General features: G+C 40.3%; 5 protein-coding genes across 8 annotated transcripts; 1 reads left to right on the top strand and 4 right to left on the bottom strand.

The window, feature by feature from the left end:
* Positions 1–15,861: 15,861 nt before the first annotated feature.
* On the bottom strand, positions 15,862–18,749 carry inab (internexin neuronal intermediate filament protein, alpha b). Its single transcript, XM_015029490.1, has 3 exons — positions 17,556–18,749; positions 16,660–16,784; positions 15,862–16,529 (listed from the first exon to the last, which is right to left on the bottom strand). Exons 1-3 carry the CDS (start codon positions 18,693–18,695, stop codon positions 16,253–16,255), a joined length of 1,542 nt encoding a protein of 513 aa, XP_014884976.1. The 5' UTR covers positions 18,696–18,749; the 3' UTR covers positions 15,862–16,252.
* A 3,941-nt stretch (positions 18,750–22,690) lies between these two features.
* nt5c2b (5'-nucleotidase, cytosolic IIb) lies at positions 22,691–42,276 on the top strand. 2 transcript variants are annotated; one of them, XM_015029488.1, is made up of 18 exons: positions 22,691–22,956; positions 24,982–25,101; positions 30,335–30,408; positions 36,075–36,192; positions 36,722–36,817; positions 36,927–37,018; positions 37,107–37,164; positions 37,775–37,868; positions 37,953–38,006; positions 38,135–38,218; positions 38,335–38,376; positions 38,470–38,577; positions 38,824–38,890; positions 38,983–39,153; positions 40,151–40,202; positions 40,533–40,593; positions 40,782–40,958; positions 41,756–42,276. In XM_015029488.1, the coding sequence occupies exons 2-18, from the start codon at positions 25,001–25,003 to the stop codon at positions 41,987–41,989; spliced, it is 1,683 nt and encodes a 560-aa protein (XP_014884974.1). In that variant the 5' UTR covers positions 22,691–22,956; positions 24,982–25,000; the 3' UTR covers positions 41,990–42,276. The 2 variants fall into 2 exon arrangements, with proteins under 2 accessions (XP_014884974.1, XP_014884975.1); XM_015029489.1 differs by lacking the exons at positions 22,691–22,956; positions 24,982–25,101 and adding an exon at positions 29,244–29,326.
* Positions 42,277–46,954: 4,678 nt separating this feature from the next.
* On the bottom strand, positions 46,955–102,691 carry cnnm2b (cyclin and CBS domain divalent metal cation transport mediator 2b). Of its 2 annotated transcripts, XM_015029486.1 has the most exons (8): positions 100,651–102,690; positions 62,559–62,702; positions 59,533–59,670; positions 55,853–56,022; positions 53,422–53,515; positions 52,700–52,762; positions 50,662–50,840; positions 46,955–49,827 (listed from the first exon to the last, which is right to left on the bottom strand). In XM_015029486.1, the coding sequence occupies exons 1-8, from the start codon at positions 102,134–102,136 to the stop codon at positions 49,534–49,536; spliced, it is 2,568 nt and encodes an 855-aa protein (XP_014884972.1). In that variant the 5' UTR covers positions 102,137–102,690; the 3' UTR covers positions 46,955–49,533. The 2 variants fall into 2 exon arrangements, with proteins under 2 accessions (XP_014884972.1, XP_014884973.1); XM_015029487.1 differs by lacking the exon at positions 52,700–52,762 and having other exon boundaries at positions 100,651–102,691.
* Positions 102,692–106,522: 3,831 nt separating this feature from the next.
* Positions 106,523–110,977, bottom strand: as3mt (arsenite methyltransferase). Of its 2 annotated transcripts, none has more exons than XM_015029484.1 (11): positions 110,794–110,977; positions 110,465–110,486; positions 109,490–109,617; positions 109,254–109,404; positions 108,730–108,866; positions 108,570–108,639; positions 108,376–108,457; positions 107,822–107,953; positions 107,434–107,573; positions 107,235–107,357; positions 106,523–107,141 (listed from the first exon to the last, which is right to left on the bottom strand). In XM_015029484.1, exons 1-11 carry the CDS (start codon positions 110,808–110,810, stop codon positions 107,052–107,054), a joined length of 1,092 nt encoding a protein of 363 aa, XP_014884970.1. In that variant the 5' UTR covers positions 110,811–110,977; the 3' UTR covers positions 106,523–107,051. The 2 variants fall into 2 exon arrangements, with proteins under 2 accessions (XP_014884970.1, XP_014884971.1); XM_015029485.1 differs by having other exon boundaries at positions 110,465–110,483.
* Positions 110,978–112,119: 1,142 nt separating this feature from the next.
* Positions 112,120–122,808, bottom strand: LOC106945656 (WW domain binding protein 1-like). The gene is made up of 4 exons (XM_015029483.1): positions 122,143–122,808; positions 118,262–118,364; positions 116,837–116,998; positions 112,120–115,413 (listed from the first exon to the last, which is right to left on the bottom strand). Exons 1-4 carry the CDS (start codon positions 122,167–122,169, stop codon positions 114,605–114,607), a joined length of 1,101 nt encoding a protein of 366 aa, XP_014884969.1. The 5' UTR covers positions 122,170–122,808; the 3' UTR covers positions 112,120–114,604.
* Between the last annotated feature and the right edge of the window lie 2,268 nt (positions 122,809–125,076).

Below are 125,076 nucleotides of genomic sequence, written 5' to 3'. Positions count from 1 at the left end.
GTGTGTGTGTGTGGGCGGGTGGTGGAAGCTGAAGGATTCTCCCAACATCCCCATTTCTGCTCTGTCAGATGATGCAAGGGTGTGGCGTCCCCACAGAGCCAGGTCTGTTGGAACGCGCACAGGAAAAAAAAAATAAAAACTGAACAAAAAAACATAGTTTGTGAACCCTTTAATTCCTCTTGTTAAAGATATAGCTGGAGTAATGTTTTGCTAGCTTGATTCAAGGCCAGCTGAGAACTGAGCTATAGTAACATGTTTTAAATCTACTGAAGGCAAAACAAATTCTATTATTATTTTTTATTTATTTTTTTTTTTAGCTTTTCATGAATCAAAACGAAGGAAATGTTGAAGCCAAAATGCACCCTGTGGAGATGCGCCTGCGTGTGTCTGCCTATGTGACGTAGTCCTGGCAGTGCAGAGCCGGGCGTGGCATATTTTACTGCCTCTTTTATATATTTTCGTTTCCTTTCAACAGACCCGTCTGCGGAAGAGGCACAGCTGAAGCTAAATCTTCATCCTGATAATTACAAAGATGTTTGAGTATGACAGGTGCACATATTGCTTTCCCAGCTTTCGAGATTGACTTTCCCAGCATTGGTTGTGAGCAGCACTCAGCTGTGAGTAAGGTGAACTGCAGTCACCTGCATCTTGCTGGTGATGAGAAATCACCTACAGGTTTCACCGAAATGGTCAAGAAATGCCGCACATCCCCCCCCCCCCCAGTCCCCCCTCCTCACTGAGAGGCACAGATAAATGATTTATGAGGTGCGACCCACAGAAGAGGAACAGAGAGAGAGAGAGAGAGAGAGAGGGAGGGAGAGGAAGAGGAAAGGATGAAGGGAGACAAAAGGAGAGAGGGGGTGGAACGGGAAGGGCGAGGCAGATCATCAGAGGATGTAAGAGCAGGAGAAGTCAGAGGTTGTCAGGATGAAAGGGAGGGAAGGTATGTGAGAGAGGCGGCAGAAGGCGATGAGATGGAGGTGTAGAGGAAAGGTGTGAAGGATGAGAAGCAGCAAATGAGAAGAGGAAACAGCAAAACCTGCTTTCACCTGCTTTAATCGTCACTCCAAGCAAACGACACATTTAAAAAAAGGTTACCTACTGCATATGGTCTGTTCAGTTCTGGAATAGTTTTTACCCGACACACAAACGTATTTAAATCGGATAAATTTCAAACCTCTGTGTGTTTTGTATGACAGACCAACACAAGATAGGGAAAAATACGTCTTTATCAAGTGACGTTTGTGTATTTACTCATGTTTCATATCTCATGTTGCAGAAGTTGTGTATTTCTTTTTTATTTTCCCTGTGTGGGTACTTTAGTGCGTGAATGCATTAAAGCGTCTTGAGGCCATCCAAGCGGAATGATGGGTGTGAAGGCTGGTCTGAGGTTCGGGGAGAGGGATGTGGGGATTGTGCATTATTCAGCACCGAACTAACTGGAAAGCGGGATCCGTCACGCAGTCTGCGACTCAGCTGGTTTTTGAAGGAGAGGGCTTCACTACAGAGCTGGAGTTCGTTTTTGCTCGGGCTATAGAGTTCCTGTCTTTGTGTAAGCAGGAGCTGAGCCCAAACCATTGCTCTGCATCTCCTATTCTGACTTTAATCTTGAGTTTGTTGGTTGTTAAATGTATTCTGCTGGAGCTCGAAAAAGTCTTAGACATTCTGTTTCTAACATTAAGGTCCTGCTCTCCATTCTGACGATTCTTCTTTCGCCACTGTTTGTTGTCCTCAGATTGATGTCAGAGAGCGATGATTGGTAGAATAAATATGAAATGATTCATTTTAGAAAATAAGAAAGGTTAGTTTAAAATACAATATGAAGGACTTCATTTAAATTGTGTCTTAAGTTAATATCCTCTGATGTGTTCATCAACGCAGGGAGAGGGACCCAGTGTGTTTGTGGCGGCTGAATAAAATCACTTTACTCAATCGCATCACAAACACCCTCATAAACAATCAAAACAGTCAATATCAAGTTACAGGTTTCTGCTCTATCTGTTCCAGAACATTTTTTTGATGTGTGTGTTTGGGATCTTTGTCCTGTTTGACCATCCAACCCTAAAGAAATTGAGCCAAATTTTCAGAAACAACCTGTGAACCACCAAGGCTTTTGCAAATCGTGCAGAAAATGCTGGATCTCCAGAGTCTCTGTCAAAGGAGAAGTGAGTTTATTATCACCATGGACTCAGAACCACCTGTTCCAACATCCCCTCCAACAAAAAAAAAACTGAAATTTACAAGATAAATACATTTTAGAGAAAGGCTAGGATTGAGTTATTTGGCCTTGAAGATAGGAAACATGTCAAAATACTGAGCCAACTTTCAAGCATGGTGGTTGCTGAGTCATGCTGAGGGTTTATTTCAGCTGTGGATGTGCAGGAGAAGGAGGACTACTTCCCCACTTCATCAAGACTGCATGAAATCACCAATTAAATGGCTGGAAGCCTGGACAAAAATTGTAATACTCCAACATGAAGGAATGTGTTTTAGAGTGGAATTATCTCGTCCTCATGCTGTTAAAAACGTTTAACATTAGCTGAAAATCAACCAACTAGACCAACAATTTCCGACAAGAAGACTCTTAGAGTAACCGGGTTGCTAAGGAACGTTTTTAACAAGTTATTGTGAGGTTGTGTGTGTACACACTGATGTTGTGAAAATCTAAAATAGATTCAATTTGAAGACCAAAATCCAATTCTAAAAAAAAAAAAAAAAACTGTAACAAAAAGGACCAGTCCACTCCGAAGCGTCAGAGTTTCGAACCAATCGATTAAAAAAAAACTCAAACCCGATACGACGTTAGTGCCGGAGATGAGTGAGCGTACGTGAGCTGTCGACCGACAACTCGTCTGAATAACAAGCGGCGTTTCAAGTGAAGGAGTGTTTTCCACTTTCTCCGCAGCTTCATCTGGCTGCCTGCGGTTTTTCTCAGCCACCTCCCACGCTCTCCCTCCGAGGACAGAGCTAACCAAGGCACGTTAACAGCGCCCCTGATGCAGGTCCCTCCCAGCGCGACGCTGCGCGGCGCTGTTTCTTTATCGCCATAAATAATGCAGGCCTCATCTAAAACTAATGAGCAGGCGCGACACGGCAAGGAGTCATAACCAGCTCCTACCGGGGAGCTGGAAAAGTGTTAACAAAAAGCACCGATTCGAAAACCTTATTTCATGCGTTGACGCGGGTTTAGCCCAATTTTCACTTAGTGCAGTGCATCATTGTTATATCAGCTATTAATGCAAGTCATGTTCGCGTTTTTGATCGGCTGGATCTTCTCACTGTAGCTTCTGATTACCAATTAGCTCCTTCTGCAGTCCAGCGATTGTTTCTGAAGATAATCACACACCCTGATCTGCACACACACACACAAACACACACCTACACACACACACGCACACTGACTGACAGCTGCCGGACTGAGATAAAGGAGCGGGCTTGAATTTGTTAAAGGTCAGCTCTCCTCTCCAGAATCGATGCATCTGCAATTAAGTTGTATAATTAATCAAAACTTTCACATCACAGTGTGAAATCACTTGAAATACAACGGATATTTCAAGCACAGATCGCACGTTCACTGCATATGTGAGTCTGCGCATAAAAGTGAGAGATCTGAAAGAGTACGTGATGAAAGAGACATTTTTACACTTTCTGAAGAAGACATGCAGCGCCCCCTGACAACCTGGAATAATTTAAAGAGAATTGAGGATTATCACAGATCCCTTCCTGTCCTGCGTGTGCCGCGTCGGCGTGAACATCTATTCCCTGGACATTCAGCTGATAAAGATTCCTCTCCGCCCTAAAAATAGTGACCTTTAGTTAATTCATGAGATCTGTCGGCAGCGCCAAAGCTGAGTCCTAATCAGCTCTGCAGGCCTGAGTATCTGATTCAAAAAAACCTGCTTGATCTCTGCAGGTAATATTCAGCTCCTCTTTAATTTCACACAAAGAAATCTCAGCTAAATGCATATCAGAATCTCTTTGTGCTGAATGCCCTTGTTCTCCTTGAGAGGTGTGTGTACATGTGTGTGTGTTCCTGACACAGAAGTCATTGAAGGGTGTGAGGAAGGTCTCCTTGCATGAGCATCATTGGAAATCACAACGAGGGGAGGGGGGATACCTGATGAAGGAGGGCGTCCTGGGGGACTGACCAACCTGTGCAAACAAAAACAACAGACGGACACAAAGTAGCAGACACGCCATTTTGCATGTGTGCATTTTCATATATATGCAGCAGTTTGGAAGCAATGTTTGTTCCTTAAGTCTGTGGGTTTATAGCACTTTGTAAGAAGCGTGCATGTTAAAGCACTGATGCTTTGTATTTCAGTTTGGTGTCACCCAGGACTGGCTTTGGCTTTCTGAATAAAAAAAAACTGTAATCACTAACAGGGTGAGATCGAAAGGATGCAGAAAATCCACTGGGATGCAACAGAACGACATTATGGACGTATTTAAATCCAGATCAGAATCCAAATCCCCCAAAAAATCTTATCGGATTCCTGCATGCTTAGTTTAATCTTCTCCCTTCAGGTGCAGGACGCACAGATTGAAGCTCTCTCTCTCTTTATTCTTACAGTCATTGGGTTTTTAAACAAGCTCGATTTAATGTCCTGACTTAAGGTCACTATCGAACTGCTGCCATCCAACTTCACTTTTAGCTCATGTATAATTTATCAAATGTTATTTTTAGACATTTATTTCAGATGGATGTTTATTAATCTTTGTGTAAAAAAAAAAAAAAAAAAAAGCTTGTGTGAATGTGTTGGCCGACATCACCACCTGTTACAAATGAGTTGACCTTTGAGGACAAAATGAAGAGAATTGAATTGAATTTCTAATTTGTAAACCACGCATCCCTTTTTTTCTCCCTCCTCTTCACAGTTATGTGCTGCTTTGTGTTGGTCTACCACAGATAATCCTAATATACTGGACAGTCAGGGAGTGAATATTTAATGCATGACCTTCTAACCTCACGGCTCAGAAAATCTTAAACTTTGCTCCAGGTAAAATGTTTAAATGTTCATCTATAACCAGATACAGATGATTCCTGTCCTCTCTGTCTTTCCGTACAATGTTACAAACGGTTTTCCAATTAAAAGCTGCTTCATCGATTGGCTCTTTAATTACGACGTATGAGCGTATAGATCTGCAGCCTCACTGACACACACACACACACACACACACACACACACAAACATGGGGTTTTCCACAGCTGCAACCACATAGGAAGAAACTTGCCGTCGCATCAGGCGGCAGGATGTTTGTCCTTATCTACATCGCCGTGTTGGGTAAATATTTTAACAGTTCAGCAGTCAGGCACAATGTCTGATTGAGTCTTCAGCCTCAAGTCCCACAGGCAATCTGAAATACACTCATGTCAAGCTAATGGAAAGCTTTTGGTGTTTTCCAGCCGATCAATAGCTGTTTATGTGCGAATGGTGACACACTATATCAGCCTGCAGGCAGACTGCCAGGAGGTATGGAATGACTGTAGTCAGCACTTTGGGAGATGGGTGAGCAGGGCAAGCACACACACACACACACACACACACACACACACACACACACACACACACACACACACACACACACACACACACAATCGCGCTTCATGCTATAGGAGCTGCATTGAGTGTCTGCGGTGCTGATGAAGGGCAGAAAATGAGGTGGAGCAAACGCAGAGGGTGTTCAGTGGTTTATGGATTGAAACTATCTCAGCACTTCACGGCTCAGACAGACAAGGAGAAGAGGAATGCAGCGATGTGTTCTGGAAAGCCAATAAAGTTTCTTCTGCTTTGAGCGAGCTTCGGGATTCCTGTTGTGTCTTTACAGCCTGGCAGCAGATGAAGGCATCCACTCCTCCTCAGTGATTGGTGGTCTGTCTGAGTTGTTTAGGCATCGTCAACGTCCCACGACACGAGGAGGAGGAGGAGGAGGAGGAGGAGGAGAAGAAGGAGGAGGAGGAGGAGAAGAAGGAGAAGGAGAAGGAGAAGAAGAAGAAGAAGAAGCATGACTCGAGGTTCTTGCAGAGCTGGGTAGTAACCAGTTGCATTTACTCAGTTATATGTACCTGAACAATTAGTTAAAATGTGCTTTTAGGAGTCACTTTACTACACTGTACCTTGTACTCATTCTTGAGTATTACTTTTGTAAAGTATCTTTACTATTATTTAAGTAAAATTTCAAGATACTCTGCTCCTTGTGGTTAATTCACTGGAATAAAAAAAACAAATATGCTATGATCAAAAACTTTGTCCACTGACACATGTAATTGTCTCTGACACAGCAAAGGCTGTTACAGGCCAAAAATTTCTCCGTTAAACTAAGCTGTAATTTCCAATTCAGGGAATAACAATCTGGTAAAGTCAGAAACTCCTGAGATCATTCTGTGGCTCTCTGTGAATGACCAGATTTTGAATTGCATCTTGTAATTATCCTCGCGGCTTTAGGACTGAAATCACAACTCGCTTCCAGGGAGTCTTTCAGCAGCAGTCTGTCACTAATATTAATGTTTTTTGGGGGGGGGTTTCTGCAGGGTTCAAGCTGAAATTTTCTGCTCATGTGGGCTCATGGGAGCAAGGTGGTGACGGCATTAATGCTTTAGGTTTTCCTGCCAGACGAGACCGCAGACTGAGACAACGCAGGGCAGACAGTAAATACACAGAAAGGAGGTAAAACAGCAGCAACGTTCAAGCTGCTTCTTGGAAATATCTAAGAGAAAATCATCTTTAAAATTGGAACATAAGTGACTGATAACTGAAATTCATAAACTCCTAGCCAACCAAAAAAATAAATAAATAAATAAATAAATAAATACTGCAAGATGAAACATAACAAAAATGGGGTTTTGGTTGCATAATCTCACATTTTACAAAAAATTTAGAAACTGTGTGGTGGTGAGTTAAATAAAACAATGGTAAGAAAATATTTGTTTTGAGCCATCTGTTTGAAACATTCTCTTTATTTTAGGCATACTTTATAAGTTTACGTTAAATAGAGTTCCTGGGATCCCTTAGTTATTCTTCAAGATGGGGAAGACAAGAGAACATGCTGTCCAGTTAATACAGACGTGTGCTGATTTTCAAGAAATCTTTGAAAACTTAGAAGAGTAAGAAAATGCTGCTGCAGTACAAAAAAAAAAAAAAAGTACAGTGTCAGCAAATAATAAACTGAGCTGTCAGATTTGTGTTAATGCTGCTTTTTCATTTAATTTCCTAAAATTTTGGACAGTCAAAAGTAACGTTATAATAACAGAGACGTATAATTTTAATACACAGAATGCAGATGAAAACTAGAGATGACCTTTTTGTTCACATTTCCAAAAGCCTAAAACTTATCTCTACAAATCCTCTTGGGACAAACAATGATTTGTCGCATCTTTACTGTAAAAACTTTCAGCCTGCTGGACAGGAAATTGCTTTTCATTCTCCCCATTTGTCAAAAGGACATGTTCAAACATGGCTGACTTTCGTGCCTTGAACTCTGAATACACTTTGCATTTTGACGAGATGCTAATAGAGCAGGGAAAACATTGCAACAGACTCAGGTCTGAATGTTTCCCCTGAAGTGGTTGGTTCATTTTTGTAAAAAATGCAATGCAGCCACCGCTGTGGTTTCTTTGTTCTGGGTTTTTCTTTTTGTTTGCTTGTTTTTTTTTTTTGTTTTTTTTGTGTTTCTTTTCTTTCTGTAGTTGCAGAAGCAGACATCCATCTGTTCTCTACTGTTCTCTTTATCCTCCCTCCTCTTCTCTACCCTTATCTCCTCCATGTTCATTTCACATTTAAGTAAACCCAAAACAATCTCTAGAAACCTCAGTTCTAATTTCCGTTCACCTCTATTTTGTCCCAAGAGCTTAAGTACGACAGAGGAGTGGGATGATCAGTTAAAGGTTCGCTTTCAGGAGGAAAGAAACTTTCTCTCACCTCTTTTCAGAGCATCTGCCTACAAGCTGCTGCTGGTGGTGCAGGGGGGTGGCCCCCCCCCCCCCCCCGCCCCCCGCCTCACTGGCCGTGCCCCAGTCGCCCTCACACAGCTGTCCTGTGCACGTCTGGATGTTTGAAGACTCTGTGGCACACAGGAGCATCTGTCAATAAGGTGGTCTCTGGGGGGAGTTAATCTTCACTCCTTCAACCTGCAGAGCTCCGCTGGGGGAGGAAAGTGTCCTTCTGTGTCCTTTTTCAGCTTAAACAGACTCTGCTGCCAAACATTAATAAAGAAACATTGATGTCGTGGGCAGATTAGCGTTTACGTATATTAGAGGGGGGTGGGGGAGAAACAAGGTGAGAGGAGACAGATTTTGTGGGACGATGCCACCAATTTACGTTTTTCAGCTCACATTAAACAACAGCCATCTATTCGGTTTGTTATCAGTTTGCTTCAATGTCCTCGTGTACGACGTGCATTGATTTTCCCAGTTTACTCCCACAGCTGAGACACATGCAGACCAGGTTTATTGAGGACTCCAAATTGATCTTATGATGGAGTACGTTGGTGGATGTTGCTTGTGTTTGTGTTGGCTGTGTGACGGACTGACGATCAATCTGCTGTGTACTCTGCCCTCTTGCCAAGCGACAGCTGGGACGGGCTAAAGCCCATCCTGCTTCCACAAAGAGTTGTGGATATAGAGCGGCAGAAGAAAAGGACTGCAATAAACACGTTTCTTAGTGAACCGCACTATGACGTACATAACTGCTCTGTGGTGTAAATACCTGAACACGGTGACATTAGTGGCATAAATTTAAATAAAGACTGGGATTTTTGGTGCCGGTAGTAAAAAAGATTTTGGATTGATAAAGAAAGTTGACATTAAGCTTCTGGAAAGAACTGAAATTAATTATCCTGAAAATTGATGGAGAATACTTAAAAGTGTCTAATTTTGCCAAAAGGAGTTGGGAATTACTAAAAATAAGCCAGAAATCAACTAAGAATGTTTCCAAATTTAAGTTGCTTGTTGTTCAGTCACACCTCTACCCAAAATAGTGCCAGTCATGCTGAGGATGAGAGTATGTAAACTTTTGACTTGCACATGGTGCACTCTCTTTGAAATGACATCAAGCTGGAAAGTGTTTGCATCATAGCGAGCCAAAAAAATACAACGAAAAAAACCCTGTGGCGCTCCAATGATAATCTTGGATTTGATCAAAAGAAAACAAAAAAACATGCAGAAAAAAAAGAGTGATAGACAGGAGTTTGTTTAGTTTCTCTGTTTTTGTGAAATTCACTGACTTCTTTGAATAGACCTGTTGTTTTAAAGCACGTGTTGTAAATGTCTGCCTATTTTGTGTTTTGCAAGTAAAAGAGGGTTTTATAACGCGGTACGTAAAAGCAAAAACATGATTTTAAAACCGACATCTTGGAAAGAATCAGTAAAATATTTGATAGCAGACGCTAATGTTCTTATTTTGTGAGTTATGGATGAACTTGGGCAATCTGGTGTAGGTAATTGAAGATGGCAGTGCAAAACTCATGACAAAACTGCAGATGGGCTGTAAACAGACAACATTTAACTCCATGAGCATAAAGCTGTTACTTCACAGGAAAAACTCATGTTTCACAGTTATTAATGGCTAATCTCGCCAACATTCATATCCTCTGGGATTGAAGATTAATGATTGAAGCTGTTGGTTTTCTTACCTGATCAGCTCCAGCGGAAATTAACTTTCACAGATCTGACCCAGATATGCAACACGAAGCCTTTCCATGCAGGGATGAATGCACCATCCTGATTTGTGACTTGGAGCGTGCTGTGATGTTTTGGGATTGGATTACGGAGAATTTCTGAAGGCAACAGAATTTTATGGCAAACGAATAAAGTCTCAAACTATTTGCTTCAAAACTGTGACACTTACCAGTCGGTCATAACGTTGCGCTTTGTTACGGGGTCTGTGACTGCTCTGCAAAACTTCACAATAAGTTTGAGTTGGAAGATGCCAATGAGTTTTACTCTGTTACCCTGATAATAATGCTGTGATTAAGCAGAAACATCTAAAGCCGGTTCGACGCGTCTCTGTGACTCTGAAACTTTGATCTTCTGATCAGTAGTCGCTCCTTTTTTATTCGCTGCTATTATCCTTGCTCTTACTAATCACTTAAATATTCAGGAACCTGTTTCCAAGCCCTTCTCTGGATCATCTATGGTGTACTTTTAAAGTTGTGTTAAGCCTCCTGCCTCAAACTGCTGTGTCATGTGCAAACTGGATGTTGAATAATTCCCAGAAAGGTTTCAGCTCTTTCATTATACATGAAGCAGCAGCACAACCCTCTCACTTAGGAACTATATTTCGGGCCATACCGGTACAGTGTGGGTCTGTGAAGACATCCATTAGATTTGACAGCTTCTATATTAAGACAAAGTAGATTTAAACAATTCAAAGTTGAATTATGTCTAAGTTTCCTTGCTTGTCGCGGAGTGCTCAGTTATCATACCACGACTTGAAACTAGGCAGATTTATAAAGCAAAGTGTGGGTAAAATGTGACGATTAGTCCAGGTTTAATTTCAGGTGATTTATATTGAACCCTTTAGATGCAAACTTCAGCATAGAGCTGCTGTACGGACGCAGCCCCTGTGGGTGAAGCTTGTTTTGCAGCACCGCTGCGTCCTCCCAGGCCTCCAGAATAACAAGTCTCAGCTGAATACGGAGCCTGCGACACTTCGGCATGTCACGGACTGCTACAACTCAGAAAGTGATGCCAAGATGGTTTAATGTCAAAAGCTAATTCACTACGTCCTACGTTAGCTGAACTTTGCTGCAAGACAGAAAGAGAAAAGCATTTTTCAATGATTAAGCTACATCTAAAGGTGATTGTGGCAAGAGCGGCCTTTCAGCACGTTGGAGGATGTATTCTAGAAAATGTCCTGCAGAGGATTGAAATGTCTGAACTAGAAACGGATTTTTGATCCAGACAGCTAAACCTAAAAACATGCCACGCCTCCAACATTTAGTGTCTAATTTGTATTTTATCTTTGTTTATTTTAAGGATGATGTCATTAATCCCATTCTATCTCACCTCAGAATCTGTGTTTGTCTTTAATTTAGAGAACTCTTCAGGAAATATCTCCAAATGTGAATGTGCAACATATTTCTATTTCAGGTTGTTTGACTGTTTCATCTCCGACTAAGTTTAAAAAAAAAAAAGAAGAAAATAATCATAATTTCTCTGTGTGACTAAAAGGCAATTAACATTTCCCCCTCTGTCAAATATTTGCCCCTTATAAAATTCATTGAAAACCTTTGAGGAACAATCGCTGGGCCACCCGCTCCATTTTCTGATAAGCAGGATGTGGCAGAAATGTAATTATGTTTCTCAGGTTGAACACCCTCAGTGGCACAGAAGCAGGTCAGGACTGAAGGATGTGCCCTTCCCCTTTGTTCAGGGACAAAGACCCTCCTCTTCTCCTTCTTTCTGTCTGTCTGGGTGGCTCAGCTGGCAGTTACTCTATTATTAGCTCCAAGTTTTATGGATAAAAAAAAGGAAAAGATGGCGATGATGTCATGGTTAACACACAATGGCTCTACCTCAAAATGATTCAGCACCTTTCCCCTCATCCAGAAAACAGCTTGAACCGGGCAATTTTACAAATAAGGTTCAAGATTTAAAAATAAAACGTTCTCTTTCAGTTTTTCCTCGAGTTATTTTAAGGTCTTAATGACTCTGGTGTTTAGCCACTTTAGTCAGAGATCCATTAGCCAAAATAAGGTAAATTCATCTCTTCGGTTTAGATTTTTGTTGTTTTTTTGTTTTTGTGTTTGATCCAGGTTCTGTGTCAGTGTACACAGCTCAGTTTTCACTCAGATCTGTCTTGACACAGTGTGTCTCTGGGAGAAATCGCTCCCGTGGTGGCTGCTGCTCAGCAACAGAATCTATGGCAACGTTACCCACCAATTAACTCTTTGCTACCTGCTAGAAATAAAGCTGAGATGCGTCTTTAAATATCTGAAATGTATTCCATCTCGATGTAATGACAGAAATTGTTGGGATTCTTCTTTTTTTTTTTTTTTTTTACATGGAAGGACATCTCACCAAGCAACTGGTTTGATTTCAAGGAAGGTTTTAATTGTCCAGTCCAGTTATGGGGACAAAAAAAAAAAAAGAAGCAAATTCCTAGTCAATCTGTTCCTCACTGAAGCTCATCTCTTCTAACATCAAAGTCAGGTGCAGACAAAATGATCATCTCACAGAACATAAAGCATTCTCCTCGCTTGCAGTTATTTCTTCAAGGTTGTAGCTGGAAGGACATAAAAAAAAAAGATGGACATTTACTGCGGTGGATGTCTGCAGACTGGAAGGTCCGAAATATTCTAGATGTCCAGGAGGAAACGTATATTTACACTTTTTATTTGTGTTCTGTCATCAGAAACATGCTGAACCTTGAGACAGATTGGCTACTGAAGGAGAGTAAGGGGCAGTAGTGTTAGCTAAGGACGGAAAGAAGAAGAAGCTGCATTTAACGCTGATTCACCAAAAACAATGCATTAAGAACTTGGAAAAACTTTGCCTCGTCCAAAACGTCTCAGGGTGTCCAACTCAGATCCTAAATAACTGGTTTCCTGCCTGATAGATAATTTACTTCCTCAGTTGTGTTTAGCATCAGCCTGCTAATGATCTTTGCATTTGATTCAGATATGCTGGACTAGGGGAGTTCTTGAGGACTTGAGTTGAACACCCCTGAATCAAATGTTGAGACCAGAATTTGGTGCAAGTTTGCTTTTAGTTTTTTGTGGAATAAACTGGGGAACATCCAGAGTTACAGTAGAATCAACATGAATTGAACTGAAGAGGGTTTTAATTGGAGGTTTTAATCAGCATGGAGGAGGACGAACCCTTCGACAGCTCACAAGAGCTTTTTGTGCTTATGAAGTGAGGGTCAAACGGCCTGAAGTGCAGCCGAGAGCAGCTTTTTTTCAGGTTTGACGAGATACTGAAGCATTTTGTTTAATATCAGCCCCGTTATGGGTCCCCACGCCCCACCCTCCACTCGGCAGCACTGCAGGGGTATAAATCTTTGAAGAACTGCAATCTGCGTCACGGGCAAACACACAAATCTGTCCCACCCAGCTGAAAGAGGAAAGAAGGCCTGATCTGTGAAGATGGAGATGTTGAGGTTTGGGAGAGAAAAGATGTTAGTGTACAGGTCAACCCGGCAAATTGGAGCAAGTTATCCATCACATTTATAAAAATCCATCTGTGCAAAGGGCCCAAGAGACAAAAGAATACAAGAAATGTCTTGAAGATTGCAATATTCGTTTTGCAGGGATGAGGAATCAGGTCAGGGTTAATAGGAGGATTAAAAATATAGCAAAGATGTAGCCAGAGCCAAAATGAAGTGGCCCAGTCAAAGTCCAAACCTAAATCCAATTGAGAATCTGCGACGAGACTCGAAAATAAATATTCAAAGATGCTGTACATCCGGTGTACCAAGCTTTCCACCTATGCAAAACTGGCAGAGACTGACCCTGAAAACACTGCGGCTGTGACTGTAGTGGAAGGTGGATGTACAAAACGCCGACTCTGAGGGCAGAAACAAAAGACGCCTGCCATACTTCACTTCACTGAAATCTGAGATTTTAATGTGGCAAAATGAGAAAAGTTTTGGGGGATGAATACATTTGACGTGTTACTATAATGTGGTGTCTTAAAAAGATAATTTAAACCACTTTAATCCTTTCATGCATGAATTATGATCCTTTGTGTCAGGATTTTTCCCCAATTTTATTTTTATTTTCTTAAGGCATACAAAAAGTAGGAAAAAAAAAATTGCAAAAAAACAAAACAAAACTTTTTTTATTTTTAGGTGATCAATTGTAATTTTCTCCAAATACAAAGTTGTTATTTGAAAAATACATCAGTAGTGTTGTTCTTTAGGGGTTATCTGAGGTCACAATGGGTTTTTTTTACCTGCAAGAGACCAGGCATGCTTTTTTGTCTGTCGGTCATATTGGATTTAACAAAGATAATTTCTTGCATTTGCAGCTGATGGCCAGTAGTTGATGGTGTATTTTATGATGCATTAGTGTCCACTTCAGTGGCCTGTGTGCATTTATAACATAAAAATCCACAAAAAGCGCAAGAAAATGGCTTTTAGACAGCTGTCCACTGAAGTGACCACTATGCATGAAAGGGTTAAATCATCTCAGCTGTTTTTTTTTTTAAATACAAGTGTTCATTACTTTGAGGATATCAATGATTAAAGAATATAAAGATGCAAAACAGTTATTTAAAGCATGAAAATATGCTCAAAATGTTTAGATTGTCCAGCACACAGTCAGTGAGACACAATGAAACGACATGCAGCCTCGGTCAGGTCAAGTCTTTATTGATATGGTGTCATACAGCAATACATATATAGTAGTCACGGTAAAGAGAACAGCATGTCAACTACATTCAATCCCTATGCTTTAGAAGTAATGGTAACTCTAATAAACACTACGGAAGATGAAAACGCCCCACTGGACTGAAATATACACACTGAACATGGAACCAGAAGCTGCTGGTGTTTTAAGGCGTTTCACATCCTACAATATTTCTTCTACGATATAGTTCAATATTGACGGTTGAGTATGGATTGGTGACATATTGTACTAGTTTTGTTTTGTTTTTTTCCTTTTGAGAAAAATGTGCATTTAGAAAAGTTTGGCAGTGCCGCAGTTGTGGTGACATTTGTTTGTTGTTGTTGTTTTTTTATTTTTTTATTTTTTGGTTTTTAGTGTAAGGCTTTGCAACCACGAGTCGTTCATCCATTGTCAAAGCGCGCATTACGTAAACGGCGACAACGTTCCATAAAATCAAAACTCCCCGACGTCGAGGTCTGTCGCCCCCGTGTTCCGGTCATGTTAGGCCACTGTGCAAGAAGCACATGTATACAGTACTAAGATACTCGTCACAAGCTTCAGGTAAACACAACCAAAAACCAGAGCAGCTAGCTGTACAATCAGCAGTTTCTTTGCTTCTACTTGTGAAGAAGTGAGTGCAGTTCGTCACGGCGTTGACCGCCGTGACCTGGAGTGAGGCAGTGCACAAGCAGGAATTAATAAAAAGTAAATAAGCTACAAGTCCTCATAGCTACTCTAAGAGTGAAGTAGTTACTACAACAGACATTTGATCCAGTCATGGCCACAGTTATTAAGAAGCGAGGTCTAGTTGTTTCTGTGATCCAGCAGGTTTTCGTTTAGCTCCGCGGGGTTTTCGTCGGCGCGGCTGACTTCAGATTTCAGTGATGTGATGGGGTTCACGGAGCATGGGTCTTAAACGAGCTATGTATACGATAAATCACACCCGGAGACATGAAACAAACAGAATCTCATGCGTTTGTGCTGACGTATAATGTATGATCCCATGTATATACTCAACCAGACTGAAAAAACACTATTCATTCGTTTTATATCAATTACAAATTGGATTCATCTTTGTAAAAACGTATTCTCCCCTTGCATCCTCGGTAAAACATTATGCAAATAGTTACTCATTCCAAGCTTAGGTGATTCACTTCTAATCAAGTGCTTTTAAAGACGACCCTTTTCGGTATATTCACATTATCGGCAGAGATCGGAGGCCTAGTTGCATCCTAAGGATGATGAAAGCGGTGCTTACCTTTCATGCTCAAACGACACCAAGTCGAATGAGATGAACAATCAGCCAAGCGTGGCACACCACATGCAAATAAAGCTCAAGCAATACATTTTCAGAAACTGCTCGCTTCAAGTTTTAGCTTCATTAAAATAGCAACGCTGTGACACAGGAACATTGTTGATGAATTGAAAGGAAAACATCGCCCTTTCCTCTGATCATCTACTGTTATTAGAAGAAAACAGAATAGCTCAACTGAAAGCCATGAGTTTATATGATTGTTGGACTGTTTTGCTATGTAAGGTAGACTGTTTCTTCCTGAAACTGTCAGTGATAAAAGCACAACACCAGCTGATGTGTTTCCAACCTATTTTTTTTTTGTGTGTGTGTGTGTGTGTATGTGCCATTGTGCATCCTAACAGTCAAACGCGTGTCCCTCAATATGTGTTGAGATTACATCAAAGCTTGAGGTAAAAATTTGCTCACTGTGTCTCTCCTACACGATGACTGGTGATGAAGACTGCTATCAGAGTTGTTCAGCCATGACTTTTGTCGCAATAAAGTGATTGCTTCTGTGGAGTTATGATGGATTTGAATAAGAATAAACAGACGGGAGACGAAAAGAGGCGTGTGTTTGCGCGGGACAGAGCAAAGGTTTAGTGGTTTCAGACCCAGGCTTAGAGGAGGTTTCTAGTTTTTCTGATTGGTAGGGATGTCTTCTTGCTGCTTCTCCATCTTCTTGGTTGTCACCACGGTCTCCTCGTAGACTTCGCGTTGGGACACCTTCCCGGTGGGCTTGCTCTGCGGCTGCTGCTCCTCCTCCTTGCCCTCCTTCTTGGAGGTCTTGCCGGAGCCGGAGTAGATGCGGGTCTGGTAGCTGTAGCCCTGCCCGATGCCGGCGCTTATAGAGGGGTTGGAATAGGCGATGCCTGTTCCGATGCGGGTCTCCTCCCCTTCCAGGAGTTTCCTGCAGAGAGGGAGACACGCAGACGGGAGGGTTTAGGGAGAACACACAATGAAACACAAACCGTAAAATGCAATGAAGCGCTAAGCCGTGAAGAAGAATCACGTGTTTCGTTTTCTGTGACCGATCATACCTGTATGCAGCAATTTCTATATCCAGAGCCATCTTGACATTCAGCAGGTCCTGGTATTCCCTCAGATGACGAGCCATCTCACTCTTGGTGGTCCTCAGCTCATTTTCCAGCTCTGCCATGCTCTCCTAAGCAGGATTAACAGATCAGAGCTCTGGGTTAATAATATTTTGCAACCACAATACTTTGACTCTAAAGCAGGGACGGGTATTCCTTTGTATGTTGTTTCATATACTTTTCTTGGTTAAATAAATAAATGTTCTATTTCTTTGTCATATTTTTGAAACATTTTAGGATTCTTTTCTCTTTTTTTTAGTTCATATTTCTGATGAAAACTGATGGAAGTGATTGAAATGACTGTAAATTCGGGTAGATGGTGTGTATTCAGTGGGCGTTGTCGGATGCAGGGAGTGTGTTTCTCTCTGGGGAGTGTTTCAGCACCAAGGACAGAGCAACTGCAGCTCATCCGCACCGCGAGTTTTATGGTTCTCCACAGGAAAAACAATACAAATGCTCAATAAATAAATACAACTGGAATAATTTAAAAAATAATAATCTAACAAATTAGCAGAGAAAAAAAACTGAAAATATATATATTCTTTTTAAAGTAGTTTTAATCATTGGTTCCTTTTTTATTCGGTTTTTATTCTATTTTTTTAGATTATTTATATTTTAAATTCTGTTTTTCACGTTTATTTTCTCTTCTTGTGCGTCTACTTGCTGTTACTGCCTGCTACTTTGCTGCTGCTGCACAGAAATGTCCCCATTGTGGGACAATACAGGATATCCCTACTCTATTCTGTAAATATATAACTGATCACTCAGATGAAACCCGTTCATCGATTTTCATCTAGACTCTTGCGTTAATAAACAAACATAAATAAATGAGCAGGAATTACCTGGTAGGTGTTGATCTCCATGCTGTGCCTGTCCTCCATCTCCCGCATCTGCTTCTCCAGAGACTCGGTGGTCCCCCTCAGGCTCTCTATCTCGATGGTCTTGGACTGCAGCTGCCTCCGGAACTCGTTCGCCTCCTCCCTGCTGGCTCGGATGGCGTCGTTGCTCCGGCTGGCCTGCTCCGTCAGGTCGGCGAACTTGCTCTTGTACCACTCCTCGGCCGACTGCAGGTTCTTGGACGCCATGGACTCGTACTGGCTGCGGATCTCCTTGAGGGCGGAGGTGAGGTCCGGCTTGGCCACCTCCATCTCCACGGACACCTGCGCGGCCTGGATCATGTCCGTCAGCTCGACCACCTCCTCCTCGTGCACCTTCCGCAGGAAGTTGATCTCGTCCAGGAGGGACTCGACTTTCTTCTCCAGGTCCAGGCGCACCATGGTGGCGTCGTCCACGTCCTTCTTGAACGCCTTGAGGGTGGCCTCCGCCTCCTCCCGGGCGCGGAACTCCTCCTCGTACTTCCCCCTGAGTTTCTGCAGGTCGTCGTCGATGCTGTCCCTCTCTATCACCAGCTGGGACTTCTCCCCGTTCAGCTCCTCCAGCTGGGAGCGCAGCTCTCGGATCTCCTGCTGGTAGAGCTCCGCCAGGCGGGACGGCTCTGCCTGCCGCTGGCGCAGCGCCACCAGCTCGGTCTCAAGGACTTTGTTGTGCTGCTCCAAGTTGCGCACCTTCTCGATGAACATGGCAAAGCGGTCATTGAGACCCTGCATTTGCTCCTTCTCGTTGGTGCGGATGATCTTGTACTCATTGTTGAGGATGCTGCTCTGGGTCAGGTCGAAGGCCTCCAGCGGAGCGGAGAAGGAGCGAGCCGACTTTCTGCTGTAGGAGCCCACGGAGGAGATGCCTGTGCGGGACAGGGAGGAGGAGCGGTAGCCTCCTCCGCGGGAGGACACGCGCGACGGAGAGGAGGAGAGACGGGGAGAATCCCCGAAGATCCTCCTGTAGGAGGAGGAGGAGAACACATCAGATCCGTAGCTCATCTTCGCCTGCGTGGACACAGAGCGCGGCAGTGGGCGCGTCTCCTTTATAAAGGCAGGGTGGACCCACTCACTAATTAATGCCAGCTGGAAACATCCGGTGTTCATGCGTCACACGGTCCAGGAAAACTTCGGGATGGTGTTTAGAGAGCAGCTATAACCAGGCAAAATCGTCAAATTAAAAAAATGAAAGTGACATTCTGGGCACACACGCTCCGAACAATGCATCATTGCTTTATCCATATCCATTTCCCCTCTCTGTAATGAAGTTGTTTTTTTATATGCGTAAAACTGCTGTGTGCTGGGATTCACTGCAATAGAACCTGTCTGACAACATGAAATTGGCTTAAAAAGAATATCAAAAAGCAGCACATCAGAGAGAAATTCAGTTCAGTTTCACTTCACATCAGAAATTCAAAACAGGTGAAAGAAAATCCGTGACATCTATCAGTCCGGAACGGGTCACAAAGCCAAGGCTTCGGGAGACGTGTAAAAGTCGTGAATTTTCTCCAGAGTGGCTCGTCTAACTTGATTACACAAAACGCGCCTCGTCATCTCATTTAGGAGGTTACGAAAGAGACAACATTTAAAGCATTGAGGGCTTCACTAACCATAAGGTCAGAGTTCATGAATCAAAAAAACAGAAAAAGAAAATGAGCAGAAAAGACATCAGCTGAACATTATTAAGAGGCCAACGCACACCCACGTTAAGATGTTTGGATTAAGACCCAAAATATAGCATTTGATCACATTCAGTCGGTGTGCTAACAATTTTAAATTATATTACTGCTTAAAAAAAATCAAACTTACAAAAAAATTTCATAATAACTATAATGATTTTATGACCATTTTAAGTGGAGGCACCGAACATGATTATCACCCGCTTGTGTTACCTACGGAGGAGCAAAAAGGCTAATGGCCTTAATCCAGAGTGACCTAAACCCATTAGCACAACCCACTGAGATGAAAGATTATTTTTGCCATTATTTCATCACATGCAATAGGTTTGCAAACCTTGCATTTCCAATACGATCACATTTTGTAGGAAACAAACTGTCGTAATAAATGACACAAGTTGCACCAGTAAAGTCATAAAATGTAATTTATTTAAAACTATACCGTTGCTGGCCTGCAATTTGGGGTATAGAAAGAAACGTCTAGTTTAAAAACGAGCTTTTGCTGCCATCTGGTGCCTGACAGTGCCACAACGCAACAGAGCAGCTCCTATTAATAAAACAAAAAGTTAGTTATGTTTGTTAAGCATAGTGCAGTTTAGAGCTTGAAAAGCTTGCTGGGTGATGTGATGTTGCATGAACTGCTCAACACATGGTTGGAGGCAGGTTTTTATTTCATAAAACGTATGAAACAGTGAAAACATATTGCCAAAACACAGAATTAAAAGTCTTCAAAAACATATAGGAAGCATCACATGCATAAACATTTGCTCACCATGTCTCTGTAGTTCTTATGGCTTGTTACTGTTAAAGTTTGTCCAGTCCTTTCAAAAATATCTTTTCAACTGAACATAGCAGTGTGTTCAAATTTTCACTTTGAATCTGGAAGTCTTACATTTATAAAGCTCAATTAAACAGTCCGGTCTTTGCCAGCGATACTTTTCCTATATGAGTTCGTCATATCTAAAACAAACCCGACGTATATCCCTCTGAAATCAAGAGCTTGTGCATAAGAGGCAAGAACCTGAACAAATCTGATGTGCACGATGAAATCAATATATAAACAGCTTGATCGCTCGCCTACTGCTTTGTTCCTCATTCTTCACTCTGTCTCCATGCAGACAAGATGCAGGAGTTTTCAGCTCTTCTTCCTCCATTTCTGTCAACAACACGCCGCTTATAAGCTGGCTAACGGGAGGTGGTTTTGTTTTTTCCCCTTTTTTGCACCTGAAAGTCACATTTGGAGTGGACTGCTGCAGCTTGTTCTTCGAGATGAGCCACCCAAGGACATGGGATGTAGACTACACCTGTTGCCCTTCTTGTGTTAAGCTGAACCAGAGACAAAGAAACGTCTTATTGAGTAAAAAAAAGACTGAAACTCACAGAGTTTGATGGTGGAATAGAGGAAATGCATAGAATCCAAGTTGCTTCATCAATCAGCACTTATGTCTAGAAAAACATTTCAGAGCACTTTATGTCAGGCTGTTTATAGATGCTTATTTCATTTTCCACCAACACTTCAACCTTGCCCATGCTGCCAAAAGTACTAATACCTGCTTCAATGCCAGTGGTATCACTGTGACTGATTGGCTCAGTATAAACTCCACAGAGGAACATGAGAACCACCAGAACCAACAACACAGAGCTGAAGGTCACTCTTTTATTGGCGTCTGGTGTAATGCATGATTCTGAGAAGCTAAATTTTAGGCTTTAAGCAGCAACCAACTAAACAAACAGAGTCGGTAGCTTAAAATACATCTGTGAACTGAATGAATCTGTTTGAGTTTCGACTGAATTTTTGATTTAAGTTAAATGTTTTTGATCATATTCTAATTTTTTTGAGCTGTACTTGTTGGAAAGACCCATAAAAAATGTAACTTATCTCTAAATGGTCATATATTGCTTTGGCCCTGATAGGCGTGAAGCTTATAAGTATGAAGAATTTTTCCAGAGTATGACCTGTGTCCGAAATAAAAAAAAAACTAAACTAAGCTAACAAGCTTGAAATGGGAGTAGCTCAAATACCAAAAACCAGTCCGTCTTGCACATATTGATTAATTGATAGTTGGAATGGAGTAATCTGCTTGAGGCAGAATACTTTCATGTTTAGTATGGTATAGGATTACTGTCAAGAATGGATGTCATTTAATCCTTTCACGGCTGAGGTCTTCTGTGCACATCTTTTCTAACCAGACTTCCTCCTTCCACTGAATTTTCTGGTGACATGCTTGGATACAGAACTCTGTGAACCACCAGCTTCTTCAGGAGTAACCTTTGTGTCTCCACCTTCTTGTGAAGGGTGTCGGTGACACAGCTAAACAAATAGTCAGAAGCTTAAAATTCATCTGTGATTTTAATGAAACTGTTTGAGTTTCAACTGATGACTGTCTTCCGGACAGACTGGAGAGGCCGTTTAAAGGCTTAAGAAACTTGTACAAGTTGACTAGGGTGTGACGCAGCAAGTTTCCATTAACCATTCAATCAGTCAAGTGTATCTGCATAGCACATTTCAGCAACAAGACAAGTTTTACATCATAAAAACACAAAAATTCAAAGCCATAAAATACAGCACACAGTAAACCAGTGAACGTTGCATTTTGCTCTGTGCCATCGTTACACATCAAAATGTAGGCCAGTGTTTCATTTATTATTGTTCAAATAAAACTCTAAACAGATGAGTTTTTACTCTATAGATTTAAAGGAACTCAGTGTTCCAGCTGTTTTGCAGTTTTCTGGAAGTTTTTTTTTCCAGATTTGTGGTGCATAGAAACTGACTGCTGCTGCTCCGTGGTTGGTTCTGGTTCTGGGGATGTAGAGATGATCAGAACCAGAAGATCTGAGTTATTTGATAGGTTAATACAACCACAGCAGATCTTTAATGTATTTTGGTATCAGTGATTTCTAAAAAAAAAAAAAAAAATACCAACAACAGTATTTTCAAGTCTATTTTATGAGCTACAGGGAGCCAGTGTAAGGCCTTCAGAACTGGAATGATGTGCTCTGATTCCTTGGTTTTAATGAACTTTTTAAAAGTATTCTAATTTTCTGAGACACAATTTTGTTTTTATTATGATTATCTGTTTCTTGTAACCATAAAAATTACAACAAAGGTTGGCATTATGTCGCTTTTTGAGGGAGGATTCTAGATAATAGACTCATTTCACTTTCTGAGATGACTGGCGGGAAATATTTCACTTTTACACAATATTTTTTATTTGTACTAGTAAATAATGGTGGTTTACTATCTTACATGACTTTTTTCTGACTTTAACATAAACTATAACACATAATGAGATGCGTTCCATAGTTTTCCTTCTTTATTATTATTTTTTTTTAATAAAGAAAACGTTTGTGAACTATACCCTCCCTGCTGAAAGCCTCTTGTGACGCAGTCACGTGTCTCCGCCACGACGGCAGAGGGGTCCGCCTCTTTGTGACACGCAGGAACAAGCGCCTCCCTCTGACCGTCTCATAACAACAGCTGGCATCTCTCGGAGTCTGCTGAGAGCTAGCCGAGCTCGGACACTCTTCTGCCTGGCTTTCCGCTGAGTTTTCACCGCCGCTGCGCCTCCAGCTTCCCACTGTCAGAGTCTAGCAGCACCGCAGGAAAACACCTCTTTCTCCCAGTTTGACACGGCTCACAGCGCATGCTCAGACTAACGGACGGCCCTTTGATTTTATTCAGGAACTCGGAGGTGAGTGCTGAAACACGTCACTTGTAGGAGAAATGTGCTTAGACTGTCTTCTTTGTGTTTCACCAAGGGGAGATAGTGTGGTATAGTTATTTGAAGTCCTGCTTCCTGTTGTCCTTTCAGTCTTTGTCAGTCAAAAGAAAAAAAAAGAAAAAGGAAAACAGCCTACGGTTGTTAGCCAATGTAATTAGATGTTTGGCAGCGCTGCGAACAAGGTGTTCTTTGAGGCTATAGTTTGGAGCAGATAGTTTTTGACTGAAGTGCATCTTAAGCCACGGAGACGACGAAACAACTCGACCAGAGAGAGGAAAATCACCGAGAAGGGCTGACTTATCTGTCAAAGTCAATCAAATCAAGCTGCCACATAGACATTAGCTAAACAACACGAGCATAAAAAGTATCCGAGTGAGTCTGTTATCTCGACCTCATATAGCTATAGGAATAGGTGCAGAAATTGGACTATGATGCAAGCTTTGCAGTGAGAGTTTTAATCAACAGGGGTCGTTGGCAGGACTTAAAACTCGCTTCTATTCTTGCTTCCATTTAAAGTAAAAAAAAATAAAATAAATAAGCTACCTTTGCTCCTCCTTTCCTGCAGTATTTAGCTGAGGGAGAAAGTTTCAGCAAGGGAAGCACAAACACAGCACTGGTAATTACAGCTAACAAAGTCAGCAAAGTCACCAGACTATTGTTGTTGGGTTTTTTTTTTTAATCTATTCAGCCTGAACTTTTTTCTACAATCAGTATTTAGTTTGACATGTAATGACGAAGGATGTTTGAGATAAACAGGTTTGTCTCCAATCTCCTGCCTTTTTCCTCATTCTTTACTCTTTCCTCATGCAATCAGACAAGGTGCTGGAGTTTTCATTGGTGGAGTGAAGCAGCTGGTATCTGCACAGTGCTAATCAGCTGGCTACAAGAAGCCTGCTAGAGTTTCCCCTTTCTTACATGAAAGACAAATTTGGCTGTTCAGAATTATTATTATTTTATATAAGACACTTGCTGGTCTGTTGATCAGCCATTACATTTAGCAGCATGTTCACGAGTTTGATTGACAGCACTAAGACACTCCTTGTTTTTGACCGGGAGCAGTGCATTTCTTCAAATGGCAATAGGAGCTCGATATTTTCACAGATTATCTATCTCATGTTATACTGTCACTACATGGCAATAGTTTTAACTAATATGTAAAAAACCCAATAAAAAATAAAAATAAAAGTTACATACTACAGCTTTGATATGACCAAATTTCTTTCTTTTTTTAGCCAAGGTTAGCATTGGCTAGTTTTCTGTTGAACTGTCTCTGATTTGCAGGTCACATAGTGAAAAATCTGATTTCCTTTTTTCTGTTGATGAAATGCCTCAAAACTTAGAACGCCTTTAAAATTACTAAAACATTTAATGAAAATCAGAGAAGGGTTAGAGAGATATGCTTTTTTAATGCATAAATATGGATAATCTTGAAATCATATTAGTTTTGTTAGATTCAAAACTAAAATCTTTAATAAAAAAAAACATTTTTTTGTGCAATTTTTTTAGGTGTTCTAACAGTTCTTCAAATAATAAATTAGATTTAGCAGATTGGACTTAAAAAAACCCCATCAGTATTGATCAGGAAAACCATAATCAGTGGATTACTTTTGTTTGTGTCTAAATAATAATAAATACATTTCACTGATTACCTCAGAAGTAAGAAGCAGCATGTTATCCTGTTCTGGCTGCAGTAGCAGTACTTATATTCATGGAGCGCTTTTCATTTAGTTAGACGTAATACAGAACGTTTCACAGAGAAAATATGGACAGAACAATTGCGCCAGAAAATGGTAAATGACGTAAATAAAGTCTTTATCAGACAGAGCAAAATGTAGAACAGATGGACCACGTTTACAAGTGTGCATGTGGAGACAGATGCAAGCAGTTTGAAAACATTCAATCAATACTTTACTTTGGTTATAAAACAGTGATTATGACTTGGACATAAATTCGGTTCTTTCAGAACTTTTCCCCACCTACTTTTTTTTTTCCCAGACACTGATACGTTTAAAAGATGACGACTTCATGGAGTGACAGATTACAAAACTATGCAGACCTGCCAGCCAACATGGACGGCGTTGCCATGAAGAAGTACAGGAGGGAGCCCTACCACAGGTGAGGAGCTCATCTGAACGTCCAGGTGGAACGACGAGCACGATAAGAACTCTGGCGCTGTCAGCTTGTGATGGATAAGGCTGACTTTGCACATTTATATTATGTAATCCTGAGATTTAGATTCCTCTTTATCTATTATCATGTTTCACAAAACCGATAGAAAAGCCTATTTTTGGGCTACATGAAACTATTTTATTGCGTTGTCTCATGAATCAAACTAACCAGTCTTAGTATACGTGCAATAAACATCTTGAAGATTGAATCCCTCTTTACTGAGCGGCTGTGTTGATGCACAAAACTTGAAGGAAAAAACACTTTAATAAATAGGTTAAAGACCAAACCTTTTTAGGTTTTTGGTGTCTGATGTTTAAAGAAAGAACTGGTGGCCTAATTTTGAGTAAGATATCCAACAGTGTTTTTGAATTAAAAAAAAAAAAGAGAGAGGGAGAAGAAAAGAACTGGAAGTGAATCAGAAAAGGGAAATCTGAGTCCTTTTCAGACCAGAACCTGAACCACAGCAGGTTTTCTTCTTCTGGTTGAAATGGTTTATTCTCAGAACCTCGTTTGGATCACTGCCCAGCCGGTTTCTCAGTTCAGAAACGGGGAATCTCACACAACCTGCTGTTTACTCTGGGAAAGGCTCCCCAGACTGGCGGGGCTGACGGGGTGTTTGGGCGTCTTTGTGGTTCCTCTTTCTGGATCACACTCGCCTAAGATGGATACAATAAAAAACAGTGAAAGTGAAAAGTCTCCCCTGCATATTTGTGCAGGAAACGATACATTTTTTTATTTTTATTTTTTTACTGGAATTCACATGGAAACACTGGACCAGAAAAATACAATGCTGATGGTGCACAGGAACTGTTAGGCAGCCTAATCGGATCGGGTCGATAAAGCCCGGTTCTGATTGGTTGACCGCAACGTCTTAATGGATTCTTTTTTGTGCCCTTTTCTTCCTGTCCGTCTGAGCCAGAGCTGCGTTCAGAGTTGGCAGAAGACATCACCAGGCCGTGGTGCGTTCGCTGGCCACCAGAAAAGTACAATTCTGCTCCTTATTCCTCACCACCTTGTTTAGACTTCAGAGAGAATTTAAATTCATTTCTGCTAGATGAGATCTTCCTGTTGCTGGAGGGAGAAGCACATCATCAATGTAACCGTCTAAGGAATAAAATAAACAATCTGTAAAGTGATGTGGTTATTTAAGGATTATTTTATTCTTCTTTATGTAGGAAATACTTTGACCTGGATGGCAGATTTTGATCAGAACAGCTTCAGTTTCATAGAAACTCACCTTGGACGATTTAATTTGACCAGAACTGATGCTGTGGTGAATAGGGGTGCGCCGATAAATCTGCCGCAATTTCCTTAATTTTGGGAGACTGGCAATCGGCCGGTACTTGCATGAGAAATTGATTTTGTCTACCGACGCAAACATCTGAAAATCTTTTGCTTTGCCGTGAGAGCAGACTGGCTTACAGAACCACTCACCGGATCCGCATATGAGGATTTAGCAGTAGTCACTCCACTGACGCCAATTTAGCAACTTTCCGAAGAAAAAAGTTGTGTTATCCAAAATTGTTATCGCCACAACAGGCTTTTTAAAGATCGGTGATAAGCCAGAAAGCTGCAATCAGTGCACCCCTAACAGTGAAGGCATTTTAAAGTAGTAGGAGTAACTAACTGTGTGTAAAAGGTCAGAGATGAGAAGTTTGTATTTGCATTCTGCAATTTGACTCTGGATGGCTAGAAAATTAATTTCTGAATGGTTTCTTTTCATTTTTAGAAGCTAACCTTCACAACGTTTGCTCATCGATTGCCCATTTTGAAATGGCACCATGGTTTTTTGTTTTGTTTGTTTCTTGCGCATTCATTAGCATATAGAAAACCACTGCTTCCATCATGTGGTTGAGGCAGCAAAACTAGAAGTCTGACTTAAAAGGCTGGTGGCTCGATATAATTCCTGAAATGGAGAGGTAGCAAGTCTGTGCTGCTCACTGGATGAAGTGTTTTTAAACGCAACGAGCCCAAACCAAAGTGTGCTTTCAGAGTGTTTAAGTTGGTTCTGACTCAAGACACTCAGATATATGCTCTCAAGCTAAAAAATGAAAAACGTTATACAGAAACACGCTCTTGTGGGCTGAGAACTCAGACACTGTGTTGAGTTTCTGTCAGACAAACTGGGTTATTGCCAGCTTTGATTGCATATTCAGTCACGTATTTCTTAAGGGCGGTTGTTTGGCTCTGTGCAGCTTTTCTTGCTGCCTGGTGGCAAATGTCATCAGGCTATTGGGCTCCAGGAAATGAAACGCATGAATCAGAACTTTGCTGTCGGTCAGCAAATATGTCTTGTTGAGACTGGCAGTGAATTGAAATGCATCGCTCCGTCCTTTATTTCGTCCAATCACTGTTGCCTCTGATAGTCTTCGCTCTGTGTGATGATGGGTGGAGGGGGAACTCGGCCTGTTGTGAGGAAACATCCATTCATGATTAGTATTTTACTGTGAGTGGCTGTTCAATGTTCAACTCGGAGGGTTGGGGGACAACGGGCGCCTTTGTTCCTCCCTGCCATCATATCACATCCCATGCTCAGAGGGTTTATAAAACTGTCACTAATCTGTTGGGTCTGTGTGTCCTGCCGGGGCAAAGGTCGCTCAGTCCACGACCCTGCCCCTCCCATCAGACGCACGCACATGCAAAGCAGCCACACATGCCATGGGGGACAACAGATATACGACGCTTTTGCGTAAGAAGTTCTTGATCGGTTCAAGCGTTTATGTAAATGGGACTGTTTGTCACACAGAGTGGCCGCCGGGGATCACATCACGACGGACGGATGACTTTGACCAGCACAGATAAAACTCCCAGAGTCCAATCGCCGCCTGCGTGAAATTAGAGAGGAGTGGAAAGAATCTGGCAGGGCGTCCCGCAGCTGCTTCCATCTACAGCTAAAGTAATTAAGGGCTTCTCTTGTACTCGCAGCCCATCGGAAATGTTTGTACGCCATTGTCAGCAAGACCAAAGTCGAGGATGACTACAGTAATCAAGTCGCCCACACCCATTTTCAACATAGACGAGCTCAGGAGGAGCACGGATTATCCTTTATGGCCGTTCATTGCCTCCCACCGCCCTCCGGCTAAAGGTTACATATTAGATGTCATCCCCATAAAAATAGGAACGATTTAGATTGAAATCCTTGGCTCAAAGTGACTTATAACCCCCGTAGCGCTCAGAATTGTTAAAAATAAAGTAGCACGCTGCTCTCTGATTGTTGAGCAGTAAATAATAAAGTGGTGAAGCAAATACTAAAGATTTTACCTCGTAATATTCAGGTGGTAACATTTGTATACGTTATTACTTAAATGGAGGGTGAAATCCATTGTTAAATGTATTGGGTTTCAACTTTTTATCTTAAACTTAAAATCTAAGCAAACATCGTTTTCAGTGTTTTTTTTTTCTTTTCCTCTTTATGTTTGTAGCCTTTCGTAAAGAGAGAAAAGAAAAAGGATCAATCAGAAAAGGTCAGAAGTAGAAAAATAAAAGCCAGAAATTGGTATCGGGCAGAAAAGGCCTGATTGGTTTGTCTCTATGTAATGACTACAAGTTAACCTTGTGACAGGGTTCTTTATTATTATTACTTTAAAATCCAAAAACTAAATCTTCAAAAAGCAGAAATATTTCAGAGAATAACCAAAGAGTCGACGCTGCGTTAACTAGAGTACATCTGTTTGAGCTACAGGTGACGTAATCGCCTGGGAAACACTGGGAAACAGATGACTGATCTGAAGCTCACCTGTGTGTGTTCTGAGCCTCACCTGAGGAAAGCGAGCCGCTGTCGCTCGGGGCTCCGGCTCTCATGATCCTCCCTGACTTGGGATTATTCTAGATGTCTTTGAGGGGGCAGACAAACATCATCGCGCTGCTCAACAACAACAACCTCCCCCCCCCATCCCACCTGCCGACTGACAACAACAGAGAATGACGCGGAAGGGCCACAATGAGTTTTGCAAAAGGTCAGAAAATTTCTGAATGACAAGAAAGCAAAGAGTGAGGGAGGGGGCTGCCGGGGGGTGTTTATTGTTCAGGGTGCCAGAGCTTCACCGTGCAGCTGGAGCAGATCAGACCAACGCAGAGGCAAACTAATGTTTATTTCACTCAGAATGCACTGCCAGTCGTGTCTTGGACTAAACTCTAAATGGGAGCTTGTTCACTACGGATCTGCTGCCAGGTATTTCACAATGGATTCTTGGATTTTTCAACAGGATTATGTGATTCCGACTGGGAATCACATAAGCACAGAGTCAGCTTTGAGGTTATAAAAGAAGAAATCTTTCTAACAGCGGCTGATTTCTGTTTGTCTCTGTAACTGGATTAAGTCTCATTTCTGGCAGATTGAACTTTTGATTTGTTTAGTTTTCTGTAGTGGAGCTCTGTTGTATATTCAGCTAAATCAGGGCTGTTGAAGAGAGACGGGGTCTGTTCCCCTTAGGCTAGCGGTGCGGTTCCTCTGTGTCGGCATGGTTACGTAAACATGGCTACGTAAACATTGTGTTTCCACATTTGAAAGACGATTTCAGCAGTATTTTTCATTTACTCTTTATATTTATAAGAAAATACAGTTGAAGCTGTCGTCCATTTTTCCTGGATTTCACATGATTAATGACTTTCTTCAGTTTCTGTAGTTTAAAAGTTGATGATGATGTTAAATTTATAGACCAAGTGTTGCCAAGATGCTCTCTGCTCCATGTGCTAGAGAGCATCACAGCGGTCCAAGAATAGATACCTTTTTCATACTTTTGCAGTATTAGTCACTTTTTTATTCTCAGGAGCAAAATCCTTTTTGACTTTTAATGATTTATAGTAGAGTTTCTATAAAGTACACCTAGATTACAGTGAAATGCCAATAAATAACTGTGCAGTCTAATATTAGGAGGTCTGTTATCTAATATAAACAATCAATGGAAGTAGAAGTTAAATTGGTAGAAGAAGCAGATAAAATAAATAATATAACAGATGTGATTATTTATCCATCATTTATTAAAATATGCAGTCACAAGGTAAATATTTTAGTCGCTCAGATTTTGTTTGACTGCTTCGTTCATGCTTGTGACGTTGGAAAGTCGATGTAAGGAAATTCAGCTTTCTTGTAGAGTTTTTATATTTTCTAATGGTCCGTTTGTTAATCGTAACAATGTAACTTACATGTTTCCACCGTTTTGTTCATTTATTTCCTCAGAATCTTCGTCAATAGAAGCTTGGCAATGGAGAAGATCAAGTGCTTTGGTTTCGATATGGATTACACTTTAGCGGGTAAGTTAAATATTCATTGACGTGACTCATTTGCTTTTGCAAAAGCAGAGATAAAAAATATATATCTGATCAGCTATGATGAAATTGCACTTAATATTTGGAAGTAAAAACCTCCTATGTATCAAGTTTTATTTTTAGTATTGTTTAACTTTATATGTTTGGATTTATTTATAAAACGTGTCCTTTGAAAATAAATAGAAAGATAAGATAGACTCTAGGCAGTTTCATTGTAAATAATGGATGAATTAATGAACGTCGCCTCAGCTCCAGATCCTGGTGATGTATTAAATTTCCAAAATGCCGAGGATCAGAAAAGGTTAGTTAAAGCGAGTTGTGTGAATATTTTGTGGGCCAAGCGTTTCTCTGTGTGCCCTACCTTGTCGTTCTCTGACTTCGCTCCAGTTTTTGTGGACTCCACACATCTAAAAATAAACGCTCACCGCCTTTGAAAAGCGGGTCACATTTGTTTGTGGGGCTCAGCAGCGGTGGCTCCCCTGAGGTAGGGATTCACTCGCGGATCCTCTGAGGCTCTGGAGGCCCTCGCTGCGTTTGGATAGCAGGAGATTTTCCAGATGCTCAGCTGTTGACGTGACTCATTTTATGGGAGCTTGTTACTAAGTGTTAATGTTTGCTAGAAGTGTGGCTATCGTGTATCTTTGGACAGTTTTCATCACTGAAGTCCCTCATCAGTTTCACTGAATAGCTGCTACCTAACATTGCCACCGGATGATGATGGCAACAGGCTTTTTTTTTTTTTAGGAGCTGTTCACATTTGTTTACATTTGTATAAACAATGTTGTTTAAAGAAACAGAAAGGTGGATGTGATTTGCACTCCAAACAGTTCTGATATAACGTCTTCTTTTTTTGGCGTTTCCTGAATGTAGTGCTGTAAAAAGTATTTGCCCCCTTCCAGATTTATTCCATCTTTTCTTTTCTATCACGCTTAAATGTTTCAGATCTTTAATCAAATTTTGATATCAGACAAAAATAACCTTAGAAAACACAAATATCAGCTTCAAAAAATTAAATTTATTACAGGTTGTCCTACCTGCTAGCTAGGTAGGTGTAAATACCTAGCTACCTGCTAGCTAGGTGAAAATATCTACTAGTGAGGTAGTAGCTCTTTAGCTACTACCTCACTAGTAGGTGTAGCTATGTAGTAGCAGGGTGCCAGAGCAAGTAGCTGTAAATACCTACTAGCTAGCAGGTATGTACATAACATACATAAGATATGTTATTTATTGGCAGTTGGCTGAACAAAGTTCATACATTTCTGTGGAGATATAGGTCTTCATTACAGTCTTAAAACGTCTCACATTTGAGTTGGTGAAACTTGCAAAAAGCAAAAGAAAGGAAAAGCCATCCAAACCATCGTTTTGGATTCCCAGGGCCACACACAGATTTGAAGCAGCTAAATGTGTTTTTATTTTTATTTTTACAAGCAGAACAATGTTGTGATCTAACTCCTAACTACCAGCTTATAAAGTGAAAACTCATTAAAGTTGGATCAGCTGCATAAGGACCAGTGAGACGGTCCTTTACCAAACCGCCCAATCAGAAGCCAAATTCAGTTTTATTTAAAGATCTGGGGAACATGGAGATCACATATTGCTACTGCATAAAGATTCCCAAATGTTTTTTTAGTCAAATATGGAAAATTACATTAAAATAGAAATGCAGTCTGTATTGTAGAAGAACCAGGTCCTCATCGTCAGATATAAACTGTTGGGTTGGGTTAGGATCCTCTGAAATGTCGTTTATCTTATATTGAAACTAAGAAATCTAACTTCTTATTGAGATTTTCTTAATTTAATATTTCAGTTTAAAGATAAATATCCCAAATATTCAATTTGTCACTGGCTTTAGTGACTAGTGTGAATGTGGATATTTGACCTCATTAGGTAAAAGATTGAACTAATTAGATTTTTGTCCTTTTTAAAGTGTGTTTGTCTCTTATTAAGATCACTTTGATTATTGCCTGCATAGATTTTTATGCAAATGTTTAATTATTAAATTAGCCAAAGCTAAACATCCCAGCCAGCTAAGTATTGAAACCTGTATTTTTTTTTTTTATTATTTATGTATTTGTTTACTAATTATTCAAAAAAAATGCATTTCTTTCCCGCATCCTATATGTTTTATATAAACATTATCAGAGCATTTTTTTGTATACCTTACAAAAAAGCTCTTTTATTCTGACAAATTTGCTTAACCTTATGAAAAAGTCAAACCTCAGCGAACTCTTAAGGGAACACCCCTCAAACATCACGTATTTGGTAACATTTTCTAAGCTAAATCAATATTAGATAGGTCAACCTCGCTTTATCTGTGCTACTGCTGCTAACGGGAGCACGACACTGCAACAGTTGCACCAGCCTGTTTAGACCCAGATTGCATTGAGATGCTATCAGCTTTGTCCTAGTTTTCCAGCAGACTTTGGGCTTAATGTCGGCCCCCGAGGCGGTGCCGGAGTCTTCGTATTTTTCCACAGTGGGCCTCACCGTGTCCTGGTTCTAAAACCAAGGCCTTCATTTGCACACTGATGGAAACAGATAAATTAAGACGCATATTGTTAGCTCCTTAATATAGACGGTTATGTGACATGGTTCAGTCACTGTGTCCCCGTTTGGGAGCCTTGGATTAGGTGGTGTGTTTGGAGAGCGGTGCGGGTTGTTTACCTTCTGGGTGATGGGTGTGCGTTACATTCGGGCCTGAGCTGACCTGGCCTGGCCTACAAAACCCCGGGGAGACGACGACAGCGCTCAGCAGTGGGAGCGGTGGGACTATAATTATCTGGCAATAATCTGATCAAGGATGTGATCGGACGTATTTGTGAAGATGAAGTCATGTCTCTCCGTGGCTCTAAGCAGGTTCTGTTTGTGTGTATCTAATGAAAGCAGAAGAAATGTGAGCTACATCTGGTTAGCACGGACCTCAGGAGAGCAGAAATGCTACACTGTCAAGCACGCAACAAGAAACGGTAATATAATAACAGGCCGCACCCAAATTATGCAACCATGAACTTCCAATCTGACTATGTTGTTGTTTTTTGGTGGACCCTTCGTTGTACCAAAATCAGAAGCTTTCTGTCAACACAGATTTGAATGAGGATGTAAGTAAAGTGGCTCAATAACTCTCTCCCATCACGCTAAATATCTGAAATGGCATCAAGTGACTTCAGTTACTTGTGAAAAGATGCTCTGTTGCTTTGAGAAGTTTTAAAGAAAGGCATGTTTTTTTTAATTGCTAAGAAAAAAAAGTTATTTACATTACTGATAGCCTGAATACTAACGCTAAAAGCTGGAGCTAACTCATCTTTTATTCAGTCAGTCCTCCAGCTGCCAAGTGACCAAACCAACAGTGCCATGGAAAAGTGTCATTTTGCAGATTTATTTTTTTTAATTACTTTATATTGCCATGTTTTATAAAATAAAAACAAAACTCAATAAAAATCCCTTTTGCCCTGACAGTTTTATTTATTAAAGGGGAAAGCAATCCAGAACAACCGTCTCACTGTAAGAAAAGTAGTTTTCTCCTGATCCTAGTAAACGGATTGCGATTAATGCCAACAAGTCTTTTTATGTCACCGTTGAGGAATTTTGGTCCTACTTTTCTTTGGAGAATCACTTAACCAGGACCTTTCTGACAAAAGAACTTCGTATTTCTGCAAAGCATTGCAGAAAACATGCAGTCAATAGTCTGCATTGACTGCATTGCATTGATTATAAGGATTTAAAAAACTTTTGAAGTAATTTGAGTTTGAACTTAGCCTGCCTGTGGAATGGAAACCTTGTTAAAATGGGAGTATGCGTTTCATTTGAGTTGTGGAGGTGTGTAATTATGTTTCAAGTTTACAATAAAAAAAATAAACATAGTTATGATAGATGGCCAGCCTGATTGACCTTTCATTCAGCCAGTACTGATTGTACTTGTGTGAGGGAACGAGCACACTCGGTGAAACCACTGAACTAAATACAGAGAGTGATGATGGCAAAGGTGATCGAGGGGAAACGACTCTCAAAATAGATGTTTTTTTTTAGTTTTTTTCTTTTTTCCCAGTTGTTTCGTGTTTTGCTTTGTACCTCGGACTTTCAAGAGGATTATGACAAGTGAGCCAGGAGGAGTGGATTGGGATGTTAGCAGCAGCTCTGGGCAGTGAGCCCAGACCCTCAGTTTACTGTGAGAAAAACAGAGGAGAGGAGGGGGCAGCCGAGCTGCAACACACTGCATGATTATAATGCAGGAAGAGGCTTGTTCTTACGGAGAGTTTTACTTGATCCAAAAATTAGCTAGTTTTCTTCAGCGCGGGTCTTTTTTTTTTTTAGCTTGCTGCTGTGTGTTTTTTTTAACAGAACACTGCAGATGTTTTCCTGTTTGCTGTCCTCCCACTTTACTGCCCCCTTAAGAATCATCAACCAGTTCAGCTCCCCTGGGTCCTTCCTCCCTGCGCCCCACTGGGAGCCCGACAACACACAGAACATTCTTTCTTGCGTATTTATAACATCTGACATATTCCTATTTTTCTCTCCCCTCCACCCCCAGCCTAAGAAAGCATTTTAATCTTGTTCCAGCCTTTTCTTAGTATCAGCCTGTGTTTGTATTTCCAGAGTATGGTGTAAATACGGAGTGCGGGCGATGATGAGGAAGAGCTTCATCAGTCTCCACAGAGCTCTCATGAACTGCAGATGAAATTTTAAGGCCTTATTATTTTCACACTCGATCAGCTTTCTTTGCGGAGCTGTGCGGCCGTCTAGAGGGGAAGGATCCACTGGAGAGTGAAAACATGTCAACAGAATAATGATATCAGACTCTGTCTTTTGGGCGCAAGTTAAAATTGGAAACATTGCATCAGGGCTGAAATGATTAATCGTGACGAATCAATTATTGATGTAATTGCCAACTAATTTAGTAATTGATTAATTGTTAACTAGAGTAAACTAAACAAAAAGTCAATATGCTGAAAGAACAACATACTCAGAGTAGTTATTAGGCCCAAACTGTACAAAAATATATACAGTTTGCATTTAAGATAAAATAAATAAAAACTAACCCAGAACTCTTTAATTGGCATAGTGTTAGCTAAAAATCTTTAAAAATAAATAAATAAATAAAATATCTCGTATGAGGCACGTCTTGCCATCCAATCATTTATCATTTAATCGCTAAATATGAGAAGCAAAGGCCTCCTGCAAGCTAAACAAGCTACAATTGTTTTAGGAGCTTCTTTAGCCTAGCACAGCTTTAGCCGTGCTCAGTATCTTCTTTTAATTTTCAAGCTTATCTTGACAGTATTCTCTCACCCTCTACTGGTATTGGTACTTCAGCAATCTTGGTTTAAATAGCATAGATCATATCTTTTCAGTCCAAATCTCAATCAGACAAATTGTTGTTGTTTTTTTTTTTAGCCAGAAAGCTAAATAACTTTAGTTGGATTCATCACTTCTAATTATTCTAATAGGGGAAACGCATTGAGATATTAAAAGACTTTTTGTTTCAAAGTTTCAGTTCATAGCTTCATAATTTGAACACTAAATGTCAAACATTAACAAAATAAAAGAATGTTGCAGATAGAAAATCAAACACAAACCTGTTCTGTTTCTGTTCAACAGTACTGTAAATCTATTAAAATGTGCTAACCTAAATATTTGTGCGTTTTGATATTTAGTCTACAAGTCACCTGAGTACGAGTCGTTGGGCTTTGAGCTGACGGTGGAGAGGCTGGTTTCCATCGGTTACCCCCAGGAGCTGCTCAGCTTCGTCTACGATCCTTCATTTCCCACCAGGTCAGACCAAACTGGACACAACAAGAGCTGACGGCCGACCCGCTCATCCCTCTTTTTCCTTAAATACCGAATGGTTCCTGTTAAACTGTAAAATGAGATGTTAAGCAAAGCATTATTCAAGTCCCGCCACATAGTCTCAGTTGGATTTAGGTCCGGACTTTGACTGGGCCGTTCTAATAGATGAATATGCAGGAAGGTGAACCTCCTCCCAGAGAAGCTCTATTTGTACTCAGAATAATTTTCTCTCTTAATTTACTCTGTGAAATTTCAAAAGCTTGTGATCTTGTTTTGCGATTTAACTCTGCTTTAAACTCCTCCACTACTGTATCTCTGTGTGTGGGTGTGTCTGATTAAAGGGGGGCAGACTATAAGTGCACACTGCATTTTTCATATTGTCAGTTGTAGCGTTTTTTTCCCCATTTGTGTCATTTCCCTGCCGCATCACAGTTATTCACTACTTGCTGATTGTCTATCACAAACAGTCCCAAGAAAGTAAAGTTTTTGGCTTTTGCTTCCCCTTCCTCTTCAGAGGCCTTGTGTTTGATACCATGTATGGAAACCTACTGAAGGTTGATGCTTATGGCAACATCCTGGTTTGTGTCCACGGGTTTAACTTCCTCCGAGGGTAAGCAGCTTTCCATTCTGCATCTCAGAAATAAATATATATATATATTTTTTTTTTTTTTAATTTATTTTTTTATTTTTTTCTTTCTTTGTTTTTTTTTTTTTTCCAGCCCTGATATCCGTGAACGATACCCCAACAAGTTTATCCAGAGGGACGACACAGAGCGCTTTTATATCCTTAACACACTCTTCAACCTGCCAGGTAAGGCTGGTGGAGACTGCTCCAGAAAATTTACTCCCAAGTAAAACTCTGACTGACTTAATTTTCATTTTATTTTATTCTTTTAAAGAAACCTACCTTTTTGCTTGTCTTGTGGACTTCTTCTCCAACTGTGACCGATACACAAGGTAAGAACGTCTCTGCCAGGCTGCACGTCGCGCAACAACAAGTTTCTGAGTTCTGCATGTTGACACAAAGACATTTGCAAGCCACACAGGGGCGAGAGCAAATGGCCCAAAGCATGGGAGCGTCCTGGTGTCCTAAAGGCTAATGTCAGCTAATTCTTATTAAACGGTTTCCTCCTGGGGCTTCAGTCAGACCTGTTTTATTTTTAATAGAGTTACAGAATTAATACCAGACAGTAGGCGCATGGATCCATGTCAGATTAATAGCAGTAAAAGGAAATCTCACTAACTATCCACATAAAATGAAATAATCTCCCACAATCTTGTTAGTACTTCTGTAAAGGAGGATTAATGGCCTGTAATTGATTTTTAATTTCTTTTGAGAATGTAATCTGGAATGGCTGCATGTCCTTTGTCCTCTGAAACCTGGTTGTTGGTCTTTTAGGGGGAGAATGCTTTCCTGTTTGGCTGGGGACCCTCCAACAAGGGAAGGCTATCCCATTTAAAAGCAAACAAAAAGAAACAAATGTCATGTTTTTAAAGACCCTCTGTAAAGATATGGCCTGTCCGACGGCTGTGCACGTGTCTCTCTCTCCCCCTCCCCCCACTCTAGCTGTGAAACGGGCTTCAAGGACGGCGACCTCTTCATGTCCTACAAGAGCATGTTCCAGGACGTTCGGGACGCGGTGGACTGGGTTCACTTCAAGGTAAAGTTCATTGATTTAAGTAACATTATTATTTTCAGCATGCCAGAACATGTCGTGTTACACGTTTTCCTTTGCTCTTTTCAGGGAACGCTGAAGGAGAAAACTGTGGAAAACCTGGAGAAGTACGTAGTGAGAGATGTGAGTACTTTGCATGCAGCAGGTGTCCGCTGCTGCGAGAGCCACACACATTGTGTCACGTTCTTTGTGAAGATGCTTAAAGCTTTTTTTTCTCTCTCTCTCTTTTCTCTCCTCTCTGTTCCCATCAGGGGAAGCTCCCACTTCTCCTGAGCCGGATGAATGAAGTGGCCAAGGTTTTCCTGGCTACCAACAGCGACTACAAATACACAGACGTGAGTGCAGACGGCTAACCGTTTAGACGAAAACAACAAAAATGTTTTTTTTTTTTTATTATTGTTAGTTGTTATTCGATTTTTGATTTACATCCAAACACTTTTTCCCCTCACAGAAAATCATGACTTACTTGTTTGACTTCCCCCACGGCCCAAAGGTAGGATCGATTTTGCTGAGATTGCAGGTAGAAAGTAAAAAACGTGTCACTTTACTGTCGGTATTTTGGTAACTCGTGTGGTTCGTTCCACAGCCCGGCACCGCTCACAAGCCCTGGCAGTCCTACTTCGACCTGATCCTGGTGGACGCCAGGAAGCCCGTCTTCTTCGGGGAGGGAACCGTCCTCAGACAGGTCGACACGGTGAGCGGACACGAAGCAGGACTCTGACTCTGTGACCACATCAGATTGTCCTCAGCGTTTGGACAACTTATAATTTTTGAAAGCAGGTTTCCTCTAAATAAAGTCAAAGCGAAAACGGTTAATGCAATTTGCGTCCAAATGCGAAAGAAACCAGTCCAGTCGTTAACTTTAAAAACACAAATGTGTTTAGTCTGATGAAGATCTTTACTTGGGTGATTTTTAATTTTATTTGCGTCCTCGATCCAGACCACAGGACATCTAAAGATTGGAACCTACACAGGACCTCTGCAGCACGGCATAGTGTACTCAGGAGGTGAGACGATTTTCAGTGTTGCTGCTTATTGCTTCTTATTTTTAGCATTAAAGGGCCGGAGGCGTCATTAATGAACATGTTATTACCCTAAGGTTCCTCAGACATCATGTGCGACCTGCTGGGGGCCAAAGGGAAGGACATTTTGTACATCGGGGACCACATCTTCGGAGACATCCTCAAGTCTAAGAAGCGTCAGGGCTGGAGGACGTTCCTGGTGATTCCTGAGCTGGCGCAGGAGCTGCACGTTTGGACCGACAAGAGCTGTGAGAGAGAAACACTGTTTGGATTTCATCCTTCGGTGCCACGAGAACTTCAAAATAAAACCCGAGTCAAAATTCCTAGACAGCCTCAAAGAGCCAGAAGGCGTCGGCTGCAATTTCTTCTTTTTCTGCAAAAAAACTAATTACTAAGTGATTCGATCTGAATAGACTTTAATACTAGACAAACTACAAAACCAATAAAGCTAAGTAAAAGTTGATTATGTCACAAGCTGGAAAGTTTTGCATCTTTTTTTTATTTTTTTTATTTAATTCAACCAAGACTGAAAATGACCAAATTTATACCAAACTGCTTTTTAATATAAATCTGTATAAAAATAAGGGAGAAACCGTCACACACTGTTAAACTTACAGACCTTTAATAATGAAACGTGAATTACATTTACCAGGTTGCAATATTTTAACATTAATAATGTTTGAAATGCATTTTAACATAAATATATATATGCATGCAGCCTGTTTAACGGTCCAGGTTTTAAAATACTAGTCAACGTATGATCGAATTGATGCTGATTTTAATATTTTACCATTAAGTGTGTTGACCTTAAATCATATTTGTTTCAGATAATAAACTAGAGTCACATCATGGCAACAACATGGAAGGTTAGAGGTTAAAACGGTTTATTTGATTCATTTAATTGGGACTGGTCTTTGTACTTTAAAAAAAATGAAAACTATTTACAAATATTTACAGTACAGTCATTATTGTCACTGTACGTATTTTGCTTAAAATGTTCTAAACACTTGATATTGTTTTGGTAAATGTTTTTACTTGGATATCATTCATATTTTTGTCTCCATGTTTAGCTCTGATGCTAGTTTTAAAAAAACCCCAAGGATTTTATTTTGCATTTATGTTTTTTTAAGAACACATTTTTGTTTGCAAGGGATATTTGATGTGACGTTATTAGAGGGTGAAGGGTTAAGTCAACAGAGAACATCCTCATCAGTGACACTTTGCTTCTCCTTTTATGTTTCGCAGCGCTATTCGAGGAACTTCAAAGCCTGGACGTTTTCTTGGCAGAGCTGTACAAGTAAGAGCTGTTCCCCTTTGGCCTCTTTTCGTCCACTTCCTGTCTCGAACATACCCCCACCCCCTGTCCTCCCGTCCCGGCCGTCCCCACCGCCGCCTCTGCTGCACTTTGCTCTCCGCGGCCCGCCCGTGTGAAGGCATGCGCGCTGAGAGTGGAGGGGTCGGCCCACGCAGGCCACCTGATAACTACATTTGCTGGCCGTATTTATAGCCCGCCACGGCTCGCTGTTACACCGCCTCCTTGACTTCCTACGTTTCAGCGAACTGATATGCGTTTCCGCCCCACGCCCTCGACCCGGAACTCATCGTCTTTCTCCTCGTCTTTCCTCAGACATCTGGACAGCAGCAGCAACGAGAGGCCCGACATCAGCACTATTCAGAGACGAGTCAAGGTACGGCCCCGTGTTGCTGTTTTTAACCCCTGCACCATCTTTGTCCCCGAGCTTTTAACGCCAAGCTGGAGAGTTTCTTCATCGCCCTACATTCTCCCGACGCCTCCTCCTTAGATTGTTTCCGTTTGGCCGTTTTCACCGATTCAGAATAAAAGGCAACGTTTCTTCTTCTCGTTTCCTCCTTTCAGAAAGTCACGCACGACATGGACATGTGCTACGGCATGATGGGGAGCCTTTTCCGCAGCGGCTCCAGACAGACTCTGTTCGCCTCCCAGGTGATGCGTTACGCCGACCTGTACGCCGCCTCCTTCATCAACCTGCTGTACTACCCCTTCAGCTACCTGTTCAGAGCCGCGCACGTGCTGGTGAGTGTCCGACCGGAGGGAGACAGAACCTTAAGGTCACTCCAGGTCCACTGGTACTGATGCAAACCTGCAGCTCAGCCTGTGGAGTTTAAGCTCCAATAGAAGCTGAAGTTTGTATTTCTGCTCATGTAAAGACTTTGTTTTGATTTCTATTTAAGTATTTAAGCATTTAATTTGAGCAACAAGGTCAATTACCTTAAAACAAATGGATTTGATCGATGTGATGAATATTTTTATTCCAATTATTGTTATTATTGATCTATAAAATTTGAATAAGAGTGGGGTTTATATTTTAAATGTTATTGAAATTGGGTGATTTTCTTTTTTCTTTTTTTTTTTTGTTAAATTTGTTTTAGTTTTGTTTTTTCTCAGGCCAGTCAGGTGTATAAAGTGTAGGTGAGAAATTTTCAAGACGTAAAATTTGCATTTTTAATACTATAATAAGAATAAGAAAAATAGCAGCTCTCGAAATAATACAGAACAACTGGGGTGTTAGGAAAGATCAGGTTTTAGATGGGTTAGCTGTGTTCAGGGAAACGACAGCTCTTGGGTAGAAACATGTTTTTTAGTCTGTTAGTCTTTGACTTTATTGTCCTGAAACGTCTCCTTGAGGGCAGGAGTTTGAAGACATTGTTAATACTAATAATATTGTTTAATAGAAAACCGAAACGGTGTTCTTTAGCTCATTTGTGACGCTGGAAAAGATTTAAAACTTCACCAACGAACTCTGGATTTTAAACATCTGCTAACCATAATTTCCTCGTTTCTCCATTAAATATTTGCTCGATGTCCCTCAGATGCCTCACGAGTCAACGGTCGAGCACGCCCACGTGGACATCGACGTGGAGTCGCCGCTCGCCACGCGCAACCGCTCCCAGTGCAACGACTGCAAGGACGTGGAGTGCAAACGCAACCACCTGACCCGCTCCTTCAGCGAGATCAAGCCTCCCAACCTGTTCCCCCAGACGCCCCAGGAGATCACGCACTGCCACGACGAGGATGACGACGAGGAGGAGGAGGAGGAAGAGTAATAAAACACCCTGCAGAGTTGAGCCATGTTCCTGTTCCCCGTCGCCTTACGTTTCCTTATAGAGTCGAATGATGATCTCGAGACGGGAAGGAGAAACGCCTACTGTGTGCGTTTGTGTGTACTTACATTTACTGTCAATGTAAATCGATGCACATGGACACGCAAACACACACACACTCGAGAGATTTCTAAGAAAAAAAAAAAATATTCGAAGGACCATTAGGAAGAAGAGATCACACTCATATGTCAGAAGAATAACACGCATGCTCGACTCTCAAATCGAAAAAACAAAAAAAAGCCACCCTGAGCAATCATTTCATGAAACGCTAGTTTTTAACGTATTTTTATAACCAAATAATGTTTACGCTGTAATCCTGCAAATACGGTTGTTATACTATACCTCTCACTATGAGACAAGCTAACAGGGAATGCGCGGGAAAATCGTCTTGACTGTTGAAAACAGACATTTTCCTGCTGTTTGGGAACAACGTTTTTAATCCGTCTAGCTTGTTTTCTAACTCGTGCATGAAGAACTGAATCTTCCCCGCGGGCAGTAGGGATCGGTTTTCCTAAACCTCAGGATCTCGATGTGCGTCGGGGTCAGTGGGGAGTTGAGGACGTAGTACTGTAGTCTCTGCAGGAGCCCTGACATACTGTAGTGGTTACGTAACTCGCCACATGGCAGACGACTTGTTATAGCTGCGTCACAACAAGCAGGCCGACCCACACCGTTTCATTTTGGTTTGGTCTTTTTGGAAGATGAAGTTTGAACGTTGTTTTACACTATTGATGAGAAACGGACTCGCTCGGAGTGAAGGGATTTCTTTTTGTTGTTTTTTTTTTTATTTTTTTTTTTTAAGGTGCCACTATGTGAAGTTCTTCAGTGTATGAAGGTGTTTTTATCGTCACATATGCAGAGTCCTCAGCATCAGTTATCAAAGGAAACGTGCAGGCGGTGGGTGTGTGTACAGTATTCCTCTGTCTGCCTAGTAACACTGTGATCATTAGAGTTAAAGCTGTGGTACTTGATTTTAATTTAAAAAAATAAAAGATTAGAGAGAGACCAGACTCTTAAAAATTATTATCCCATACTAGCATTGCTATTTTAATGTTTGTAATCTTTGGTTGGGAAAAATATACTTTAAAAAACTAGGTTTCAGTTATGATTCAAGTGCAGTTTTGCGCAAAGATTTAAAAAGAAAAAAAAAACATTATTATTTTTTTTACCGACAGACGGTGCGGCTCCTCCTCCTCCTTCTCCTCTTCCTCATACTTGGCTGTGTGACTCTGCAGCGTCAGCAGCTTGAAGCCCAATAGCCCGTCTATGCAGTGAGCTTCAAGCACCAGATCACTGCAGCCGCCCAGCCTTCCCCAACATAAAACTAGATGCTCACTTTCCCTGGTTTCACAGATTTCAGTAAAATTTACCTATTCGGGTTGTTCTAACCACCTTTTATCCTCCATCCTGTGATGCGTTTTTAAATTCGGATTTCTCAGCTGCTTTAGTCTCGATTTGTCATTGGCTGGCAACTGATGGCAAGTAAGTTTCTGTTCGCAGGAATGTTTTGTCTTTGTGATGTGATAATCGCCCGATCGCAGGGCGAACTCCTAACGCCGTCACCACCGTTTCCCCTCAGAATACGGTGGAGAAATTTCTCCCAAACTACAAGTAAAGAAAAATTGTCAATTCCAACATTTACTTGTGGAAAATGAGATAGATAAGGTTGATTTGGACCTTGAATTCTTCAGATTGAACGGGTTCATCTTGAAATAACACAACGCCAACATTTTACCTGGAGGAGAGCCGAGGAATCACTACTTGGTGGAATAAACCAGACTTTTCGTTATTTTAACAGTAAGAAATTATTTTAGCTTCATTGGGAAAATGTGTTGCTTTAAGCAATAAGATCCAGTTTAAATGTTTGTCCAAACATGACGATATTATGAAAGCTTTGGTATGTTGGTCGAAGTTTCCAAACACCTGTGATCAATGGAGCTGAATTGAAACTATGACTAAAAATGCAGAGAATAGTTTTTTGCGAGACAGTGACCGTATCACAGCTTCTGGAGATTCTTCTTCTTTTTTTTTTTTTTTTGACTTTGCTTACTAAATGCTAAATGTCCACTGACATTTCTCCAGGGATCTTGCTCATTTTTACTCCACAGACAAAAAAATAAATAAAAAATCTTCAGTGGTGATTAGATTTGATTAAAGTTTTGCACGCAGAGGGAATGTGTTGCTGGGAAAAATAAGTTTTCAGGGTTTTAAACCAAGGTTTAAAATGGTATTAGTGTTCATGTGAGTGTTGAAGCAGACTGCCTGGACTTCATTTTTCCTTTCCTAACATGCTACGTTTTCAGGTGTTATTGAAATTGTACGGCTCTGATCATTTTGGCCAGGAAAGGAAAGGTACATTTAATCTATTCTTGGTTTTTCCATATTTGGTTTGGTTTGGTGTGAGCTGGAGGGATGTGAATGTTTTTATTTTTTGTTTTTTTAGCTTAAAGTGTCACTTCTGTATTTGATGTTGATAGGAAAGATCACAGCTGTTTGTATTCTTTTTTTCTTACAAAGAAATCTTTTTTTTTTTGTTTTCATCTTTGCAGAAGTGGGCATGTTGCAGAAGGCATCTGTAAAGCTAATGATGAAAGTTGCATAAACTTTCATCAGTTTATATATATATATATATATACACATAACTGCAGTTGGTGTCCATTCTCACTCGACGGTTATTTTGTCTCTAAAAAAGAGACATTGGAGGTTTTCCCAGTGTGTCAGCGTAGTTTACACTCATGAAACGGCAAACCTGTACAGAAAATCTTAAGTCAGAAGAAGTGGGGTTAGTATGAAAAGTACAATTACTATATTAGCTGAGGTTCTTATTTTTCTAAATAAGTATTTTTAAATGGTCTTGGTTTAAAGAACTGTAGATGGACCTTTTTTATTTTATTCAAAATAACTTTTTATTTTCTTTTTTTAACCCTACCACATAAGTGTAATCTTCAGACCTTACTAATAAGGCCTTGTGAAGAGCATTAGGCTATAGGAAGTTATTTTTTTCCATCCTTGTGTTGCTCAGAAACATTAACAGCCTCCCCACATTTTCTAAACTGTCCTTTTATTTTTATGCATATCGGATTATGTTCCTCTGAACAGTGTTTGTTTCCTGAAATGTTCCTTTAGACTGTATATTGAAATCATTACATGAAAATCTAGAATAAAGATAGTTTTTCATAATTTGTGGCTCTGGTTTTGTTGGATATTGAGGGGAAAATGATGAAATGTTGCTCTTAATGCTCAGAGGATGTACGGAGGTTGACTGAACAACAGTGGCAACTTCTTCATAATGTAAAGGCGATTATGTGACATCCTCCAAACCTCAGCTTTACATTTAGACTGCTGAAGTGTCAGCTGTTCTGTTCAGTCTCACAGACACTGTTGTGCAGTGCACCAGCATCCACTGACTCAGCATTTTATCTCTGCTGAGTAAGCAGAACCTGAAGTCCTAAAGACAACCAAATGAGATTGACAATCACACTATTTTAGAGCTCTAAAATCAAAGCCTTGATACATTCTGATCTTATACAAATATATTTATGACTGCAGTTCTGGCAAAACAAAAACAAAAAAAAAAAAAAAAAGAAAACAATCTCTTCAGGCCTTGTAGCACGGAGACGAGATCAGTGTATTTTGGCTAAAGGATAAGAAAAAATGGCGTCCACACGACAGGATGCAGCGCCACAGAAAATGATGTACTAGCTATGCCGGGCCAGTCGGTGGCGCTGTAACACTGCCAGAAAACGACACAAACAAACAAACAAAACACCGAACGGCGCCATGTTTGTTATTTTTTGAGAGTGAGGGGCGGGATAGTCAGATGGAGCTTTAAATTTTTTTTTTTTTTTTTTTTTTTTTTTTTAAATGCGGCTCACAGGACGACAGCGACACTTGAATTTTCAAGAATTATCCTTTCTGGTCTCCCAAGACGCCGGATTTGTGTGACTGCACAACCCAAACTACAAAAGACAACTCTCCCGTTTCATCTGTTAATCATTCACTTTTTTATTAAACCACCAGCTGAAAGAGGCAACAGGAATGTCGTGCTCAGGTAGAAGCATCAGAGCAGGTAAAAACACACCTTCACAGCATTCACACGAAGAATGGAGTTGTCAGTTTAGAATAAAGGAGAATGCACGTTTTCTATTTCCTGGAGTATTAATATAAACCCCGTCACAGCTGATGCCCCAACACTGTTTCCTGTTGTGCGTTCATAAAAACAATAATATATTTGTCTTTTTGAACTTCCGCGGTATTTCTTATTCTTTTGTTAGGCACTGGGACCCACAGCCTTGTTTAAACGTTGCATTCAAACATTGTTTTAGCTTAGGGGAGCGACTGTTCCAGCAGAGCAAGGCGGGATTGCTGCATAAGGAGCACTTTCAAGTAAACAACAATAATAATAGTAAAAAAAAAAAAAAAAACAAAACAGTGAGCACAGCTGCAAACTTAGCAGACGCGATCTGTGTCTGGTTATGAAACAGGAGGGGACACCCTTTCGTGGCGGAGCAGATGGGTGGACTATTTTGTCTCATTTCCCAGGCCTTCTGATACACACTGAAAACACGCACACATGGAAAAACACGAAGAAACAGCGACCACCAGTGGTTACTATCGGGAATTACATTTTAAAGAGACTAATTCAGCCTTAAGAGACATTTTAATCTTGCTATAAAATAAGAAAAATACACACACACACACACACAAACATGTGAATGAACAGGCGTGGAAACTCCTATTTTCATTAACATCTGCACAGAGTTACTTTACTTTCCAGCACACAGTGCATTAAAACTCTGTCCTGTGAGGTAAAGTATAAAAAAAATGGCAAGAGACTACAAATATACTCTTAAAGAAGATTTTGGAAAACATGAACAGAACTGCTTGTTAAGCTAGATGGGAAGATGGTTTTTTTTTTGTCTGAAACAATCAATTTTTTGTATAATATAAATATCTAATCTTTGCTCATTCTTGTCCTGCCTCTCCTCCAAGTCTAAAGCAGACATCTTTCAGCTGACTCAACAAGAAATCCAGTCAATATTTTCCAATAAAACAAATTCTCTGAACATCCCAGGGATAGGCAAAGACTTTTTAATAAAAGTATCTGTTCAAAGGTGGTTTTCAAACATATTAGACCCGAAATGTTGTTTTTATTCTAGCTTTCATCTACCCTGTGTGTGTGTTTGTTTCCACAAAGTTAGCAGATGCTGATGTCTCTCGTGTCGACTGATGTTGAAGAGAATTAAAAGCTTAAAAGATTTCCATCAATAAAACTACAACTGATGCTTTTATGGCATCTACGTTTTAATGCTTATATAGAGTCTTTACAAGCCGTACAGAAAGGTGTAATTTGAAGATGTTTGCTGCAGGTATTAAAATCTGGTGTGGTAGCCAGAAAGCTAGCATTTACACTGTGAAGCTGCTTTAGGATCCCTTTAAAGATGAAGTTGGCAACAATTACAGTTATTTCATAAATAAAACTCTATAGTTCACATAGACACTGGAAGAAAGGGACCGTAGTATAGCTAGCTAAAGATAGCTAGCATGAATTCATTAGCTTTCAACAAGCTAATTCATGGCTGAAAACGTTTTCATCATGAGGTTTATCGATAACAACAATTAAAACAACATGATCAATAAAAGCTGTGCTGTTTGCTTAATGCTAGTCAGGAACAAGATTAGGTTCAGTTTTAGTTGTTTTGTTGCTTTTCTGTCACTTCCCATGTTCACACCAGTCAACGTCAAAAGGCTTAAACATGCAAAATTGTTGATTACAGGACAGCTTCGCCCTTACAAAAAATTTCTAGATTTTCTAAGAAAATCTAAATAATCTGAATTATTTTAGACATCTTCAGGAAGGGGTTTGTTGTTGTGCTGGCACTTTTTAACTTGTGTTATTATTTTCATAAGTTATACGAGAGGTTGGGAGCTAATATTTACAAAATAATCCTATAATTGGTGTAACTTTAAGAGCAGTTTTTAGTTAAAATTGCCAATCCCTGGAATATCCTTTAAAATATGTTTTAATCATGCAAATGAAACACAATCAGCTTACCTCCGGTAAAAATCAGAACGATGTATAAATATGTCTCTTTAATAGCAGCCAGCATTGTTGAAGAACATCTTAAAATCGGATCAAGTCAATAACTGTTAACTACAATAATTATTAACTACAATCTGCAGGGAAGCCAAAACAACGTGACAGCCTGGTGTCTGTCACGTTGTCCAAAAAAGCTTAAAAAAAAAAACAAAACAAAACAAACAAAACAGACATATTCATAAGCAAAACAGTGGAGAAGCATTAGCTGTGCATCATTTAATGTCGAGGTTGCTCTTTCTGACGTGTTAGGACGAGGTCATTAATACTGTGCAGTTCTTACATTTGATTGAACTAAAGGCATAAAAACACTTGAACCTCACATGCATAGATACCTTTGTTGGTTGGCACTTTCACTCCCTCCCCACCCAAACTATGACGCTGCAGTAACTGGTGAAGGCGTCACTTGAGCCGGACGTGCTTGAGGTCGGTCAAAAACGTGACAGAAACAAAGAGGAAGAGACGCAGCTGAGCGCATCTCAGAAACAAATATACAGACAGCACAAACATACAAATACATCTGCCAACTTAGAATACACTGAATTATCTTCTTTTATAATCATCTCTTAAATAAATCATTGTTCATTGCACTTTGTTAAAGTAACTAATTACAGAATTTCTCTCCAAGGCAATAATGTGATTTGCTTTTTTTTTTTCTTTTAAAAGGTGAAAAAGATACTATAAGCCTGATTTAGGATAATAGTAAAAATAATAAGATCTTCAATATACATAGTTTCTGTAAAAGACTCTCACCTCCTCATATACATGAGTGGCTGTTCATATATGTAGCATGTTCTGGGGATGCATGCTCTTAGTTTATTTTTTCACTTCTCCACGTGTACATATATACATACAATATTATAAAATAAATAAATACAAGAAAACAAACATTCTTGGTTCTCGGTTTAGCGGTTTCTTTTGGTGCAGTCTGTGACGAACCGTCGCTCTGTGTGTGAGTCTGATTGGACCAGCAGTCGCCTGAGCCTCCCTGCAGGGAGCACCGGAGCGGAGGGTTTGTTTCAGTGTGACGGGACGGAGGAGGATGGCGGCGGGATGGGGGCGGGACCAAAGTCTTTGGCCTGAAGAGAAAGTCCAGCGAGCTTTGCATTATGTTGCGAGCGGACCTGCACTCCGTCGTCCTCCAGTCCGCTGAAAAACTCGTTTCACTGGTTCTGACAGTACAGCGGGGGGGGCTTCTGGAGACCCATCGTCCCCGCTGCTGCCATCGACCCCTACAGTGGAAAGGTCTTCACTGACTGAACTGGGGCTTCAGGTTGGAGCAGAACCCTGACTCCGCCCACTTTCCCTCTTCACCTAACACCACTGCTCCATGCGTGTCCAGGGGACAAGGTGGAGGGTCTCTCCACCGGCCGCAGCGGGGGGTTGAGGGCTACATGGGTCCCTCGTTGTGGGCGCTGTGGTTGCTCCAGCTCAGGCCCAGGTTCTGGCCCACACAGTTATGCTGCGGGGTCAGCAGGTGGGACGTCTCGTTGGCCATGGCGACGGCCACGGCGGGGGAGGTGCTCGTGGTGCTGGCTGTGGTGGTGACGATGGCCGGGGTCTCCACGCCGTCGTGAAACTCTGTCAGCGTGAGCTCGATCTTGGTGAGCTCGCTGTCCGTGGACTGGGGCGTCTTGTCCATCCGTGACGCCATCACGGCGTTGTGGTACTGCTGCCGCGTTACCTGGACAACAGAGGAGTCGCTGCTGGGGTCACTTCTCGCAACAGATACCGGACACGTTCATAAAGCACCAATGGTAAACACCGTCTGCGGAACAGTGTATAAATGCAACATGATACAAAACAAGAAAATGACGTTTTGTTGTTAACATATGAATTTATGCCACACTGTGAAACACCTGAAGGAGGTTTAACTTGTTCACAAATGGAGGTTCATCTGTTGCCATGAAAATGCAAGTACCAGTAAGGTCAACCAGAAACTTGTTTAGGTTTTAACTCAGTTTTGTGTTGTTTAATAATTGTTACATATTCCACACCAGGTGGGTAGACTGGTCAGAAATATTTAGAATATCGATAGAAGTTTTAGGATTTCTCATTTGTCTTTGGTAAAAGACTTTGAAACATTTCTCCCTCTATTGTTTGTATTTACCCAGAATGCCCTGCAGTATAGTCCGCTTCCTGCTTTTGGAGCGGTCTCTAGTCCGTTTGGCATTCAAAAAGTGCCAGACGTCACTTTAATCGAATTGAGGCCTAGGTACAGATGGACCAGAGTTAACTTTTTTTGGTCTTTATCAAAGTTTGATTATCTGTTCACACCTAAAAAAACGTTCCGGACTTTCTATCAAATGGACCAGAGTTCTAATGAACAGGGCTGGTGTGAATGCATCCTAAAACTCACAAGATTTCATCGACGTAAAGAGCAAACGTTAGCAGACACAACTAAAATGCAGCTGAAATGTTTTACGGTGCATTAATATAAACTACATGAGCTTCAGGTGCACATGTCAGGCTTTTGAGCCTCCGTGTTCTCTGGCCGGGTCCTTGCAGCTATTCTCACCTTGATGTACCGCAGGTCCGACCTCGCTCTGACAGAGTAATCGGGGACGTACATATGAAGCAAGGAGTTGAGCTGGTTGTTGCTGTTGCCCAGCGTCGGCGTGATGGCCTCTATGCGATCGCTCCTGTTCAGAGAGTCTGAGTGGTTCAGGCCAAATGAGCGCGGAGGAGACTTGTTCTCTGTGAGGACAGAAGAGGGTGAGGAGGTCAAAACATGTGACTGAGCAGAGGCCAACGGGGCATCACAGAGCACTGGTCAGGTATTAAACACAGTCCAAGAACACGAATGATTGCTGTAATTATTTTTCAGCTTACAAGTTTCTATCAATGGACTAATTAGACACTTATTTCACTCACAGAGGGTCAGTTTCATTACAAAGTGACTGAACAAGGCTAGCTGGGACGCTTTTTGACACGTGAAAAGAGGGAAACTGTGTCTCTTTGACATCCTACACGCATTGTAGATATCAAAACTGTTCACACTTCTTTTAGAATGAATGGCACCTTAAATGTAAAATATGTATCCAGTACACTCACAGTAAAGCGTCATGCTGCTGTTCAGATAGAACAACAGGTTTCTTTTTTTTATTTGTCAAGATGGTTTATATTATTTATAGTTCTTAATGTCTGTTATAATCCAAAATGTTCAGGTTTCAGCAAGAAAGTCGAGGATGGAGAGAGATTCCAGTTCAAACACAAACCAAAAGCAACAGAAGAGCTGAAGTCTTTATAGTTGTTACATATTAGCACAGCGGTTTGCTGTGATGTATGGAAATCTCATTTGTAGGTAAACCCTGCGTGTCCAGGGATGCTGCTGCCGATTTTTCATGTGCCACCGCCCAGAAGATTTGCTCTGTTATTGTTTTCTTCCCTCTAATTTTTAATTAAAGCCAGATTATGTTTTCCACTCCTTAAAGACGTGGAAATCACACACAACAAAGTGGAAACGGCTTGGCCGGCTCTAATGCTGCTACATGGACTGGAATGTATGTAATCCCACGTCAGGATGTGTGTGTGTGTAGGTGTGTGTGGGCCAAAGACCTGGCATGTGAACTCTGATGGATTAGTACTCCACTTTCTAGGTACCGGGTCAACACACAAAGAGGCGGTGTGCGCTTGTCGCTGAGCCAGTCGCCGCATCGTAACAGGTGGAAAAAGAGGCTCAATGTGGCTGTTTCTGTTCAGGCAGAAACATGAGGGTGTGTTTGTGTGGACATGGGGTCTGCACATGTGGACATACGTATGTGCGCTGTCCAGCAGGGGGGCTGTAGCTGCAGGTCTTGTTTAGACAGTGGGAGGGTTAAAGGTCAGGGGCGAGTGGGGGCGGAGTCTGGTTCCACTGTGGGGCCTCCGGACTCAGACATCATTCAGACACTTGACTAATGGCTCAGGGGGCGAGGCCCTTGAGTCTGTGCTGCTGCGTTCTTGAACAGCAGGATTCATAGTGAGCAACAAACAGCACAACAAGGATCAATGAAAACTCTCGGTATAAAATACTGAAGTTCACCATCAGGCTATACAGATGAAACCTGTGAAAACGAGACTAGGAGAAAGGAAATGAGGTAGAATGGAAGGAAGGGAGGAATCGGTGAAGGAGGGAAAGAAGATACAAAGGCAAAACAAGGAATGACGTAACATAAGTAACATTTGAAAGAGAAAGAAAAGGCAGGAAGGAAGGACAGACAGAAGAATGGAAGGAGAGGATGGACAGAAGGAAACGGAACAAGAAAGGAAGGAGTAAAACAGGAAAGAAGGAAGGAAGACAGAGACTGGACAGAGAACAAGGATTGAAAGAAGAAAAGACATTAGGAAGGTAAGTCTTAAAGTAGGGAAGAAATGAAGGAAGGGCATATTTAGATTAATCCGGAAATACATAAATTTTTCTGAAATCTTATTTTCTCTTCCAAACTTATCCAGATCTGTAAATCAATGAAATCAAACATCAGATTTTTCCGGATTGTGCGCTAACCCTGTTAGTTCCTGGCTGGAGATATAATTAGTAAAATGGGCATTAAAAAGGACAGAAAAAGTCACCATACCTGGAGATCCCGCTAATGATTCTGCCCTACTGACGGTGAATGTACGAGACAGAGACAACGGCACTTGGGAAGAAGAGGGAAAGGACATCGTGAGGAGAAAAGAGCAAAAGAAAGGAAGAAGGAAAAAAAAGTGTCAGTAGTGTAGAAATAATCAATAGTTTAAAAATTATTCAATCCGTGAGAGAAGTTTCAATCAGAAGCAATTAGTTTTCAGAAAAGGAGGTCTGAAACATCAAACTGTGTTTGGTTTGATTTCACTTAGAACTAGAAGGGATGTATGTTCCACCATTTCACCACCAGGTGTCTCCCTAAACCCAACGACAGAGAGAATCTGAACATGGCGTCTGTGAAGTTTATGAATGAAGTGGGAGGACTGAGTCAATCACCAGCTGATGTTCTCTGGTGACGTTTGTCCATGACGTCATGCTGCCTCTTTAAAACAGCCACTCAATCACTGATTGTTTACTTAAAAACAAGAAGCTTTTTTAGGTCCTCAGAATACAAAACATGAACAGAGAAGGGCTACGAAAGATATTTGCGAAAGTATAATCTTGAATTTGAGGTTAAACATAAATCATATATTGTAATCTTTTGAAGACTTGCAATTAATTAATGTTAATGACAATCAAAAAACATCCGTTATGGAGAAAGTGATGGCTGATTTTCGTAGTTTTTCCCCCGTATAGTTCCTCACCATGACAACAAAAACCTAGAGCTCTTACCAGGTGGCGCTGTCAGAGCCATCATCCCGTAGAAGGAGAATGGTCCTGCTTCAAACTTCATCTCCTCTTTTCCTGCCTCCACTTCCACTTTCCCCTACAGCCATAAAAAAAACAAAGGTTATTTAGTTAAGTCACCCAAAAGTAATGATCTCGCTTGTTAACTCGACTTAACCCCATTTATTTGGGAAGTTGAATTTAATTGCACTGGCCACCTCCCCTAAAAGATGAGAAGGCTACACGCTGATCTAAATAAATTCAAAAATAGATGAGAAGCAAGGCCATTGATATTAATCAGTCAGGAAGGGTGATGAAGTCAAGAACCTTCGATTGAGTGGTGATCGGCCTCTCTCGCATCAATGAAAGCCATTCAAGATCGAAATTGGTTGAAAAGGCCATCCAGGGGAGTGTTTAGAGGCAAAAAAAAAAAGACCAACGCCCATCTCAAATGTGCCAAAACAAATCTTGATGATCCCCTCCTGGGAAATATTCAGTTTACCGATGATGCAAAACTAGAACCTTGTGGATGGCACGCGTCCCAGGACAAAACAAGGTGGTGGTAGTGTGATGGTCTGGGGCTGCGTTGCTGCTTTAATGTTCTGCATGAGTCGCTGCAATTGAAGGAATCACAAATTCTGCTCTGGACTTGAAAACCTTAATGCCTGACCATCACAGTAAGAACCTTAAACCAATTTATTTAGGTTATGGGATCCAAAAGACTTTTCAGCTCTGAGCGGCTGAAAGTAAATAATATAAAAGTTTCAAAGTGGCCTAGTCAAACTCTGGAATTAACTTCTACAGGGAAAGAAAGTGTCTTCACTGTAAATTTATTGGGTCGAGAGGTGAACCAGCTTGCTTGATCTGGACCTGGGCAGAACTAGGCGATGCTGTCTTCATCATCATGAGGTGTGAAAAGAAGATTTGGACTAATATGTGTTTTATGTGTTGAACTGATGAGTGAGCTGTTTTAAACTGAGGGAGGACGTTGCTACGCCTCCAGCAAAGAGCCACAACTGTATTCTCAGAAGGACAAAACTTCTCTCTAGAAATCTGCAGCCCAGATTTTCTTTACATGCTAAGAAGGAGTGAGTCAGTCATAGCAAAACTGACAAAGTGTTGAGCGAGGCAAGATTGAAAAAAAAAAAAAAAAGAACAGCATAAACCTTTGTGATCCTCCGTACCCGTTTGCACCCTTGCTGATAATAGTTTGTAGAACTAAATTTGCAGACAGGATTAGTCTTGTCTTTTAACTTTTTCATAAGTACATTTTATGATTATATGTTTCGGACATATGTTCCAGGTGAATGGAGTCATTAGCTTTTCATTTGAATTGGTCTTGACCAATAAGAAACCTAACAGTGACAGCAACACTCTTTGGTGTGGATGCTGTAACTGAGCGTCCACAAAGTTATCGTGTGTGTTATCTTTTCTATTTACAGCTCTTTTTAAACATACAGAAAGTAGGGCTTTTGAATAATGTTTATTTTAGTAATAGATTATTTTATCAATTATTCTGGCGATTAATCAGATTAAAAACATTGGCACATGCTGTCGATTTTTTTATTTAACTACAAACACCACATTGATTTGCAAACAAATCGTTTAATCCTCTTTTAAACAAGAAAATAAAAATAGTACTGCCTAAAATGTAACATCATAGCATGCCTTTAGTGGAAGCTTGATCATTTGTAGCAATGGATCTGCAGCTCAATAAAATATTGTCAATTAATCTGTTCATTATTTATTTATTTATTTTACTGATAAGTGTTTAAGGTGCTTAATAAGAGATTTTGTATGCAATTTGTTCCAAGTGAAGCCAAAAATGCCACTTAAAAAAATTCTGGGTAGAACAGATTTATTTCAATAATCAATTAATCACGACTAATCTAACTAATCATTTCGGTCCTAATAGAAAGACTGTACATTTTAAGGCTGTAAACTGGCTGGTATGTGAAAAATGATGAGGTCAAACATCTTTAACTGCTCATGAGTTGTTTATTTTTTCCATTGCTGCCATTGTAATCTAAGCTGTCCGGCATTAAAACCATAGGATGCCTACCATTTAAGGATGCATGGCCTCTGTGGGAATGAACCCCTGCGGCCTGTACAGTGGAAAAACATTATGACCGAGGAAAACAACAGTTTACCGAACTGACAGCAACATATTTTATGTGATTTTCCAATGTAGTGCTGTTGCTGTTGTCGAAGAAAAGAAATGAAAATTCATCAATGCGATGTGAAAAGCTTGGGAGAAGCTGCGTCTTCTCCACTTTTATTGTCTGATTTTAAAGAGCTGCAGCGCTGACATTCACTCTTTTAAATGTAAATAGTATTTCTGGTTATTTCTGGTAGAGGCAAACATGCTGGATTAAAATCTTTTTAACAAAAATTATGCTTTTTTTCCCTCTCCGTTGTGCCAAATTGCACTGCGCACCTGCAGGATGAGGATGAAATAATCCACAGGCTTGTTCCTGTGGTAGAGGTAGTGCTCTGCTGCCCGCTTGTTATTCACGTCATATTTCAGCTCCTGGATGACGTTGGGGAGTTTCAGTAATCGCAGCAGGATCTTTTCTGACATCTGCGTCGGAAAGAACGGCTCCAGCTCTGAAAAACCAAGCAGACAAAAAGAGGCCGTCAGGAGACTGTGAGGCGGTTTTTGAAGTTACACTTTATGGGTTAAATAGCACAAGATTTTTAATCAAAGCATAAGATGAAAAACAAAGGAGCGTATGCCGATATTCGTTCAAAACTGGAAAACAATGAGTGGATGTTTTCTACATTTTCTGAATCCCATGACCAGACACCGTCATGCTGGGTCCTGAGCATCTGTCTAGAGGAAAACAAGACGTTTGAAGCTCCATAGCAGCAAAGCAAGTGCCTTCTTGAAAAAAGCACAGCTAAACAACACAGTAAGGCCTCTTAAAGGATAAGGGTGTTGAGCATGGCTGCACAGTGGAACGGTTGCCTGCGAGCAAGAAGATCCTGGGTTCAAATCCCAGCCTGGGATCTTTCTGAATGTTCTCTCTGGGTACTCCAGCTTCCTCCCACAGTCTAAACATGTGACCATTAGGATAACTGGTTTCTGTAAATTGTCCTTGAGTGTGTGTGTGTGTGTGTGTGTGTGTGTGGTTATTTGTCCTGTGTGTCTCTGTGTTGCCCTGCAACGGACAGAGTCAGACACCAACTCACCCCCCACTTTCTAGTTAATTCAGCTAATAATCATTTGACCACCTGGGGGCGCTAACGAACTGCGTAAAAAGCCTTAAACTTTAATTCCCAGATGGTCCTCGGAGACGCAAGAAACAAGACAGTGAAGTCACTTCAAGTGCATCTTCCTGTGTTCTGAAACAGTAGAAAGCTGTTCATTTCACAGAAATAACTACTATTGAGTTGTGTTATTTATTTCAATTTACTTCTGTTTAGTGGGAAATTCCAACCCTGATTCCAATTTACCTTTATCTAGGTAGAGGGTAGAAAACCCTGTTTCAAACCCTGATTCCAACTCTCCTTCTGAACCAAAGTCCAACCGTATTTCCGATCCTACTTCCGACCCCAAGTCCAACCCTTCTTCAAACCCAATCTCTGAAAAAGCATTGTGCAACACTTTTACAACGTTCATTTTCATGCTAAACTTGCTTGTAACCTATAAAATAAATGGCTCTCGTTAACAGTACTCGACCCTGTCAAGGATTTTCTTTTTAAAGTTTTTTTCAACAAGACAAGACAAAACAAGTAGGCAAACAAATAAGAGAGCTGTCAGGCCTAAGGAACTAGATCTTATTGGAAATTCGTAACAAAGAGAAAAATATGAAAGTACCACAGAGCTGCATCATCTATTAGTTTATCACACCCAGTGCTTCCAGTAAAACGTAAAGATTTCTTCTGTTTTTCAGTGACATTTAAATGTAAATGAAATATTTTAAATCATCCAGTGGATTTTAGATCTGACTAATGTGAGACCTTCAGAGTCAAGACATCCCTTAAAGCTATCTGGCAACATCAAGTTGACAAAAAGAGCTCAAAAAGTAACAAACAGTCAAACTTCTACATTACAGAATGTGAATATTGTGCCACTAGACACACACGGAGGTGGTAGTGGGTGTTGAACGCACTCCAGTGTGTGTGAGATGAACAATGAATTATGCAAAATACCAGAAAATCCTGAAGAATTTCCCTCCATCAATTTGTAATCTGAAGCTTAAGCACACCTGGCTTCTTCAGCAAGACAGTGATCCAAATCACCATCAAGACAATATCTGAAAAGCTCTAAAAAAGCAAGAAAAGCATTGGCCTAGTCAAAGTCTGAGGTTAAATCTAAATGAGGTGTCACGGCCTGACCTTAAACACTTTACAGTCAAACTCACCAGATTAAAATGAGGTCTGACGAGGCTCATTTTTTCAGATTAAAAGAAACTTTTGAAAATAACAACCTTTAAGCAGGTATTTGACATACTTTTAAATTAGCTAATTTTAAATACTGCAATTCAACATCTTATTGGCATCCAACAGTTATCGTATTGTTTATCATTTATCGTGAAAAATTCTTATTGGGGCGAGTGCTTTGATTTATTGTTATGATGAATTTCAGTCACTGATGGTAAATAAAAAAAATCGGAAATGTTTTTTTTTATCCACATGTTGCACAAAAATATCAATAAATATGAGTAGATTCAAAAATATTATTGAATACAGTTACTGTGTGCAGTTTAGTGATATAAAACACATATTTATTTAAGTCAGTGGCCTCCTGAAGAAGCATATCTCAAATGGACATGTTTTCCAAGAACAGTTTGTGATGCTAGGAATGCTGTGCCATGTGGCTACAGTTACCTAAAAATAATAAATTGGTAATTTTTATTCATAATATTTATCATTATCACCCAAAAATATTGTACCAAAAAATATCGCGATAAAATTCTAAGTCCGTATCGGCCGCCCCTAGAAACAACAGCAAACAGACATCCATCCAACCATCATGTACATCCACTGGTCCTAAATCTGTTTAGCATAAGATAAGTTGCCACCCTTACTCCAGTGGTTGCCTTCCAGGTTAATGTTGTTTTTCCTTCCAAAATAAGATCACATTTTTTACTTTATGTATGTTCCGTGTCGGGTTTTCTCTCAAGCACTGTGGCTCAGTCCAAGTTATCCATAAATGTTCTGACCAAGTGGCTGAAAACGGACAGAGAAATGAGGGAAAACAAAGCCAATGTGTTCAGAAGCCTAAAGAAATACCACTGTATAAAACTACACACACACACACACACACACACACACACACACACACACACCCTGCATTTTGGGACAAACTGGGACCAGAAATGAGGAAGTGTGTATCCCAACAGCCACTGGTCAGCCTCAGCCACCTGTTGGGCCAATCAGCTCCTTCAACTCAGCGGCGGTGATGTGTGTCAACTGGCTGCAGGCTCCGCTGAGAGGAACTGAACTCCCTAATAGCCTTTGGAGAAACTTAATGCTTAGCCGTGAGGTCAAAGATCGAAAGCAAATCCAAAATGCAACGAGGCACCGTCAGCCGCTGCCGTCGTACTACAACGCCGCCGTCCCGCTCCGCTTCCCTGGGGAAAGCTGCTGAAATGCTTCACATTTTACACCAGCAAGCACCCAAGTATGTCGGCTTGTGTGAGAACCGCGCTCACAGGCCAAAAAACGCTGGACGTGATGTCATTGAGGAGGAAGTGTAAGCAAACAGGGTGGTGTTTTTAAAGCTGCGAGCAAAGACTGCAACGTGTAACCTTCGGTGCATGACATGCAAGCAAATAAACGCCCGCGTTTTTTCCTTTTTTTTTCCTTTTCCTCCAGGATCTCTCCACACAGCCTGTAGACGTCCCGTGCAGCACGCTCAAGGAGCCTTCCACCTCTTCACACACACATGCATACCAACACGCTTGTTGTGAGTCTTTACACAGCTCATTCCCTCACACACACTCATGTACACTCATGTACTCATTCTACACACATACGCACTCGTCCCTTCCCTTCCAGCCAAAAAACTCAAAGCCCGCACACACACGCGCATGCACACACAAACCTTCCCCACATTTAGGAGCCGAGGGCACACTGGGGGAAGTCAAGCAGCAACGCAGCCCTACTTGCCTGTAGCTAGGAAACGCAGGGCAGCCAGCAGAAGCTGAGGTGATATTTTAACCTTCATTTCATTGTCAGTGGGCTTGAAGGCCGAGAAGTCCTGCTTCCTGTCCCGATGGGTGATTTTCTTCTTTGTCTTGTTGTCGGCTGAGGAGAAAAGATGAAAACACAACCTGAAGCTTTTCCTCCACAAGGAAAACATCACTTTGAGGCACGGACAGCGAGCTGGTTGTCCCAGGTCACAGGGTGCCTAAACTGGAGTTACCCAAAGCTCTTTGGCTTTTCTGGAACAGCGGCCGTGGCCACTTTCTCAGAAAAGGAGACCTTTAGCGAGTGACATTGTTACAACATTCTTACCACATTCCTGACGTTACAGAAAGCCATATGCGTTAGGATTTGCTGTGACGCATTAGAAAAGGGTTGTTTCAGCAGTAATAGTTTTTTTGTTTTGTTTTTTTTAATCAGTGGAGTAAGGTAAGATTATTTTCAAAGCAACATTGAAAGTAAATATGTTTCATGAAAGACCCCAACCCAAAACACCTCTGGTGGCAGATTACCTTGGCAAACACTTTAGACTGAAAGTATATCCAAAAATTATAAAACACAATTTCAAATAAACAAGTAGCTGGGTGTGATGAAAAAAATGACTTTTCACAACCAAGATTGTGGCTTAAAAGTGCATTAATATCAAATGCTGTTGTAAGTTAAGAACCCACATGGAAATCTAATCATATTTACGTCTCATTTTGTGAGCACTGGTCACCTCCCACCCCTACAAGTTGCCCCTTTTGTCCTAATTTGTGTCTGTTTTGTCCCTGTATGCAAACTATTTCCACCCCATGTTGATTTCTTTTGGTAAGAAAATTATTTTAACGAAAAAAGGAAATATTTTTCATTATTAAGATGGATGTCTGGTGCTCTTTGGACCAGACACTTTATGCCATTACCTATTAAAGTCACTGCATCATATCTGTGTTTGTAACTTGTCCAGGGACTACAGATACGAATTAGTTCATGCTATTATCCGGCACCTCACCTCACATAGTGACATTTATGTTTGAGCTGTACAATGTCCATTTTTAAATAAAGTTTATTATTATATAACTCTAGGACATACACATGTATTTTTGAATTTAATTGATGCTTTTGACAGCAGGACTTAAATAAAAAAATAAATACAATGAAAACAATAATGTACTGTAACAAGAACTGCTGTACACATTTACCTCTATTATAAAGATTTGAATAGTTTATAATTTTATGTCACATTTTGCCAGTTTAAAAAGAATAAATCCAAGACATTGAACTAGGCCACAAAAAGTAAGCCAGACCAAAATAAAATCAGAAATTAAAGCAGGCAATCAAGAGAGTAACTAAAATTATAGATTGCTTAATGTCTATCTCAGTGACATTTATTTATTTATTTATTTATTAACATGTTACGATAGTTTAGCCAGTAAATGTTAATGGGATTATATTTGATTAATCAACATAAAACAGAGAAGACTGAAAATTATGAATCTTTTAAAAAAATCTCTTTCAAATAAAAATCTGAGGATTTGTAATCGGCTCCTTTGTGTCCACACTTTGTGGAACAATCTTTCGTTGCAATCAGCCGCGAGTCTTTCTCGGCTTTTCAGACAGGAGGTTAAACTTTTGGCTCATTTGTCTGTGGAACATAGCAAAGGTTCAGGGGGAGTTCATTTCTAAACATCAGTTTTAAGCCTTGACCCAGAATCTTCACGGAGTTTCGATCTGGACTCAGACGAGATCATCCTAGCACAGAAGTATCCGGCCCGTCCACCCGCAGCTTTGGCTGTATTTTTAGAGATTTTCGTCCTGTTGTAAAACGAATCTTCAGGCCGGTCGTCATGTTTTTCACGCAGGCTCGAGCAAAAGTTAAGTTCTCCTTCTTCTACATGTGTCCCCTCCAGCAAGTTGGTCTCCTCATGGTTTTGTTTCAACATCGGTTTTCTTCTCTTTGTTCTTCCATAAACATCAAATCTTGTCACCAGATTCTCCCCTCTGAGGTTTGGATCTCTGCAGCTCCTCCAGAGTCACCTTGGCCCTCCTGGCTGTCAGTCCGGGTGAAAACGATGTCTTGGCAGGTTTTCAGCTGGGCCGTACTCTTCATCCGAACAGAGCTTTATGGGAAGGTAAGTGGATCTCTGGGATCTCACTCTGCTTTAAGCTTCCCCCTGGCCTGTCTGCTGTGTTCCTCAGACATAGTGATGCTGTTGGTTCGCTACCAAAACCCTCTGTGTCCTTCCCAAAAACAGCTGGATTTACACTGAGATTAGATTACACAGCTGGACTCTAATTTTTAACTAGATGACTTTCGGATGGTGTTGGTTGCACTGAATTTTATTGAGTCTTATCAGAGTAAAGGGGGTCAAAAACTTCATTTGAACAATAGGCCTGCCACGATAACAAATTTTGCTGGACGATAAATTGTCCCAGGAGTTATTGCGATAAACGATAATATTGCTGTTTTGAGATTAATTAATATAACGGTAATGGCATAATAAAGCAAGAACGCATTCTCAAAGATCAATAAATTTAAAATTCTAATGAACATTTAACACTGGAAGTGTAAGACATTTTAAATACCCAAAATAAATGAACAAAACAAAAGAAACAACAAATAAGTTGAATCATGAAGTCTGCAAACAAAACTGTCCTTCAAAAAAAAGGGCAAGTTGAGACCAAAGCACCAGACTGAAGATGTCTGTCATCCGGTTTTTAGTAGAAAGACAGAAAAGAGAAAACGGAAATGGAAATTATTGAGTTTGTTTTAATACAACATGTGACTGATTAGCTAATAGCTCATTGCAGCAGGCCTTACTATTAATATTTCCTATTCATATTTATGACAGTTTATAATTTTGTGCTAGTCTGTGTTGGTATATGAAATAAAATACTGGTTGGAACGTGGCGAAAGGTGGAAAACCTTTCGGTAAAACGACACCATCTCATTTGACACATGTCTGCATTCAAACACTGAACTATTTATGAGCTTAGAGAGGGAGACCTACTGTATAAGTCAGTCTCATCCAGGATCTCTGACTTGATTATTTCTTCAATAACGTCCTCCAGGGTGACAATTCCCAGAACCTCATAGAAGGGGTCTCCCTCGCCTTCATTGTTCACCCTCTGAACTATGGCCAGGTGGGATGTTCCTAGCAAGATATACACACACAGGTTGTAAAGTTAGGGTTATATAGTAATAAAACAAAGCAGATGTAGTTCAAGCATCAGGTTACTGGGATACAAACCGGTCGACACAAACCACTTCTCTCGGAGAATAACTTATGGGTTTTTATTACCAAATAAAAACAAGCTTATGACATTCAAGTTGCATGGCCAGTTCTGTTAGGTATCGAAAATAAAAATGTGTATAAAAGCTCAGTCCAGGAAAGAGACAGATCCGACATCTCATCACATCTGTGTTCCCAGGACCCTCCCGCGTGCCGCTCCCATCTGAAACACAAACTGCAGCTCACGCGGACAACAACTGTCAGGCAAAACACTAAACAAATTCTTTGCTTTTTCTCAGCTTGCGATCATTTAAAAGGAATTTTCCAGAGGCCCGGGCTAATATTAGCCCCCGCAAAATGAAGTTTCCATTCCACCCCGGTGATATTCTCACTGAGCTCCAGGAGCAGACCGGGCGAGGGAGTGGGAGGTGGTGTGCGTGGGTGATGGGGGGGGGGGATCCTCCGTGTGGGCAGACTGTCGAGGAATGGCCGGTTCACATGCACCTGGTTGTGCAAAAAAAGATGGACACCTGCGTAGAGAAATACAGCTACGTCGATGCCGCCTCAGCTGGCCGGCGCTCTGGCCACTGTGGTGCAGGAAGGCGCAGGATGGAGAGACCCTAATGCTGATTACTGAGAGAGTTTCTATCGCACTGCAGCCCTCCGCTTCCCCACAACTCGACAGCGAGACGTCCCAGTGGAAGTGATAAACAGATGGGAGAAATGTTTTCAGATTGACTCCTGAAGACATTAATTAACGTAACTACATAAGAGAGGAAGCGCAGCCTCCTTATAAAACGTCTTTGCAAAGAGTGGTGAGCCCGTCCGTGATAAACACACGTGGAGCTTTATGGGTCAAAGTGATCCGTCCTCAGGACTCCTTATCGAAGCAATTACTGTAAACATGCTCAGTGCTGGTCAGCAGAGCGAAGCGGATCAATGAGCCAAACTCCAGTCCCATCAGCTCCACAGACGGTCATATTCAGTAAATTAGAACAGCGTTAAAAAGTTATTTTTATTCTAGTAACTCGATTCACCAAATGTGAGTTGAAGGAGCTGATTAATAAATGTGATTACTTTTTGCTTAATGACATTTAAGAAAAGGATGTTCCGTCATATTTTTATATTAAACATGTTTTATATGGAAGACCAAAACTGACAAAATTAAAAATGAAAGCAGACAAAATAAAAAAATATAAAAAGACTTGAGAATAAATTAAATAGAAAACATTGAAGACATAAATATGTCTGTGAGCAAACAGATTTTTTTGTAAACAGTAAAATTTGTCATATGCGCTTAATATATCTTTTTTGGAAGTGAACAGAAAAAAATAATGTAAATGCCAATTAAATATTAAAACACAAGATAAATTTCTCCTTTTTAAAATCATTCTGTTAATTTTAAGTGTACTGGCCATTTATGTCATAAGGTGGGGTTGAAGTGGTGAGGAGATGACGCAGAGAACCCAGGTTATGGTGAAGATGAATTTAATGATGAATGTAGTTCACATAGTCCAAATCAGGCAGCACGGCAGGAACAACTAGCACGCAGCTAAGCACCGGTAGCAACTGACAATGAAGACTAAATCAACTGGAACTGACGTCGACACAGGACTTAACCAGTACAACTGGGAAGACGGACAGACAGACGCAGACTGCAAACGTTTGACAATTGACAAGGACCCGACGAGGAACACAGACAACAGGTGGGTATAAATACACACGGGGTAATTAAGGGAATGAGACACACCTGGGGAGCAATCAACGGGGAGGGCAGGACAGAGACTCACAGGGAAACAGGAACACATTGAAAAACTCAAAAACACACAGAAAACCACGGATCATGACAATTTATATAGTTCAGCTTTTATTTTTAATTATGTCAGTGTCTGTCCTCTATATAGTTTAACACAGAAACCTGGGCTTAAAATATATGTTCAATACCTGAAAACTAAAAGTACTTTTAACCTGACAAATGAGTCTCACTGAAATGAATATTCTAATTCGTTATGACTGAAAACAAAAGTTAATACTCAAGACAACACTGTCCAGCTGAGCGGTCTTGATTTTGAGTTTAAATTAACTCAACATTTAAAATTGAATTTCAATTTCACTTGAGATTGAACATAAATAGGCTGATGCGATTTTATTTACTTAGAAATATACTCTAGACTTTTTTGTAGAAAAGCTGTAAAACAACTTTTGATTATAGGCGTGAAGCACATGACACGCAATGTAATTTGAGAGGGTAATGCTGCAGATTTTAGTTCAAAGGTCAGGCAAATCACAAAAAATGTATAAAAAGTTCACAACTCATGCTGCAGAAAGATGATTGTTTGGAATGAACAATAGACCTGATGTCATTTAGTTCTTCACATGTCTATTTGTCATTTAAACCTGTTTATTTCTTCTGGGTTTAGACCGAGAACCTCCGTGTCAATTAAAATGTTCTAAGCTTTGGCTGAAAATTACAAGCCCACAAAGAAGAACCAGGGGTGTTCAAAGTGTGGCCCGGGGGCCATTTGTTGTCCTTGAAAGGATTTTGTTCAGCCCCTTGGTACAAGTCAAGATTGGTAAAAAGTGGGGCAACAAAACAGAAAGCAACTGATGACCCAAAATATTTGGAAAGAAAAATATTTTCTTTTAATAAGGTACCAGTCTACTATGGCTCTGTTGATATACAGATTTCATTAAAAAATGTTTATTGTTGAGCAGAAGATTACAGAAAACTACTTTTTTACGTTTTTACTTTAATGAATTTTGTGGCCAGCAGATAGTTTAAATTAGTCTTTTTTGGTCCCCAGAGCAAAAACTTTGATCATCAGTGCTGCAAAAAAAGGTAAAAACTAATTCTCAAAACCAATTTCATTTGACCAAGTATTGTTGCATAATTTTAGCCATTTTACATGTGATATTGCAGTAAAAATACCAAGAATCAGGAGAATACTGGTAAATATGTTGACATGTTAACAGTTTACTGACAGACGGAAACATGCACTTTAATTGAAAGTGTAAAAATGTTTCAGGTAAAGTATAGTTTGCTCCATAAGAAAAATATCTGTTGTGCAGCAAGAATTGTAATTTCCAACCAGAACCATAACAGAACACCACAGTGATGAAGCTGTTTGGAGGACGCAGCGATGACACGCGGATCAGGAACGGAGTAATTAGTTATTCTTTTCTGCTGAGTTTGCACCAACAGATCAGAAAATTTTTAAATGTTTTTTTTAAATCAATTAATTGGCACAAGTTAAAGTCTGGCGCTCCGGCGGCCGCTGTAGCGCTGTTTCGTGTCTGCATTTTAAATTCTGCAAATATTCAACGGGGGGGACAGACGTCACATATGCTAATAAATGAAAATGAAACAAAATACCCCTTCCCCACCTGCTGCTGCACACTGCTGGCCAGCTAGTTGAAAGAGGTCTGCTACTCTTTTCCTGCTCGTGCAAGAGACAAGAATTCATCTGTTGGGAAATATTGTTGTTTTATTACGATCTCTTGCATTTCTCTTGAAACCCTACCATTTTATTCAGTCTTTTTTTTTTTTTTTTGATTCACTGGTTGTGTCTGGTTGTTTCGTGTCCCAGCGAATGGGACTGTCCCAGTTGCATCTGTGACTGTTGATGTGGTTTATTTGCATACACTTTAAGCTGTGAGCACATTAGATTTGACTCTGAAAAGTCACTAGAGGGTTTGGAAAAGTTGATAAGTATAACAAACTTACTGACATAAAGCTTACACCAACCCTCCATAACAAGTTAAGTAATCCACTCTTAAAAACGTTATTGGCACTAATATCCAATATTAGTCAATTTTTAACCTATCGGTATCGGTCCAATAACAAAACTGGGCTGTTATTAATAACTAGTATTTACTTCCATCTTGCTGATATTTGTTTCTGTAGGGATAGGGGAGGAGATTGGTTACTTGGTATTCATTTGGTTATGTGCCGGTGATAGTGATGCAGTGAAGGATTGTGAGAAATTTAACTAAACCAGAAAAGTAACGGTGAAGTCGACTGTGTGGTCGTGTCTTTCATTGTGTTGAGATGGTAGTGAAATATATATAACATATACAACATCGGTAAATATACGTTATCAGCCATATCAGCAATATTAATATCGGATATCGCTATCAGCCCGCATTTTCATATCGGTGCGTCCCTAAGATAAATCAAAACAGAGAATCCTTGTAGTAAGTTTTGCTTAATAATTCAAAATGACTTTGGAGTAATGTGTTGAACAAATAAAGAAAGGAAGATGAAATGAAGCAGAAAAAGCCAATAAAATAATTTAAAAAAAAACTGCTAAAATGTGAGTTTGTTGCCTTCTATCAGGTTGCTGAAAAAAAAAAGTTGCTAGAAAGACCCAGTTAATTTGAATTTAATTGGAAATCTCTGGACAAAAATTAAGATCAGAGTTGACAAGAAGATTCCAGAAACTTGAATAATCTAAATTAAATAAGTGGTTTGATTTGTTTGAATATATAATGTGGGTTTTTACAACTAAACTGAACTTCATGCAGACTAGACAAACACTCAAGAGTTAAATATTGCAAAGCTGAAGTGTAAACTCTCAGACCTGTTTCTCTGTGAAGCCTTCACTTTATCTATGAATAATAAATCCTTTATATCCAGGCATCAAAACCTATTATTACATAAAAAATAAATATGGTTTTCAATGTGTAGAAAAACAAATAAGTTGAACTCATCAGAACTACAGCAGGCTACATCGACAAAACCTGGCAACCTGTTGAGCTCCAGAGGGAGAACATGATGTTCTCATCCGGCTTTATCAGGGGATGAAAACCTTAACCTCACCTGGAACATCAGAGCTGACCTCTGACCTTTAGATAAGCCCGCTGATAAGGCACAGAATACCCACGAAAACTTTTGCTCTTCAAGCAATCGTGACAACACACATTCTCACACACACGCGCGCGCACACACAGCTGACCTGTCTCTTTCCTCTGTCTTTCCCCTCACCATCGACTTTGAAGAGCTTAATTGGAAGCACCAAAGGTCATCACTTTAAAATAAGAATAACACAGATGGCATCAAAATGACAAGCCTGTGAAAATACCACAAAAAAAGCATGTTTATGCAAAGTTTAACTGTTTATTTTAGAGTCTGTCCCACGAGCTGCGATGTAAAGGGAAAGAAATTTCTCCATGGAACAGGGGGCAAAGGAAAAATTATACACAGAATGTTTTCCCAATACTAGTCTACATGCTGGAAGTCACAGGACTCCATATTTATCCGGGGATACGTCGGAGTGACTAGCTTGCAGCATACCAAGCCTCCATGAAAGGCAGTGTGGCTTGGTTCTTGCCCACAGATTTCTGCAGCAGATCCGGTATATTCAGAATTTGTATTTATGGGCACATACGCTCACTACTGCTAGCCCCTTTATGAGGTAGTTAATAGCACATTACATGGCAGTAAGTCAATGCTGTCAGAGGGGGTTTAATAGACTTTGAATCACTAAAACCAGGAGGATGGAGCACATCACACCAGTTTTACACTGGCTCCCTGTAGCTCAGAGAATAGACTTTAAAATACTGTTGTTAGTTTATAAATCACTGAACGGCTTAGCACAACAATACATTAAAGATCTACTGTTGTTGTTGCATCAGCCTTCCGGACCTCTTCTGGTTCTGGTTCTGCTCTGCATCCCCAGAACCTAATGAGAAGGAGCAGCACTCAGCTTCTATGCACCACAAATTTGGAACAAACTTCCGGAAAACTGCAAAGCAGCTGAAACACCGACTTCCTTTAAATCTCGACTAAAAACCTACCTGTTTAGAGTTGCATTTGAAACATAATCAATTACGAATTTCATGATGGCATTTGACTTAATGTAATGTTGTGATTGTTGAGTCTATGTTGCATGACTTTGTGTTTTTGTGTTTGTTCGGAAGTAAAGCGCTTTGAAATGCCTTGCTGCTGAAATGTGCTAAACAAATAAAATTTGATTGATTGATTAAACCCAACCATCTCAGAAAATATTTCAGAAAGGAGAATATATCCAATGTAAGGCAGATATGTAGACAAAAAGACCTTGTTAACTCACTGAACCGCATGTTACACACAGCGTATGCAGAATGACCCGTATGAACACGCCGAGCCTGAGAGCGGCAGGATGCCTCACGTCATCGAAGAGCAGGGAACCGAGGCTACAAACTCGTCAAAGTTTATCGATAACAGACTAGAAAAACATTCACCAGTCAATTTAAACTGCAACATTCAGACTGCAGAGTCGTAATTTAGAGCAAACAACATCAAAACACAGATCTATGCTGTGCTGTATCAGTGGTTCAGGCTGCTGCTGGTGGTGATGGTGCAAAGGAAAAAGTTCCAAGAAACATTATTACAATTAAAAATTACATGACGTGTTTTAATGAAAGGTTTGAGGTTCTGTTGATGGCGTTGAAGAGCTACATCTTATCTAACAGGACAATATAACCTGGAAAGCCAACTATATGACTGTTTGACATAAATATTGTAAATAGGATTGTTAAATAGCCTAAATTATTATTATTATTAGGGCAATGCATTATTTAAGCAGCACTAACAAAAGTAGCGCCAGTTATTGAGTAGAATCAGTTAAATTATGCTAAATATGTTTGATTTTATTTATTTTTGTTATCATGATTCAATAATGCCATATTGTTTTTGATTGAAAAAAAAAAACATACATCCATTCATTCTAGATACCCGCCTATCCTATCCAGGGTTACATACACCAGGGGAGGTCTTTCTCTACTGGTCACACACACACACACACACGCGCACACGCACACACATATACATATACCCTGCAGACCATTTAACCTGACAGTTGGGTATTTGGACCGTGAAAACAAGCCAGAGTCCACAGAGAGAAAATCCAAAGTCATTCTGCGGTAGCCACATCAAAATATTGACTTTATTGTCCTCAAGCCACTTTGTAACTAATTAAGAAGTATGCATACTATCATTGTCCATTTGGAAGACACATTTCTTGTCTTTAGATGCTCCTTTGACATTTCCATATTTTGTGGAGTGCACCAGTCGCTCCTGCAGCATCCCGCCAATGCCATACATCACAGTTGGAATGGAGTTGTCAACACTTCAGTCTTTGTAACCTCTTGGACATTTCTCCAAGATTCGAGTCTTTGTCCCTGAGCGCATTTGCAAAATTAAATTGGGGGTTTATGTTTCTTTCGGATGTTCTTTCATCTGATTTCATCTGGTTTCAACTATTTATTTCTGTGTATTTTTACGGGTCATAAAAATCAACTTACAAAAAAGAAAACCGTGCTAGATGGACCATCGAACTAGCCTGACTTGAACCCCATGGACAATCTACGGAGTATTGTCAAGAGAAAGACGATTGACACCAGAGCCCACAATGCAGATGAGCTGACGGGAACAATTCAAACAATCCGAGTTTTTGTTCCTACAGGCTGATCTCCTCCATGATACATTGATCAAATAATTCATGCAAAAGGAGCCCAGACCAAGTAGTAAGTGCCTATACTGAATATTACAAGGAGATACTTTTCATTACTGGAGTAAGTCTAACATTTAAAGAGCTAAAAGTAGTTCTGAATTGGTTAAATAAATCAAGATTTTGATGACATCCTTTCTTGAGATTTAACGCCACATGTTTTAAAAAAACATATCTCAGATCTAAACTGAATTTTAAAATTGTAGTTGAAAACCTGCAAAGTTACCAATAATAACTTCAAGTACCCTCTACCTCAAGTAAACATTCAAACGTTTTAGCCCAGTAGCACTACTTTTTTATTTTATTTTTTTTACATACTTTCCAGTTTTCTACAAAGACTAAACAACATGGTGCCAACAAGGAAAATGTAAAACGCAGCTTCCCTACCATGATGAAAATCTTAAAATATAAAAACAGGCTGTTTTTTTTTTTGTTTTGTTTTGTTTTGTTTTGTTTCCCCTCGCTTCCCAGCTGCTGTAGAGGCAGTGGGTTTTTGTGAAGGACCGGAGATACACAGTGGAGGCTGAGCGTCTGGAGCTTGGAACTTGCCAGTGGCCTCAGGCGAAGTGTGTCCATGTGAAGACCAGTCGTCTAGGGTCCTATAACCCACCACTGACATCTGGGCTGTCTAGCTGGGCTGAGGCTGAATGCATGCTGGGTCGTCCAGAGCACAACAGGGCCAAGGGTCAGCCCGCTTTCAGTTTCATACATTAAGGCACCAAGATGAAATACAACATTTAGGTCAATAAATGGTTTATTTGTAGAGCAGCTCTGTAAGTAATCGTTATGTCACCAGTGTTTTAGTCACATGTAGAGAATGCTTTTTTGTTGTTTTTTTTCTTCAGTATGATGTACAGGCCCAACAACAGAAAGGGGTTCAACTCTCTAAAGACTAAGTTGAGTTACTTCTTTTAAACTCTGACTATGAAATCAAACCTCGTAAAATAATCTAAAGGTCTGCAGTCCAACTTACAGAAAATATCAAAATCAATCGACGAAGTCACAGTATATGACTCACAGAGGAGCTCACCAAAGAATGCTATCATTTATTTATCGAGAAAATGTGAAAAGAATAATATTTCCAGCCTCAAAATGATGTGAAGTTCTGCTCTGAGTATCATACGTGACCGCAGTGAAACGACACCAAGATGCAACAGGGCTTGGGCTGGTTACCGTTCTTACGACGTAGCGAGGTTAAAAAGGAGCTACGTTTTCAAAAACCCATCAAGATCTTCCCCCAATGTGGAGCAGGGTACCACAGCCCTGCCCCTCCCACACCTGTTGCTGTGTGCTATTGCTCGGCTGCCTACAAAGACGAATTCAAGAAAGACAAATTCAGCTGAAACTTAAATGTTTCAATTACCAAAAACACACACAGGAAACCGAGGGATCCAGTAATAACGCCCTTTTTAAGGTAACAGGCTGCATGTCTGTTGAGTAGCTGACAGCAAGCTTTACCCGAGCAGACAGCCTGACTAACAACTAGCTAATATTAGCTTTCTTTTGTTGCTCTGTGAAATGTTATATCTCTGAAAATGTTAAATCATTACACCTGTAATAAGTTATGCAAGTTTCACAGTCATATTCAATAAATTAGATCACACTACATAGATTATTTGTTTTCCATCCTTTAATTCTGGTAATTAAGATTTTTTTTCCACTTACAGTAAAAAAACCCAAAAAAACATTTAATATTAGAATATTAAATCTACAAAGGTTAGGCAGGTGTGTCACATGGATGGACGTTTTGCGGATTTGTTGACCATTCAAAACTTTCTCAACTCTTTGTTTTCTGTGATGATTTCATCTGTCCTCAAAATGATACTTTCTCTTAGGAATCAAACTTTTTTTTTCCCTCTTGCCGTCCTGCTATTTGCAGTGCACAGCAGGTTGCCTGTAGGGTTAGCCAGAGGCAACGTTGGAGAGGTCAAACTACTCATATGCACATCCTTCGCTGCTGTTTATTTAGATGCAGGGTCAAAAATGCTCTTTAAAGTGAATGATTTAAAAAAAAAAAAGAAATAGCAAGAACTTGTGATTAAATAATGATCAGTTCTAACTTTTAGAGTGTTAAATTGATTTGCAGCGCTGCGTTTCAACGCAAGCCTCAGCGGACCGTGCCGGGGTATTGCTGCATCCTGTCAGTGATATTGTTATGTAATAGTTTTACAAATGTAAATGAGATGTGGTAAACGCTGAGTAATCTCAGAGCCGAGCTCTTCATGCTGAGTCAGAAGAAGAGATTTAGAAACAAAGTCAGTGTTAGAAGCAGCTTCTTTGGCCAGCGTCCTGCATACTAACGAGGAATGTGACTGCAGTTTCAGCTTCAGCTCTCAACGTACAAACCTTTAAAATAAATTTGGTGCAAAATCAAAAGTATTCTTTTAAAGGGAAAAAAAAACTAATAAAAAATATGTACGTATGTTTTACAAAAGAAGACCAGTTTGAATTGATGTAGGCATGTAGATATTTTCCTAAGTCGACCGGGTCGTCTTGTCTACAGCTCTCTGCTAAACCTAAAAAATCCATCTTGTTTTTGAATTTTCTTTTTTATTCTAGTATTTACAACTACAAGTTATGCACAGAAACCTTGTGTTTGCATTTAATCAGCTGATGCAAATGGCCACTGGAGCGATTAGTGAAATTACGAATAGGAGCAATACTGATTCTATAAGTGACAACATCCAATTCAATTTTTTAGCTGAAATTTCAACGCTATTATTATGGAAATAAATCTATTTTTCGTAAAACATAAATCTCTAGTACTCAGTGATTTACAATAGGAATTTCCCTGCAGGAAGATTATTTAAAAAAAAAAAAAAAAGATATGAGAAAATGAATATGTTTTATCTGTGACTGACTGCTGACCTGTCAAGAGCGTTCCCTTCCTCTGACTGCCAGAAACAGACACCGTCTCCATGAACTGTGACCTTACGCAACAACTCTGAACACAACAGAGGGACGGACGACCAAACAGTAGCTGGAAAAGGCATGGTTAGTGCGAATAACAACACACCAAAACATGTCTCTCTGGTTGTGAAAACCCAAACTACTTTCTTTCAGAAATGGTGAGGAGCCAGCTCTAGAACATAGTTTGGGACTTTTCCACCAAAGCACCGGCAGTGTTGGAAAATGGGAGTTGGGCGCCTGTTTATTTGCACCGCCCAGTGACGTCATTGTTGACTGTGTTTGAGTGGCGATTCTGAAATGGTGTTTCTGGGTTGATAGAAAATATATCAGCTTGACACAGCACTGCCTAAACTCTGAGACCGCTGACATTAAAATAAACGGCAGGGAGATCAGAGACAATCAGCTTGTGTTACTCTTCACAGGTTTACTGACTGCTAATGTGTTTTACTTTGTCTTATACGTATTAGGCTGATCAAAAATCAAACTAACACTGCGCCTTTCAACATGGTGTTCACAACATTTTGATTGGTTGTTGGTCTCCAAAAGCCCAGGAGTGGATTATCTATACAGTGATGACTAGTAGCTAAAAGTGCAGGTAAATTAGTGGTATATCTGTCCATCTGTTGTTGTGTATATGGGAATACAGTCGTCGTTGTTGGAGTTCAGGAGTGTAACAGCCGTGGGAAGGAACCCGTTCCGGTACCTGGCGGTCCTAGTCCGTAGGCTCCTGTAGCGCCTCCCACAGGGCAGTAAGGTGAAGAGTCTATGTTGCTGGGTGACTGGAGTCTTTGATGATTTTCCCTTTTTAGACACAGCTTCCTGTAGATGTTCTCTATGGCAGGAAGTGGTGCTGTGATGATGCATTTAATCAGCTGGCCCGGCTCAGCAGTGGTGCTGAGAAACAACCAGTTCATCAGGGCCAGAGGAAGAGCTTGCAGCAGTGAAAACATTGGGCATTTAACCAAATGGTTGGCCCAAACATGCCAGAAAAAAAAAGAAAAAAGTAATTCCACTGGTGGTCAACAGGATGCTATGATCCGTAAGCTTCCTCCTCTGGGGAAGGTTTAGCTGTCAGCAAGAGATTTGGAAGACATCTTTGAAGGGGAGATATTATTTATTTTCCAGGCACATAAAGCCATTTTATAGCAAAATCAAGTAACTACATTACCTTCAGTTGTTATATTAAAAAAAAGCTGTATATATCAAACATGACTTTAAAAAAAAATTTGACTTCGCAATTTGACGCCTTGAAATTGGGCCTCTGTCTCTTTAAAAAGCTCCTGCTCTTTCCGACGCTCTGCCTTCGGAAAATCGCCACAGCAACGCTCCTCCATTATGCTATTAATGATCATTCTTAGGAACGTTGAACTGGGAAATAGTTTGTATGCTGAGCTGAACAGACTTCCGGTTAAACTATGTGTTTGCCGATTCCTGCTGCCGCTAGTCTGAAGGGGCTTAATGGGGAAGGCGTGGAGGAGGAGTGTTCTGTGAGGCCAAAGGTCAGGTTGGAGACTGCGGCTCCAGGGAGGAGCTTTGTGAAAATAGACAACGGTTTGTCAGAGAGAGCGTTTAGGCATCCCTGAATGGCTGCCTCGGGAAATTCAAGGATTTCTGAAACATGCATGAAAGAATCAAAGTAACACTCCAGGTATGGTTTTGATGAAGAATTAACATTATAACATCATGTAAAACTAAAAAAAAAGTCAATTTTATGTAATGCATCCTCATGAAAAAATTTATGAATAATCCATCCATCCATCCATCCATCCATCCATCCATCCATCCATCCATCCATCCATCCATCCATCCATCCATCCATCCCATGCTGAAGGAAAGCCTGAGAACCTCCATTCAGGCCTTCCGAGACAAACCCATGCGCTCTTTTCCACCATTCCCAGATTTATTTATGGAATGCAGCTTTGTCATGTTTTTCCACAGCGCAGTTTTGCCTTCTATAAATAGTCAAGTAAGACTCAGAGAATCGGGGTGGGAGTATGAGAGGTCAATATCTGTTGTAGACATTCATCACTGCAACACCCCTCCCCTTCCCAGCTTTAACTCTCCCCCCTATTTTTCCTACTATTTGAGCACCGACAAATATAGTGCAATGTTAGGGTGATGGGAACCAACAAGATGATCCGTCTCTCATAAATCTACCTCGAGTGGAAAAAAAGGATCAGAGTTTCTGACCCATTTTTCCACTGACAAGGATACAAACTTTACCCTGATGCTGGTAACATACTGAGGATTTATAGCCCCCCCCCTCCCCCTCTACTTTTCACAAACAGAGTCTGAGTTCCCCCCACGGTGACATAATTCTGAGGTTTGAGATGTATTATCTGGAGACGTGGACAGAAATCTGTGTGTGTCTGTGTGTGTTTGTGTACAATTTTATACTCTAGTATTAGAGATCGTACAGATAAAGTAACTCCCGAGAGGGTTATTATACAACATTTAGATAAATAAGGACATAAGCCATCCATTATTAGACGTGCAGTGGCGCTAATGCAGCTGCTCCGCTGGAGATGCTTTGCTAACCTCCATTAAGACACTTCACTGATGGGCTACAAATTTTCACTCATGGAAACTAGAAGCAAAAGGCAAATAACACAAATAACACCACGTATTGCAGACATCAGGAAAGCATTTGGAGTCTGCTCTAAAAGGCAGTAATAAAAGAGGATGCTTTTTAAAGGGCAAAACTTTGATCATTGCATTTAAGTGGAATATTTTTAACACATGTAACGAAGGTGAATTCGACTATCCCTCAGTCTCAAATTTGTCCAGGACCTAACTTCTTGCCCTGACTTCTCTCAGTCGGCGCTCAGGGCAGGGCCGTTTTCTTCTGCGCACTCAAACAGCGGAGTGGACATCTCAAGTTTGACAGGCAGGGCAGGAGTTGTCGGAGAGCATTGAAAGCATGTGCCAGAATACTGCTGAGTGAACGTGTGTGAGATCTAGACACACACACACACACTTCAACTTATCGTTGGTTCACACAGATAAACGCTCTCGGATCAATGTCGGATTGCACAGTGTGTGCTAAATAACGCAGCAGAGACGTTTTGTAGACTAAAAATCTGCTTTGACTGTGAAAATCACAAAAAAAAGAAAAATGCAAACCCAGTTAAGACATGAGAATTGATCCCAGGTTCAGCCTGTTGCATCTGTCCTGCTTCGAAAATCATTTACTGAGAACAGCAGAGTCTGTTAAATGGAGTCTGAAAATGATCTCGTACCCGAAGGAGAAGTGTTTCAGGCTGTAACCAAAACCTAAAGTAAAATGTCATTGTGAGAAATGGATTAAATGCCTGTTTTGTCAGTGGTCTAGTTGATCAGACAGTAAATGATATATTTTACCCCTCAGCTTGCTTAGAAATGTATGCAATTCTCAAAAACAGGTCATGTGTTTTTCTAGCCAGATTTTTTTTTCATCCTTTCAACATTGATTGTGGTGCAGATCTTGTCACATTTTTCCTTCCAGAGCAGAGCAAGCCTTAGTGCCATTAATAGAAGGCCCAGTGGCGTCCCTCTTTAAATGGGACACCATTGTGGCACTTGCGTAATCTCGTTCTAAGGGACAGACAAGCGAGTGCCTTTAACTTGGCTCTGCCATTATCAATAGAAAACGGACTTCTTTTGAAAGCTTAGACGGTGTGAAGGATGTTGCATAACAACCAACCCCTGTGGACGGCATCTAGGAAAAAAAAAAAGTCTTCTTGATGGTGCTAGATTTTACAATGATTTTTACTGCAGACCATTAAATTACGCTGGATAAATCCTCCACCATCTTCTTTCACCAGTTGACAAGTTATCAATCCTGGATGACTGCGCTGCAACATTAAATCATAACTGATTTAATGAGCCATTCGCAGTTTCACCGTATCAGCCGTGTGTTTACTTAGACTTGCATGGCTCAATCTTAAGTGTGACTGCAAAAGTACTGAAACCCTTTGAACCTTGTCACACTTTGCCACATTACTACAACAAACTTTAATGTGTCTGGTGGGGATTTCACATTTCTGCGGTGAAAGGAGGAAAGTAAAGGAAAGTTTTCAATATTTTGTTTCTAATTAAAAATCTGAAAAGTGTAGCATGACTGCACTTAGCAAAGTCATGCTACACTTTACTGTGACACGCCTAAGTAAAACATGTTGCAACCAACTTTTCTTCATAGTTTCAGGTCCTGAGACTCATATTTTTTTTCTCTTTATGATGCGCTTTTTGACCTTGAACTTGAACCAAAGATTAAACATTATTGTCTGCAGTGGCAAGGAAAGCTAATCGCTAATCCAGGTCGAGGACTGACTGCACAGATGGATACTTTAAGTACGTATTTCCAATGTTCTGGTGATCTGTGCTACCTTGTCAGATTTCCCTACTCTAGCGAATCTAGATAGCTATATCTGATGGTGCTACCTTTTGAAACTGCTGGACACCTGTTGAGGTTTGTGAACGGTGCAGTTACGTTTCCAGTGGAAGATGAATATTAATGACTTTGCAGACGGTGTTACCGCTCCATGCAATGCAACTGCCTCTCTATCACCCTGGATTTACTACATGCGTCTCCGCTCCGCCCTGCTGCACACTTTGCCAGCAGAGCACAGCTGTTCCTGAACACCTGATGTAAAACACGGACATCAGTGCATCAAAATCTGCCAGCAGACTTCCAAATCAAGGTTGATAGTTTCAGTGAATTTGTAGAAAAGCAGTGAACACAATGTGTCACCACATCATGTCATTAACACAAAGTCCCTCTCACACTAAACAATTCCAAATTAAATATAACTTATACTCCTGTGATTTTCACATGTGCTTTTCTTCTTCATGTCACATTTTTTTTGTCTAACAGCAACTTATAGTCAGAAAAATTCAGTTATTTAATCTTATTATAAAAGCAGTTATTCTGTGAAGGCAATTCTTACGGTGTTAGTGCATGTTTAAGGAAGGTTAAGTCATAAAGCAGTATTTAAAGCTTTCAGCATCTCACAGAATGCTGTTCAATCCACCGACTAACTGAGTTGGACAGGGAGAGGATTCTTCAGAGAAGCAGCAAAGAGCCACGTGGGAATGCTACAAGAGCTGCAGAGAGCCACAGCTCAGTTGGAGGAGTCTGTCAACAGGCCAACTCTTAGTCTTTGCAAATCTGACTTGCATGGAAAACCGGCAAGACGAAAACCAAAAGAAGTTGATTTTTTTTTTTTTACAAGTTATGTGAGACACAGCAATCATGTAAAAAAAAAAAATAAATAAAGGTCTCGTTAGCCATCAATTAACTTTTTAACTGAATGCTATGTGTGGCACAGGACAAATGCTGCACATCATAACTCCATAGCAAAACTCCAATGTGGAATATAGGCGTTCACACCCAGAAACCCAGTGGACAGATCAGGGAGGAAGATGTGAAGATGCTTAAAGCAGGTTATAAAAGGTTATAAAACAATATCCCAAGCTTTGACATCTCACTGATGTCAAAGCTTGCTCAATCCGTCATCTGATAAAGGGAAGAGTACAGCACAAGCTACTTCAAGGTGGCGAAGTAGCTTGTGCAATTCAACAAATGAAACATTGTATTTCTGTTTGTGGAACAAATCTGTGGGACAATCTGTGTAAAGAAATCAAAGAGTAGATACATTTTTACTTTTAAGAAAAATGTATTCTATCAAGGTTTCACCATTATGTTTATGTATCATTAAACATATATCTTTTTTCTTTATTTTTTTCTAAACATTGCCTGTTTTGTGTTTAATGATGTATTAATATGGATAGTTGATTGATTGTTGCTTAATGTATAGTGAATTGACTTTTGTGAGATGGGATAGACTGCATAAGTTTTTTTTTTTTCATCCAAACTACTGCTTCCCATTCAAAACCTTTTTTCATATCAACATGTGAGATGTTCATTTCAAACTGTAAATAAATGAAATGAACAAATAAATAAAATACAGGGTAAACCAGGAAGAAAAGCATGTTGTTAGAGCTTGCAAAACACGTTGATAGTCGAGATTCACCTTCCGGCAATCTTAAACATCCACAGCTACGATGGACCAGTTTAGATCAAATCGAACCTAAATCCAATTGTGAATATGTGGCAAGACTTGAAAACCAACATCCACAGTGGTTTTCCACCCACTTAGACTTGAACTTAAGCGGCTTTTCAAAAAGGAACGGTCGTAATTTCAGTTTAAATATGCAAAGCTGGTAGAGCTATCGCGCAGAAAACTTACAGGTGTAAATGCAAAGGAAGGTTGTTTATTTGTAAAATCTTACAAAAACAATGCATTTCTTCCCTTCAGGTCATAATTATAAACTATGTTTTCTTTGTGTAACCCATAAAATTTAAATCGTTATTTAGGTTGTAGTTGAAGGAATATGGAAAAGTTGAAGTGGTGTGTGAAAGCAGCCCAAGGCTCTTTACACGCGGACATCTCAGTTCTTGAAGACAAGTCTAAAAATGTCTTCTTCCAGCCCCTAACGGTCATTGATGGGCTTTGGTCACTCTGCTGCTACTAGCCAGTGGTGTTTGACTAAACTCACACACACATATAGTACGGTCTCTCTCTCACACACACACACACACTGCTGGAAAGACATTGTTGTTCATTCAGAGAAGCAGCTTGCTGTTGTAGCTGGCTGCGTTTGTTGTTGAAAGGTCCCCTGGGTGGAGATTCCTTTGGGCCTCAGTCATAAGGCAAGGCATCAATGGGAAACCAGTGGGGATAAATGAATGGCCCTGCGGTCAGGTGCAGCTCTGTCGTGTGAGTGTTGCAACTGCTGAATGGTGATCACATCACGGAACAATGAGAAGAACGAGGCTTTACCAAATTACAATAATCAAGCAAAAGTGAAACTATGACCTGGGGTGTGAAGTGACAAAGTGTTGCTAGTTTACAGCTCAAAATACTCTGCGTCACATGCCGCTGCTTTCTGCACCACTTTCACCAGCTGATTCGATCTGACACGCCGCAAAAAATACCCATCAGGTTTGGAAAAAATACAAACAACAAGCAACGTAAGCAATGCCAAATGTGAAGATAAACAATGAATATCCATTCCCCATCCAAATGACCAAGGTATATGGTGGACAAGCAGTGTTTAAAATGATCAACGGCATTGGTTCCACTAATCTCTAGTGCTCAAAGTCTTTAAGGTCGGAAGGCCTCCTCGCCATCACCCTAATTTTTAGCTCCTTCCACAGTCTGTGAGATTCAAATTGGTACTCTACCTGGGCAGCTCCAAAACCATTCATTTTACTTTTAGTCAGAAAAAACATGTTGGTAAAAAGCAATCGGATATCTTTAGATCTAAATCTGCCAGAACTATGAATAATTTAGGGGTTAATTACACGTTCAAATTAAAACTCATTCAACAAATTCAATGTACAACAACATGTTTTGGAGTGTTTCTGAAACAACAGAAATCTTTTTCAACAAAGATGCACTTTTGCAGCAGCATTACTCAATGTACAGACATTTTTTCCCCCAAAAAAATCTTCCAATTCGTAGATCCGATCGATACCCTGGAACGAAAGCGTTATTTGTCTGAGCATGTTGACGTACATTAATTTCAACTATTTTTGTTATTAGCATTTCAAAATTGATCTTTGACAAATAGACTGGCTTTTTTCCATATTGTGTTGAAGTTTTAAAATAAAAAAAACAATTTTCAACTTAAAATGAGAACGTTTGAAGAATAGTTATCTTGAATCATGAAACATTCATGAAAAAACATAAACAAATGAGCCAGGCCCACAAATAAAAAAAATTCAAAGAAAACAAACATCATTAGCCAACATTTTTAAATTATTTTGTTTGGCATGATCTCATTGGTTTGATGGACTAAGGAAAAAAAAAAAGAAAATCATGATCTCAAAGTAAAGCACACAGAAATGCCAGAGCCTCTGAGTCAAAACATGGTTTTAAATCCAACATTAGTGCGTCCAACATGGACGTACCAAAAACAGACCAGGCAGGTGATCTGAACCAAGCAGCAACGCTCTAAAACAGAGAGCGTTTGTACATGTACTGCACATGAAAGGCAGCATGTAAGGTTTCTGCAGACAGCTTTACGCCTGAGGGGCTACGCCGCTCTGAAATCAAAAGCAGTCCCAATGGATTCCAGTCAAGCGACATGCTCTGTATTTATATGTAATGAAATAGCAGATTTAAGCCTCTTTGTTAGGATTTTTAACAGGCTGAAATGTTCACTTCTGTTCCTGGAGACTGAAAGCAAACATCTCAGCCAATCTTCTGAAATCTGCATGACTATAACCAACACAAGCAACAGGAATACACACACAAATCTGCAATGGATGTTTCCAAAGGTACAGACACAACGGATCTGCTAAAAGCATACATTTCTATGAAGAAGTATTTCCGGCCTTACAGATTCCTTTTGTTTTTGCTTATTTGCCACACCTAAATGTTTCAGATCGTCAAAGAAATTTGAATATCAGTGGAAAAAAAAGGCCTCACCTGCCTCAGGTCAATGTTCTTAATTCAACAACAGGAAATAGACTGGGCACCAATTCATCCATCATACCTACATTCAAACATGGTTGTGGTAGTGTGCTGGTCTGGACAAAATACTGTTAATGATGGCACAATAAATTCTGCTTCCTTCCAGAAAAGCATACAGGAGAAAGCCCTGTTATCAGTTTGCAACCCTGGGGTCAAGTCCACTTGAGGTCAGGGAGCAAAACAACAATCCAAAACAAGCTCACCTAAAACATGCTTACAAAACAACCGGTTTTGAGTAACCTAAAGTCCAGATTTAAATCTAAATGAGACGCTTTGGCATGACCAAACAGGCTGTTCTTGTTCGAAAACTAAAGAATGAGTCTGCATTATAATAGCCTGGACCAAAATACCTCCACAGAGATGGTAAAGATAAACATCACCTTTGTAGGACGAATAAAACATCTGTAAAGAAAAATATAGTCTTTTAGCAAAATCACAACACACTATTATTTACAATAATATCAGGGAAAGCATCACGTGAATCATTCGGCATCATGTGCTGAAGTTGTGATCAAATATGCAAGATGTGATCAAATATGCAAGTCTCAAAATTAAACACAATAAAGTTTAAAGTTGTTCTATGAATTATTTAGGCAATCGTGATCTCGAGAAGTTACGCATAGATTATAGTCCTACAACTGATAACATCATCTTGTTAATAAACCTCAAGTACTTGCTGAGTCTCAGTTCTTGGCCTGGCATCTTTAATTTAGAGAGCTGGATATTTAGAGGAATTATAATTGTCAAATGGACTGTCCTCAAGGAAATAACTCCTTCAGCAAAAGCTCTGACAGCCATCAAAGGCACTCAGCTCTGCAGTATGTAGTGGAGTCTTTTACACACGCTTCAACAATTAAACACAGGGAAACACTCATTTCTGGCACAGTCTGCTTGGAGCTTTGACAAACGTCTGTAAAAACAATTAGCTGAGCAAAATCCTTAAAGCTAGAATGAGCTAAGTACTTCATAAAAAAAAAAGCCTCTGCGCTTTATGCAACAAGCTTGGCGAATGCAGCAGAAAACCGACGTTCTGTACTATCACGTTGTTTTATGTGCATAAATCCCCAGGTGAGCTCATAGTGGCTTGCAATGAGACGGTTTGTGACAGCTTTCAAAATTTACATTAATTTGCACAATGGATTTTAAAACTTGATGGTGTTCACTTTCCAAGTTTTAATTTTGACTTAGGTTACTTTAACAAGCCACGGCTGGCTCGGGTCTTCAATGCAATTTACTAAAAGATTAAAATAAATTAAGATGTTAATTATCATTACATGTCTATACCTGATTTTTTTTTTTTTTCGGTTTAGGATGCTGTAATTCTGCCGCAGTTGGATGATGAGAAAGGTTCTGGGCAGAGAATGTTAGTACAGAAACTTTGACATTTTTAGCACAAAAATATTAAAATTGTCAAAATAATAATCACGTCTTTTATTTTCAGTGCTTTTATTCACAGTGAAAAAAATATTCCAAGTTGAGAAATAACTGTTTTTCAAAGTCAGTGGAGTAACACTTGTTTGCACCTCCAACAACTCATACTCAATAAATATAACTGAAGAAGGTTTTAACGCTTTCTTTATTAAGTTTTATTTATTTTTTTATTAGAAATCAATAACATCCTGTTTCCCTGAAGCATGTGAGTCACAGGAGAACTGTGACACACAAGGCTGGATAAGGAACTAGGTTTATTTTGTCACGACACAGTGATCTTTTTCTCTTTTCTCTTTGGGCTTTTCCCTCCAGAGGTCGCCACCGAGAATCAGCCGTCTCCATCCTCTGCATCCTCTACCCTCACGCCAACTAACTTCACATCCTCTTTCACCACATCCATAAATCTCCTCTTGGTCTTCCTCTCGGCTTCAAACCTCCGCATCCTTCTACCGATATCATCATTGTCTCTTCTCTAAAACTGTCCAAACCGTCTAAGTCTGGCCTCTCTGACTTTATCTCCTAAAGGTCTAACATGAACTGTCCCTCTGATGTTTTCATTCTGGCCACTCCCAAAGAGAACCTCAACATCTTGAGCTGTGCTACCTCCAGTTCTCCCTCATTGGTACCATCTCTAAACCATTCAAAATCGCTCGTCTCACTACTGTCTTGTACACCTTTCCTTTCATTCTTTCTGATAATATTTTTATCACACTTTTTATCACGTTATGACACTTTTCTCCACCCGTTCCAACTTGTTTGCACGCTTCTTTACGTCTTTTCCACACTCTCTATTGCTCTGGACCGTTGGCTTAAAGTCCTCTACCTTGTCTACTGGTCCTCCCTGTAATGTCAGAGTTCCACTTGCGCCCGTCTCGTTTACACATGTGGGTCTCTGTCTTGCTACAGCTAATCCTCTCTTTTCCAGTACGGACCTCCAACTCTCTAGCTTCTCCTCTATCTACGCCCTGCTTTCCCTGCAGATCATAATGTCTTCTGCTAATACCATAATCCTCACAGATTCAGTCTAATGTCTTCTGTTAGCCTGTCCGACACCAAAACAAACAAGAATGCTTCAATGCTCAAATAGTCACAAAACTCTGAACTACAACAAAGATTGACCTTATCTCCAAAACAACAGGCTAAACCAGACCAAGCTCTTAAACATGCAAAACTGACATAAAACCAACCAGCAGTCTGTCAAAACCAAATATCTGCGCACAAAAAAAAAAAAAAAACTCAGGCAAAAACAAACCAGAATCAGTTTGCAGATGGGGTTAAAGCTTCGATACTGAATCTGGGTCTGCAGGGTCAGCTGGAGCAGTGGCTGGGGCCTGCAACCCATAGTGGGGCTCTACTAGCAGTTCCCTCCCTCGCTGTTCGCCAGGAGACTCCAGAGAGTGCAGAGGCATACCAAGAGAACTGAATGACCTAAAAATGCATCTGCGCCTTCATAACAAAGTTGCTTCGAGAGAGACTGCAGTGCTGTGTTGCCTCTTAAGGAGGCAACACAGCACTGTGTTGCCTCCTTCACGCTTAGGAAAACCTCTTCACGCTTCCGCATCGCGTGTTAAATCTGACTAAGATGTGCGAAAAAGAGTCTAAACTAGGGGGCTGAAACGACATTACCGCTCTCTGGAGCCAACTGTATTTATGCGCCTTGAGATGTGTGCTTAGAGGGAACTAACATAACAAACTGTGAAAGTTTGATTTGCATGGCTCTTCCACAGTGAAAACGAAGCAAAAAGGAACAGAAATAGTGGAATCTAACTCTGGCATTTCAAAAACCCACTACAATATCTGCGTACTTCTTCACAGGTCAATTTTCTTCCTGATGTCACGTCACGAAGGCTTGAAGCAGCCACATGCCCTTTGGAGATTGACACTTAATGCCTCATTGGCTCCTGCTACTAAATGCTAATGGCAGGCTGGTGCCAATTTCTAAGAAACAGAGACAATAGTGTGAGAATTTTCCAAATGTTCCCCCCCAAAATGACTGACTTCTCTCCTGAAGGATTTTGTAATGTGTTCCTTTGCTTCGGGACTAAACCTTACGGTAGGAATTAGGAGTCTCCGCTCATCGTTGAGGTGTTTCACATGTCCAAATGAAAGTAAGGCCTGCCACTGCCGAAGTCTCTGAAAAGTAGGTTTCATCAGCTGATTGCAAAAAGCGCTGGTGTCTTTCGGGTCTGTTGGAGGGCCCGTCTTGGGCCTTTTCCCCCTGCCAGTAAATAAAGGGACGGACAGTGTGCCCAGTGTTATCAATGAAGCCGGCCTCTCGGTTCTCCAGAAAGTGCAGCTTGGAAGGCGTCCATAGCAGGGCATTAGGCCTGGAGGTTTGTGTCGTTTGTAATTTATAACACTGAGGGAAATGGGTAAGAGGACAATATGGAGGGAGGAGGGAGAGAGGGAATTTGGGAGAAGGGGGAAGGGACTTCGCAGCACAAGCAAGTGGTGCTTGCCTAAAGTGTGTTGCACCGAGCCTGGATACCAGTCTGACCGACCGGGCTGGAGGGTTTTCTGGGAGACAGAAAAGCTGAATGGGGCCCGGTTTTAGATAAATGTATTTTAAATCGACAACCCTCTTCCACCACTCAACGTCGACCCGTCCACATGACAGACTTAACACCGAGTGACTGCACAAATCAACACGTCTACCATCAGAATTTCTCTCGACAATTACAAAGTACGATTAGGAATCTTCTGGTTTCAAATGAAGTCAGAGATATAAGAAAATAAAAGACAAATTTAATTTAGTTGTAATTAAACTACGTCAACTAGAAACCACGCGGATATGTTTAAGGTACATTTATGTTTTGGCGTTCAAGGTTCACCTTCACAATAACACCATCACTAACCAGCACAGCTGTATGCTAGTGACTACTTTTTTTTATATTTAGTAGTGTTAGAAAATGTACTGTTTTTGTTAAATGAACAGTTTCGTATGAAAAAATTTCACTGTTTTCATTTTAATCTACCTATAATCACGATAAAATGGCAAAAAAATAAACTCCCGCACATTCATCTATAAAATCGGGGCATAAAATAAATAAAAAAAACACAGCTATGTGAAATTTTAATGAAGTTGAAATGTTGTAAAAATTGAGCCATAATACAGAAGCAGTGCGTAAAAATGTGGGTTTGCACCTCTATTAAATCTGGTATAGCAGTAAAACATCTACAGGGATCATCTACTCATGAATCATCGTCATCTTTAAGTTTTTCTATGAAAGCAGAAGTTAGAGCAGTTTTTTTTTCCTCTCTTGCTGCTTTCAGTTGAAGAGTTCAAATGCCATTTCCAGCTGCTACCTGCTTTAAAGTGGGGAGGATTTTGAAGAAACAGTCTAACTGGTACAACTAAACAGCTTCAGCTTCAGAGCTCTTTTGCATACTGGGGGTGTGACACAACAAACACAAAACACTCTAACAGTTTCTGAGGCAGAATACTGAACAAATGGTAAAAAAACTGAGTATCAGACATTAAGAGAACATTTTGTAAGAACTGGAAGAAAATATTACCCTAAATCAAAAGAGAAGTTGGCATTCCTGATGTTAGTTTTCAACTCATAATTCAATGTCTAACATATGGAGAGTTCTTACGGAGTCTTTAAAAAGTAGTTTGTGATTATTTTTCCTCGGTATAATTTGGTGTGGAACAATTTGAAAATTTGCCTGTTCACAGATTGTTTTTGCAGAACGTATCTAAAATATCCTGAAGAAAATGCAACTAGTGAAGGCTGAAATACTTTTGTGCAATTCTACTTGACAGGACTTTAATTTTTCTCAGTGCTGATGTCTGTACACAAAAGACAGGAAATAAGGAAGACTTTAGATGTTTACTTCTGTAACACGCCACGTGCATTAATGCATATTAAGATATATTTGTTGTTTGAAATATTTGTAAGCATACTTAGAGGAGATCTCAGTTATTCACTGGTAGTTGTGGTCCCCAACTCCCACCAATACGGCGGTCTACTGTAATACATGGTTTCCTTTTTCCGCTTCAGTTGGAAGTCATTTGTAACTTTTGATTCAGAAAGAAAGATGTTATGAACTGAAATATATGAAACTCTCAAATAGAAGTATCGTAAAGAAGCATAGGAGAAACGGCCGTCTGCGAAAAACAAGAAGTCATATGAGAGAAAATTAACTCAAGTAATTGCTGCAGCAAAGTTTTCCACAAGATGCTGGCAAGATGGAGGAGTGTCATTAGTTTTACACATTTCTCTTAAGTCCGGGGGATTTTTTAAAATTTTTATAATCTGTAGATATCTAAAGCCAGAACTGATAGAAAGCAAACTGATATTTTACTATACAGAGCTTTTCACAAATATTACTTCTTGGGTTTTCAGCTTGCAACCGCAGCACCACTGTTTGCTCACTATGCTCTGAAGACTGGATTTCTGAAGGAAAACCTATTAAAACCATGTGTTTTTTTTTAACCATGCTGTTAATTTAACAACATGAATATAAAATATGTAAGCATAAGTAAAATGCATAGGTTTGTGAATTCACAATTCTTGCAATACACACAAGCTTCCTTCAGCTTGTCACCGCAGCTCTCTCTGACCAAGAGCGGATATTTTAATGCGGCATCAATATTTGCTCTTAATGCCACAGTTGCTGAATCAACAACAGCTTTGCTTCGCTTGTTTACATTATTAGGACTGCCAGAATCCATTTTCACGTGGCTAAACTGTGGAAGGTATAAATATGATTAAAAGAATATCGTCATATCATATACAACCCAGTCAACAACCTTAAAACTACTACTGTCTCACCAGAAGTTCTTCCATCTGCCATCCAGCAACTTCGGCTTATTTGCCTCAAACCAAATGTTGAAGCGCAGCTGAAGCTCAGCATTCTGTCTTTAACAATTAACGTCAAACAGGATTCTTGTTTATGAGTGATCCGACGAGCCGCAGGCTTTCTGACGGAGCTTCTAGCACACACCAGCAACTCTGGACTGGAGATGCACAGAGAAATCGGTGGAAGTTCAGATTTACTGGCCCAGCCAGAATCTCAAAAATCCCAACTTTCCCAATCAATGAGCCACACTACTCTAAGTGTAACCAGATCATGCTGATATCAGAGTGATGGACGCCGTTACATTTTCGGTATCAGTGAGGTGTTTGAATCTGATGTCGGAGGAAGCACGGAAATGAAACTGGATCTTGTGATGCATGTCTGCGGTTCATTCAGACTGAAGGAGAGAGAGCAAGGTCTCAGCAGGTAACAGGAAGGCTGAATGAACTGCTAACTTTTCCAAATCCTTTTACAGACACAAATATGCGTCAGATTTTTAACCTTTTGAGGTTAAAAATTAAAGAATTTTTTAAAGCATTTTTAACCTTTTGAGGTTAAAAATTTGAAGGTTAAAAATCTGACATAGATTTTTTAACCTCAAAAGGTTAAAAATCTGACACAGATCTGTGTCTGTAAAAGGATTTGGAAAAGTTAGCAGCTTTTCTTTGTTTTAGCTGTCTGATTTAAGGCTCTCCACTCTGAAGATCAAGATCACATAAGAAACACGCTAGATGTAAACAGAAGAGAGGTATTTGCTTCATGAAAGATAGAAAAAACAGTATTTTAATCATTTAAATGGCAAGATGTGGATAGTTTAGGAAGTTTAGCAAAGTGAATCAAAAAGATATCAAGTGATATGTATTAATAGCTTTTAATACATTGATGCTCTCAAATTTAATAAGCTAAGAACGGTGTTATCCACAGTGGACATGAAAACAAAACCTACACCTGTTGTCGCAAGGAGCTTCAGCAGACATTCATATTTCTACCTTCTGTATGTCTTGCTGAGGCAAGCAACAAGATTAGCCGAATTCTCATACGTTCAGTCAGTTTCGAAGCATATTTGACGCTAACAGGAAAACGGTACCGACTTCTGAGAACTCCAATCTGCTATTAAGACGCACTGATCTGAGCATAATCCCTCTCCTAATCATCATACAGTGCAGCGACAGTAATGGCAGTAATTTCCGTTCATTTTACATGAGTGACGTAATGATCTACACCCAAATGACTCAGATAAAATCTTAAAGACATAACCACATACAAAACAAGCATTTCCTCCTTTTCAAAGACGTAATGAATTGTTTTTTTATGAGAAGGGGAAAAAAACTGATTGAGGATTTTTCTTTAAAAAATTATGTCTTGTAAAATAAAAACAGGTCTGTTTTATTTGTGAACTATATTTACGATTGCTCTGGAAAATTCAGTGCCTTTGTGAACTTGCAGTGGTTGTAAGGTGCTTGAGTTGACAGCAGCTTATGCAAAGAAACATGAGAAAATGTTTTGCTTTGGAGATTCATACTTGTACTGGGCCTTGCAAAGGTAGTCATAACCTCTAAACTTGACAACCATCAATTTTAATTCATTTTATTTTATTGGAAGTCCATGTGATCGACCAACAGAAAGTAGTTCTTAATCGTAAAGTGGAATTAAAAGGCTGCATGGTTTTATGGGTACATATCTACAGTTGTCCCCTTCTTTAAAAAAAAAAACATTACCGTCTTAATCAAACTAGATGAAGAGTGTGAAAAGCTATTTTTTTGGATCTGCTCTAAGTTTCAGTAAGAGCTTCTGAGTCTTATAGTTCTGTGACGACACAAATCATAAAGTCTATCTGTAAACTAGAGAAAAAAATAAATAAAGGCACGTAGAGGTCCGGTGCGATCGCTGTTGTGGGAAACAGATTAATAAAAGCAGCGTGGGGGTGGTTGCATTCTGAATTGCATAATAATTTTTCCACCGTGGCGCATGGCGACAGAACCTAGGCAACATGCGCCGAAGGCAGGCTCGGCCCCTTAACTACACGCACAACACAGAACTACAAAAAGCAGTTCTTGAGGAGCAGCGCATCACTGGACGTGACAGGAGTCACTAATGAGTCTGCAGCCGGGTTGATGCAGAAAGATGCAACGGTGTCATGTTATATTTTACCACTTCAGACAATTTGTAACTGTTTTTATCTCTGCTGTGACCGAAGGAAACGCCCTAATAACGCAATATCTGCTACAATGAACTATCCCTCAAGCTTACGGTGACTCGGTTTGATTGGGGACCAAAATTGCAACATTTCTTACCTTGCCTGCCTGTGGTGGCGCTGCAACCTCTGAAGGAAACAACTCGAAAACCTCCGAAGAAGAGGTTTTCGGTTAAACTCTTCCTTCTTCGCGAAAGTTAGACAAAAATGAAGTGGTGTCGGGTTTTAGCGTTTGTAGGATTTCTCTTTTGTCTTTGGCAAAAGACTATGAGCCATTTCTCTCGCTAGCGCTCAACTTGCCTGTTTGTTTTGGTTGTATTTACCCAGAATGCCCTGCGCTACAGTTCGCTTCCTGCTTTTCCTGCTCCGGTCCGCTTGCATCCACATATTCATTAAAACAGCACCAGAGTTCACTTCAACGAGCTGGGAATTAAGTTTTTAGGAGGACCAGGGTTCGCTCCTCGGTCCGCATCATAGATCAATTACGCATTCCCACCTCTCCAAATGAACCAGACTTTCTAGACAAACCCTTTGAGTAAAGCAAACTAAACATTCTGCTATTAATAACCTCTTGGTTGCTCATGACTGCAAGAGATGGCATCAGCAGGGACCAGGTCAGACACATCAAGCATCTTTCAAACACAACAGGTCATTAACAAGGGGTTAACTTTTCAGAAATACGTGATTACTTCTTTCACAGCAGCTTACTGTGTGTCTGACTGCCCTTTTGGAGACATTTGCCAAGTGGAGCAAACTTGGAGGCTAAAGTACTTTCCCTTTAATTCCAACTATAGTAAGGTAATACTTAGCAGTTTCTTTGTTGAACAACCCAGTCCAGGCTTGCACTGCACTACTGCAAACTTAACCTAATGCAAGCAAGTTGAATTCTACATTTAAGTTTGTTGCAAAGTTGGCTATTCAGCCGTATAATGAAGATGATTTTGAGGTGAGTGATGTAGTATTATGAGATCTATTAAAAAAGAAAGAAAAAACAAATGTAAAGAAAAGTTATAATTCCCCATCGGACAGGCTGTGGGAACGCACCATGTCCAGATTCACACTCGACTGCTGTACTAATCGGGTCTTAAAAGCCTACTCCATGTTGCACCAGAATCTGAAGAATGCAGGCCAAATCTAAAGCGAGTCCTGCAACACGACACACACCAGAGTTCAGTCCAGTCAACACCTCACACGCCAGGAGTCAGTCATTTGCTTCCTCATTGATGTCCAAAGCTGGAGAGTTTGGATGGACATGTCGCATTTTGTTGACACATTCAGCAAAACAAAAAAAGGCCAGTACTTTCTATTTATTCTTTAGGACTGGCTTACTGCTAGCTCATATTTTAACTGGACTTATTTTATACAGTATTAGAAATACATTTCAAAGTGCTAATAAATTCATCAATACATTTTAAATTCTACTGAACATTTAACACTGGAACTGGAAGACATGTTAAGTATCCCAAAATAATAACTAAAATAACTGAAATGACAATCAACATGAATTATGAAGTCTCGGTAAACAAAATGGTCCTTCAAAAAAAAAGAAAGAGCTAGTTGAGACCAGTGCACCAAACAAGTTGCAATTATCATCCGATTTTTGGTCAAAAGAGAGAAAAGAGAAAAATCATAAATCATGCAAATGGAAATTATTGCGTCTGTTTCAATTTACCATGCGATTAATTCATTCATTTTAGTTTCTGTTTGCTAACTCAGGAGAAACTCCCTCAACACATGATCCAAGCATTGTGGGGAGAAGATTCTTAAGTAAAGGTAGGGCAAAACTACTTAATCTGAACCCAAAAAGTGCAAACAGTTGTCTTTGGTTCATGATTTAACAAACGAGACAATTATTTTTCAAGTAGGTTTAGTTTGGATAGCTTTTTTAACAAAACACAGATTGCTCTACTGTGATTCTGGCTACAAACAACCGCACCTTTCTAAAAAAAAAATCCCATACCGCACAGGAGAAAATCTCCGCACAACATTTGTGCCCTGTAAGAACAAGTAAACTGAGATGCAGAAAAAAAACCTCTTCACTTCTAATAAAGTGAGCAGCTGGCTGATTAATTCTTACTGAGTTCAAAGGAGAGTCCCTCATCAGGAAACAATAAGTGTTCTTACCAACATGATGCCATTTAATCCCCCGGTTTTTACCAGGCGCTTGCTGTCATATCCTCCACCACAACAACAAACCGAGAACAGAAAACCAAGCACAACGGTTTGGTCAAAGCTGCAACAGGAAAAACTTTCTCCCCCCCGCTCCTTTAAGACGAAGCACTGCACACAGAGGTCGTTTAGGTTGCTGAGTCTGAATTAAGCATAGATTGGCCTATATTACAGGAATCAGGGGGAAGTAGTTCAATGTTTTTTACCCAGGATGCCTTACTCTGAAACCGAAAGTAAAAAAGAAAAAATCATAGCTGAATACAAAGTAATATGGATATTCACGACAAGCAGGGAGCTGACAAACTAAAACAACAGAGCTAGAGCCAACTGAGTTTACGGTTACGGTAACACGTGCTGTGACGTGAGCAGCGCCCCGTCCGCTGACTTACATTGAGTAACTTTGACTTTCAGGAATAGCACACCTCCCTCAAAAGCCGAATTCCTGTTTTTGCCCCTGCCACTCGGTTTAGTCCCAAATGGCATGCGCTGACCCACTCATTAACCAGTGACCCTGCAGCTGGACCAAACAACCCCTGCATGACGGTAATTGTTGCAGTCGGAGACACGGCAATTAATGAAGGGGCCAGAAGTTTCCACCAGGGTGTCTGACTGCATTAAAAGGCTCCCGCGTGAAGCTCGCTGCGACCCCTGACCTGTTGGACCTGTGTTGTGGAGACCTGTGACAGTACAGTGTGTCGCTAAGATGTGGCCAAATATGATGTAACGAATCACAGTGTAACGCCTCCCTTTCTTTTACAGAGAAGATGAACTTTTGTGTCGATTCTGAGACCAGAAACCTCAATGAAAGTGTTAAAGTGAATTATGGAAGAGTGGAAAAATATAACCTCCAAGAAATCCCCAACATGTACGAGAGAAGAAACACCGCAATATTCAGTATCTCCAGTAGGTTGCGACTGCAACCATTAATGCAAATTCACTCATCGAACACAGATTTCCCCGCAGGATGATGATGTGGGAGTAAAGAGTGAAAATTTAAATAAATTGCAAATTTAACCACAACTTTTTTAAAAAAAAAAAAAAAAAAAAGTATTTCAAGTTTTAGGCCACAACAATCGCAGAAAGACGTCGGACAGCATCCTGGACGTACTGCGAGTTTGATATACGTGGCCCTTTATTCTTTCTGCAACAGTCTTCAGACACGCACGCAGCTCTGCGAGAGGCAACAAATTAATTAACAGTGACTTATAACACAAAGCACTTTGAAGTGAGAGTGCACTGCGACCAGAGCCAGATTGACTGGAAACTCTGACCCCGCCGCCCTCCCTTCAACAGTCGCTTATGACTTCCCCAGAGGGAGGCGAAGCGAAGGCAAATTCCCTCTGGTGTGCCGCCAGCCGCAGGAACACTCTGATTCAGCCACTAAAGCTAAACCGACTGGTTTACTGTAAGCGTGTTGCAAATGCGACGCAGACACGGACCTGGTGCTGCTTTCTGGTGGGACGCACAGCAGGTTGACCAAAACTACAGCGAGGAGGAAAAAACATTTACACCCGTTTTTTTTTTGTTTGTTTGTTTGTTTGTTTGTTTCCCACATTAATACAACTGGAAACCTGAGCGTATTTTATTAGGTGCAGAAATGTCAAGATGTCAAGAAAATCCGCAAAATCTTTAACACATCAAGCTCTGAAAGGGTGAATTAGCATCCAGGCCCTTTTTCTCTGACAATGCCAAATGAAAAAAAATAAACGCAACCAAAAGGTTCATAATGACCTAATTAGTAAGTAAAGTCCAACTGCATGTAGAGTAATGTCTTAAATGATCAATTAATCTGACAGGCCGGTCAGGGAGAGCATTATTTAGAGAAGCAGTCAAGAGACGCGCTGTAACTCTGGAGGAGCTGTACTGATCCTCAGTGTCCACGCATCCTTAAATAGTCTCTAAGGTATTAAATTTATGTATCTAAAATGAATGCCTTATAATGTTCTCAATTCATTTTAAAACATGTAAGTTAACCTTAAATATATTAGGTCTTAAATGTTTTCATAGCAGCACTACTTAGTCTTGCATGTCTACTTCTTTTTCTTGCTGGATCTCTGCTAATAGACACTTGCTAACTAGCTAGCATGTTTTTTTGTGTCAATCGTGTGTAAGGGAAAATGTACAGGCAGTTAGCTGTACCGTGGTCATTTTCATCACCGCTTCACTTCTTTGTACCTCTGAGGCGTGACACATTCTGTGAAAGAAAAAAGGAAATCTTGGCGCTGTGGGGGTAAAGGCTGTAGAGAGCCATATGCAGTGTGAGAAGGACAAAGCTGCTGCCAAAAGCCTCAAACAAACCCCAGAAAATGTCATAGTTTTTGCTATGAATGTAATACAGTAGAATCCCTCAACAATCCCCAATATTTGTAGTTCTTCGGTCTTAGATCTGACTTGCTGAAAAACCTGCAGACATCCTGCTCTGCTCAGGTGAGAGACTCTGTTGACAGGACAATTACCCATCATGCACTTTCCAAATCTGGTCTAGGTACGAAGGAGTGACAAGAAGAAAAGCAGTAGAAGTCTGCTTTAAAGTTTGTCAAGTAGCGGGCAATGTGTTCGAAGGCGCTGTGCTCAGGTGAACATTTTCACGCTCCAAGATGCTTCAGACTTGGCTTTAAGTTCACCTTAATGTATAAGTGGTTTAGATTTAAGGATATTTGTGTGATAAAATGGCCCAGTAAAAGTCCAGATTTAAATCCAACCGTGAATTTTTGAAAACTGATGTTCACAGATACTCTCCATTCAATCTGACTGAACTTGAGCTGTTTTGCTAAGAAGAATTAAGAAAAAAAAATAAAAAATACTACAATCTCCAAAACATGAAAAGCTGTAAGAGACAAACCCCAAAAGACGAGCAGCACAAAATACTGAGACTGGACACTTTTCTGATTTTATTTTGGATTAAAAAAAAAAAACTTTGAAAAGCCATATCTTGGCTTTTCAGATGGCAAAATGTGAAAAACTTTAAGGCAAAGGAAATATTTTCCAAGGCGTTGTCTCTCAGTCAAAAAGCACAAACTCAGAGAGAAGCATTAGATGTTTCTCTAATTAAGAACATGCCCAGGGAAAGCTTTTTATATTAATTTTTGAGCCTCTGTATTCCTGGAAGCTTCTGTACCCAAAGACTAAAAGCATAAGTAACCATTTTATAAAACTCAGTAGTCTTACTGTGAGTTGTACAATTAACATTTAGCATCAGTCAAGTTGGACAGGTCAGTTACTGGCTTGAAAGCACAGCTTTCTTCGTTTTAGGATTAGCATAAACGATGAGTAGTCCCCAGGAGTTTGCTCCTGGATTATTTCGTGGTCGACTGTAACTTCACCAAAATGTTTTTTTTTAAAACGTACGTCAATAAAAATGCAAAATTGCACATGCAAAATTGAGTGCAACGCAAATTTCCCCATGGAGACAATAAAGTTTAATCTAATCTAAAGATGAGTATTAACAGCAGAACAATATTCCAGCAAGTGCAAAAACAAAATGATGATGATTTTTACTTAATCTACGGAAAGAAAATCAGCAATTAGATTTAGGTTTCAGATCTTATTGCACAGATTAGTGTATCTGTTCTTCATACTGTAACACAAATATAACAAGCCGATATCAGCTATTTAATCATCTGTTTGGGTGGACACGCATATGCTGCTTGTTGCTCGGCAACTGTGCTTAAATCAGCGTTACCTGGTGATTGGTGTTACAGTCTCCATGCCACAGTTGTGCATATAAAGCCTGGAAAAGCGCTATAAAAGTTTTGAACCACTTGCTTTTTTACACACATGAAATTTAATGCCAATCATTTGTTAAAACAAATGATTAATTATGGTGTTGGCCCACACTACATCACACCAAGAACTTTAACTCCTCCAGGAAGGCTTTAAACCAAATTTGAGACTGTGTTTATGGGAATTTCTGACCATTTCCTTTTTTTCAAAATCTCATTTGTGAGGCCAGACACTGACGATCAAACGGTGCTCCTGCGTCAGGGCTGTGATCTGAACTCGTTGCAAGAAGAAGCCAAAACAGTTCCTGAAGACTGGAAGCAGAAAATTGCGCAAAAATTGTCTTTTGTGGAAGCATTAAGTGTTCCTTCCAATGAATTCACCTGGGCTGAACCCAACCATTGAACAACAGCCTCGTACCAAAACCCACTCTGCACCAAAGGCTGTGCTTGAAGAATACAGTCAGCCCGGTGTTGTTCTCCTGCTTCCTGCCAAACACACAGTCGTCCACTGGATTGCAGCAAGGAGAAGAACACGTCAGAGGACGCAGCTCCACGTGCCACCACAAAGACAAGCGGCAGCATGCTTTTACACTGGTGGAGCAGGGCTTGGGCACAGCTGCTGACCACTAGAAGCACATTTCATGCTCTGTTTTTCTGCTAATCAGGTCTGAAAATAACTACCGTGTGCCTCACCGTCAACTAACCCTGTTTGGTGATTTTACATGCCCTTTCACTTCAAATATCACTAATAGTTGATGTAGAAGGAATGACTGCATGGAACCACACTGGCATTCACCGAGCACCTCAGAGTGACCCATTCCTTCACAAGAGACTGTAAAGTCCTTCTGCCTCCCTAGGTGTTGATTTTAGAGCTACAGTCCAGAGAGCAGCTTTGAAAGTTATTTAGTGAACATTAGTGAAGACCCAACAACCGTAAAGGCCAAGAATCACACCAGTTACGTCAGGGATAAAGATGTAGAAGAGGCTACGTCATAAAACAACATCCCAAGCACTGACTACCACACTGGATGCTGTTCAGTCTATCGTCTGACAATGGGAACAGTACAGTACAGCTGTAAACCTACCAGGACATGGCTGTCCATCTAAACAGACAGACTGGGCAAGGAGAGCGTCAAACAGAGAGAGCCATAGTGACTCTGGAGGAGAAGAAGCTCTCCTCTACATACAACATGAGATGTCTTATTATGAGAACATATTATGATTAGTTCAATGAAATTAAACTAAAATGTCTTTCTGTTTTCAGATTTTAGAACAAAATTGAATCCTCTATTACAAGAGGAGAACATTGTAGAATGAGGTAAGCCTAGTTTGAAGCTGTTAAAAGCGTCAAACAAGCTTTCAAAAGATAGTTTTGCAATGTTTTTTAAAAGTCATAGCTTTCCACAGCTATGACTGGTATGGAAAAAAACACCAGTCATAGCTGTGCAAGGCTGGTAATAGGTCTGGGTAATATAGCTTAAAAATAATTTTTTTAAAATACAAAATTCACTTTTTTTTCCTTAAAAAAAATCCATAAAATATCTTTAAAAAACTGGCCTTCATTCCAATCATTCCTTCTGTGAGTTGACCAGTCTTCAAAGCTGATATAAATAAAAGATGGCAAAAAAAAAAAGATGACTGTTCTTGGGTGAATGATGGAAATAAAACCATTTTATTCCCAAAAATGAAATCTTCAAAAACAGAAAATTCTATTAATTGATAAAATCGCTTTATTTATCGCCAGGCCCTCTGGTAGAGATGTGGTTCTGCAAAACTTTAGCTATCATAAAAGTGAACGCCATGAGTCAGTTTTCTTCCACAGCACAGTTTATCCACTGCTGTGTGTTGACGTATCAAACAAAAGCCTGGTAAAATACATGGAAGTTAGTCGATGTAATGTGACAAAGTGCAAAAAAAGCTCAAAATGTATCGATGCTTTTCCACTTTACATGGCGGCAACAATACTAATAAAATAAACCCCGAAAGACGGACGTTTGTTTCCTCCCAACAACAGTGCCTGTCTGTAACCAGTCAACTGTGATGAAAACAAATAGTACGTTACGTAATGCTAATTTGGCATGGAGAACTTCACCTAATTTCTGGTAATGGAGCTGAATGATTTGTTCTGTTGTACCTCCTGATTAATCCTCTTAAAAATAAAGTGATTATTCTAATGAGCATGCAAGGCTACCCAATCACGCTTTTTCCAACATTTTAGAGTATTGGTAAATGAGCTGCGGACGGGCGCGCCTCGCTGCCCCTCCTGCAGCTCTGTGTTTTTAGGAGGAACCTGCATAAAGTCCAGCAGCAGCTGTTTTAGTCAGACGCAACCCACGGAGCGAGGGCGGAAACCAAACCGCCCCCCTCCGCCAAATGAACCACAGGTGAGGTAAGCATCTTTGCCGAACGACATGCGCGGACAAACACTCGGGGGCTCAGAAGTGCTAGAGGCTGTTATTCATTATCCACCCAACCGCATTCCAGCACTGGGCAAAAGCCGTTATCACCACCATCGCTCTCAGATCCGAGCAGGAGAGAGGCAGAGACGGATTTAAGCAGGTTCTCGAACAAGATGCCCTCACCTGATGACCCCGGCTCCACCGTTGCACCATTCCCACATGTCCCACTGCTTTACAAATCAGAGAGAGAGAGAGAGAGAGAAAGAGGGGGAGGCAGGCAGGGGAGGCTTCAGAGGCGAGGTAAGAAGCTGTGGGAAGCTGGAGGAGAGTGGGAGAGTGTGAACATTAACACTGAGTGGAAGTGATGGAGAGTGATAAGGGCACCTCCTGCTCCCCCGTTTACAGGAAGCTGGTGGCTAAGGATGTGGCTGATGAGGCTAAAACAAACCCAACGTGGTGCTCCTGTGATTTTTTTGTTGTTGTTTTGTTTTGTTTGCTTTCACTGCAAGGAATATCTTGTCAAAAGGAGGGCAGAAATACGTTCTCCTCACTCTGCTCCTGAAAATCAGGTTTAGACTATTTCTGAGGTCATTTGAAACAACCTGGCCTGCAGCTGCAACACAGGCATCCAGAGCAGAATGAAAGGTCAGCTTTGGTTCACAAATTATGACACAACTCATCCAATACCTTACCTGACTCAAGAGGAAGAGCAGATAGGTGAAACACCAGTTTAATAACGAGTGAAGGAGTGAGAGTCCTGAAACATTGCACATGTACAGACAATACCCGCGCTATGGAGAACCAAAAGTGCCACAATTCAATCATTGAATAAGGTATTTATCTGTAACTAAGTATTCATAAGTTTTTAATCTCTTTATTAAATTGATGTTATATTTACATTTTAAACGCAAATATTTACTTAATAAAAAAAAATAAATCATGTATGTATTTTTTCAAATCTGTCAGCAAATTCTCCAGACACTTCATGCTTAATTTTATGCAGATTGACAAACAAGTGTTTCAGCAGAGCAAGCGTTTTTACTTTTTATTGCTTTGCAGGTACAATACCGTGATGTATGTTGGATCCACTGAATTCAGTCTTATGTTAACTATTTAATTGCGTAAAGACAAGAACACACTCGGGAAAACATAACCGAATCGCATACAAAGTGCTAGCTTAACTTGATCTACATTTGCCATGCTCCGTCTTGGGGGCACCATTGAAATAAAGTTCCTGTGTTTTTCCCTCAGTTACAGTTTAGCGTTTCAGAAAACAGGGACAGTTATGGTTTGAAAGCAAAAGTAGTGCCACACAATTGGCTACCATCCATTCATCTATTAAAACTGTTAAACTATCTGAGCAGATAGCCTGACTAACTAACCAGTTCAAATCCATTTGTTAGACTCGAGTCAGTCTTTAAAGAGAAAAACCTTTGGCAGGTAAAAGCTACAGTAAGTACTGCAGAACTTGGTATGTTTATTCTAAATTTTTTCTTAAGACTAGGACTCAAAACTACAATGACAATAAACAACTGTGGAATATCTTGTAATAGCACCAATTTGAATGATTCATGCTGTCAATTTTAAATGAAACATTCTAATAACATTCTAATAATAATAATAATAATAATAATAATAATAATAATAATAATAGTAACATTCTAATTTTATACAGATCTATACTTAAGGTTATCATATCTCAAAAATGGGTACGTTGTCACAATTAGACATCTTGAATGTTAAACAGCTGTTTATGTGTACTACACAGCATAACTAACTATTTCTGACAATTACAGTTTCGCTAAAGGAGAGGTCCAGAGGCAAACATGAAAAGTAAAGTGAAAAAAGTATATTACAAAATGAAGAGATCAGAAATATTAATAAATATATAAGAATGAATAAATTAATACTAATAAAAATAAGTATTAATGCTTATTCTGCAATTGAATAAAGATCGAGTGAAGATGATCAAAATGATTGAAAATATATAAAACATGAATATGATCAGACACACATTGTGGTTGAAAACCAGTGGATTAATAGCTTTGTAACTACCCTGACTTTGACACAATTAATATTTAAAACCATGCTTTAAATATTGAATTGGCGATTGAATTTCCCAATTAATTATTATAAGACTTACATGAAAGATGACTTAATTAAAAAAAAATGTATTGGATTGTGTCACTTTTGGCTTTCCATACAGGGAGAACAACAAACGTGCTTTTCTCACCTTTTTTAAACTCCTCCAGCATCGCATCCAGCTTGGTGTCATTAAACACAAAATGCAGCGAGTGGCTGTAAAACTTTGTGATGGTTTTGAGCGGCGTGCAATCATCCGGGTCAACGAAGGCCAGGTCCTTGACAAACAGCAGATCCACTATATTGGACCTCTCGCCCTCGAACACCGGGATGCGCGTGTAGCCGCTCCTCATGATCTCGGCCATGGTGTTGAAGTCCAGGATCGTGTCCCCGGGCATCATGAAGCAATCTCTCAGCGGCGTCATGACGTCCTCCACGGTCTTAGTCCGGAGCTCCAGCGCGCCCTGGATGATGTTCAGCTCCTCCTTCACCAGGTCGTTGTAGGGGTCCGTGACGCGCAGCATCTCCAGCAGCTTCTCCCTGTTGTACACGGTGCCGATCTCCTGTCCGAGCAGGTAATCCAGCAGCTTGCTCACCGGGTAGGACGCGGGGAAGGTGAGCAGCATGAAGAACTTGGTGAGGAAGATGGTGTTTGCCCCCACGGCCAGGCCGTGTCTGGAGCAGATGGCCTGCGGCACGATTTCACCGAAGATAACGATCCCGATGGTGGACATGACCACCGCGATGAGCCCGGAGCCAGCGATGTCGTCCAGGAGGATGGTCAGCGTGGTGTTCACCAACACGTTCCCGAGCAGGAGCGAGCAGAGCAGGTAGTTGCCCTGGCTCCGGACCGGCTCGATCTTCTTGGCGTAGTTCTTCTCCCTCTCCGTGCCGCAGTTCTGGACGATCTGGAGCTCCATGGGATCCAGAGCCATGAGCCCCAGGTTCAAGCCGCTGAACATGCCGGACAGGCACAGCAGCATGGAGATGAAGATGACCTGGAGCCAGAAAGGCAGCAGGAACTTTTTCTCCTCCACCACTATCACTTTGGTGTCGTCCCCGTCGTGGTAGATCCAGGTGTTCTCCGTCCACGGGTCGTGCAACCCGGCCACCGCCGGCGTGGAGGTGGCGATGCAAAGGTAGTACGTTTTACTCCTCTCGGTTTTCCGCAGGGGTTTGACCTCAATCTCGACTACTCCGGATGTTTTCCGATTCAATATGATGTTGGGTAATATAATTATATCCGAAGTCCTAATTCCGCAGGGATGCGAGCCGGACGAGTCCTCCCGGCTCTGGTTATCCCCCGAGGAGCTGTCAAAGCCCCCCACCGCCCGGCTCCGCTCGTGTTCCGTGAAGGCAATCTTGGACCAGGTCTCGTTGTTGATGTTCTGCCCGTAGACCCTCAATTTCACCCGAGACCGCTCGCTCACCCGCAGGTAGCCTTTATCCATGAAGGAAATGTCGTCCGTGTCCTCCAGCCGGAGCCCGATGATGACGGTCTCCTCGGAGCCCTCCTTGCCACTTGTCGGGGTGACACAGCAGCCAGTGACAGCTAAGAAAATCATCGCCAAAGCTCGGACCCGGCTAAGTGACGCCATTTTTGCAATGTTGGGTCCAGGGGATAAGGGATCTGCCATATCGATGACCGTTTGGGCAAGCAAGCTCCTGAATGAAAAGGGCTTTGAAAAATCAGAGCCAGTCGGAGTCCGCCTTCATCTCCGCCCAGGGCTGCCGTGACTTGTGCATCGGGACCTGCTCTTTCCCACTACGTGTCCGACACTGAGAAGCAGCCAGCGCAGGCTTACAGGCCAACTCGTGCCTCTCTCTGTGTCCCCAAGACGGGCGACGGGAAGGACCAATCAGGGGCGGCGGCCGAGCCTGGGGGCGGGGCGTCCGCAGCCTCCTTGGCGAATCAGATTCCGGAACAAGTGCAGCTCATCTTTGGAGGCAGAGAGAACTCTCTACCCGTTGACTTTTTAAAGCAGGCTTCTTTATGCACCCTGCACTCGGGGGCACGACTCCTGGCTGATTTAATAAAAAGATAAGCCACATGGGTCAGCGTCAGACTGTTTGTTTCTGGAAGTGGACTTAAGGTAAAGCAAAAATATAATTCAGTTAGAAATTAAAAAACAAATTGTTTTCACAAGCAACTTGCAGAAAAGAGTATCATAAAACAGGAGCATATAAAAAAAATTGAATAATGTAAAAAAAAAAGTTAGTGTGTGCCAACAATTTTACTCTAAAATGCACATATACATATTAAATTAAGTACAGTTTTCACAGACAACACAAGAAGGTAGCACAACAAAATACACCAGTATACAGAACAAAATAGTACAATCACAAATGTATATAAGAAAATCTTAAGTTCAAATCGACTACTTACACACAGTGAGAGATTTCAAGTGTTTATATCTGATTATTCCAATGCTTATGGCTGACAGATTAAAAAAACTTGTATATATATATATATATATATATATATATATATATATATATATATATATATATATATATATATATATATTTTAAACTGAGATTTCAAAGAGTAGAGTATGTTTACACTGTACAATAATGTGTTTTCAGTACTTTGTTGTGGCTCTTTATATATAAAAATTCAACACATTAAAACGCTGTATAGTGACATGGGCTTATAGGTTTGGGTATTTTTAGAAACTTGGAAAATACAGTGCTTATTACACAGACATGTATTGAAAATGAACATATTTTATTACATAATTAAACTAACTGAGCTATACACATTGTATGTCCATATAAACCAACAACAGTTATTTAAAAAAATACATTATAAAACACTTTTGTTGTTAAAGTTTGTTCAAACAGGTACAACTTATTCCTCTTGAGTATTTTAGCTTCAACTTATCCAATTTATTGCTCCATTTAATCTTTTTTTCTGATATTTTTTCAGTTTTTTTAAGAGTCCTTTTAAAGTATTTGATTAAAAAAATCTGATATATTACTATTACTTTTTTTGCTGCTGACATAAACTTAGTTTTTGGGAATTTTTCAGTTAGGCATAAATAATATATTCTATTGTAATTGCCAATTAAAATCTTTTTGTAAAGGTTAATACAACATTCATTAGAACAAGCTAGGTACATGTATGAATGGTATGAAGCCTAGTGATTAAGACAAGTGAACATTACATTATTTTGTAGTTCCCATTTGCATCCACTTCCATTTTTTTCCCTCTGATTTGGGGTTTCAACATCATTACCATCCTTATGTAAGAGAGGAGATTAAGGTGAGCCATGACCAGCACACTCATCCAGGGATGAGTCACTTATTGGTGATTTTTTTTTTTGATAACACAATCATCTTTCAGGCACTGCAAGTAAACATCCTAATCGCACTCATAGAGCAAGTGTTTATATTTCTGCACAGTTCGAAACACATGCAAAAATGCAAGTCTCGTAATCTATTAGTGCTGCTGGCCTCCTGTAGTGTCAAGCAAAACAAATGACGATCATTCATAAGCAGGCATTAATACAGTTTCATTGCATCAGTCGGAAAATCACTCATGCACAGCACGCTGCCGGGCCTGTATTTCCGAGTCCTCTTTGCACAATCATTTGCAGAAGTCAGCAGATTTTGTGCTGTAGCATCCCCCTGTGGCTGAAATGAGGCCTTGGGCTGGCAGACTGAAAGGCCAGTTTTAAGGGATTTACTATGTCAGCCTGCATCAATAATTCAACAGCAATAAAGACATCAGAAGTGTAGAACGTCCGCACACTTACAGACACACACACACACAAGAACCCACCGTGTCCGTTCAAATGTCAGATGTACAACCGTGTCTCAATCACAATGACCAAGCTCGTCGTAATCATTATGCAGCACTGTATTTGGCACACATTTGCAGTCGTGCTGCACGGCTAAGTAGCACTGTGGGATGTTTAGGAAATCACCACTTTCACACCACTCAAACACAGCAAACGACCCCTCAACACCCGGGGTCATGTTCCCTTCAGGGGTCCGGGGGCGTCCGGAGGGCAAACCACATTCGGATACGTCTATAAGCCTCTACAGTGACTGTGTTTCCAATGCAATCAAACATCAGTGACTGTTGGAATGCAACACTCATTTATTATTGATGGATGACTCTTAAGGACTCATTTTCCGTAACAAATAAGTACGTGTATGTGCGCCAAATGACTATAGGAGCTGATAAGATGGCATTCCTTTGGCTGAGAAGAGAACATTCCTTCCTGTTCAAGGTTCCCCGGCATGACTCCACACTCTGGTTATGACTCCGAGACAGCTGCTTGACCTTCTTGCATGTGGATGTGTGCGTATGCAATGTTTCAGTGGGTATGCGAGTGGGAGAGAGAGTGCAGCGTGCGCCTCAGTGCACACATGTGTAGTTGTGACTGTGCGCACAGCAGGGCTCCCTGGGTGTGTCACACACTTCGGATTGATCCCAGACACACACTGACCTCCAGTGGTTCGAAACAAACAAATAAATCGGAGAATTCCTCATGCAGGAATTTAAATATGACACTGACCTTAGGTTGGACGCAACAAGACTCACAGGAGCCACCCGGTGGCAGGAAGCTGAAGTTCACTGCAAAGCTGGAACGGTGTCGAGACGCGTTCTCCATCCACCTTCACTAGTCTACTGAGTCTGGACATATTTACAATCGTGAAGACACAGTGCATGCACCTTGTTTCTTTATCATACAGCATGCAGCATATGCAAACCTTAAACGTGTAATGGTGGTCAATTCGTAAGCAGTCCTCTGGCCTTGCAATCGCTTCACTGAAATCACTTGACAGGTTTTGGTGTTGCCTTGAGAGATACCTTGAAAAGCATCTACAGCAACAGTAAGAGAGTAGGATCCAGAGGAAACGTCCAACACTGATGCTAACCAAAAAGAGCACACAGGTTCATGTCACATTTCCATAAGGAAACAAAAAACAGCGGCTTAAGACTTTCGGGAAAATATTCTTTTGACCGATGAGAGAAAAATGGAACTTTGTCGAAGATTCAAGACTGGTAAAACCAATACGTCATTTCAGAAAAAAATATTATAACTACAAAGTGATGGTCTGAAGCTGAGTGCTGTGATTATTGGAGCCATGAATTCTGCTTTCTTTCCAGAGGAGAATGCCCAGCCATCTGTTCCCACCTTTAAACTCAAGTGAACGTGGGTTTTACAGCAGGATATGACCTAACTCACACAGTCAGGTTGATGCCTTTATAATATCTACCATTATAAAATGGAGTACAATGATCTATATAAAGGTTTAAGAGTGGTCTAAATCCGAAGTGAAAATTAATTTCTTGCTGTGCGCTATAACTTTAGACACAACATTCATACTTCCTTAATAAATTAGGTCAAAGCAAACACAAGAGAAATGGCCAAGGAAGGTAAATGAATGTAACCATGGAGGGCATTTAAACGTACATGAGAATCCATAAAGTCAAGAATCCTTTTGCTTTTGTGTGAAATAAGATTCAGCTTAGCGGTTAAATTAAACGAGCATACAGGGATCCATACAGATTTTTCACTTGTGACCTTTGAGGACACAAACTTTACCAAAAAACACACGAGAGTAGGAGTTTCTCAAGAGGAAAAAATGTTCAGCTAGTCAAAATGTCCTGAAGACAAAATAATGATGGCCAACACTGGATTAAAACTACACTTGTGCCGTCATCACAGATAAAAGATGTTGGTGGGTCTGACACGTATGAAAATTATATCTTGTATGAGAGGGCAACTTACAGGATTCAGTTGTCATCAAATTAAAGCAGATGTTTAGCCATGTATGTGGTATTTTTTTTTCTGTAAAAATACTTGGAACTTTAGTATTTCAGTTAAAATGTAATTTCTTTACTGAATAGCGAAAAGGTTTGAGGATTTTAGCAATTCATTAAAGCCCAGCTAAAAACTAAAACATGCATTTTTAAAATTATCTGTGGAGTTCTGTTTATAAACACCACACAAGTAGTTAAAAAAAACAACTAAAAATACCAAATGTTCACAAATAAAGACAAGATATCCTGAGGACACACAATATTTATTATATTTATTAGATTTATTTATACACAAAGAGTACATGTTACAGGGAAATGTCAACAGGTACAGTTCGGTAAATCATCTCAGAACCTGAGTGGCTGCAGAAACTAGAGCTTCACCTTTCAAAGGTTAAGTAAGGACATGATGGTGTTAGAGCCTGTTGATTAAAAAGAACTGCCAATGCATGTAAAAGAAGAAAAAAAACCTTAACTGTTGCTCTGTGAAGAATAGCAAGTTATTTTATAGTCATCTTTACTCACATTTTTTCTGATTTGAACTATTTTTCCATTATCCTTAATTTAGAAAGTGATTTCAGAAAAGCCAAAAAAGAAGTCCTTTTGTGACATTTCACAGCCATCTCTCTTCTCTTAGAAAACTGTTTAAAGGCACATTTGGAACAGGGAAAGTTTGAAATTTTATTCATATTAAGTGTCTGATCTTAATCTTACTGAAAAAGGACAGTCGCACAGCATAGTGCATGCTGCTGCATTTCTCAGTGCTCGTCCTGTGATCATTTGCAGCAATCAGCAGATTTCGTGCTGCAGCATCCCCCTCGAGTTCCCAACCGAGAGGCCAGGTCGAAAGGATCCACCGTGTCAGCCTGCATCAATAAAAAAACAACAATAAAGACACAAGGACACATGCAATAAACTGGAGAAGTCCTCATGCAAAAACTTAAAAGCATGACACTGACCTTAGGCTTGGCACAACACGGCTCACAGGAGCCCCCTGGTGGCTGGAAAGTGAAGTCTTCTGCGAATCTGGAATGCGTCAGGATGCAAGCCGCTTCTCCGTCCACCTGCACCACTTCATTGGTCTGTATTGAATACAGCCGTTTAAACACGGTGCATTTTTTTTTTTTTTTGCCGTCACAACGCAGGATGTGTACAGACCTTAAAGGTGTAGTGACAGTCAAACTGGAAGATATCCTCTGCCCCAGTGATGCCTCCATTATATATGACCTGGCAGGTCTTGGTTTTGCCTTTGGGGACTTTGAACAGGCGGTACGTGGCAGAAACAAACTTGAAGTCACCTGTATGAACACATGCATGAACCGTCAACGGGGTACAAGTCACTAAATGAAATTCTCTCATGCAAGTGCGCTGTAGTGCGACGTTCCTTACAACTTAAGTTCACCGAAATGCAAAAATGCGCTGAGAGGAAGCGGTTTTGCACAGCCAAAGAAGGTGCAGAAAAGGTGAAAACACAACAAAAGAGCTTTTGCTCATATATAACATGTATAATATAATGAAGTAGAATTGGCTGTTCTACAAAACAAACCTAGCACGTCCTGCAGTTCTTTATTGTCAACGGCGACGACGGTGGCCGTGACCAGCCGTGGCTGACTAAAGCCCACCTCCTCAGCCAGCTGGAGCAGGTCCTTCCACCACAGCGCTCCGCCCAGACATTCACCTGCAAAGAGCATCCAACCTTTATGAGACAGACAACAGAAACTATGGAACAAAGCCTTACTGATACTAGTCAACTACGAAGGTGTGTGAACTGCTGGTTAGCTGACAGCATTGAGAAATCATGCACACATTCAAACCCCAAAATGCTTTTATTGTGACGCTCTGACAGGAAAAAAAATTATTACAATTATTATTAAAAAAAAAAAAGAAATGTTATCTGTGTCAGTTTCATCATAAACAGGCGTCATTAATTTTTAACAGAACTGTTTTTCTATCTCATCAAACTAATGAAAATGTTTTGTTTCATTGTAAATAGAAAAATTGTTTACCCAAAATTTAATTGACACTAAATTCTGATCTTTTCTTTTTTTTAAATACCGATTTTGTTTGATCAAGTGGTGGCAGAGAATATTTGTGACCCACCCCACAGCACTTTGTGATTTTTAATTTCCTCTGTCAGTCTTCCACTGGAGTAGACGTCACTGAAGTACAGCTCACCCCCGTCCTTGAGGAGACACACATTTGCAGAAAATATCGCTACAGCAATCCAACTTCAAACATATAGTGATAAAAAATAAAAAATAAAACAACTGGTAAAAGCATGAAGCTATGCGCACCTTGAGTGCATTGTATGCTTCAGCCAGAACCTGCTTCTTGTCTGGGGAGAGGTTCACTACGCAGTTGGAGCTAAGCAATATCAAAAATCAACAATGTTACAAACAGGATAAAAGAAGAACAAGAAGAAGAAAACCTGATGAAGTAAGGATCGTGTCTTACATGATGATGTCAAACGAGTTTTTTTCCAGACCCGCCTCAGACAAGGCCTCAATGTAGCCATGGACAAAACTCACGTTTGGCTTCTTGTAGCCAAACTCCTTCGTGTGATAATCCATATATTTTCTGGCCACTTCGAGCTTTAACGGAAGAAAAATATCTGGGTTTTCAGGATATATAGGCTGTTTATTCTGAACATTTGTATTTCACATTCAATTCGAGTCAAACGTTTCGCGTTTAAACATTTGTAAAGTTAACATTTAGCCATTTACACTTCTTCTGAACATGCTTACAAAACCTTCTACCCCTAAACGAGACTCAGTTTACCAAATACTGTGCATTTTTTTTCTTCAGTAATTTACACTAAGAATAAATCAAGTAATTTTTCAAACTTGCTACAGACTTTGTGAAGTTGTCCCAATGAATGTCATTTTTAAAGCCAGAAACTATTCCTCTTGAACTCGACAACAGGCTGAGATGTTGTGGTCTGTCTTAATGGCTTCATTCGTAATGTCGTTGCTCCCTACCTGGGCCTCAGTCATGTCAATGCCAGTGACATGACCTTTTTCCCCAACTAGCAAACTTAACATGTAGCAGTCCCTTCCACTCCCAGAGCCCAGGTCCAGAATCCTGCAGCCCTCCAAGGACTCCGGCACCACCAGACCACACCCGTAGTATCTGGTCAGGAGGAATCAGAAACAGATCAATCTCAATGTCGAAAAAGAAAAATGATTAAAAAAAAAATCATCCTCCCCTAAATTACTTGTTAGAGACTTCAGGGTGAACTTTCTTCAGGGCTTCCCGTATGAAGGCTGGGAGAGGCTGAGCTGGAGCCACGCAGGCGCCTGTCTTCAGGTCCGACGTCTTCTGGAGCCTCTTTCCATAATAATCCTGTTTATCATGGAAAAGCTCAAACACTGACGACGGGGTAAACTGCATCCTCCATATAGCTTTATTCCTGATGACGCTGCTGGAAGACTTAATATATTTGCAAATTCTGCTACGATAGCAGCAGCTGCAGTAAAGCTCTTTGTTCTGGTGCCAAATTATATGTAGCGAGCTTTTTTTTTTTTCTTTTTAAGCAACTAGCAAGGGGTTTAGCTAAATATCTTCTTGTTTTGCCCGTTTTGATACTGACTTCAATATGTTGAGACAGGACTACTTGTTTCTCTGATTTTAGTTAATAAAATGGACGTGAAGTTTCAGCTGGTGTGAATTAAAGATGAATTATTCCAGTCGTCAGTGGATTATTTTTTTATCAGTTACCAACAAACGAGGACAAATATGGCTGGAGAATTTACCTTTAAGTCCTCACCTCAATGCTTGGGATTAAACAGTGCTACAGTGCAAACCTGGTATGATTTTAGGTTTCAAAAATATTGAGTGGAGTAGTTTTTTTTTTGTTTTTTTTGTTTTTTTAATGATTGCTGATATAATTAATCAGTGTGTGACATTCTGGGTCTTTCCCTTGCCGACTGCATTTTCAACTTATAAAATTCAATCACCTATCAACTGAATCATAATTACTAAGAACTTTCAAAAACTGAATCATTGAATTAATTCACTTGAGAATTACAGCAGTTGAGTCCCAACACCACTGTTTGACATCACTGCATAAGAAAGGGATGTCAATAAACTTCCATTTATCATCTAAAACTTTTTTTAAATTTAGCCAATTTTAGTGACCTTAAATTAAATTTATAATTGTATGAAGGAGGGGGAATTGACGTCACGTTACCTTGACATCCTCGTGAACGCTGCTGTCAGAGAAATCATTTACAATGGCACGTAAAAAAAAGAATAGTCAATCATTAACTCTCAATGTCAACGTTACAGTCTTGACGGCGACAATAGCTGTATTTGCATAGAATAAACAGGTGGCTATTGTTACGGAAAACTTACAGAATAATTAAAATGTGCAGAGTAACTTAATAAATGTTACTGTGACAATTTTATGTCCCTGTTTTGGACTATATGTGGACATTTAAGTCGGAACACACCTCGCCATGTTAGCTGTAAACTGTCACTTACAAACAGCACGTAGCGGGAAGATTAAGTACTTCTTACCTGTTGTGGTGAGCCATTATCCCGGGTTCCTACAAAATTTAAAGGCTGAATAGGGAACTTGAGTCACGTTTAAAAACAAAGCAGTACGGATTTCACTTCCTGATCGGCTATACCCTCTGCTGGATTATCACAGACCAAAGATTAATCTTTTCTAGACCGTGCTGTAACTTCATAAGGTTACTCCTTTTAAATCATAAAAGAGTTACTATTTATCCAAGTCAGTCAAAAGGATCAGATTAGATGTCAGTAAAAGGGTGCTTTTACACTGTGACTGCAGTGTAGCATAGGAGCCTGTGTATATAAATGTTAATTTAATCTGGATTTTATTGATTTATGCATAATTACTGCCTCAGGAGCTCAGCTTGTAGCTCGTCTGCTCTGTTGTGTTTATAGTCTCTCATCTTCCTCTTGACAATACTCCATAGGTTCTGTAAGAGGGCTTAGGTCAGGATAATTGGCTTGTCAGTCAGTAACAAAGGTACCATACTGATTAAAGCAGGTGCCATTAGTGTGGGCAGGTACCAAGTCCAGGTGGAAGTTGGACTCAGCATATCCATGAGCTTGTCAGCTGAAGAAACCATGAAAACGTCCAGGTAGATGGCTGTGCTTGTCTTTGGACTTCAGAAAACACAGTGGACCATCAGCAGCAGACGACATGGCGCCTCAAGTCATCACTGGCTGTGGAAGCGTCACACTGGACTTTAGATAACATGGATTCTGTGGGGATTCCTCCTCCAGCCTCTGGCACTGCAGTTTCTAAATGAAATTCAGTTTGTTTTGATCTAAATAGAGGGCTTTGTGACAGCAACAGTGCAGCCAGTTTCCTCCTTGGTCAAGGGGAGAGACTTCAGACATTGAGAAGTGGCTTAACACAAAGAGCAGCTATTGTTCTTGATAGGCCTATGTGTGGTGGCTCACTAAGCTCTGATTTCAGCGTTTTTGGGATCAAAAATGGTTCTTCTGTAGTTTCTGAAAGTGGTTGTCCAAACATTTCCCCCATTCACTCAAGTCATTCATTGTACCTGCACACCCTTGGAGGATCGTACAGAGCCGGTACCCATCTCCGTCCCTCAGTAGACGAGGCTCTTTAAGGGGCGGCACACATGACAAAAAGCCACGCACTCACTCAATCACACCCAGAGAGAACCTATAAAACTATTCAATACATCTTTTATTCACATCTCACAAAGTTGTAAGACACCTCACCAGTAAGTGATGGGGTAAAGACTTGCTTTAGTCTCTCTATATTCATCATTCCTCCACACTAAACTTCCATCACTGATGCCAAACCAAGATGGCAGGAAGTCACCCAGACAACACTGCTTGTAAATTTAGTATATTTATTGAACATACATTCATCTTAGTTGTTGAAATAAATGGCTTATGATCAGAACATTCCCAGAATATGTGCAAAACACACACACACACACTGAAGTCAGAAAAGCATCTTTGGCAGCACTGCCCTGATCTCTGAACAAATACTCATCGTTAGTCCAGCGTACCTTTCACACAACCTCGCAATGCAGGGAGATTTTCTAAAAGAACCCAATGTTAGCCTTAATAGTAAAATCTGTCCATGAAAATAAAGCAAAAGATTTTTTTTTATAAAACAGTATAAAGTAACTATATGGTTCTCCAACCCGCTACAGATGATTGTACACAATTTGCAAATATAAAGTGGTTTTAGGATTTTCTCTCTATTACACTTAAATGAACAGGCAGATATGAAAATAGCTCGTTTTAATAAGACAAAAGTACACAATACTTCATCTGCAGCTCACAAAATACGCTAATATGTAAAGCACTTAAAAGTGTGTCCATGTCGCGATGCATATAACGGTCAATCAGCTTACAGGTAATACAAGAAGGTTTCCCATTGCACTGTAACCCCGCGCTGAAGAATGTGGGGGGGAAATGACCTCCTGCAAGGTGCTTTCAGTATATATATTCATACTAAAATAAATTTGTTTGACCAATTGTTAAAACGTTTGTGCTTCGCAGAGATTGAACGTTGTGTTTTCATGCAGTTGTAATTTAAGTCTTACAAAACATGTTGCATTTTATCGTGGACTCTATGGAAACAGGCAGTTGAACAAAAATAATGAGCTGAATCCTTTGTGAAACAGCTGTGTTTGCTAACCAAAACATTAGCAACATCTTCAATAATAGGGGCTTGGAGGACGATAAGTGTGGAATGTCACTGTTGTGGAATTACGGAAACAACCCTGGAACTTTTCACATCACAACCAGAAATTTGTGTGAATTTCACTGGAATTTTATAATTGTGAAGTTTTACAAATAAAAATCAACCACTAGAAGTTCTGCGTACAGCAGCAGAAGTGGCTCTGAGGAGACCAAAATTAAACCTACTGGGTGGTGGCGGCATCATGCTGAGGGGATGCCTCTGTCCAGTAAGAAACTAAAACCCGGACCTAAATCCGAAGATTTTTGTAAAGTGAAAAAATAAATTCAAGAGTGTGAATACTTTTGAATGGATTTTATATAAGGAGAAACCGACACAACCAGGTTTTAATTGGCTCATCCAGCCCTATTTTAACATACATAAAAGTTCAGATAATTTTCTTCAATTTCATCTCTTTAACTGAACAGTGCAAATGCAAAACATTTAGGAAAAAAAAAACCAGACTAGGATATAATTTTAGTTCTAAACAGTAATGTTACTGACATATTTAACGACATCAGACTGGATGTTGCTCCAAAGATGCAGCACCAAATATTAAGAATAGTTCTCAGTGTTTCTAACAAGGGATTCATTTTTTTCGTTTAACAGCTGGGGAGGGTTGGTAATCTTGTTGAAGTGACTTACAAAAGACATCTTGAGGTTTGCTTGTTGTCATTTCAGTTTTAATCTCTCTGAAGCTCGACATTCTTGATTTGAGTACCTGCTTCTTCAGGGTTCGTCAGTTTCACTAAAGCTTATTGTTCCTCGAGCTTTCACACCGAGTTCTGTTAGGCACCGACTACATACATTCAGCTAAGTTAGGCTGAAATGATCACATTCCAAGTAAATGTTCCTACTACTAACTAACACACACACACACACACACACACACACACACACACACACACACACACCTCTCCATTTAAACATGTTGCGATGGAAACTAATCACAAACCATGCGAAACTAAATGAACACTTCAGCCTTAAAATGTTGGGGTTTGTTTTACTTTGCAAAATATTTTCACTCTTAGAGAAACTGTGCAAAACTGGAAGTGTTCATGCTTTATCTATTTTTTTTAGTTTTGTTTTCTGAACGCAGACAAACTACCGTATCGCTTGTAAGGCTGATAGAGCAACACCAGCAGAAGGCAGAGTGGTTTACAGTTGCTGAAAAAGCACTTTAGAAGCACGACTACCGGGACGCCGTGCAGTCTGCTCCTGCCGTAGACGTTGTGGTATCCTTATGAATGCACCAGTTCACTCGAGGTTTTTCCCGCTGTGCATGTTACACCACCATGTAATGTGCTGCAGCTCTGCAGATTTCCTGCAACTGAAGAGTTCCTGTCCTCATCCTCCCACTGAATCCGTTGCCGAGTCAGTGCGTTGGGTTGAAGGAGAAGGATGACTGCGGAGAGGAGAGCTTTCGCTTGCTGCAGGCTGCTGAAGGGGCTTACACTGCCCCCTACGCAGCCCATGTTACGCTGGTTAAGGCCACTGGGACTAGTACGGGGAAGAGCAAGGTGTCTCCGCCTGTGCGTCGGAGTCATTTTGCTGCTCCCTCATCTGGTTATTTTAAGATGGGCTCATTCGTAAAACAATCCGAAGGTGCCGCTGATGCCTCACAGCGTTTCATCCCTGCGGATCCGGGCTGTGGGCCGCGCCGTCCTGTTCGCTGATGGTGTGGAGGAGAAGGCACGCGGGGGGACCGAGTGAGCCGCCGCCTGCATTCGGAGGTGTCAGCGGGGGCCCGCGCCCGGCCCTCCTCTCCGCCCCTCCCAGCGCCTGCTCCTCCTCTAAGCTCAGGGAGGCTCGATGGCCGCAACTGTCACAGAAGTCGCCGGCATCCTCCTCCTCCTCCCCCTCCTCGTTACCGCCGTCCACGCCACGCCCCAGCAGGCTCTCCTGCTCCTGACCCGTCCCGCCAGCTCCACCGTAACCGCCGCCCCCACGTGTGCCGCACACACACACCTCGATCCCAGAGTCCCCGGTGAATCGCCGCCTCCTCCCATTGGGTAGGCGCTCTTTATCCTCAGTACAACCCTCTGACAGCGACAGGTCCTTGAGCAGGGGATCCTTGCAGGAGTCATCCCCACTTCCACTTTTTTTCTCCTGGCTGCTGAGCATCTCCACATTCAGCCCATCTGACAGAAGAATAATGCTGGAGTCTTGGGCCGTTTGATGGGGTTTGTTGTCGGGCTTCGGCCTAAAGGAAGGAGGCTGCGCTTCCTCTATTGAGGGTCTACTGCAGAGACCGTCAGAGACCGGGGGCGCAGGAGAGGACTGGGTGGATGGACAGTGTCCCGCCTGCTGCTCAGGAGCCATGGCAACAGAAGCCACCGAGGAGGAGTTTAAGTTTAGGGCGGTGTAAGGAGGTGGAGGGGTCGGAGGTCGGTTGACCACCTCTTCATATTCAGGAAGGAGATAGTTTGGTAAAAACCCTAGAGAGAAAAATAGAGGAAATTCAGCTTTGAAATTCAAAAAAAAAAAAAAAACACATACAGGCTGTACACAGGAGCAAAACAATCACCAACATTAAATCAGACCAAAAGTTTGTTTTTGGACAATCTTTGGTTTGTTTACATTCAGATCTTAATTCAGAAGCTTACATCCACTCCCTCAGTGTTTGCCTTCAAACTTTTACGACTTGAGTCACACCTTTTGGGTTTCCTCCTCCAGCTTCTTACACAAGCATGCTGGACATTCTGGCCCATTCCTCCTGACAGAACTGGTGTAACTGGGTCAAGTTTGCAGGTTGCCTCAAATTTTTCCATGCGAATCAGATCAGGGCCGAGTCACGCACCAACAGAGAGTCTTTGTTACCTAAAGCAAACTAATCTGACATTAATAATGTTTGGGCCGAAGCTTTGACATTCTGCCTGATGTCTTGAGATGTTGCTTCAACATTTCAACATGACCTTATTTCATTGTAATGCCGTCTACTTTGTGAAGATCGTCAACAATTCAATTTCAGATTCAGACCACAGGACATCCGTCCAAACATTAAGGCGTTGTTCCTGAGTGAATTTGCAAATTTTAATCTGGCCTTTCATGTTGATTTCAAAGTAATGGCTTCTTCCTTTCTGGGCGGCCTTTCAGCTCACGTTGGCGTTATTTCACTGTGGTACTCGCGCTACCGAAGCAGCTTCAGTCTGTGCTTTAGTTTTAGGGGTTTGCATCAACACATCCTTTCCTTCCTGAACATTTAGTGTGATGACTTCACATTTCTACGGTGTTGGTATTTCTATTTACAGTTGATGAACGTTGCACCATCAGCCTAATAAAAGTTTGTTGCAAAAAAAATAATTCTGGTAACGTCTGCCTCAATATCAGAGAGAGAAATAAATGGCTATTCATCCTTTTATACAAAGCATAAAAACATCTGGCTAAGCTTGACTAAACATTTCTCCTTAAGGCCTCACAGAGCTTTCCAGATCATTACTCCAGCCCTCCCACAGCATCAGGAGGCGTAAAGTGATCGAGTCATTTCTGGATTTTCTTTCCTGCGCTGAAACACGGTCGGAGCAGGTTTTGCAATTCTCGGCGTTCTCTGAAGGCTGGGACATGCAAACAAGTCAAGGTCCTGATGCTGCAGGACCCCCAGGATGGATCTCAGTGCAAACATTATATCTGAGCCAAGCTCCCACTTCGACTTAGAAGACATTTTCTGGTCATTTTCTGGTAAACAAATGAGGAAAACATATCAACAGGCAAGAAAATAACTTTTTTTTTAAGTCAGAGGTGAAGCTACACCCCAACATGTTTAACACAGATACGAAAAGCTTCAAACTATTTCTATACTAATCCACATCAGGGTATCTGCAGGTTTCACCAATGCAAAATTCAAAGACTTTGTGTACTTACGGAAGTAAAAGGGAACTGAGGGGTAGTTGTGTGCTTCCCGGTAGGCGATGAGGTTGATCTCGTGCTGCCGCTGTTGCTGCTGCATTCGGTGTTTTGTGCGCCGATGGTGGCAAATGCAGCAGAAGCACAAAATAAAGATGATTGCCCACACCAACCAAAACCCTAAAAATGGATGGAAAAAAACAAATACCATTTGCTTTAGAAATCCTAATTTCGCTGTTTTGCTTCTCATTTCAAAAATAAAACAGGAAGCGAGTAAAATATGCTTCTGCGCATCCAAATAATACATTAAGAGAAGCAATTCACCTAAAACCTAACATAACGGTTCAAAGCATTCGCATGTAAGAAATAATTTAATTTGGTGGCACAGGTTAAATTTAACTCTAAAAATATACATTCATAATTGTCTGAAAAATCATTTTAATGTGCTTTTAGTAATGCCCTGTCAGCATCTCCAGACTTAAGCTTAAACTACAGCAGGAAGCAGGAGAGAACTTTGTTTACTATGTGTGGGAAATTAACAGATCTCTGTTGTGTCGTCACAGAAAAATGTGAGGAATTTCACTTCAAGGACGAACAAACAAGAAGGCAGACGCAAACAAAAACACACAGAAAACATTAAATTCAGGCTCTGAGAACATGAATCTCTGCATGGGCGTCAAATTGTTGCATAAGCTTTTTAGTAACATTTCATACTGCACTTTTACCGACAAACCAAGAGAAATTTATAGATTAGATAATCCGACAATAAACAGTCTTTTTTGATCCATGATACATTTGTTCTGTTTGCAGAAAGTGGAACGTGAACATTTAGTTTGAGATCCAAAGGACAATTCATCTCAGAACCAAAAGTCCAGCTTAAAACTTTCGTCTAAGAGGCCGCGGAAATTGAAAAAGTCATTTTGTAAGTTAGAAGGTGCATTGATTTGTGCGTTCTGTCAGTACTTTAAAAACCAAAAAATGATCAATGACAAATAACATAAAAGGACAAATATCCAATTATAGATTAAATCCTTTAAATTGGGTTTAATCTATAATTATTAAGAAATAGAACTATTAGCTACCCAATTTCTGTAATAATAGAAAAAAAATGACTTTTCTGCTGTATTTCAACTCACTTCTGAATGAATGTTTTAAAGTGACATCACTTAAGCACACCTTAGTGTTATTAAAAGACAAAACTTCACACTTCAGGCCATGCAACAGTCTCCTGTTTTCACCGAGGTTTCCTAATAGTTTATAAACATAAATGTGTAAAAATAAATGTATTTCTGTCATTTTAGGCTGATCTTTTAAGACTAGGCCAAAGGGGAAAATAGTGACTAATTACACAACACAAACAATACAAGCTGCAGTTTAATGAAGTTGGAAATAAAGGGATCTGATGTGATCGTAAAGACGAAAAGGAAGAAGGTGGAAACTTACACCAGAGCTCATAGTAGTAACTGCAGCACTGGGATTCTCCGCAGCAGTGTCCGTACTCGCAGAAGTAGCTCTGGTTGTTGACGCCATCACAGTGGATCATGCTCTGCAACACAAGGACAGCAGAACATTGTGAAGGGATGTTTTAGCGTAAAATAAGTCATCTTGTCCAGTCGTATCAATTCAGGCCGTGGGTAAAAATGAAACAGCGGCGCAATAAGGGTTCCTTTAAATTTCTCCATTTTCTGGTATTCACCCCTCCGATGTCTACAGGCACTTATGGCTGCTTCCAATGTGCTTGGAGGAAAACAAAGACCAGGTGAGGTGAAGACTGCAGCAACAGTTTGAATAATGAGAAACTACATTTATTAACAGACTAACACAGTTTGCACATTTGAGGTATAAGGATGGATGATTTATGCTTCAGGGGGGAAAAAAACTTATTTGCAAACTAAAACTGCACTAAAATTAAAATTGTCATTGCAATTGCAGTGCTCGCAGTATTGTAATAGGCGAGGACTACTTGACATTTTAATTTTCCACTCTTTCCAGTAATAAGGTATTCATAAATGTTTAAACATGTTTGAACCAACCCAGCCTTACAGAAATGGAAAATAACCAAACTCAAACTTTTTGTTCATAGAAAAAAAAAAAAAAAAGGCTACCAGGAATTATTTCTTCTTGGTTATTTAAGAGCTTTGCAGAATGTTGCTGTATTCTTATAAATAATGTGGTAATAAAAGACCCTGAACATAAACTAAATCATCCAATCCAAGCAAATCCCTGCGCCAGTAGTAATTAAAATCTCTCCTCACATTCCTGAAATATTACATCCAGCAGAAAGGGATGGACGTGCGGTCGCACTGACCTAGACCTTTGACCAGAGAAATCTAATCTGTTGATCCTCGAGTCGAAGGAAAAGCGGACAAATCGGAATAAATTCACTCAAGGTGTTCAACGGATATTCCTTTCATGGGAGGAAAAGGTTGGGAAAGGAGTCTGACAAGAATAAGGTTCTGCTCCCCTGAGTCATTAGGGGTAAAACACAGCTATGTTTTTAAGTGCTAATAAAGACACTGGCAGAAGTTTTCCTTGAGCAAAAACCCACAGTGCTGCTTGTGTTTAGTCATCAATTACCATTACCGCCAATATGTAGTCATATTTTTCCAAGTTCACGCATTACAAAAGTAACAATCAGCTCTGGAAAAATTAAGAAACCACTGCACTGAATCCCACTGAAACCCTGGTGGTTATTCCACCAAATACTGATTTCTGAACTCTTCTTGAGTTAAAACATTAATGTTGTTGTTTCTTGTTTTCTTTGCATTACTCGAGGTCTAAAAACGCTGCATGTTTTCGTTATTTTGACCGTTTCCCATTTTCTGAAAATAAATACAAAATGTTTGCTTGGAATTTCAGAGACATGTTGTCAGGAGAATAAAAGAATAAGGTTCATTTTACAAACTAATCATTTTAAATGGTCTCTTCCCCCCCCCCTTCCCCCCAGAACTGTAATGACTTGTAACGTGATTTTATTTTATTTTTTTTAGCTTTTAGTTGTTTTCTTTGACTTGTTTACGTAAATGTGTTGCTAACATCAAGTCATAAACTACTGATGTACTTAGTGAGTTTCTGCTGCATAAGCCAGGTTAACGGGAGACAGAAAAAGTATTGATTATGCTGGTCACAATGATTCACCTCAGTCACTTGATCTGAAATATAAATATTTAAGAAAAAAAATTCAGCATGACACTAAAGGATAAACTGTATTACTAGGACATTAGTTCAATGGGAAAAATGCCATCACAGCTGTTATTTACTCGTATTTTCTGATTAGCAACAACACAGGATATATATCTATTCTATTGTTATTTCTGAGAAATCTGTTGTGAATGTCTCATTATTAAAAAGGTTGTTTTGGCTTTTCTCTGCCCTCTGGTGCTTTTGCAGTTTTGTTCTTTTCAGATTTGTCTTTTCCCCAAACGTGACGTCTTCCACAGGACATTTTGAACTTAGCCATGCAACAATTCACACCTAGCCTGGGGCCGTAAACCCCCTGCTTTCACATACGGGCAAAACATGCATTTGGGATATTGCTGTTTAACACTGCAGAGGCAATATATGACTAGCCTCCAGTCTCCACAGTCTGTTTACCATCAACACATTGTCCCCAACACTTTTCATGAGTTTGAGTGTTCAAGCCACAAAAATGAGGTGTGGCTGCCACAGGCAGTGAAAGTCCATCCAACAGGGTCAATATTTAAATCTAGAGTACGAATGCATAAAAGTTTTAATACATTTCATACGGCAACACTTTGAAAACAACAGCAATTCTGTACATTTTAAACATCTAATTTAGTGTAATGGTTTTTGGGTTACTTGTTTAATGTAAGCAAGCAGCCTAATGAGGTTTATGTGATTCAATGTTTCTGGACATTATTTCAGTTTGATCAATGAACATAATGCGTCATTACTAATAAGAGCCAACAAGAAGCACCCTGTATATATTACACACAGTGTAATACATCCAGGGTTTCCCCCAGTGTATTATAAGCCTGGTGGCCCACCAGGCTTTACTTGTGCCTCCACCAGGTTGAACATTGATTATTTTTAAACATTAAGTCTTTTTAAAATGTTTGCATTTTTTAAGGCTTTATAGTTGGTGTTCAGATATTAATCTTCCATTCTTTCAATAACACATAATCATCAAGTGATATTTTCAAATTTCCTGTCAACATTAAACATTTTTTAGCTCAAAAACACGACAAGCTGGTGAATGAATGACTGCCCTGGTGCCCAACCACCAGGGTTAGCAAGTTTTCTGGGGTGAACCTTGACATCTATCTATACAGTCTTCAGAAAATATTCAGAAAATTGGAACATGTTATTTATTTTCATAATTAATTCAAATGACATACCTGCTAAGACAAGTAAACTGATGCAACGCTTCAGAACTTGGTTCTGAAATGGTTAGTTTAGGAGCGTGAAACAAGAAACAGAAGAAGGCTGAGAGAAAATAGTAAGACGTAGAGATGGAAATTAGGATGCAAATCAGCAAAAAATATAGAGATACTACTGAATGCTGCAACTATTAAACAGAGTTGGACCAATTATGATGGCAAATGTTGATGACATGTTATATTAAATATTAAAGTCAATCTTCAGAAAATAGCCACAAAATTCTGACAGGCACATCTCCATCTCAAACCTTGAATTTAGAGTTAATAATAATGATTAGAACCCAATAAATGTATTAGCTTTACTCACATTTCACTCTGTAAAAAACAACAAAAAAACAACAAAAAAAAACAATGCTACCACGTACTGTCTGATCGGCCACATGTATCACTGAATTTAAAAGCTTACCCTTCATTAACGTTATTGCAATCTTTTGTGTCTTGGTAAAATATCAAAACTGTTTTACTGCTCGACATTTTTCCTAGTGCAAATCAACTGTTATATCACAGCCAGCACAAGAGCCCTCAGTATGTTGCCCACAATGCAAATACACAATGTGAGCCTAAAACACCAAAGAGCGATCCATTTTAAGGTCATTTTCAGTAGAAATCTTCTAAACTTTTGTCTCCCCTCCATCAGCCTGCTGTATGTTTTCACTGTCAACACAGCGAACTTGCAGCCTGGCCAAAAGTTAACCAAACAGAACCTGTTAATGATACCCATCAAACCTGTGAAAAGCTAGGAAGTCAAAGAAAACAAGACGGGTTAGAAGAGAGGATGCCAAAAAAGCCGTACAGATCATTAAAGAAAGCAATATGCGCTGATGGGCTTTTCTGGGAAAACTTCTTGGACTTTGTCAAGACTTATCTTAATCATTAGTAACCAAAGGTTAAATATAAAGATAAGTTTTAGTTTCTATAGATTACCATCGAAAGTCGCTGACTTAGAGGCATGACGATTCCAGATCCAGACAATCCCTCTTTCACCTAACGGCTCGTTCTCCCCACGGAGGAAAAGTCAAAAAGCTCTTAAGCGTACCCCCCTCTGCTTACCTACCACTGCCTTCTTCGACTCTACCCACCGAAACACTCGCACACGCCCACCCCACTCCAACGCAGCCCAAACAGCCAACAAGGATTGCTTTACGGAAATTTCCAGGCATCGGCTGAGAACAGGCTCCTGGCTGCACCGCTCCATGACAATAAGGTGGTGAGAGGAGTGCGTCGAGTGAAAGACGCATAGAGAGAAACGACAGACAGACATAGGCACAAAAGAGGAATAGTAAATTTTGTACAAGACGCACTGGATGAGAACAAAATTTAACTGCTGACTGTGAAACAGCAACCTGGTTTTAAACCAGATGTTTCGACTTTATCAACACGGCCTACTGAAAAAAAACAAACAAAAAAAAAAACAGACCAGTCTGTGAAAAGATTTAAAGACCACATGACGTTCTGTTCCTCTGTGGCAATAATATCTGTTGTTCTCCTGACTTGGTTGGTATCCTATGTGTCTCAGACTGTCCTCGTTTGGCCTAAAAGAATCTGGTTGGTTCTTGGTTTAAAGTGCCGATCTGAATACTTAAAAATGCTATTAAAATTAGCAAAAAAGCATTCAAATAAATCCTGTGCAATTTTTTTTTTAAACAATTTGTAATTTCCTTCTTTATTTTGGAACAAAAAGGCAGTCCTTCTGTTGCCTGACCTTTGCAGCACAAATAAAAAAAAAGATTTGTAAAACTAAGATTTTTTTTTTTAATCCAGCAAAGAGGACTAGAGAAATGCATCAACCTTCAGGTGACCGATGATAGTTTTTCATTTTCAGCTTGATTCTTGCTGACCAAAGACTCACCTGAAGGTACATCATTTGCTGTCACAACTCCCTTCAATGTGGAAGTTGTTACAAAGTGAAAAGGACCCAGAGATTTTCTGTATCAATAACTTTCCATTAAAGTTTTTTAATTCAAAGTAGCGCACTAGAAAAGGTCGACAGGAATGGCAATATTTGAAATTACTTCCTGAATTTCACAAAAAAAAGGATGTTCTACGCTTGTTTGAGATTTGCTTGAGCGTTTAGGCACCTCAGATGGTTGCCATGGGAGACTGAAGTATCAAAACAACACTCCATGAGGTAATAACATTATAACATGATATAAAGTTATAAAAAGTCAAATTTACATGTTAAGTTTTCTTTTAAACAAAAAACATGGTTTCTTTTGTATCAAAAGGTTTATCTTAAAATTGAATATTAAATGCTTATGACTGTCGTTTAACTAGTCTTGCTGTAGTTAAGCGTTTCCCAATGCTGCAGATGTGTTGAAGTTTCATACAGAAAACAGATCCATAAAAAGACTGAATTTCACTTACGACACTTCTATTATTTTTCGTTTCATAAAACTTCTCCTTTACATTACAGGCAATCAAATAAAAAGTTTTTTAAAATGAAAACTCCATCTTTGCCATTTTCTGTGTCAGTACAGTGTTTCATAACTAAGAGAAAGCAGTGATGTAAGAGCCAAGCTTAAAAAAAAGTGACCACAACCTTATGGTTGGTGCCTCCCTAGTAATCTTTAATGATTTTCATAAATTGTCTCCAAAATGAAGTCAAATAAACATCTATGAGAATAAAAAATAAAGGTGACAAATGGTCCACTTAAAAAACTGGCTGAATAACACCAGGTCAAACTTCAGCTTGGGAGCTTTTGAAACCTGTTTTATGATGAGCCTTTAGAAAAAAAAAGAGTTTTAAAAAAGGAGCAAACTTTCTTAGTAAGACTTTGAGAATCTTTCACAAAGCTTGAAGAAGTGCTGATCAATGCCATGATTTCATAAAAACAGAACTTTGTGTTGCCTTTACGCGAGATCCAGACAAAAAATATAAAAGATCAACTTAAAAAAAAAAAAGAACAAAATAACACTGAGAACAGTCTGTACGGATCAGATTCTCCTGCGTACCCAAACTGTCCACCTCTCTCATTCTTTACAAACAGATTAAGACGCAGATTTGGTTACCATCCCTGAAAATCTTCGCAGCAGAAACATCAACCTAAATGAAAAGCCGCTGAGAACCTAAAAGATGTCTTTGTGACTATGTGATACTGTGTATGAAGAGAGGTGTCTGCAGCTCTTTGTTAAGCCAGACTTCACAGCCACAACTGATCCACTTTCATGTAAGACTATAAGGCAATCAGCCGATGCTCATGGGCCCCTCACCGTACAATTATTTCTTAATCCGATTAGCTGTGAAAGAAAGAGACCTTATTATCATCGTCAAGGTCACTAAGAGAAAGCTCAGATGATGCAATGGATTTGCAGCTTCACTTGAAACCAAAAACACATCTAGACAAGATGCTCAGGAAGAAAGTTGCATGTTAAATTTCCTCTCACATCGTTTATGTCTGCATCTACCGTTTGATTTTAAAACTACATATTAACTGGAAGATGTAGCCATGTCTGAATGACGGTGCTGTAACTCCATACCGACTGTGCATGACGGTGTCAACCACACGGTGAAACTCGTTGCTTCAAACTTCCAAAGCCTCAACTTCTCATTTCAGAAAATGGTATCACACTTCGTGGAAATTTGATTCCCCGAATACATATAATTAAAAATACTTCAAAATATGTTGGGGTTTTTTTTAAGTCTGATTACAATTACTTTGTGTCCGAGTACACAAAGTGACAACGGCACTCTATGTCTAACAAATTGTTGGGACAATCTCTATTATGTTGTGTAGGTTTTGTTGGAAGGACCATTGTGTTTTATTAAAATGAACAATGGCTGAAAACAGTCATTACAGACAACAGGCAGAAAAACAGCAGGAAAAATGGTTTGCATTATGAAAGAAGCCAGTGGAGATC

This window comes from Poecilia latipinna, unplaced genomic scaffold (genome assembly GCF_001443285.1).
Source record: "Poecilia latipinna isolate Pla-1442-1.1 unplaced genomic scaffold, P_latipinna-1.0 Scaffold155, whole genome shotgun sequence".
Taxonomy (NCBI): Eukaryota; Metazoa; Chordata; class Actinopteri; order Cyprinodontiformes; family Poeciliidae; genus Poecilia; species Poecilia latipinna.
The sequence above is the reverse complement of the archived record's forward strand: the minus strand, read 5'-3'. Positions and strand labels throughout refer to the sequence as shown.

Excerpts from the sequence above, each read along its gene's own strand:
- inab (XM_015029490.1), bottom strand. The coding sequence starts at position 18,695 with ATGAACACCGGATGTTTCCAGCTGGCATTAATTAGTGAGTGGGTCCAC. Across the intron at positions 16,785-17,555 it reads TGGAGATCAACACCTACCAG|GAGAGCATGGCAGAGCTGGA; the intron begins GTAATTCCTGCT and ends AATCCTGCTTAG. Across the intron at positions 16,530-16,659 it reads ATAGAAATTGCTGCATACAG|GAAACTCCTGGAAGGGGAGG; the intron begins GTATGATCGGTC and ends CCCTCTCTGCAG.
- nt5c2b (XM_015029488.1), top strand. The coding sequence starts at position 25,001 with ATGACGACTTCATGGAGTGACAGATTACAAAACTATGCAGACCTGCCA. Across the intron at positions 30,409-36,074 it reads TATGGATTACACTTTAGCGG|TCTACAAGTCACCTGAGTAC; the intron begins GTAAGTTAAATA and ends TTTGATATTTAG. Across the intron at positions 40,594-40,781 it reads CTATTCAGAGACGAGTCAAG|AAAGTCACGCACGACATGGA; the intron begins GTACGGCCCCGT and ends TCCTCCTTTCAG.
- cnnm2b (XM_015029486.1), bottom strand. The coding sequence starts at position 102,136 with ATGGCAGATCCCTTATCCCCTGGACCCAACATTGCAAAAATGGCGTCA. Across the intron at positions 59,671-62,558 it reads GGATGAGACTGACTTATACA|CCGACAACAAGACAAAGAAG; the intron begins GTAGGTCTCCCT and ends TTTTCTCCTCAG. Across the intron at positions 49,828-50,661 it reads CGGACCTGCGGTACATCAAG|GTAACGCGGCAGCAGTACCA; the intron begins GTGAGAATAGCT and ends TCTGTTGTCCAG.
- as3mt (XM_015029484.1), bottom strand. Across the intron at positions 108,867-109,253 it reads TTGACATGACTGAGGCCCAG|CTCGAAGTGGCCAGAAAATA; the intron begins GTAGGGAGCAAC and ends CTTCCGTTAAAG. Across the intron at positions 107,358-107,433 it reads ACTGTCACTACACCTTTAAG|ACCAATGAAGTGGTGCAGGT; the intron begins GTCTGTACACAT and ends TATTCAATACAG.
- LOC106945656 (XM_015029483.1), bottom strand. The coding sequence starts at position 122,169 with ATGCCTCTAAGTCAGCGACTTTCGATG. Across the intron at positions 118,365-122,142 it reads TAAGTCAGCGACTTTCGATG|AGCATGATCCACTGTGATGG; the intron begins GTAATCTATAGA and ends CTTGTGTTGCAG. Across the intron at positions 116,999-118,261 it reads TTACTACTATGAGCTCTGGT|GGTTTTGGTTGGTGTGGGCA; the intron begins GTAAGTTTCCAC and ends ATCCATTTTTAG.